This window comes from Manis pentadactyla, chromosome 10 (assembly GCF_030020395.1).
Source record: "Manis pentadactyla isolate mManPen7 chromosome 10, mManPen7.hap1, whole genome shotgun sequence".
NCBI lineage: Eukaryota > Metazoa > Chordata > Mammalia > Pholidota > Manidae > Manis > Manis pentadactyla.
This window is the reverse complement of record NC_080028.1, coordinates 105419209-105551695: the sequence shown is the minus strand read 5'-3', so window position 1 is coordinate 105551695 and position 132487 is coordinate 105419209. Positions and strand designations below refer to the sequence as shown.

At 44.0% G+C, this 132487-nt stretch overlaps 3 protein-coding genes across 10 annotated transcripts; 1 reads left to right on the top strand and 2 right to left on the bottom strand.

Moving 5' to 3' along the window:
* Positions 1 to 18166: 18166 nt before the first annotated feature.
* On the bottom strand, positions 18167 to 74376 carry SENP1 (SUMO specific peptidase 1). Of its 5 annotated transcripts, XM_057487501.1 has the most exons (18): positions 67477 to 69271; positions 64221 to 64268; positions 62685 to 62815; positions 61640 to 61724; positions 56410 to 56566; positions 52549 to 52720; positions 50139 to 50242; positions 49770 to 50056; positions 48582 to 48636; positions 44672 to 44710; positions 43734 to 43818; positions 43342 to 43497; positions 42375 to 42506; positions 26614 to 26817; positions 25704 to 25783; positions 24654 to 24738; positions 24033 to 24128; positions 18168 to 23128 (listed from the first exon to the last, which is right to left on the bottom strand). In XM_057487501.1, the coding sequence occupies exons 2-18, from the start codon at positions 64222 to 64224 to the stop codon at positions 23066 to 23068; spliced, it is 1935 nt and encodes a 644-aa protein (XP_057343484.1). In that variant the 5' UTR covers positions 64225 to 64268; positions 67477 to 69271; the 3' UTR covers positions 18168 to 23065. The 5 variants fall into 5 exon arrangements, with proteins under 5 accessions (XP_036760634.2, XP_036760636.2, XP_057343485.1 ...); XM_036904739.2 differs by lacking the exons at positions 64221 to 64268; positions 67477 to 69271 and adding an exon at positions 74042 to 74376 and having other exon boundaries at positions 18167 to 23128; XM_036904741.2 differs by lacking the exons at positions 64221 to 64268; positions 67477 to 69271 and adding an exon at positions 56767 to 56897 and having other exon boundaries at positions 18167 to 23128; positions 52549 to 52697; positions 62685 to 62720.
* Positions 74377 to 75314: 938 nt separating this feature from the next.
* Positions 75315 to 112168, top strand: PFKM (phosphofructokinase, muscle). Of its 2 annotated transcripts, XM_036904730.2 has the most exons (24): positions 75315 to 75405; positions 76018 to 76140; positions 92398 to 92490; positions 98562 to 98635; positions 99369 to 99446; positions 100814 to 101003; positions 101275 to 101440; positions 102188 to 102232; positions 102676 to 102784; positions 102899 to 102994; positions 103230 to 103322; positions 103933 to 104058; positions 105213 to 105277; positions 105724 to 105787; positions 106519 to 106668; positions 107089 to 107159; positions 107553 to 107640; positions 107717 to 107869; positions 108345 to 108509; positions 109504 to 109565; positions 109791 to 109902; positions 111148 to 111247; positions 111324 to 111429; positions 111654 to 112168. In XM_036904730.2, exons 1-24 carry the CDS (start codon positions 75324 to 75326, stop codon positions 111796 to 111798), a joined length of 2556 nt encoding a protein of 851 aa, XP_036760625.2. In that variant the 5' UTR covers positions 75315 to 75323; the 3' UTR covers positions 111799 to 112168. The 2 variants fall into 2 exon arrangements, with proteins under 2 accessions (XP_036760625.2, XP_036760628.2); XM_036904733.2 differs by lacking the exons at positions 75315 to 75405; positions 76018 to 76140 and adding an exon at positions 92262 to 92280.
* Positions 112169 to 113208: 1040 nt separating this feature from the next.
* Positions 113209 to 122173, bottom strand: ASB8 (ankyrin repeat and SOCS box containing 8). 3 transcript variants are annotated; one of them, XM_036904743.2, is made up of 4 exons: positions 120982 to 122173; positions 118364 to 118527; positions 116892 to 116996; positions 113209 to 115097 (listed from the first exon to the last, which is right to left on the bottom strand). In XM_036904743.2, the coding sequence occupies exons 2-4, from the start codon at positions 118490 to 118492 to the stop codon at positions 114465 to 114467; spliced, it is 867 nt and encodes a 288-aa protein (XP_036760638.1). In that variant the 5' UTR covers positions 118493 to 118527; positions 120982 to 122173; the 3' UTR covers positions 113209 to 114464. The 3 variants fall into 3 exon arrangements, with proteins under 3 accessions (XP_036760638.1, XP_036760639.1, XP_036760640.1); XM_036904744.2 differs by having other exon boundaries at positions 118364 to 118523; XM_036904745.2 differs by lacking the exon at positions 120982 to 122173 and adding an exon at positions 120065 to 120956 and having other exon boundaries at positions 118364 to 118523.
* Between the last annotated feature and the right edge of the window lie 10314 nt (positions 122174 to 132487).

The following is a 132487-nucleotide window of genomic DNA, read 5'->3' as shown; positions in this document are numbered from 1 at the left end:
AGGAGCCTTGATGTCCAGCAGAGTGCAATACTAAAAAAGTTAGAAATACGGATATCTGTGCGTGAAATGACATGATGTCTGGATTTCCTTCAAAACGTTCCAGTAGTGGGGCAGGAAGTGGGTTGGGGCAGGTGCAGATATAGATGAAACAAGATTGGCCATGAATTGATCATTGTGAAAACTATTGATAGCTACTTGGGAGTTTCTTATATTATTCTTTCAGGAGAGAAAGAAAGGATAGAAGAAAGGGGGGAGGGAAGAAAGGAGGGAGGGAAGGAGGAGGGAGGGAAAGAAGCCCTTGTGCCCACTCCATGAGAGACCCCAGCACGAGGGCACGGCTGCCATCTCGCACTTCTAGCCTCTGCTTCCCTGATGAGTCTTTGAAAGCCTGGAAAAACGCGTGGGTGCAGAAGCAGGTCCCGTCACCCTCACCTCCACCCTCTATCCTCAGTGTCTCTCAGAGAGGGGCCCAGAACCCCTGAGGCTCTCCTAGTCCATGGGCAGCCTCCCTGATCAGCCGCCCACGGCACCCTGCAGGCTTCATGGGGGCAGGAGCCGGCGTCAAGACTCTGGGCTTCCGCCTGCCTCAGGAGGATGGGGTCCCGGCGCCCAAGTGAGGCCGTGCAGAAGGGGCTGCAGCCGCCCCGCTGGCATGTGCTTAAAGTAAGAAATTCACAGATCGCGAGCTCCCAGAGCAGACCTCAGCCCAGATGGCTGCACCCCTGTCCTCCCTCCTCCGCTGGTTGGCTGGGTCGCCAAGCGGGAGGCCTTGAAAACCATCTTGTTTGAATTGTGAAAGCACCAATGTTTGCAGTGTTTGCCCAGCAGAGAAGGAGCATATTTTCTGCCTTCCAAATGCAAACTCAGAAGATGCTTCATGGATTTTTCTTCAGACTTTCCACAGGAAACATAAATAAGGAAGAAAAATGACTTCAGGTGCCGAGACCTGGACAGGAATTTCAGCCCTGAAGGAATTGCTGTGACAAGCTCACCTCAGTAATGCAGTGGGGCGCCCAGGCTGCCTGCCCTCCCCAGAGGCCCAGGGAGGAGCCGGGCCAGCTCTCAGGCCTGCTCTGGCCCGGCCCACCCCCTGTCCAGCAGCTGGCTGCTAAGTGGGCTCATCTGCTGTGGAGATTCTGTAGCTAACGTTCTTTTATCTTTCTCGATTGAGTTAGAGCCAAACCTGGCTGCCCCAGCTGCAGAGACCCAGCAATCCTGTGAGCCAGGTGCTCAGTCAGCGTGCAGTGTGGACACAGTGCCCCACGACACCCAAGGCTCATCTGCCTGCTGCTCTGCCCTCACCCCCATTGTGGAGGGAGAATCATCCCCCTGGGCTGTGGCCTCTGCCCTTGGGGGGCTGACCACGTGCATGGGAGAGGTCAGAAGGCAGGGCTTGAGAGCACGCTGTTAAAATGGGGATCACAAGACTGGTAGAAACCTGGTGGTACCCTGAACCAACAGCACCGCTTAGTCACACAGAGATGATGTTAGCTTATCTTGCAGGACTCATGGGCCGTTTCTGGCTTATACCTCCAGAAATCATAGGCAGAACTTGAATTGTTTCCCAAGGTTGAAGGAAGGTAACTGCTGATGTATTCCTTATCATTTAAGAACTTTCTAATATTACTAATCCCTGGGAAGAATGGACAGTCACTGCCTCCTCTCTATCTAAGCTGCTTTACAACAGTACTCCCGAGAGCCTCCCTCCACATTTTGGTTTGACTGCTCCTGGTTTGTGAACTGTATTTGGTGTGTGCACGATAAACTTCTACTAATTCTACTTCAGTGATTCATTGGTCTTATTTCTGAACTTCTGACAGCACATGTGGGTCAGTTGGTCCAGGACTATGGACTTTTCCTTCACAGAGGATGTACCTCTTGTTCATGGATTATAACTTCCAGCTATTGCTTCTGCATTGGGATTTTTTGAAAATTATGTATTTCCAGATCAACTGGGCCCTCCAAAAGGCTCCAGACCCAAGGAAAGTAGGGTTGCAGTCCATCTGGCTAGTCCTGTAGTAGGTGGGGCACTTCAAGGCTACCATTTCAGTCTTTGACAGCAGGAAAACTTTCTTCTTTATGTTTCCCTCTCCTATAACATTCTATCTTTAGAAAAACCCAGCAAGGCCATTGAGCATGCACAATTAAAAAAATATTACCAATTCATGTGGCCCTGTGATAATTCGACCAAATGAAGCAAGGACACCATTGGAAGGTTCCTGTTGGAAGTTCATGCTTCCATATAGAACCTGGCTTTGATGTGCCAAATGTACCCAGCCCCTTGGTGTCCAGCCCACCAGCAGCTCCCACTGGGCCTGGTGCACTGAGGCCCCCCTGGGCCCCTGCTGGGCCTCCTCCTGCCTCTAGCTCTCCGTGCTTTCTGACTTGCTTTTTCCACATGCGAAAAAAGAAACCATTTCCTTTTCAGCTGAGATTTATCCTATTTATCTGAAACTAGAGCCAATAATCCACATAGCTTTCAATGGCTAAAAAGGTTTCTTAGCATTAGATTAACCAGTCCCATCTCAGAAAGGTCAACTGACCTGCCAGCCAGCCTGCTGTACCACTTCTGACAGGGTGGCCTCGGGGGCAGATTGTGTCCCTGGTGATGCTTCTGAAGGACAGGCACCTACTGAGGCTGGTTCTGAGAAGAGACGTGGAAGATGAAAGGGAAGACGGTGTGCTGAGGAGGGGGATGCGTAGCGCAGAAGCTACAGGTGTAGGGGGCTCACAGTGCAGGCTTGAGGGGCACACAGAGGGCCACTAGACTCTGCCACCTCGCAGCTGTGAGCCTGGTGTGCTTATGTTTCCTGACGTGTGAAAGTGCCACAATACCAGCCCTGCCTTACAACGTGACCACGAGGCTTCAATAAAACAAAATGTAGAAAGACCTTGGTACAGTGCTGGACTCACATCAGCGCCCAGCAAATGGGAGCTGTTCCAACTACATCGGGACAGGAAGAGGGGGCCCCATGGGAGGGGTGCGGTGGCCAGACACTGCAGACAGCAGCTCCCCACCCCTGCTCCACCTCTGGGCGCCGGGGACAACATATCTCCCAGTCTAAACAGACGGTGCAGATGTTTATTAAAAAACCATCTATAAAAGTTACTGAAAACCTTCCATTTGCAGATGGTCTCTGCACACTGCCCAGCTCTCTACAAGGCCTCATTCACTTCCCAGGCAGCTCCGTCGGCTGCCCCCAGCCCCTTGGTGTCCAGCCCACCAGCAGCTCCCATTGGGCCTGGTGCATTGAGGCCCCCCTGGGCCCCTGCTGGGCCTCCTCCTGCCTCTAGCTCTCCGTGCTTTCTGACTTGCTTTTTCCACATGCGAAACCTTTGAATGGGGTTATTTCAGCAGGGGAGGGAGCAAGGAAGTATTTCCTAAGTGCAGAGGCCCCTGGGGTGATTCTAGGTGGAATGGAGATTAACATTCTTCATCTTAATATTTACATCTTTACTTTTAAAACATATTTATTTTACTGTGCATTGGAGGAAAAGGTAGAATATCACTCCCATGACACAGAGTCTTCAGTTCATGAAGGCTTGAGTAAAGCAAAAAGAGAATAGGAGGACCTACTTAAGCAAACTATTAAATCAGTAACAATCCCGTGGTCCTCAGATCCGACAAGTTGGAACATGGGGAACACAACGCACCTGATCTCAGCCCTCACCTACAGTTCCCTGGACAGGGCCTGAAGCACGCGGCTTTGATCGAGACAGGCCGATGCTGCCCCGGGCCGGCCGAGGGGCTCCAGGTCCAGAGAGCCGTGGTGACATGTCACGTCCTCTGGATCACGGTTCTGCCCCTCATCTGTTCGCCCCAACCGACCTGCTGTCCTCAAGCTACTCCCATACCTCAGACTGCTCAGAAGCCCTCTATGGCTCCACTACCCACAGGACAGAGGCCAGACCCTCAGCTGGTGCTCAAGGCCCTTCTCAATCATTTCTCAGTCCCAGCCCCAGGCCCAGCACTTGTGCCTGGATGGCTGCATCCTCCCTTTGAACCCCCTCTGCCCACTGCTCTGCTGCTGTGAGCTGCCCACCCACCTCCTCCTCAGCCTCCTCACAGCCCCCAGACCCCACCCTGCAGGGTGGACACTGGTACAGTGAGAGCTCAAGATACGGCTCTGGGTTCGAATTCTAGTTCAATGGCTCAGCAGCCGTGTGTCCCCAAGCCAGCTACTTACCCTCTCTGCTCCCTGCTTTAATGAGGGGATAATGGGAGCAACATCTGCTCCTCCCAGGTTTGCTGGGAGGACTGGGGGAGATGGCGTGCCCAGCACAGCGAGCAGCCTGCAGTGGCCGTGCCATCCGAGCTCGGAGTTTAGTTCTCACTAAGAGCAGCCTTTGGGCGCTTGTTTTCCAGGGGCAGGTGTTTCATAGACATTTGCTGACTGGTTGTGGATGTCCTGTGACATTTTCCACACCGTTCTCTTGATCAGAGGCTCTGTGGAGCCGGGAGCAGCATTCCCTCTAAAGCCTAGAGCGTGGTTCCTGGGCCATCCCCGCCTCTCCCTTCTGGGCCCAGCCACCTTGGGTCCCCAGAGCTGTTTGGGAGCTGCCACTTCTGCATGGGCTGCCCAGGACTGGGAGGCTGGGGCCACACACGAAGCCTCCCCAGCGCAGACGGCACATCCGAAGCCCAACTGCACACACCAGCCGGGGTCTCGTGTGCCAGCTGTCCTGGGGTGCCTGCAAGCCCCAGGCCCTGTTCAGGGTCCTAGTCCCTCAGCCCTTGCTCAGGCTGGTTAGAGAGACAGCCCCAGGACCTGAGGATGAGGATGGATTCTGCCTGGACCACCTGGTCGCCGCCCTGGGGAAGGCCTGAATCCGGCAGCAGGCATTCCCTCCCCCGCCCAGTCGTCCACCTTCTCTGAAAGAAATGCTGTGTTTCTTTGGCCCCCCTGCCACCACGTCCACTTCCGCCCGCAAAGCCCGGTCCCCAGGCTCCAGTCCAGCAATCCCTCTGAAAGCCGACTCCAGCCACACATGGCTTTGTGAGAAAACCTCATTAATAGAGACAGAAAGGCACGAGGCAGCTCAGAGCAGCATTCCAGGCGACGGCCAAGGGAGCCGCAGGAGGGAAAGGCCATCAAACCACACCGAGGTCAGCTCCCTAGCTGAAGGAAGATGACACACTGGGAGCTGGGGGAGGGGCAGGCGGGGGGCAGGGGAACTGCAGGGGTGCCCAGTTCCAGGCTGGGGCGGGAAGGCCCTGCCCTCCAGCGCCGCTGGCTTCTCCCGGCTGATGCTAACTCCCAGAGGTGGAGTCCGAGTGGCCTGCGCCACGTGAGCTCCCGAGGGCAGAGGCCTCAGGGGCCGCTGAGCCTTGGCCGGACTCGGGGTCCGCTCGTACAGGCGCTCAGCAAACGCGGCTGGACGGGTGAATGTGCAGCCTGTCCCCGGGGCAGCAAGAGCCGGGACTTCCCGAGTGCTCGCTGTGTGTCAGTAGCAGCGCTGAACACGGCTGTCTGTAAGCTCTTGGGATGTGACGACTTAAGTCATATCAGCTCCATCTGAGATAAGGGGGCACAGATACCAGGCTGTGGACGTGGGGGCTCCACTGACTCTTCAAAAATGCACTGAAACGCTACCTGCTGATACTTGGAACTTCTAAAGCAAGTGCACATTCCTTCATTCCAAAATCAGTCATAAAAAGGCTGAATGAGTATGGGGCCGAGGCCACATGTTGCTGCCCACTTGTCCTGAAGGCTGGGTAGTGTGGGTGGCTGGCACCCGGGATTCCCTTGCCCGGGGGCTGAAGGAGCCCCGATCAGGGGACAGACTGCTGAGGGAGGCCAAGGAGGTGACCAGTCTGGGCGGACTCCCAAGCTGCTCCGGGGGGCTCTGTTTGTCTCTGCTGGGCAGGGCCACACAGGGACCATGTATCCTTGTCATGCACAACAGGGAATGTGCAAGATTTATGATGCCTTTTTCAACGGAGGCTTCCTCATAAAGGAGCTTTGAGGAGTGAACCGAGTTATGAAAGGCCTTCCTTTCTGGGGATCTGTTAGCAGAGCATAGCTGTCCCCCTGACCTTAAAGACTAGGAAGCCTTTGTGCCCCACCCCCAGGTCTGGAACAGTGGGGACTAAGGACCAGAAAAACGGGACATGGATTTGTGCCTTGTGCCCCCATCCCTGCTCAGGCTTCTGGTTCTCTACACCCTCTTAGCTGAACCCACCCCAAGCTGTCTCTGAGTTCCTGATCCCAGATGCCCTTGACTTCCAAGACCTGAGCTTCCCTTGGAGGAGGAGAGCTTTGCTTGACTTCACTGAGCTGTAGTTTTTTCCTCTGCAATATGAGCATAACAATACCCACCTCAAGTTCTTAGAGTTTACAGCCCAAACCGCCACCAGGCTGCCCCTCCTAGGAAAAGCCTCACTGGGTCTTCCTTATCCTTGTCTCTCTAGCACTAACACTGAGCACATAGCTGTGGACACAATTTGTCTAATGGAATTCTGTGGATTCAGTGATGAGGAACAAGTGAAATGTGTCAGAGCTCCCAGCACAGTCCCTGGCCCTTGGCAGGCACTTAGAACATTTGGGTTAAACCTGAATTTGAATCTGACCCTCCTGCAGAGGCAGAGCCTGGGCCCCAATTGTGAGATGGGGCCCTGGGATACAGTCCTCTGCTCCCAGACCCCGGGGGGCCAGCACAGGGGACCTTGGCTGGCCCTCCCCCCAGCGTCCGTCCCCCCGCCAGGGCCTGGCCCCTCCCGGACCAGCAGCTCCTTGCAGCACCTCTGGGGTAGTGGGCGTCCCTTTGTCAGCACAGCCAGGCCGGCCCTCTCCAGGGAAGAGGCTAAGGGGTGTGAAGGACTGGTGTGTGTGACTTTGTTTATTTTCTCTGAAGGATCCTGCCTGAGCCCTGCTGTAAAAATAACTTGCCTGGAAACCTCATCTCTGAGGGGGAGAAAGAGGCTTTTGTATTCAGAGAAGTGGCTCCACTGGCCTCCCTGTACCTCCACCTCAGCCCCACACACGAAGGAGGCACTGGTTAAGGTGATGAGGGGCCAGGGCCCAAGCGGGAGGGTACAGGGTGGCTGCCCATGGGGCTGTGGGGAGGGGCCGAGGAGGGGGCGGGAGCCACTGGGCAGCATCTGCCTGCCTGCTTGACCCAGAACGGCCCAGGCGAGGAACTGTTGGGGAGAGAGGGAGAGATACAGGAGAAATGAACAGAGATGAAAACCAATCCAGGTACACTGGCTATCAAGAGGGACACAAAGAGGCCAGGAGACAGAGAAAAATCAAGTCCAACAGAGAGGAGAGCCATGTGAAGAAGACTTAAGTCCAAGGAGAAAGAAAACAGAGACACTCACCCAGTGAGATATGGAGCACAAGGGGTCAGGACGCTGCAGCTGAGTTTGCAGACATAGCTAAGGATCTGGTCCGCTTCCTAGGACCCCCACCGTGTCCCCCACTGAGGAGGAGGCTGTCAGGGCCAGAGCTGGGTGCAGGCTTGCTCCCTCGCTGGCTCTGGCACAAAGACACAGGCCTGCTGGGTTTCTAAGGCATCCTTCCCAGGAGCGGGGTCCAAAGGCAGGAGGCGAACTTGCAGCAGTGGGCCACTAACACTGGGCTCAGGAGGTCTGGGTCAAGTCCCAGCTCTCCCAATTTTTAGCTGGTGGTCTTGTACACACCACTTAAAATCTTCCAGCCTGGTTCCCTTACCTGCAAACTATAAATAAAAAGCCTCCCCCTCCCCCCGCCCCCCACACCCCCTGGGGACATTGGGTAGATCCGTAGAAGGGGATACAAGTGGACTCTCTAAGGTGTACAGTGCCAGCAAGACAACAAGAAGGGGCAATCCATCTGGATGCACTTGTCCAGGCACCGGAGTGGGCTGCCGTAGACCTGGAGGTCATCTGAGTCTTGACGGGCACCATGCAACACCCCCTGAAAGCTGCAGGAGAGGCTCTCTCTGCTGTAACAAGGAGCCCACAGCACCAGCCATTTGAAAAAGAGTAGATTCCAATATTAACCATGAAAGTGAAGTCCTTTGCTGTAAGAAATCTCCTGTAGTTTTCATCACTAAGACTTGGGATTGATCCATATAGGATCAGAGGTTGGTAGGACACATGCTGTTGAAGATACCTCTGAAAGTTTTTTCCAGGAGGGAAGGTTTGTTCTAGAAGGTTTACCTCTCCTGGGCTAATTTCTGGACCAGCAGAGGATGACCTATTTTCTCCCCTGGCACATGGAGCTGATGTTGAATGACACAGACCGAAGGGGAGAACAGAGCTGTGGTCCAAAGTGCCTCAAAGCAACTTCTGGAGGCAGATACTAAAATGTGGAGAGGTTAATCAGGTAGCTCTGCTCTAGGGTCAGAGAGCTAGGCTGTGCAGCTATTCACTGAAACTAGGAGAGGGCTAGGGATCTCCAGAAAGCTTGATCAAAAGGAGGTGTTGGCACTGCAGGGCCTAAAGCATCCCCAGTGTGAGGCTCCACGGAGGCCTGAAAGATAAGGAGAGGGGGCTTAGCACTGCAGCAACATGGCTGCTGTGGAATTGAAAGGCTTGGCAATGTTCCCAAGATGATACCTCAAACCAGCCTTTAGCAACGTTTGAAAGGGATTGCGACACTAATTAACAACCATAGTTACTAGCAATGATTAGCACTTAGTGTGTCTCGGCACTGCCCTGGACCCTTGGCATGTACTGCTGCATTTAGCCCTTGCCGGTGCCTGAGGAAGGCCTGGTGGCTGCTGCCCCCAGTATCCGTCACCCCACCCCCACCCCACTGTGTAGCAGACCTGCAGCTTGGGCAGGCCGACCCCAGTGCCAGGTCCTGGTGGGTCTGGGCCAGTCCTGGTAATCCCATTACCCATCACCCATCCCAGAGGAACTCCTTCAGGTTGGTCCAAAGGAAGTGGAGGCCAGAGCTTGATTTCATGATGAGAGGAGAACAGACCTCACTTTCCTCTTCATGTTAGACTGTGACACGTGCAGGTGAGAGGCCTGGAGTCGCTGGTAGCCTTTTAGGATCACCGGCAAGGATGAACCAGCATTGCAGGGAGGCAAAGCCATAGAGAATAAGCTGAAGCTCTGATCAAACTATTCCTGAAACCCTCATGACCTTAGGATTTTCAGGTATGTGGGTTGATATGTTTAAGATGTTTAAGTTACATTTTTTTTTTTGTAAATTGCAACCGAAAATATCCAAATTGATGTAGAATATGAGGCCAAGGAAGTTAAGTAACTTGCCCAGTCAAGTAAGATACATAATAATTGAAAGGGCTGGGATTCAAAAGAAGGCAGTGTGAACCCAGACCTTCGCTCTTATAAGCATCAACACAACCCACAGCGGCTGCCTGCTGACAGCACACCAGCTCTTTGCTGAGCAACTTTTCGTGCCACCTCCCTGCATCCTCAGAGCCGCCTGTGGGGGCAGGAACTGCTCTTCCCCCAGCCTTTGCAGATGAGGGCCCTGGGGCTTGACAGACCAAGTACCATGCTCACTATCACGCAGCTCTTAAGGAGTAGAGTACGATGTGGACCCAGGTCTCTGTGATTGGGATGCTGGGCCTTCCCCTTAATCCCGGGGGCAGAGGTTGCTGAGAATGACCCAGGACAGCTGCTCTGCTGCCTGTGAGGGTGGCTCATGCCCCATTTGTTCCCCAAGGTTGGCTCTCCCCGTGGAGGCTGCACTCAAGGGAAGCAGGAGGCTGATTTTAGCCCAGTATCAGGAAGAACATTCTTTATTGTTTTGGCAATGGAATGGACTGCCTGGGAGAGACCCAGGGTCTCCATGGCTGAGAGGCCAGCAGGCCAGGGCTTCAGGCGACAGCTGGTGCATGCATGACGCGGATGCCGGCCTGGAAGGATATGCTCCTTAAAGCCTTCCCCTCCTGGTGTCTGAGTTTCCCCAGACATACAGCAGTTGGGGTAGGACCAGGTGAGGGCTGAGGGCTCTTCCAGCACTAACGTTCTCAGTTCTGGAATATTCCCAGAGGCAGGACTCCAGGCCCCAGGGTCTGGCCGAGAGAACAGAGACACGGCTGTTTGGCCAGGTTGGTAGAACAGTCGGGCTTAGTAAGCTGTGGGTCCCTGAAACAGAAACAGCCAAAATGGCACAAGCAGAGAAGATAAATTCATCTGTGGGGTGGGTGAGAATAGCTGAAGAAAATTCAGAGCTTGAGGGACGTCCAAGGAGAGCCAGTTTTCAAGTAGTGGGCTGCGACGGCTGCCCAAGTGACAGACACAGCCCACTGGGCCACATCCTGCCCCAGCTGCAAGGGAGATGGTGAGCTTGGAGACAAAGGTCTCCATCGCACCACAGGGACAAAGGACCAGACCTGGTCAGGGCTCCCTAAAGTGGGCTCACTTCCCCCAGAGGCCTAATGGGTTGTGTTTGTAATTAGGAAAATAGATTTTCCTTGATTAAACGTAAACCATTGTTGTTCACATAACCAAAGGGTGCTTATTCAGCAATATAGAGACCACCTTTACCAAGATCTGAGACCAGGCCTAGGGCCTCCCTCCCTGGATATCTGTGGGTTAGACTAGAGGCCGAGAGGTGGATAAGATGCCATCACAAAGCTTCTGGTGGCCTCCCTGGACATGGCCTCCACCCTTGGCTCTAATGATGCCTAATGTTGATCATTGACTATTTTCAGTGTGTTTTGACCTCTGTGATGCCATTTGACCTTCATTACAATCTACTAAAGTAAATGGTTGGAAAATAGTTTGCCCAGGTAGAGGGGAGAAAGTGGTGGTTCAGGGAAGGTAAGCCTAAGGTCCCTCAGGCAGTAAATGATGGCTCTGAGGCTTGAACCTAAGCCCCTTGGCCCCAGACCCTATGCCTTTTCCAGGGCACACTACCCCCACTTTGGGAGCCATGGAGGGCTAACTTTTCCAGGCTGCTTTTCCTCTTGCTTCGGGATAACGCAGATGCCTTGGGGCTGGCTTAGAACCTTTGCAAATGTCAACTTTGGGAAGACTGATAGTAACACAGCAGCAGTTCTAATGGTAAAGGACATGTAAAGAAGTCCAAAAATGTTTTGACTTTTACCATGCTGACTACTTTCATGCTTAGAAGAAATAAAAATTGGAGATTAAATTATTAATTCTCAGTTTAGTGTCTCTGCCCTACTGGTGTCCTTAAGTCGTTTCCAGTCCACCACTGGACCATTCCTCCCAGAGAACTTCCACCAGCACAGACCCCTGGGCCCCTAGGCCACACTGCTCTGCACAGAGAGGAGAGCTCTGGAGCTGTGTGTGAAAATGCACCAGGCTGCCAGGGTAGGAAGATGCCTGTGCTGGACAGGAGGTGCCTACCTAGTGGAGTCCAGGGGCCCCTGAAGGAAGTGCTCCAGGCGTGGGCCCCAGGTGAGCAAGAGAAACAAAGCCTGTTTGGGAACAACCTCACACTGTCCCTTGCAAAGGGGGCAAAGAAATGAGGCCACAGAAAGAGAGGCTCACTCAGGGCTCTAAGTCATATTCTTCCTGGGCTTGGGAACTTCAATAATGACTCCAGAATTACCCTCAGGAAGGTGGTGGGGCCCAAATCCAGAAGGGCCAGGGCAAAAAAGAGTACGAAGAATGGAGTCTTCGCAGTGTCCAGCAAGGGTACTAGGAAAGGAGGAGGAGATTCCCTGGCGCCTCCTCCCCAGTGGAGCTCACCCCCGCCTCCAGACAGCCTTAGGGGCTAGGGTTCCCTCCTGCATGCTCTGGTTACTTCTAGACTCCAGTCTGGGGATGAGGGGCTGGAATTAAGTTCAGGGGTATCCATCAAGAATCCAACTGGCATATTTTTTGCATCTTCCCTGCTCTCTTTGATCCTGCAGAGGCAAAGGGGGGATGGGAAGCATTAGGGGAAAAAGAGGATAGGGAAGCAGCATCAAAAGTGATTGGGGGAGTTCTGGGCCCTTTAACAGCAAATTGATAAGCATCTGCATACTCTTTTAAGTAATGTAAAAATACACAGCTAATAAATCTTTGATTCTCTGCCTCCAAAGAAGTGACATGTGTCTGGGGAATAGCCACTCACTCTCTGGCACAGCCCTTCCTCCCTTCCCCAGCCCCCTAGGGGTCTTGCCCCTGGTCCCTGAGTCACCCACATTTTTAGGGACCTTGTGGCATAAATGGGGTCTGGCTGTTCTCCGGCTGAGGGTGGAAGGAACAGGAGACCCCTGTGTGCTGGCAGAGTAGCCAGGACCCTGGGATGGAGGGTTCCTTGTAGAAGTCAGGGCAGTGAACAAAGAGGCCTTGAGCCAGGTCTTGGCAAAAGTCCTAAAGAGCCAGTGCCTTCGGCCCAGCTTCCTTGCCGTCCTCACACCCCCAAGGACCGGCTCAGGCAGGCAGCCGGCTCCCAGAGGTGACTCCTTCTGCAGCAGTGTGGCACTCACCGAAACGCCACCAGGGACATGGCCAGCCTCTCGATGCCCTCTCATCCCTTCTCTTTGAAGAGTAAGGACTTTGGAGACAGACAGACCTGCTTTCAGTGTTAGTTTCTACCACTTATTAGTCAAGTAATCCTGAGAAACTGATAAGCTCCCTAAGCCTCGGTCTCCTCATCTGTAAAATGGGAATGATGATATTTACTTCATTGGTGGGTCACACGATGCCTGGCATCTGGTGAGCACTCAGCAGGCACAGCACGATAGTCACTACTCCTTGTGCCTCCCCATCCTCCTTGCTTTCCAGCCCCTCGACCCCTGCGGGGCTTGGCTGTCCAGTCTGTCCTTCTCCCACCAAAGGGGTCCGTCAGCTGAGAGCCTCGGCCAAGCCTGAGCTGGGCTCTTCACGGAGGTGATGGGGAGTGTGGCTCCGCAAGCTGGGTCAGGTAAAGGGGAGAGTCCAACGGGAAGGCCTCGGCCCTCGGTGTAAGTGAGGCTGACACTTACCTTAGATGCCTGAGTGGATTTTCAGTGGACACACTTGAATCTCAAATTCAGACTCAGAGTATGAGAAGCTGGCTAAACTTCTGAAACCACTTTCTAGCAAAATGCAGAATCCTACCTGTCTTTCATATCATCTCAGTAGGTTTATCTATGGACCTCAGGTTTACCTCTACTCATCTCACCGTTCACAGAGACTGAAGCCCAGAGGGATTGACTTGCCTTAGGACCCACAGCTTGCAGGTGGCATAGCTGAGACTGGGACCCCGACCTGAACAGCCCCTGCCCCCCCTCCCCTGGGAGGAACTGCCTCCATCCTGCTCTTCAGCTGAGATGGTGCTCACTTCCTCTCCCGGGCACGGGCACGGGAGGCGCTGCGTGCTCATGGGGTGCTGAGGTGGTTGTTCAAGGGTTAACTCAAGAGGTCCAGGGTTGAGCAAAAGGGACTGAGAATGGTCAAAGCCAGAGCACAGGCTAAAAGCCCAGAGCGCCCCGCACATGGTGGTGAGGGGCAGTGGGGCTGGAGTGGGGCTGTGTGCGCTCAGGGGCAAGGGTACCTGTGCAGAGGCGCACGTCTCTCACGTGTGCATTGGCGCCGCAGGGCGGCGACCGCAGGCCAGCCTGGGCGAGGGGCCGCGGTGTCCTGCTATGAATGGACCTCTGTTTCTAAGGCTGTGTGAGCCTGTGTGTGTGCAGGTCCCTTCAGCCACGTGGGGAAAGGGGAGGAGAGGCGCAGAGAAGCCCAAACCACTTGGAGTCCTGATTTTAGAATGAAGTAGAAGACACATAAGAAGTTACAAAGACCCAAAAATGCATATATTAATGGAGTACACACACCCACACACACCCTGTGGTGCCTGTCATAACCTTTTCTAAACCCTATTGTCAACCTCCTGCTACCCATCTGGACTTGGGGGAAGGACCTTTGGTTAATGTCCCCAGATTCTAGAATGATGACCCTATTTACCTTCGTGGCTGTGTGTGTTTTACACCGTGTGTCCGTCTTCTCGTCTGTGAGTCTGGGTGTGGCCTCTCCTGCCCCAGCCTCACCCGCAGCTCCTGAGCGCTCACACATGCAACCCGGCCAGCAGGCCTCACTCAGCCACTGTGCTTGTGATGGACAGGCCTGGCTCAAGTCCCATCCTGAGCCCTGTGTTCCCACTCCCCCTCCTAGTCCTCTCTGGGCTCCTGTTGCCCTTGGCTGTGGCTTGTTTAATGGAGCAACTCCTGTCTGGGAGCAACCCAGAGCTCAGGACACAGGGACACACTTGTCCAAACTTGCTATTTTTTCACCGAGAGAGCCAAAGCACAGTGATGGGCTCGGTGGCCTGGCGGGGTGCCTTCCTCACCCTCCACCCGCCAGCCTGAGCCCCATGCCCCTGGCCCCAGTCCTCACGACTGGCGCTGTCTGGCTCAGGACTTCAAGTTCCTGGGAGGCCTCTTCAGTTGGACTCTGGCCCCTGTGTGAGGGGAGGAGGGAGATCTGGGTTCTGAGGCAGTAGCTGAGGCTGAGAGATACACTGGGGACCCAAAATAGGCCCACAGAGACCAAGGACCATACCACATTCATTCCTCTGTCCCTAGTGCCTGGCACAGAGTATGTCCCAAAAGAGTGAGTGAGGGAGTAGTTGGGTAGATGGATAAGCAGATAGATAGGTGGATGGGTGGATGGATAAATAAATGAATGAAGACTCTTAGATGCAAGCAGACATTCTGATAAAAACCTCATCTGATTCTTTGGTCCAAAGAGAGCAAAAAAGGAAGGAGAGACCAAGGTCTAGAAGGTGCAGCATCTTAATCCAGAATCTAAAGGAAACCTCAGCCCATACCCTTTATAGCATGTCTGGGGTTGAATGAAATTGGTCCTTTCTCCATCCTCATGTCTATAGACAAGGTGCTCTGCTGCTAGTAGAAAAGCAGCTAGCAAAGTAGTGAATGAGTCTGGGAGGAGGTGGGTGGGAAAAGATGAGGCTCAGGCTGTTGGTGGCGGGGCCGGGAGACAAAATGCTTTAGGCTGGGACTAGAGCAAAGTGCTATATGCTTGGATCAGGAGATGGAGGACATTTCCAGCACCTACCACAGGGATCTGGGATATAGTAGGCACTGAATAATATTTGCTGAATGAATGAATGAATGAATGAATGAATGAACAAATAAAACATTCCTTCATCCTCTTCTCTCTGGCTAACATGCCCAAATCCTCGTCCAAGGGATATACAGGATTCTTAAGGGCTCTGGACCACCGGGACCTCTATTTGGAGGTAGAATGAAGCAGGGTTGGGGACGATGTGTGTGTCTTTGCACTCCCACCCGAGCTCTGGTCACCACCCTCACTACCCACAGTCCCCCTCCCGTGCCCTTATCCCCGTGTCTGTCACCATTTGCTGTGGCAGTGATTCAGAAGCTAGCAGCACCAGCACAGAGCAACATAAAGCTACCGTGTGTGCACCTGCGCCATGCCTGTGATGGCGTAAAGCTCTGGCAAAAGGCCTCCTCACCCCCCAGGCACAAGACGGTGTATGGGGCTGGGGATCTGGGGGGTGGGGGCTGATCCCCCGGTTTGGAGAGGGCCTGGTGGGTGAAACAGGCAGCCCCACACCACTACCGCTAGAGCTGTGGGGCTCAGAGACCATGCTCAGGAGTCCTGCCCCCCAGGCCAAGCCCCACAGACCCCTGAGCTGAGATCTTTATGGAAGGAAATGCTCAGTCCTCAGGGTCCTGCTGCTGGGACATGCGCCCTAAGTCTGATCACTATTCCCTGCAGCGTTCACTCTGGACGAGTCCAAGGAGAAGCCTTCCCTTCAAGTGTATCTGTGGTCAAAGCTGCCCTCTGACTTAAAAGCGAGATAGCTGGGGTTTTGAGGCCCAAAGAGGCTTGCCTCTGGTCTGAGCTGAGCCTGTTTCCCAAGCAGACACAGAACTGTTGGCTCAGGGCAGGCAAAGAAAGGCCTTGAGAGGCAAGGGGAAACAATTATTAGTAATTACCATCAAGAGAGGCCCCCAGGGAGGCGCAAGGGTGGGAGAGGAAGCTGAAACTGGCAGACTGCTTTTGGGGGAGAAATTGGAGAGAGGGTGTGTTGTTTTTCTCCACTGAGAGAGCAAGACCCATCCTGCCATGGTTGCCAGCCTGAACTAAGTTCCTCCTGTATGGGGGCTGTGTGTGAAGGTGGGGAGTGGGGGGCAGTGCAGAGGGCACAGGGGCATGCATTCCTGAGATTCCCAGACCAGCTGGGGTGCTGGGGGGAAACTCCACACTGAGGGGACAGAGCGTGAAGCACAGCAGGGAAAGGTGACACAGAACACCGCAGGACACCAGCGACGCCTGCACAGGCCCCTACACACACGCCCTCGACTCCCGAGACCCTGTGGGATGGGGTAATCTGCTTGGTGTTTCCCTCCTCACCGCCCTGATCCTCAGCCTTCCCTGTCCAGGTTAGAACCAGAGGCCTCAAAGGAAAAACTCTGCTGATGCCTAGAGTTGGGGGCACAAGTGTGGGAGGTGAAAATACAGACAGTGGGGGAAAGGGTTGTCTTAGGAGGGTGAAGGGGATTCACCAGCTCCCTTTCTCAAGAAGCCAAGAGGAAGTGAACGAGAGGAATTCCCCCTGACCCTGCAAACCAAGGTGGAGAGACAGATGAGGACCTCAGTTCTGCTCATGAGAGCAAAGAGGGAGGACCGGACTTTGCAGACCCCATGGAAGAGACTCCTCTCTGGCTTCGTGCGAGGAGAGCTGCCACAATGTCCAGGTCAAGCACGTGCCCTGCTGAGAAACAGCGCTGCCTGCATGGAGGCAGCAGATCACAGGGCTTTGAAGGGCTTCAGAGACACATGCTCTTGGCATGGAGCCCGCTTCTATTATTGACTGTGTGAGACTGGGCAACTTGTTCAATCTCTACACTCCCCATATTCTCACCTGAGAAATGGGGATAATGATAGTACTTACATTAGGTACTTGTGAGAATGAAACGAGTTAATGCACATGAGGTACTGGCACTGGCTGGGACCAGGCCCCAACATGCTCACTTTTATCATTAACCAGACATGAGGTGAACCCCTGAGTCAGGTGGAGGCCATCCAAACGGAAGGGCAGCCTGGTCAGAGAGGCAGAATAATGGTCATCCATACACTCCTTCAACAGGTCTCTCCTTCGCCTGTTCCAAGCAACAGGGACACAGAGTGAACAGGATAGACATTTTAGAGAGAGACAGACCAGACAAATGACTGAATAGTCAGATATTGAATGCTGAACAGCGGAGATAAGGGAGCTAGGGCAGGTGAGAGCTGGGGTGTGGTCTGACCCTGCAGCAGAGCCCGAAGTGAGGGCGCAGTCAGGACACCTGGGGAAAAGCCCTCAGACCAGGCAGCAGGAGCCAGCAAGCAGGGTGTGTGAGACGTGAGACAGACACAAGCGTGGCTGGTCAAACACCAAGGGGCCTGGGGGCCGACTGCAGGGGAGCTGCCGGAGATGGGCAGCAGCCACACAGGGCCTCAGGCGCGGATCACTGGCGGGTGATGGGCTGGTGGGAACCAGGGCACAGGAGCAAGGCAGAACACCGTCCTAGGGCTCAGAGAGGGTGCCTGGGCCACAGGTTCCTAAGGAACCCCAGCCCTTCGAACTTTCTGCTGTACCAGAGACCACAGGACACGTCCAGTGTGGGTGGGGCCAGAGGCCGAACCTGGTTCCCCTGGGCCTGACCCTCACCTGAGGGGGTCTGCCTGTGTGCTGACAGGAGGGCGGACGCAGGCCATCATCAGTTCAGGAGTCACGCCTGAAGGTGCTCCTTTTCACCCCAAAATGTTTTCAAATGGCTGCCTACAAACATGTTAGAATTCAGTAATGTCCTGGAGACTATAAGGGGCTCTCCTAACTCAACACAGATAAAACTGTTTCACCAACATAGATTTTTTTTAGAAGTTGGTAATTTCTTATGTCTTAGTCTTTGGCCTGTGAGCCTCGAAGGGAGAACAGCGGCTTGCTAGGAGGCAGGGGTGTGGGAGAGGGCCGAGGAGACAAGGGATGCTGCTAGGGTGAACTGAGTCCTGACTGGTGTGTTTGGCCCAGGAGGGCTCTCTGGCCAGCTCCACAGACATGTCTGGTTTTAAAAAGTGCCAGGAAGCCACAGATTTGCATGTTATTTGTGCTCCAGGCTTCAATTCCAGTATGTGGAATGAAATGAGTGAATGAACAGTATTCACTCCTGGTTAAGGGGTGGACTCAGGAATCCAGACCACACCAAGGATCCAATCACTGGTCCAGCTTGGATCAGGAGACACAGACACAGAGACAGAACCATCAAAGAGACAGAGAGACAGTCTTAGAAAGACAAATACCATCAAGTCCTTTTTAGCAGGTAGTTTCCTGTCAAAGCAAGTAAGCAAAATCCACAGTCTATTTCAGATAAACCAACTTTTAAAAACTAGGGAGGGAGTCACATATAGATAGGCAGATAAAGGTGACATCATCCCTAACTCATCTCCATCTCTGCCCCTCCATCATCCACAGAGTGTCAGACTAGACCAGGTACCTATGAGTGGGCCTTCTTGATAAGGCCCTTTGCTTGGTGTCTGCCTGGCCTCCCAAATTAGTTAGATTGTAAGGTCCTCGCGGACATGTGGTCACACCATCTCCTCACTCACTCCACCTTCCAAGGCCCCCAAACCCAATGCTTAAGCACATGCTTATTAAACATGTGGCATGAGGCCCCCCAGGAGATATCAAATGAGGAAATGCCCTCCAGAGACTTAGCTCTGGCTAACAAACAGCCATAGGCAGTGCGTAAAACAGTCCGCTTAAAGGACAAGGCAGACAGCAAGGGACCTACAGTCTCAGTCTGAGGGACGTATAGTATCCCTAGAAACAGAAAAAGATGGGGAAAAACCACATGTAATAGAAAGATGTGTAGAAAAAAATGCTTTGATTTGCCCCTTGTGATGGAGACTGAAACCTGTGAAGAGCATGCTCAGCTGCCGAGGAAGGGGTTTCTGTTGAGAGCGGACGGCGCACTGAGCTCGAGACCAGGGAGGAATTGTTTGGGGCCGCACAGAGGAGCTGGTCGCTGCGGGCTGCCGGCATCAGTGGCCCTTTCCCCACCCCCTGCACGTCTGTCTTTCTAAATACATGTTCAATCGAGTTGCTCCAGGCTAGAGAAGCAATTTGCACTCCTAGTTTAATAGCACCAAAACCATTCACTGCCCTCAGTGGCAATATGTCTTAGTCTCTTCCTGATGTAAAAGGCAGATTACAATACAAATACCACATGGTGACTTGGTGATTATAAGGATGCAGACATCCAGGTAAGATTCTAAGAAAATGTAATCATGGAAGGCTTCAAGGAGATGGAACTTGGGTATGTGCTTGTAGGCACTTGTGAAAGGAATAAACTAGTACACCAAGCGAGGCGTACCCAGCAGACTAAGGACTTGGGGCTCTGTGTGAGCCTCTCTCCCAGCACTATGTCCTGCGAAGGGTGGAAGGGCAGTCTCCAGAGGTCAAGTAGTTGATGGCTACTCCTCCGCTCAGGATGGGGAAAGTCAGCAGATAGGATCCGTCCCATAAGGGTAAAGCCTCTCCTCTGTGCCTTAACTCTAAAACCAAGCCAGTGTTACACTGGCTTTAGACTTTGAATCCCTACCTTGATCAATTTTTATTCCAAGCAACATGATGGCCCTCAGGAACAGTTCAGAATCTTAGACTTTGACAAGACCCTGGACAGGTGGTCAAACTACTCACAACCGGAACTCTCCCTTCCCTAGCCCTCACTGGCCGGGGGGGCAGCCTGCACTATCGTTTCTCCAGCGTTGCTCTTCTGGTTCAAAGTCTCATTTCTCTTTTCCTTCCCATGGGGGATGCATGAGTAAGTCCCCCTTATCTGACTGAGCGGCCAGCATGACCCCATGTATGCTTGTCCCTCCCCACCTCCAAAGCTGGGAATGGCAGTCATGGGCTCCTAACAGGCAGATGTTAGCATTCAGCACAGGTGAAATAAGGCCCTGGGCTATGAAGGTAGAGGCCGGCCTGAGTCTTACTTGTCCCTTCCAAAGTTTTAGGGTGGATTTGAAGCTGTGGGTCGATTGTTCCTGGCAGAGAAACATGGCACCTTTCCCAGGAGCTCAGCATGCAGCATATTCTAAGTCAACGATGGGCCCTGACGGCCTCAGGCCTCCTTTTTGGGCCCTCTTCAGTATGTGGACCCCCAGGGTAAGAGAGTCACACTCCACTTCACTCTGGCCCATCCAGGGGGAGCAAGGGAGAAGACAGAAATCAAGGGACAGCCGTCTCCCTTACTTGGGCAAGACATATTTGTGAGTCAGAGGGATGGCACAGGACCAAAGGCTAAAACATTAGAACTTGGGGCTTTTAAGTGAACCCTCTTCCTTACCCCCTACCCAGTAAAGACTTTTATGAGCCCCATAAAACCAGGTGGGGATGGACACCCTATGGGATGGGGCTGTTGGCGGGGCTTGTCCTGGTCCCTGCGTCTACCCCCAGACATGAACACCTGGGCTAGCATCGGCAGGACCAGTGGACAGAAAGTACCAGCACAGCGTCTGAAGAGGAGGGAAGCCGACACCAGAGAGCACGAAGCACCTCATACACAGAGGAGTCAGTGTACACAGGCACAGGTCCGACAAGGGAAAAGCACTCACATTCCACCCCGAACAGGAGCCACAGTGGCTCTCAGGGGATGAATGGGGTTGACGGGCCTCTGTGCCTCAGACCATATACTCTCAAATGGGCATGAACAGTCCATCTGGCTTTTTCTGTACAAGGGTCCAGGAGTGCTTTCCGGGGCTGTCTGTTGAAGGCTCTCTATCTGGCATCTAGAGTATATCATCCCTCAAGTGTTCCTTTTTTAGGACAGGTAGGTGATTATGATGATTAAGAGCACTGAGCACAGGAACAGGGGAAGACAGGAGACGAGGAAAGTAACAAGCTTGAGTCTACAGCAGGTGAAAAAGGACATGCCAGCATGCCCTTGGCCATGGGAGGCAGTCTTTTTTTCTTTTTCCTCCTGGTCATCCAAGTCCAACTTTAAATGAAGGAGAAAAGAGGTTTCCAGATGATAGTCCTGCTCTCGTTAACTAGCTTGTTGGAAAGAGTGGTCCACTATGTAAATCTGTTGGGTTCCCACTGAGCCAACCTGGGCCACAACTTAGGTCTTGGCTTGCCTGGCCCACCCATGAAGAGTGGTCTCAGGATCACTAGCTTCCCTTTTCCAAACTGCATTGGTCAGAAAGTGGGGCCAGGTTCAGACAGGCTCAACATCCCTTATAAGGTTTTCCAAGTGCTTTTGTCGTGTGCTTCATTCCCTGCTATACGTGGCGATAAACACTTGCTGCTCTGTCTGTAGAGAAAGTCTGTGAGGAAGGGAAGACAGATGGTATCTAAAAATGGATAAACAATAAACAGAGAACTATCTTGTTCTGAATCCCCCAGACAACAGTGAGAGCACCTGAAACAGCCAGGCCTTTCGATTCCTAGACCAAATCTATACCACACTGCCGCCTTTCAAGCTGTCACTTAAATATAGTAAGCGCCTAGAATCAGCGTCAGGAGCCCTACAACGAGCCTGCATGCCTCAGTTTTCTAAAGGAGAGCATGAAAGGTCCCAGCAACTCATATATAGAAAGCTATTTATTTTCTATGGAAAACACACACATACACACACACACACACATGAAAAAAAAAAAAAAGAAAGAAAGAAGAAAAAGAAAACAAACAATAGTCTTCCCCCAAAAGGCAGGCAGGCAGTCATGAAAACGACAGGACATTTAGTTGCTGAAGTGGAAATAGTAACATTCAGTTGACAATGGAATAGTTAAAAAAAATAGTTTTCTTTTCAAATTGTAACCTGTGGTAAAACATAGAAAAATGTACTAAACAAGCTTGGTATAAAACAGAGTAAATTTTTCAAATAAGCCTGGGGAGAAAGCACAATGTTGGAAAGGATGGGGCACAAGGGGAGAGGAAAAAAGATTTCATACAAAACTACCTGTTACTATACAGAAAAAGGTATAAAATGTCCCTATTTTGGTGCTTCAGTACAAAATAACACTGGCACTGGACCATGTCACTACCTGGCCTGGGGGGCACCGAGGGTAGGAGGCTACAAAGAATGACAGGAACAGTGGCTTTTAATCTAAGGAGTTGACCGTACAGATTCCACCCGTTTTCTAGTTGAAAATCTCACCTCCCTCTGTAACCATTACCCCTAAGCCAAAGTTCATCCAGGCCTCAAAATATTGTTAGAAGTCCACAAACACCCTACACAGGGGCTGGGAGCTGGGTGTGCTGGAGCTAAATGTGGAAAATGGAAATAAATGTACAGGCCAAAATGGTGAACATATTCAGCCTTTAAAAAAAAGCACATCCCTGTGAAATACATATATTAAATTCTCTGTGGTTAGAAACACATCTGAACTAGCCACAGACCAAGCTAGACCCACATTCATCAATGCTGGAATTCTATGCTGAAGACTGCGGGCCTTCTTCTTGGGCAGGAGGTGGCAGCAATGAAAGTGGTGCCTGTCGCTCTGTTCCACCTCCCCCTAGGTGGGCCTCCCCCACAGCACGTTCTGTAAGCACATGCAAACCCCCTGCTTTTAAGGAAAGGACTGCTCGGGGCATTGGGGTCTACCCAGGGCTCGGGTGTTGTGCTTCAGGGTGGGAGGAAGCTACACATGATAGAACAGCCTTGCATGGAAGCAGACGGATTTCACAGAGGGGCATATAAATAGGAAAAGGCCTGGAGTAGGGACTTACACAGGTGCCTCAAAGTCCAGTATACAGGCACCCTCCTGACGACACATCTTGAAAGTCCTGTGTGTATATGTGTGCGTGCATGTGCTGGTGGTTTTCATCCCCACCCTTTGCCCACGCCCCTTCCTCTCAGTAAGTAAGGCCTAGCAACAAGAGCTCACAGGAGACCAAGACTCTCAGCCCCCAACAAGAACTGAGTGAGGCAGGAGTCCTTTGAAAACAAGAGGGCAGAGCTGAAGACATGAAAAGCAGTCTCTCTTCAGCTTAGGGATGCCCCTCACCCCTTTCACAGCACCAAAGTTTCTTTGCAAAAATAGTATCTGAGATACAAAAGGAAAGGCAGGTGTGCTTGTGAACGCGTGTCACCGGGCCTGGTCCCGAACCGAGGGCTGCACAAGACAGAGGGCGAGATCGGCTGTTCTGAGCTGGTCCCCATGGTCAGTGGCTGCCAACTGAGACAGTCCTCACAGAAGCCTCCGGTGGAGGATCTCCCAGACCATCCGCTTCCGGAAATATGGCATGTGTTGCTGCGGGGACATGAAGACATCCTTAACTTCCGTTTCTTTTATCCAGGCCCAACTCTTCCCTTATGGAGGTTTCAGCTAGTCTCAGTTGCATTTCTGCTCTTTGAACTGTTCATTCCTGATTAGGTGTGACTTTTTTCTTTCTACTGCTATCTCTATTACTATTTTCCACTGGTACAGCCTAAGGCTTACTGGGCGTTGCCAGGAGTCCCCAGGCTAGACCCAAATGACTCCAAAGTTTTCAGAATGGTGTCTACCAAGTCCTCTGTGTTGAACTTTTAAGAAGGTATGAAATCTGAGGCCTGAAAATAAAACACTCACTTTTCAGAGGAAGAGTTGTGGGAACTACAAGAGTCAGCTCCACCCAAGGGCTACAGCAGAAAATCTGGTAAAGCCGTTCATTTAAACAGAAGTAAAGAGTTAAGTGGAGGATGCAGAATAAACATAAGCTATAGTCTCAATCTACTTTGGTCTCTGGACAAAAGTGACAGACCACATGGACAGAAATATATCACAAATTAAGAGAAGACTGACCAGCTGCACCAAGTGAAGGGTAGGAAGGAGGGTAGCAGACAAACTACGCTAGGTAGTCAGGGTGTGACCTGCCCCACAGCCTCGCTGCTGGCCAAATAAAGGGCACTGAAGAAACCTGGCTCTGGCCCCGGTCTCTGTCTCCTACAGGGTCTGAGGCAGGTGGGGGAGATGAGCAGAGAAGGCGGCTCTGCTGCTCACCAGGACTCTGTGACTGCAACAGGTGATGTATGGTGACTGAGGATGTGGCCTATCATGGTCCTTTCTCTTGTGATGTGGCCCAGCTAGTAACCACCAGTATTAGGAGCCACGTGGAGAAGCATCTATCAGCAGCCTGAACAGGGGGTGGCCGTGGCCCCACAAAGGCCTGGCTCACCTGTGTGAAGCTGATGGGTCTGTCTTTGGTAATGCAGTCAGCATATTTGCAGGCAAACATGCCACAGTCACTTCCATTCATCTGCTGTGGGATTTCCTGAAGGACGAAAAACAGCAAAAGGGTGACATCTTTCCAAGCTTCCTTCCTCCTTATTCGATTTATACATAAGAACCAAAGGATATAAATTTAACAGGTTTCCCTGAGTTTTGAAGAGATGACCCTCCCCCACCCCCACTCAGAACAACTCAGACAAGAAAATAGAGCATCCCAGTCAGGCCTGTGTCCTTCATATTTATTATATAGCAGACTACCTTAAGCTTCCATGACACATAAAGATGTAAAACCTGGTCCCTCCACAAGGGCCAATCAGCAAACATTTCCCACAGGAGTGAAAAGCTTAGCAAATAGCTGGACATTTAGAAAACCTACTTCTCCATAAGAAATACACTCCCAGTTTTCCCAGAGAGTTTACTCTACCTTCTCGGAGAAACCAAACAGCCAAGCTGAAGTCCGGCTAGACACTATGACAGAAGGTCCCTGGGAATCAGGCAGTAAAACCCTTCCCTTTCCTTCCCAAATATCTGAACCTCATGATGTCCATCTCCCTAAGAGGAAAGGTACCTGGCTTCTCTTGCTGAAGAGCTGCCAGCCATTGGTGTCAAACTCTTTCCTTCTCTTGTCAATGCTTTCTTGCTTCAAATATTGCCTAAAGGAATTAGGAGAATGAGATGAGCTGTGGGGAACACTGATGGCACCTACCACCCTAACAGTGGGGCTGACAATCTTCGGGAAGAATTTTCAGCTGCACCTCTGGAGAAACAGTATACAGTGCTGGAGGCGGGGGGATCTCTGGAGTGCCAGGCTGCCTTTGGGGCTCCCACAGTTCATGCCTACCCTGTCACCCTAAGAGAAGCAGGACCTCTGCCTCTGATACCCAGCCTCCTTCTACCTACTGTTCCTCCCAAGGACCAGTTTTGACTCTTTCCCTTGGTTTATATATTCTTTTAGAACTCAGTCTAATGGAAGAATGTTTCTCTAGCAATATGAAGATATTTGATTCTAGCAATATGAAGATTTTTAGTCTTGATTCTCTCTTCTCTGAAAATTCAATCTAAATCAACAATCTGTTGAGTGCACACCTCGTACAGAGCACTCTTCTTAACTGCTCACCATCCTGGAACCTACCTCCTCCTGGCCACCAGAGCAGTATAGTGAGGAACAGGCATTTTGGAAAGGGAAACAGGTGCAGATAAAGAGCCTTGCATTCTGGCTCCCCACTGAGTCGCTAACTAGTAGGACCCAAGCAAACCACAGCCACTCGGTGGGGCGTGGCTTCTTTATCTGAAGAATCAGAAGGTTGGATTAGATGATTTCTACGTGGTTCATCTATCTATCTAATCAATCTCTCTCTCTCTCTATCTATCTATCTATCTATCCATTTATCTATCTATCTATCTATGCTATATTTTAGTGCCCTGGGACAGTAATTGTCCCCATTGGAGCATATTTTTGGTATTATAAAACTTGCTTAAATATATAATATCCCTTCTTACTATGAAGACTTCCTTTATTAATCACTTCATTGACAGTACCAAAGAACTGAATTCAATAGCTGGAAAAATACAACACATACCCAACACCAAACTCTTCTGTTCTCAACTCCTTACTTACAAAAGGATCCTGCAGGCCTCATTGTTTATCCCACCCATAGAGTCATAATAGGTAATATTCTTCTTTCTGAAGTCCACAACCTGGGAATAGAAAATCTGTGTGTTTATAAAGTAAAGAAAACGGGTTTCTCAGCTTTTCCCTTCCCTGGAACTTGGAACTTTTTGCCAGATTTCCAATGAGATCATGAAAAGTTTGACTGATGCTTAATCCACAGAAGAAAGAGGAACAGGAGACTATTTACATAGAACTATTATGGGGGCCGAGTAACGGGTGGTCCCATTTACTGCCCTGAAACCTTTTCCTAGCATTCGGGCTCTCCATCTGCAACATGGGCAACACTGAAGACACAATGTGCTCTACACAGAATGTTAGCTGAGCGAGATGATTTCCACACAGTTCCAAAAAGATGGTAACAGATCCTGGGTCTTGTTTCTTTACCTGGAGAATTTCCTTTTGGCTTTATACTTTTCAAATGTAATTTAAAATAGATTGTGAAATAATTCTTATACTTTTGTTAATACAGTAAGCTACTATATCCATGTTCTTAGCATCATTAAAAAAATACTAAACTACCAAGTATGCAAAGCTAAGTCACAATTAGGCAGAAAAGAATCATTGCAGAATCTGAATTGGCAGCATCATTAAAAGGTCACTTTCTCCCCATGCCTGGCCTTGACACTGCTTGGACCTTATAACTTCTTTTTAAATATTTCCAGCAAAGGAATTTCAGTTTGGAAATTCCAAAGTACAGTTATCTCCCACTCTTGACAGCAAGTTCGTTAATCTATCCAGTTTTCAGCGAACTAAGTATTACTCTATCATCCGGTGTGAATGTAGGACCACTGCTCACTACTTTCTGTAAAATACATCATGTATTTTAAATTGTATCAAAAACAGGAGAAGTACTCACAGCAAGACACCAGTGCACTCCTAGGTGAATGGGCACCAAAAGAATGTCAACAGAAAATACATCCACTTTCTTTGTCCAACGTTTCACTGCCTGATAACCAGCCGTTTTTAACTTAGTGAAAAAAAAGGTATTAAACGCATGCACACTTGGCAATTCTTTCTCTTTACTTCGCTCCATCAACATATTCATATAGAAATTGATGATCTGTGGGAAGAAATCATATGTATTAAAATAGACACTCAGGCCTTTCAAAATTGGTGTGCCATATAAAGGAAAAGCAGGTGTTCCATCGCAAAGCATGTTGTTATTTCCTAATCAATTAAGATTTCAGTATGTATGGTGACTGAGGATGTGGCCTATCACGGTCCTTTTTCTCGTGATGTGGCCCGGCTAGTAACCACCAGTATTAGGAGCCACACGGAAAAGCATCTATCGACAGCCTGAACAGGGGGTGGCCGTGGCCCCACGAAGGCCTGGCTCACCTGTGTGAAGCTGATGGGTCTGTCTCAGCTCCATGTCTCATGCCAAATTCTGACTAGAAGGGAGGAGGGATGGAGTGGTTATAAATAGTGAAAATAGAAAAAGTGATGTACACGCATACATTACATGCATATGTACATATGTACACATATAATGTGCACACATAAACATATATGTACACAAATACACACACATACACACATGCACACACACAACGGGGCTTGAGGTACATATGTATGTACATATGTACACACATTATGTGCACACATAAACATATGTGTACACAAATATACACACACATACACGCATGCACACACACACATAACGGGGCTTGAGGTACATATGGGCAGATGCTGGCCAGACTTGTAGAAGACTGAGGATTAAGTAAAAAACTGAAGAAAGAGGAGGAAATGATGCTAGAAGGTGAGCCTTAGAGAAGGGAAAGGAAGGAGAGCAAACAGTTTAACAGGCACATCAACAGCTACTCTCATGAGAGCTGTGTGAGCATTTAAGTAAATCCTGAGCTCAGTTAAGAGTCCAGCGTTAGTAAAGCTAAGATCTGTAGTCCAATCTTACATATGGGTCACCTGGCTTTGCACAAAGACAGAAAATGCTGACCATGGCAAAGACTGCCTTTCAACCTCACCCTGCGGAGGCAAACTGTTTCAGTCTCAAGGAGAGCTGAGCGACAGGCTAGGCCCCCAACGGCTTCAGAGACCTGATGGCAGGCAGCGGGGTGGCCTCTGGAGAGGCACACAAGGACGCGGCACAGAGGCCACACTGCATGGGACCTGAAAGCAGAGTCACAAACATGGAGAGGCAAGGGCTCCCCAGGAGCCGCTGTGGTTAGCTGCCTCAGCTCTGCTGATTCCACTGGCGCCTTCAGTATCAAGCATGAGTGAGAGGAATGTCAAAGCGCTTGATGTGGGACCTATGGGACTCTCCCTGTTCACGAGACAATGTGCTCTCTAACAGCGACGATGTCATCTATGTTCCGTTTGGTCTGGGACTCCTTGGTACTGAAGCTTTAAAGTTATGGCACACTTACTTATGTGGCCAGTGGAGGCCAGGCCAGTGTTTGTCAACTACAAGGAATGAATGGGCTAACTGATCCAAAGTTTGGAAATATGACTAAGAAAACAGGCACATTTTTCAGAATGCTTTTTGGGGAATGGGAAAATGCCCCCGTCCTTTGACAAATATTTACCCACTAGGATGCCAGAGCAATGAGCTACTGCCCAAGAGCAGGCAACTACATGGGCAGGCAGCAGGGAAGACCGCCAGGAACGCTGGAGCGCGTCTGGACTAGAGAAAGGGCCTTTGGATGGGAAACCACACTCGCAGAGGCAGAGCTCTGAGGGAGGTGGGGAAAGGGCAGGACTGAAGAAAGGCACTGTTCTGCGGCCCAGCAGGCCCAGAGGACTTGGGCTGTGGCTAGTTTTCTGCCTAGTGTGATGCCCAATAGATAGAGCACAGTTATTTCAATGATTGATTGACACAATTAGGATTATAGATTTCTCAAACCTAGGTTTTTAATCTAGCTGCCCAAGGATAATGGTGCTAAAAGATGCCTGTGAAGGCAGCCAGGAACGCAGGAGGACCTGCCATGGAAGCACAGATTCCTAGGCTACAAACCACATTCTCTGTGACAGAAAATCAGCAAGAAGTGATCAAGTCCTCTGGGATTCTTCTGTTCATCCCATAGTATGAGCCATGTTATGAAGCTAAAGCAGTCAATTCAAGGGGTAAAGTGAACAGGCTGATGACCTCTTTGCCAGTCCTGTAAGCCAAACCTTCCTCAGGGCAGACAAGTTATATAGGCAGTAAGGACTCAACGAGAGGTGGAAGGAGCCAGGCAAAGAGACAAGGACAGCCAAGCACACAAAGTCCTGCAGACACATCTCCTCCAGATACCATATGTGAGATCTGGGATCGTTACCCTGAAGTAAAAAAGCATGATGTCGATGGGGGGCAGGCTACACAGGGCTATCCTGTTCTTCAGGAAGAAAGAGTTCCAGAAACAATGAAGTCTGCTGCTCTAACATAGCCTGAGCATTTGGTTTATTATTTTATTTTACTTTTTATTTTGAGTAGACTATATAGAGTGGACTATAAAGCTAAAGTCCAACCCAGCTGTAGGAAGAGACCTGGTGACCAAGATATCACATTGTTTCCTTAGAGAATCCCTCCTCCACTGATTTGGCCAAGGTTTCTCTGCTGAGAGGGAAACAGGCTCCTCCAAAGTCAGCTTGTTAATTAGCTCTAAGGAAGGATCTGGGCTCTTTTTCATTTCCCCTGTATGCCAGCAGCAGGGAGATTGGTGGCCTCAGTGTTCCCGCCCATTAACTAAGGATGTGTAATCTAACATCTGAGGCAGAATTTAGATCCAAGTCTCTGCAGTTTTTCAGCTATTACTCTGTCCACATGACGAAAACTGCCATAGTTCAGCCAAGACAAAATACCAAAAAAGCAAGCTAGGAGTTAGAGAAGAAAAATAATCCTGCATGTCACCTCACAGAGAGCTGAAGATGAAGGAAAAGAAATGAGAGAAGGGATCACAGTGTTTAGATGAAAGAGAAGCAGTGATGGTCACAGCATTTTCTTGTTTTCTATGAAGACAAGGGTCCCCTCTTCCTATGGTGAGAGCCTTTCTGCACACAGCGCTCTCAGCTGCAGAAGCCCTGGAGCTCCCTTTGAGTTCCCTAGGCACTAAGTGCAGTAAATCAACTCTGTGCCTATAGCCTGTCTTGCTGGTCCCCCAGCACCTCAACACTGCCAGCGCTGTCTGCCTGTCACTTGACGGGGGCCTGTGCTCGCCTCTGTCCACTGCCTCCACAGCCTCAGCCGTGAGCGCCTGCTTGTCTATGCAGTCCTGTTTGGGGATGGGATGGTTGTTTACAGTATCTTGTTCCTTTGTGATTTTACTTCAAGAGCTGCCAGGCTAAAGTTGAAAAAATGTTCTCTTTAAAATAAAACCCCTACAATGCTTTCAAACTAAGGACTCAGTCCTTTTCCTGTACTTACCACAACGACATAAATGACCACTGCTATTTGTATCTCCTTCTTGCCCAGTAAACCAGCCAAACCATTGTTTTCTTATGCATTAAGAAGTAAAATATTTTACTAACAGTAAAGTCTTGATTTTTAAACCTTCCCAATTTTACATTCTGAGCCCTTCTAGTTGGCATAGAAAAATTATGTTCTAAAAGTCCTGGGCATTATAGTGCTTCTGAGCAGAGACCAAGACAACTTTGAGGGAAAAACCGTCATTTTTAGATTTTCACCTTGAACTCCCTATTCTGATTTTTATAAAAGTGTACCCTTGTCAATGGCAAAGTCCAAAAGACTAAGCAAGCAGCAGCACTTACACATTATGAGTCAGAAGATCAGTCACCACAAACCTGACCTAACAGTATGACAGAAACCAGGAGGGAAGACCTCAGGTAAGCTCTGTGTATTGATTGCACCCCTCACTGTGAACATGGACCCAGAATTTTTATCAAATGCAAGTTCAAGTAATAAGTTATCAGAATTACTGCTCAAGCTTTAAAAAAAGGCAGGCAGGACACACCTATTTTTAGAGTGATGACAAAGTTACCTTACTATTTTCCCTGTGACCTTACATAAATTCCTAGTTTATCAAAAGGGCTAGTTCTGTTAAAAAACACTTTAAGGAAGTAAACTATAATGGTGTAGAATCTGCCAATGAGCCATGTTAAAAACACTAAAACCTCTATTCTGATTTTATTCCGTATTTTATATCACAGCTTATGGTAGGACCATGGAATGTGCCTAACTAATTTACCTAATTTTGCCTAGTTTTTTCCCTTCTTATGCAAGGAAAACCTGTTCCCTGTGCTAGGTTTGTATAGTTGGGCTTATGCTTTGCAAGCTGTTTCCTCTCTTTACTGAGCATCACTTAAATTCAACTGCTCTTTGGAAATAATCAGACAGTTGTGGCCACTACCAATTCCCCATTTCAGTCCGAGATCTGTTATGAAAGTCAGAATGCCAGAGAAAGAGTTCTGTACTGTGATTCCAGATCCTACTTTTGGATCTTGTTATATCCCTTAAACATCTTTCTTTCTTCTCCAGCATCAAATTCTGTCTATACTCAGGGCGACTGTGATGCTGAATGGCTGAAAGACACCACAGACACCACTTTCCTTTCGGAGATAAGGCTTCTGACATGAGTCACCAGGCTGCTTGGTGGGCTGTGTCATCACTGCAGCTACAGTCTGCTGTGTGGATTCTCCCTCCATTCCTCCCACACTCCTTCCCTCTCCATATTTGTTGTGAGTTTTCTCCTCAGTTTTTCCCTAGCCAGTAAAGTCAGAAACACAGTATTCTAACAGTCTAATGCTTTTGCATTTTGAAAAAAACTGGCAGGAATTAACATGGGTTTACAAAACAGAACCAGTGAAAAAACATGACTGCTTGCTATTTTTTCAATTCATTCATGTATATTAGAGCAAAACGATGTGCCCCAGTCCATGTGGAGACACAGGATAAAGCGGCATTTCCTAGATCTATTTTCCTTCCAGGATCCTATCCACCTTTCACTTTTAACCTATGTTTTCACATTAAAACAGGTTTCTTATAGACAGATTTTTTTACCCAACCTGACAATCTCCACCTTTGACCTGGATGTTTAATCTGTACTGGCCAGTATGGTAGCCCTCGCCAAAGGTGGCTACTGGCAGCTGAACTACGGCTAATCCAAACTGTGCAGCAAGCATAAACGTGCTGTAAATATAAAATGCACGCCACATTTTAAAGAGGAGTACAGAGTACACAGTACAGAACTCTTTCTCTGGCATCCTGACTTTCATAACAGATCTCGGACTGAAATGGGGAATTGGTAGTGGCCACAGCTGTCTGATTGTTTCCAAAGAGCAGCTGAATTTAAGTGATGCTCAGTAAAGAGAGGAAACAGCTCGCAAAGCATAAGCCCAACTATACAAACCTAGCAGAGGGAACAGGTTTTCCTTGCATAAGAAGGGAAAAAACGAATAATATTTTAGTGTTTATTACATGCCAAAATGACACATTTTGGATTAAAATATATTATTAAAATTACTTTTACCCAATCTACATTTTAAATTTAGAATCATGTTTGTGGCTCACATTATATTTCTACTGGACCTGCAGGGTTAGATCATTTACATTCAATGTGATCATTGATATGGCTGGGTTCAAATCTAACCACCATGCTCTTTTGTTCAATTTGTCCCATCTGTTTTTTGGATCTTTTTTCTTCTTTTCCTGCCTTCCTTTGGATTGACTATTTTTAAATTCCATTTTACCTCCATTATTGGCTTATTAACTATATATCGCTTTGGGTTCTTTTTAGTGGTTGCTTGAGAATTTACCTGCCTTTAACTTATCATAGTCTATCCTCGTATAACATTTATCATTTCATGTACTGTGTAATAACCTTATGTGCTTCCATTCCCCTTTTGTTATGATTGTCATATATTTTACTTGTACATGTTATAAAACCCAGACTATGTTGCTTTATTTCTGATTTAACTAGCCAATCATTTTTCACAGATATTAAAAAATGAGAGCTCTTCATTCCTTTGTGTAAACTGAAATTCCTATCTCATATTATTTTTCTTCTGCCTAAAAAATATCCTTTAATAGTTCTCATAGTAAAGGCCTGATGGTGATGAATTATCTCAGCCTTTGTTTTTCTGAAAAAGCATAGCCTTATTTTTTCTGAGAGAGTATTTGCTGGATGCGGAATGTGGGTTGACAATTCTTCCCCGCTTCAGTACTTTAAAGATTGTCTTCTGGCCTCTACGGTTTCTGACAGATCTTTGTTCCTCTGTATATGTGTCCCTTTTCCTCTGGTTGCCTTTACTATTTTTCTCCTTATCACTGGTTTTCAGGAATTTGATTATTATACATTTTAGTGTGCATTTCTTCTACTTGGGGCATGCTGAATTTCTTAGATCCGTCTACATAAATTTCTAAATTTGGAAAGTATTCCACCTTTATCTCTTCAAACACTCCATCTGACACCACTCACAATGCCCCTTTCCTTTTGGGGCTCCGACCATATGCTGCCTGCTTGATACTGTCCCACAGCTCGCTGATGCTCATCTTTCTTCAGCCTTTTCCTGTATTTTATTTGGATGGTTCCCATAGCTATATCTTCATCACTAATTTTTTTCTTCTGTAGTGTCTAACCTACTGTTAGGCCTATCTCATGTATTTTTTTTTTCAGGTAAGCCATTTTTATTTATTTATTTATTTATTTATTTATTTATTTAGTTGCATTTACCTTGACTTTTTTTTATATCATTAATGTACAATTACTTGAACAACATTATGGTTACTAGACTCCCCCTATTATCAAGTCCCCCCCACATATCCCATTACAGTAACTGTCCATCAGCATAGTACAATGCTATAGAGTCACTACTTGTCTTCTCTGTATATACTGCCTTTCCCGTGTCCTCCCGCTACATTATGTGTGCTAATCATAAGGCCCCTTTTTCCCCTTATCCCTTCTTTCCCACCCATCCTCCCCAGTCCCTTTCCCTTTGGTAACTGTTAGTCCATTCTTGGGTTCTGTGAGTCTGCTGCTGTTTTGTTCCTTCAGTTTTCCTTTGTTCTTATACTCCACAGATGAGTGAAATCATTTGGTACTTGTCTTTCTCCACCTGGTTTATTTCACTGAGCATAATACCCTCTAGCTCCATCCATGTTGTTGCAAATGGTAGGATTTGTTTTCTTCTATGGCTGAATAATATTCCACTGTGTATATGTACCACATCTTCTTTATCCATTCATCTACTGATGGACACTTAGGTTGCTTCCATTTCTTGGCTATTGTAAATAGTGCTGCGATAAACATAGGGGTGCATATGTCTTTTTCAAACTGGGCTCCTGCATTCTTAGGGTAAATTCCTAGGAGTGGAATTCCTGGGTCAAATGGTATTTCTATTTTGAGTTTTTTGAGGAACATCCATACTGCTTTCCACAATGGTTGAACTGATTGACATTCCCACCAGCAGTGTAGAAGGGTTCCCCTTTCTCTACAACCTTGCCAACATTTGTTGTTGTTTGTCTTTTGGATGGTGGTGATCCTTACTGGTGTGAGGTGATATCTCATTGTGGTTTTAATTTGCATTTCTCTGATGACTAGCAATGTGGAGCATCTTTTCATCTGTCTGTTGGCCATCTGGATTTCTTCTCTGGAGAACTGTCTGTTCAGCTCCTCTGACCATTTTTTAATTGGATTATTTGCTTTTTGTTTGTTGAGGTGTGTGAGCTCTTTATATATTTTGGATGTCAATCCTTTATCGGATCTGTCATTTATGAATATATTCTCCCATACTGTAGTATGCCTTTTTGTTCTGTTGATGGTGTCCTTTGCTGTACAGAAGCTTTTCAGCTTGATATAGTCCCACTTATTCATTTTTGCTTTTGTTTCTCTTGCTCAGGGAGATATGTTCATGAAGAAGTCCCTCGTGTTTATGTCCAAGAGATTTTTGCCTATATTTTTTTCTAAGAGTTTTATGGCTTCATGACTTACATTCAGGTCTTTGATCCATTTCAAATTTACTTTTGTGTATGGGGTTAGACAATGATCCAGTTTCATTCTCTTACATGTAGCTGTCCAGTTTTGCCAACACCAGCTGTTGAAGAGGCTGTCATTTCCCCATTGTATGTCCATGGCTCCTTTATCATACATTAATTGACCATATATGTTTGGTTTAATATCTGGAGTCTCTATTCTGTTCCACTGGTCTGTGGCTCGGTTCTTGTGCCAGTACCAAATTGCCTTTATTATTGTGGCTTTGTAGTAGAGCTTGAAGTTGGTAAGCAAGATCCCCCCCACTTCATTTTTCCTTCTCAGGATTGCTTTGGCTATTTGGGGTCTTTAGTGGTTCTGTATGAATTTTAGAACTACTTGTTCCAGTTCATTGAAGAATGCTGTTGGTATTTTGATAGGGACTGCATAGAATCTGTAGATTGCTTTAGGCAGGATGGCCATTTTGACAATATGAATTCTTCCTAGCCAAGAGCATGTGATGAGTTTCCATTTGTTAGTGTCTTCTTTAATTTCTCTTAAGAGTGTCTTATAGTTTTCAGGGTATAGGTCTTTCACTTCCTTGGTTAGGTTTATTCCTAGGTATTTTATTCTTTTTGATGCAATTGTGAAAGGAATTGCTTTCCTGATTTCTCTTTCTGCTAGTTCATTGTTAGTGTATAGGAAAGCAAGAGATTTCTGTGTATTAATTTTGTATCCTGCAAGTTTGCTGAATTCAGATATTAGTCCTAGTAGTTTTGGAGTGGAGTCTTTAGGGTTTTTTATGTACAATATCATGTCATCTGCAAATAGTGACAGTTTGACTTCTTTACCAATCTGGATTCCTTGTATTTCTTTGTTTTATCTGATTGCCGTGGCTAGGACCTCCAGTACTATGTTGAATAACAGTGGGGAGAGTGTGCATCCCTGCCTTGTTCCCGATCTTAAAGGAAAAGCTTTAAGCTTTTTGCTGTTAAGTATGATGTTGGCTGTGGGTTTGTCGTATATGGCTTTTATTATGTTGAGGTACTTGCCGTCTATACCCATTTTGTTGAGAGTTTTTTTCATGAATGGATGTTGAATTTTGTCAAATGCGTTTTCAGCATCTATGGAGATGATCATGTGGTTTTTGTCCTTCTTTTTGTTGATGTGGTGGATGATGTTGATGGATTTTCAAATGTTGTACCATCCTTGCATTCCTGAGATGAATCCCACTTGGTTGTGGTGTATGATCCTCTTGATGTATTTTTGAATTCGGTTTGCTAATATTTTGTTGAGTGTTTTTGCATCTATGTTCATCAGGGATATTGGTCTGTAATTTTCTTTTTTGGTGAGGTCTTTGCCTGGTTTTGGTATTAGAGTGATGCTGGCTTCATGAAATGAGTTTGGAAGTATTCTCTCCTCTTCTATTTTTTGGAAAACTTTAAGTAGAATGGGTATTAGGTCTTATCTGTATGTCTGATAAAATTTCATGGTAAATCCATCTGGCTTTGGGGGTTTTGCTCTTGGGTAGTTTTTTGATTACCGTTTCAATTTCATTGCTGGTAATTGGTCTGTTTAGATTTTGTTTCTTCCTTGGTCAGTCTTGGAAGGTTGTATTTTTCTAGGAAGTTGTCCATTTCTTCTAGGTTTTCCAGCTTGTTAGCATATAGATTCTCATAGTATTCAATAATGATTCTTTGTATTTCTGTGGGGTCCATTGTGATTTTTCCTTTCTTGTTTCTGATTCTGTTGATGTGTGTAGATTCTCTTTTTCTCTTAATAAGTCGGGCTAGGGGCTTATCTATTTTGTTTATTTTCTCAAAGAACCAGCTCTTGGTTTCACTGATTTTTTCTATTGTTTTATTCTTCTCAATTTTATTTATTTCTTCTCTGATCTTTACTATGTCCCTCCTTCTGCTGACTTTGGGCCTCATTTGTTCTTCTTTTTCCAATTTCAATAATTGTGACGTTAGACTATTCATTTGGGATTGTTCTTCCTTATTTAAATATGCCTGGAATGCTATATACTTTCCTCTTAGAACTGCCTTCGCTTCATCCCACAGAAGTTGGAGCTTTGTGCTGTTGTTGTCATTTGTCTCCATATATTGCTTGATCTCTATTTTAATTTGGGCATTGATCCACTGATTATTTAGGAGCGCATTGTTAAGCCTCCATATGTTTGTGAAGCTTTTTATTTTCTTTGTACAATTTATTTCCAGTTTTATACCTTTGTGGTCTGAGAAGTTGGTTGGTAGAATTTCAATCTTTTTGAATTTACTGAGGCTCTTTGTGGCCTAGTATGTGGTCTATTCTGGAAAATGTTCCATGTGCACTTGAGAAGAATGTGTATCCTGCTGCTTTTGGGTGTAGAGTTCTGTAGATGTCTATTAGGTCCATCTGTTCTAGTGTGCTGTTCAGTGCCTCTGTGTCCTTACTTATTTTCTATCTGGTGGATCTGTCCTTTGGAGTGAGTGGTGTGTTGAAGTCTCCTAAAATGAATGCATTGCATTCTATTTCCTCCTTTAATTCTGTTAGTATTTGTTTCACATATGTTGGTGCTCCTGTGTTGGGTGCATATATATTTATAATGGTTATATCCTCTTGTTGGACTGACCCCTTTATCATTATGTAATGTCCTTCTTTATCTCTTGTTACTTTCTTTGTTTTGAAGTCTATTTTGTGTGATACTAGTACTGCAACATCTGCTTTTTTCTCCCTATTGTTTGCATGAAATATCTTTTTCCATCCCTTGACATTTAGTCTGTGTATGTCTTTGGGTTTGAGGTGAGTCTCTTGTAAGCAGCATATAGATGGGTCTTGCTTTTTTATCCATTCTATTACTCTGTGTCTTTTGATTGGTGCATTCAATCCATTTACATTTAGGGTGATTATTGAAAGATATGTACTTATTGCCATTGCAGGCTTTAGATTCGTGGTTACCAAAGGTTCAAGGGTAGCTTCTTTACTATCTAACTGTCTAACTTAACTTGCTTATTAAGCTATTATAAATACAGTCTGATGATTCTTTATTTCTCTGCCTTCTTATTCCTCCTCCTCCATTCTTTATATGTTAGGTGTCTTATTCTGCACTCTTTTGTGTTTCTTTTGACTGCTTTTGTGAGTTGATTTTATTTTTTGCCTTTAGTTAGTATTTGGTTGGTCTGCTTTCTTTGGTGTGATTTTATTTTCTCTGGTGACATCTATTTAAGCCTTAGGAGTACTTCCATCTAGAGCAGCTCCTTTAAAATATCTTGTAGAGGTGGTTTGTGGGAGTCAAATTCCCTCAACTTTTCCTTGTCTGGGAATTGTTTAATCCCTCCTTCATATTTAAATGATAATCGTGCTGGATACAGTATTCTTGGTTCTAGGCCTTTCCGTTTCATTGCATTTAATATATCATGCCATTCTCTTCTGGCCTGTAAGGCTTCTGTTGAGAAGTCTGATGAGAGCCTGATGGGTTTTCCTTTGTAGAGGTGGGTCCTTTTTTCTCCCTCTGGCTGCCTTTAATACTCTGTCCTTGTCCTTGATCTTTACCATTTTAATTATTATGTGTCTTGGTGTTGTCCTCCTTGGGTCCTTTGTGTTGGGAGTTCTGTGGGCTTCCATGGTCTGAGAGACTATTTCCTCCCCCAGTTTGGGGAAGTTTTCAGCAATTATTTCTTCAAAGACACTTTCTATCCCTTTTTCTCTCTCTTCCTCTTCTGGTACCCCTATAATGTGAATATTGTTCCGTTTGGATTGGTCACACAGTTTTCTTAATATTCTTTCATTCCTGGAGATCCTTTTCTCTCTCTCTGCCTCAGTTTCTCTGTGTTCTTGTTCTCTAATTGCCATTCCTTTAACAGCCTCTTGCACCTCATCCAGTCTACTCTTAAGTCCTTCCAGAGATTGTTTTATTTATGTATTTTCCCTCCTAACTTGATCCTTAAGCTCTTGCATTTCTCTGCAGGTCCATCAGCATGGTTATGACCTTTATTTTGAATTCTTTTTCGGGAAGATTGGTTAAATCTATCTCCCCAGGCTCCCTGTAAGCGGTTGCCTGGGTAATTCTGGACTGGATCAAATTCTTCTGCCTTTTCATGGCGATAGAGGTAGTCATAGGCAGTTGGCACGTGTGTCAGCTGGGAGAACAATGACCCTTCCTGTGCCTTGCCCTTCTCCGCTGCCTGTGCCAGTTACCTGCACATGGGGAGCAGCTTCCAGTTTTATTTCCTGAGCCGCTGCAGGCGGGGCAGCTCAGAGCCCTATGGGGAGGGGCAGGCGCGCCGGGTGTGCTCTCCTGCGAGAACAGCGATCCTTCGCACCTTGTCCCGGCTTCCTCTGTGTCAGGCAGCTGCGCATTGGTGGGGTCTCTGAGTCTGGCTGGGGCAGCTGCAGAGGAGGCTCTGGGCAGTTGCTGTGGGTGTGACTGCTCCCAGGCTGCTCCCCTGCTATGGCAGGGCCATGCTAGAGGGGGAATGGACGGGAGGCTGTTTATCGCCATGAGGGGCTTCAGAGCTGCGCTACTGCCCAGGGGGTTAGGGCGCCCAAAGTTCCCTGTGATTTCTGGCTGCTCAGCCGAGTGTGCTGGGACGCTTCCGTCTAGCTGTGGGGTCCCTGTCCCTTTAAGACTTTCAAAAAGCACTCGCTTTTCTTTTGTCCCAGGGGCACCGGCTGTGGGGACCCGCTCACAGATCTTACTGTTTTGTTTCCCTAATATTCAGCACACCATGCAATGTGTGTCTGCGCTCCCAGTGCAGATGACTAGGGCTGGGTGTTCAGCAGTCCTGGGCTCCCACTCCTTCCCCGCTCCGACTCCTCTCCTCCCGCAGGGGAGCAGGGGTGAGGGGCGCGCTCGGGTCCCACTGGGCAGCAGCTTGTATCTTACCCCCTTCATGAGGTGCTGAGTTCTTGCAGATGTAGATGTAGCCTGGCTGTTGTAGAGTATCTTCTGGTCTCTCTTCTAGGAATAGTTGCATTTGTTGTATTTTCAAAAATATATATGGTTTTGGGAGGAGATTTCTGCTGCCCTACTCATGCCGCCATCTTGGCACCTCCCTCTCAATCTACTTTTGCAACTAATTCTCCTCCTCTCTTTAACCCTGATCTCCTTCCCTTAATTAGGTATTTCTATTAATAACTAATCACCAGACCCAGCATAGAAATCCACATCTATAATGTTTCTTCACTTATCAGCCTTCCAGCACCCTTTTTTATTCTTTACAAGGCAGCCAGTTCTCACATTCCATTTTTGAGAAGTTTCATTTTCTTATAGCAAAAATTTCAATCCTTTCAATCATTAGGCCTTTAAAGCTATCCAGAACTCAGCTATTCATCTATATATAAATCTATTCATGAAAGTGTGTCTGAAGCCTATTATATGAACAGGCACTATGTCCTACTCTTCATTTAGGAAAGAGACTAGAGAAAAGGTAGCCTAATGGCTTTCTGTACACATCCCAAATATGGGACTTCTGGATTTAATTTTCCTTATAAACTAAATCTGATCCTTTTCACTTCCAGGATCTGATATTCTTTGTCTATAAAATGGTAAGAATAATGTGTCAGTCACCTTATTTTGGAGAAAGTTTTAATGCAGCCTATAAAACTGACAGGAGATGCACAAAGATAGTTATTAATGAAAATATATCTCTTTGAGGGAACAACAAGATTGAAGAGAGGAAAATTATTGCAAAAGAAGACTGAGAGTTCACAATTGAGAAAGAGAAGTAAGTATTTTTAAATGAGTATGAATACTTAAGAACATCTACCAATTTTCCATCAGAGTGTTTGCTTCTCAAGGGCAATAACTTTAAAAGCCTGAAACATATGGTTTTTGAAAATGGTGCTTTTTAAAACAGTTCTCATCACCATCACGGACATATGAACTGGCACCTGACTTCAAGGTTAACCTGATGTTGAACTCAGAAGACAGGCACTCCCTGCAAAGTTACAGGAGGTGTAGTGGAGGTCAAGGAGACAAGGAATCTCTCCTTCCCCTCAGCTCTTCTCAATAATGTAATTTCCATTAACTTTGCTTGCTTAAAAATCCAGCCTCTGGTGGGCTAGGGAAGATATGTCCTGATGAATGCTGCCTCCATGAGGGATCTCTCTCACTGAGGTAACTGCCGTAGTAAACAGCAAGCATTCAGCTCACATCCTACTCATTGCTGCCCCCTAGAAGGCTTTGCATAATTTACCACAAATGGGCTACAATCCCTGTAGAATAATGGACCCCTTTGCATTTAGCAGGGGGAGGCCATTTATGGCAAGAAACTACAGATTAATCTCCAATCCAATCAAAGACATATGATTGGTGGACACTTTTGACGGGACTTGATTTTCATTTTGCTCTTTGATTTGGTGAGTTTTCTGTTTTTCTGTTGCTTGATCCAATGTATAATATATCAGTACACTGAGCTAAAAGAAGCAAAGGGTGGTTTACACCAATGCCAGACAGTATCAAAACACACCTTCTTTAATATTCATGGTCAAAGATATTCAGAGTGTGGTGAACTTCTGAAACTTGTATCTTATCAACTGACCAGTGGCAAAGAGAATCTGGCTGGTCCAGCTGGCCCCAGAGAAAAACATGCTGGGCATGACATACGGCTCTCAAATTCTACCCAACTAGTCCTAAGACAGGATCCAATATTTAATATTCTTAGGCAGTATGACATGAGAGATAAAACCCAATGCCTGAGTCTGAATCCTGGCTCTGCTAACTTGCTAGCAAGTTTCTTGTTTCTTGATCTTTCTATGTCTGGTTTCTTTTTCTATAAAAGAGACATGATAAAAACTATAGTGACTACGTCCAAGGGTTGTGGTGACTATTGCATGAGTAGAACACAAAAACACTTACAATTCTGTGTGCCTTATGTGAAGTAAATGCTCAGAAGATGTCAGCCAAAATTGTTATTTGGAAGACCTTAAGCATATGAGAGCAAGTTATAGGCATCTAGAGCATCTACTGCTCACTATATGGAGAATCTAAAATTTTTCTGTGAAGCTTGAGTACACCCCAAATATCCGATAGGGATGTCCCTAATGGGGCTAAGAAAGGAGGCAGGTATTTAGGAAATAAGTCCCACCCAGGTCTCTTTTTTTTTTGCTGTGGAAATATCCTCCTGAAATAAAGCAGACTCCTACATGTTTAGGAATAGGAGAGATCAGTTTAAAGATTACAGTGTCATTAACCTACTTAAAATAATCAGAACTCTCAGGAGCTGAGGGCTATAACTTTTTTAAACCCAGTACACAAAATACATAATAATATAACTTTTCCAGTGTCAGTTTAAAAAATATCATGTATAAATGCCAGCTATTTTAGAAAGTTTAGTACTCATAACCCAGGTGACCTAGAACATGCAGAGCTAGGAAGGGAAGTGGAAATCCCAAGCACCCCCTCATGCTATAATGACGGCAGCTAATTAATATTCACTTAGATATGAACTGCAGGGTAGGTGCCTTAAAGAAAATGAGAACACCACTAAGTGAATGTGCTCTCCCTCAGGATCCAAATCTTCCATACATTAAAAGGTAAATAGCAGTTCTTAGACTTTAAGGTGCATAAAAATGACCTGAGACGTTTGTTTAAAATCCCACTGGGCACCACGCTGCTTCATACTTATTCAAGAGAATGGAGGGGCCTGTGAGAGCTGGTCCTGAAGCAAGTCATCTGAGGACCACACTTTGATAAACAGTGAGGTAGTGACTTGATTTAGTTTCCACTGAATGCTCACTAACTATATGAACATTAAAGTGGGTGTAAGGTTACCTCATCATTGAGCCAGTTCAGGTGGTTTAGAGTCTGAATATCTTTGCGAGTAATGGTCAAGCGGAATGCTTCACTCAGAATTTCATCCTGGTTCCCACTGCGAAATACATTCTTTATTTCTTTCTCCATTTCCTGGGGAACCAAGCATACAAGAGTTCAGACATACCTGATTTCTCACCAAGCCTCATACAGTCCCCACACTATATTTATCACTAATCAACTGTTTATTTTGAACAATTTTGTTTCTATTCCTTTCCCTGATTCCATCTTGTTGTCCTTCTCTTTTTCAGCACATTTCAGACCCTTGCTTCATATTACTCTTAAAGTCTGAAATAACCTTCTTCTATCAAATTTTCTAAGTCCATGGGAAGACCTAATTATATTTTATATCTTTGGTCTAAACGATTTCCTGAGAAGTAGAATCTGTCCCAAAAGGTAGTAAGGGAATAAAGGTAGTATCGTTTAGATACATTATCCTAGAAATTTTTTGTTTTATTTTTTTACTGTAAAATATGGGCTCTAACACAGCTATAATAAATGGATAGTATTCACCAGCTATATGACAGTTTTGAAACAGAAGAATGGACTAAGGAACAGATTATTTAAAAATGTACATAGATTTTTATATATTTTCCAAATTTTTATTGAGTTTTTATTACTTAAAAAAATAGCCTCAGTTTACTACTGCTGTTCATGTGCATTAAGTAGAAATGCACATGAAATGAAACACAAATTTATTAAATTCTTGTTCACTGAAGTCACTAAAAGCCACCCATTAGTCTTTCCTCAATTTTCAATAATCCTTTAAAGATAAAGTCAAGATTGGTGTGTAGAACAAATGAAAGTAGGCGTATGCAACACAATTTAAATACCAGGTGTTCTATTACTTTTACATTTGAGATTCATCCAAAGCAGTCTTTCTAAGCACAATACTTGCTAGTTCAAGAACTTGTAGTATGTCATTTACCTCTGTGATTTCCGGAAATTCATCTTCACTGTTAGTCAATTCACGACCTTTTTTTTCTGCTTGCTGGGCGACAGTGATAGGGACCTCCTTTTCAAGAGGTACGCGAAGATGCAGTTCCACTGAGTCATGGACGGTATGTTCCTGTTCCTGTAATCTCTGAAGGACAGAACTTCAAAGTAAGCAAGATAAGAAATCTACTCTCTGTCTTTGTACACTGAGCATTGGCTGGAGAGACTAAGAGCACATACTGCCTATCCTACAGCGCTATGCCACCACACAATCTTGCAATTACAACAGTTTTGATCCCAAATCCAGATAACCTTCAAAATTACTTTCAACTTGTATGTGCTCTTTATTTATAATCTTATCCTTTCTTTCTTTCTCTTTTTTACCTGGTTTTGAAGCTGTAATGCCAATGCTTTCTGCTCTTCAATCTGGCGCAATCTTTCCCGGGCTCGAGAATCATAAACACTAGTTCTAGGAAATGAAAAGGAATGTGACACAAATACAGGCCAGTCTCTTCACATCAGGCACAATGTTGATACACAATGAGCATTAAATATAAAACCCTCATATACAAAGTCTAAAATCCTTACATGAACCCATTACTAGAGTTATATTTTAAGACAGAGTGAAATCATATGGTGTTATTGAAATTACCCTAGTACTTTTACTGAAATGATGAATATTTTTACTTTGTTGCTAAACATGAACAAGTGACTTTTGTGGATATTTATAAATGTGCATTTCTGTTTGTTAACATGCTTCTAAGATTATGAAGAAAGCAAATCTTCATTTTAAAAATCTAGAAATGAGACTGAATCCCAAATGAGAAAATAATGCAAGATATCATTGAGGTTTTAACTCAAATATTGTGTAATCACCCAAAGGAAGAAATATGGGTCTATTTTTATATGGGTCAACAAGACCAGGGGGATAACTCAAAGTGAGTTCTTGAAACTGGAGGCCAGAAGTTTTCAGAAGTTGTGCAAACTCCAGAAAGGAGAATTACTTAATAAACTAGTTTTATTAAGATGAAAGTAAGAGTGTTTATTTTCCTTTCTACACAATAGTTAACTTTGAAATATTTTTCCAATTCAACTTAGCTACAATAATGGTTATAGATTCAATAAACCTGAGCATAGAGATGTCCCAACCCCAAAAGAAATTTAAAAATCCAACAACTTAAAAGTTGTTTTGTAAATAGATATAAATTCGGAATTTTTACTGACTAAAAATAGGTAGGGTGATTGGCTAATTGTTTGATCTCTTCTAGCTGAAAAAGGAAGTGTTGGAGAAGAAAAAAATGATACCAGAAATAATAACTTACAATTCTTTGATCCAAAGCTCTGCCTGGAAAAAAGCAGGACTATGGGTAGAAAAAGAAAAATGTGACAAATGAACAGGAGACTTATAAGAAAATGCAAATATTTCACCTACAAAACCAATGACATAAATAATTAATAATAATGCTTTATAAGAATATAATAAATACAAGGTCCTAAATTGCATAACTCTAACTGTGAACCAAAGGAATATAAAGATGAGTCATTTGTGTACATTTTTGTTAAAAAGATAACCCAAAGGTCAGCAGAGAAATTAGCTTCAGCACTTGTATGAGACAAACATGATGTGAAAGAGGATATCACTGGTGAAAATAATATTTTAAGCTAGAAGAGTCCTCTTTCCACATGGTTCAGACTGACATTTATTATTGATTTAATCAAATCTTACTGGTTCTTAGACTTGTCAGTCTACTTGAATCAAAATATTATTTGATTAAATCATTATCAGTACTGAAAACCCATCCACAGAATAGTATCAAATGGCTAATGAGTTGATGAACCAAGATGGAGAATCAGCAATATGACTTTGTTCCAAAGATGAGACCTACTCTATTCCTGCAGCTCACTGTGGCCCATGGGGATGATGCTTCACAGTCACAGGCATAGTGTCCGTCCCAGAGCCCCTGGCTCTTCTCAAACTCTCATCTCCTTGCCAAGCCCTCACTGAAGCACTTCTCACAGAAGCAAACAGAAGAAGATGGAGCACCTTCCAATGAAAATGTCTAGATTCATAGAACAAGTAACTAAAGAGTCAGCCTGGGGGGTCAGAGCCCTGGATCTCCTGGTGCTGTCCCCAGTGAGCTCTGTGACTTGGAGCAAAGCTACTTCACTTCCACTTAGTCTCCAGACATAAGACGTGGAGAGCAGAGTCCTTTCAGTTTTAAGCCTCTACAATCTGTCCTAGTGAAGGTACCAACATGGGCTCCAAGGATATCCCTGGCTCCTCAGCCTAACTTTTGGGAATTGTTATCCCAGTTATCTTCAGGCTGGGGTTTAGCAATGAAAATGCTATTCTATTGCCTCTCTCATATCACTGAGGTTAGTAGTGGGGAGAACATAAAGGGAGAAGGCCTATCCCCTTGGCACAGTGAACAACTAATGTAATAACCGAGAGAGAAAGCCCAGAGATCGGTGGTAGCACTGTGAGGGCCCACTTAGGCTGTGATACTAAAAACAAATGAACGTAAGAACACATTTATTGCACAATACAAAGAGGTGGCAAGAAGCACCCAGAATCTTACAGTAGTGGAGCATGCTTTCCAACTTTGTCTGTATCCCTGACTGGGGCATAAACTTGATGAGGACAGAAATTTTTGTTTTTTGTACTTACTACTGTGTCTTCTGCACTAAGAACCGTGAGTGCTTGACACATAGCAGGCACTCAGCATTTAGTGAATAAATGAATAATGTAAGGAGCAAGCACTTCTCTTCAAGAGATCAAGGGATCTGCTGGCTTAGGAAAGTAAAATGTGAGGGAAAAGCAAAATCTCTTTGCTCTTCAAAGAGACTATGCGTTGTTTCTCACATAAGTGAAACACATAGTAATAGTAATTATAACTATTCATGACTGCCTAGCCTATTCATAGTGCCCTATGGGTAAAACTCTGCTCTATGTGTTTTACATATTAGTTAAGCCTCACGATAATCCTCATATTAATTAAACCCCAGTATCATATGTAATAAGAAATCATTACTCATAAATGTATAGAAAAGGAAATTGAGGTTCAGAAGGATAATCTGTCTTTGAAGAGCCAGGATTACAAGCTATGTCTCTAATCAAATTCCAGTCTGTGCTGCTATTGTAAAGTACCTTTCATAAGCCAAAGCATTAAACCAAATGGAGATGAGTACTTGGGCTATTCAAGAGAGTATTTCAGGCTTTCTAGGAAATTCATTTATTTAACAAAGACTTATTTACCAAGTACCCACCATGTCCCAAGCATCAGGTGATAAGTGCAAAGGTATTAGTAATGAACACAGTGCAGGGACAGACATCCTAGAGGAGAAGACTAATGCTAACTGGAGAAGTCAGAGAAATGTTCTGAGAGAAAAATAACATCTGAGTCAGATTTTGAAAAGCAAAATAAGAGTTTAACAAGTGGACAAGGAGAGAAAGGGGATTCCTGGCAGAAGAATCAAAATGTATGGTGGCACAGACGCATGACAACAGCATGGCATATTCTGGGAAATTAGGACAGCTTTTCATTGGTAGAACTTAGCTGAGAGGCAGTGGAAGGAGATTAAGAACAAAGAGGCAATCAACCAAGCCTTGGGAGAGTAGGCCCCAACTTCGAAAAGCAGCATTAGTCAATCAGCCTTTACCTGACAGACCATTTCTCCTTCCATCTCATTCTTCAGTCATCATGAGGAGAAATTCTCATAAAGGAAAGGCAGACTTAGTAATAAAGAACCATTAAATAACTGAAAGTGCTCTTTACATGAGATATACTTTTTCCCAGGAAAGAATCTGAAATACAATTTTATATACTACATTTGAATCACTTTTGTAAGTGTTTTCTCTGTAATTTAATCTTCACAACTCCACAGTAAGGTATTTATACTGGCTGATTGAATAATGCTGCTTTTTGAAGTTGGGGCCTACTCTCCCAAGGCTTGGTTGATTGCCTCTTTGTTCTTAATTGAGGTTCAGAAATTGAGGTTCAGAAGAGTAACCCATCTGAAGTTATTTGAAGCCTAGAAAAGTCAAGAACCTAGGTCTGACTCAAAAAGATAAAAAAAAGTATAAAGAATAAAGAATCCAAACTGTAAGTCTCCTAGAGAAACTATAACAAAGAGATATTTTTAAAAAGTTTCTGAAGTTTAGAACATGTAGAAGAGTGGAAGATACAGGAACTGAGATGAAAAAGAACATTTTATTATCCCTAATCTTCTCAATGGAAAACCGATACCATTATCACTCTAGCAGTTGAACTGTAACACCATGTATGGCAAAGACATAGCAATGTAAGTAGTGCAGAGAAAGAAGTACTTGATGTGTCCCAGAGAGGTCAAGTTTCATACAGAAGATCACATCTGAATTGAGACTTAAAAGGTAAGAGACTACTGCTAGATAGACAGGTTGAGGTAGGGACTATGCACCAGGCAGAAGGAACACTGACTGTGAAGGTGAATGCACACCGTGATTGAACCACACAGACCTGTGACCGGGTCCCATATGGCTCTTCCTCTCACCTCCAATCATGTCTCTCTTCAAATGTCACCTTCTCAGAGGCTTGCTATGACCACCACCCTAGATAAACGGAGCCCCTCCCAACCCCTGCTTATGTATTTGTCCTGCTTATTTTTCTTCACAGCACTTGTCACCACCAGGCATACACGTTTTTGTTTGTCATTGTGTGTCTCCCATCCCTCTCCTTACACCCTTTACAACCAGAATGGAAGCTCCTTGAGAGCAGGACTTCATTTTGTTCCCTGCTGATGTCCCCAGCATCCGGCGGGCTCTTGGCACACAGCAGGCTACAGGTAACACTTGTGAAAGGACAGAATGTGTGACAGGAAGCGGGGCTCTTGGAGGAAGGTCTCTTAAACTATCAAGGAACTTGGGCTTGATTCTATGTCTCATAAACCGTCCTTGGGAGAGATTAATGAACGATCCGATCACATTTTAGAAAGATCACCCTGGCTGCTGAATGGAAGATGGATGAAAGAACAATGGAAAGAAGGACTAGAGACCACGGTGGAAGACGGAATGAGGGACAAACGGAGGTCGGAGGAAGGAGGACTGATGACAGGGTCACTGAAGGGATTCTACAACACAGGGGACAGGTCTGACTTGAGGCGGTTCATTTTCACACTGTGTAGCTCTGAGTGAAGGAATTGTGATCAAGGAGAGGTAACACAGTAAGTTAAGACTGTCCTTTTTCCAAAGGTTACCTGGGAGTTGGAGTTTGGGAATCTTTCACTTTGAGTAAAATCACAGAGTCTGATCCTAAACAAAGAAACACAAAAGCATATCATTACTAAAAAAATTCCACAGTTAGACATTCTAGCTGTCTGCAGTTTAAGTTCTGCAGTTTAAGTTTGTTATATCCCATTGCCATAAAAATAACATAGCATAAGAATAAAGGTAAGATGGAAGAGAGAGAGAGACAGGTCCGTCTTCACAGAGCTAGAAACAGGGCTTCGTAAAGAGCCTGCCCCACAAATAAAGCAGTCACTCTAGAATACAGGTATATATGCCCTTCCGCCTCTACTCCTGGGCTGTACTCGCCTCCTATGCTTCCTCTTCTGTTTCTGGGGAGTAAGAACACGTCAAGATTTTTCAGAAGTCTTTAGTTCCTAAACTACCATGAGACTGAAGAGGTGAAAGAAGGCACAGGAGGAGGGGTGAGGGAGGAGGCAATGCAAAGCAGACAGAGAGACAAACAGCCACAGCAGAGCCTAAGAAGTATAGATTCTACCATTCTATCATTTATTGTCTGTGTTGATAAAGGCAAGAATCCTGTCCTTCAAAGCACTATGATGAGAACTTCATTTAGAATATTTATTAAATACTATAAAAGAAAGTGATTGAACAGTTCAATGTAGTGTATTTACTCCAGTTTAGCTGTATCTAAGCATCTGCCATACGGTGTATATTTCTGAGGTTAAAGACTTTTTTAAATGACATTCTCAGTAAATCACCTCACAAAATTTAATTCAAGTTTTTATGAATATGTGTAGCTACATAATGATGCCATCAAAAATTTTAATCCACAAGTAAGAATTTAAGAAAGTGAGGAATAGGAAAAGAAAATTATCAAACCACCTCTGTTTCTCTGTACTAGAAACAGAGAAATTACTGAAGTAATTGGGCTGAATGTATCTGACTCTAGACTCTGCTCAGGAAATTAATCTTTTAAATAAAATATTATATGTAATCACTTGGATCTCCATGTAAGAAAAAAGTAAATTACTTTAGGTTCAATTTATTCATGGCATAGCTGACTAAATTATATGTATTTAAGGTGTCTTAAGTTGATCAAGGCGCATGTGTATTACAACCCTGTCTTTAATTCACAGAACCATAAATAGCTGACTAGCCATCAGACTGAAGACAGAGCTACACCACACCATTTTTACCTTCAGAGTGCGTATTTGAAACTGGTAAGTTATCCGGCTGATGTGGAAGCGTTTGATGATGCTGAGCTTGGTGGAGGGGATCAGAATCTCTGGGTCCAAATGCCACAACATCTGGAGCATAAGACGACGAGGAGCACACACTGTGGGACAGCTGGTCCTGGGTAGTCAAGATGCTGGCAGATCCAGATGACGAAGTATCAGAGCCAACAATCGGAGCTGCACAAGAGGTGCCATTTTTAAACAGTGGGTCTTTCAAAGGATTCTTATTGGAACTAAGACATCGAGACCTAGCAAGAGGAGGTTACAGTTTCAATATCAAATGATAAAATGTAGAATTAAATTCATTTGAAATATGTTCCTGTGACTTACAGATGTAAAGGAAAATGAGTAGTGGGTTTGGCTACAGAAAACTGCTTCCCTGTGACCATCTGTAGCAGTTGTCTATAAATCTCTCTTTCTTCTTCTTGGACCGTCTATAAAAGAAACAAAATCTTAAACACATCCAGTGAGCCAAGTGTTTCTCAAAGCAGCATCTAGACTCCCAGAAGCTCTGCCAAAGCTCAGGCAGACTCCTCAAGATAATTAAAAATTATGATTCATTAGGGATATTTTAGAAAATTATAAAGTACATATAAAAGGAGTTGAGTGAAGTAAATATCAGATATTATATTTTGGAAAATTATGAGGAATATATGTAAATAATAATGCAAAGAAGCCAGATTCTAGATATGAAACCAGAAGGCAAATTGGCAATCACTTTTGAGTCAACTAAGAGAGTCCCAGAATAAAACATCTGAGGACCTCTTAATTAGGATCCCAACAAACCCTGTGATTCCTGATACCAATTAGAAAGCCTCAAGAAAGTAACTAGAATAGTCAAGATCAGAGTAGGATAGCTTGCTAACAGTCATCTACTCTAGCCAATTTTTAAGAGTATAAGTATTTTCCAGAGATGGCTTTCATCTCTAACATTTATTTACTTTTTTTCTTACATTCCAATACTGAATTTAGAGAAAAGCACATATTCCATAACATGCACTCACTCATTCCTACTCCAGTCCTTCGAGATACTGCACTGAATAAAACCAAGTTCCTTTCCTTGTGAAACTTCCACAGTAGTTAAAAGGGACTGGCAACTAGTCAGGTAGTTATGAAGAAAATTAAAGATAAGGGAATAGCAGGAACAGGGAAGACCTCTGTAAGAAGGTGATATTTCAACAAAAACCTAAATCAAGGGAGGAAATATGTCAAAGACATTTATGAAAGAGCATTTCAAGTAGAGAACAGTAAATGCAAAGGTTCTGAGACAGGACTGTGCTTGATTTGATGTGCTCAGGGAAGAGTACGGCCGCTCTGGGAATGGATTACAGGAGGACAGGTAACCGTGGTAATGCATCTGCACTACACAGACCCCCAGAAGCAACGGACAGCACTCACTACATAACATGCCCCAATCCTTTTGAAAAATTTTAACATACAGTTTAATACAACCACCAATCTTCACAAAATAATCTTAACACTTTGTGCCATGGCTAACAGCATCTGGCACTGTGACATTTCAATATCCATTAGCATTTTATTCAATTACAAATGTTTGTTAAAAGCAGAATGAATTAAGCAATTATCTATGCAAAATAAATAGACACTAAGTTTTCTCTTCTTTACCATGGTTTACTACAGCATGAATTTCAGTTACACTGTCAGTATGAAGTTACTGATCTAACAAGATGCATCTTACACTGTGAGGCATGACAACTCCTTATGAGAAAGAGCTATCCTTAAATTTGAATAGTTGAGCCATAAGAAAAGGTAAAACTAGTTGAGCATTTGTTGGAAAGAGAAACCCCCCCAAAAAAACAAATTTGCAATGTTCTATATGAAGAAAATAAACCCCACTCTTTTATCTTTTACATATTACTGTTGTATTCAGATGATGGTGGTCCTTTTTTTCTAGTGTTTGTGACACAACTGTCTACAGTACTCGGCAGGCACTTTGGTGAGAGCACAAAAATTACAATGGTTAGAAAAAGACAATTACCTCGTATAAATTAATATTAATTACATGTGGAAAGCACACTGGAAACTCTAATGCTATGTAAATGCAATGTCATTATTCAATTGAGTCTCCACAGCAACCCCAGTCCAAAAGTGACTGGATCATAATAGGTATTTAATTGAACAAGTATAGGCACGTTTCCTACTGTATCAATTATATGCTATATTATATTTACAGATTTGATTTTTTTTTCCTTTTTAGGTTTGCTAAATGAATATAACAGTGTCAACAGAGTATCTTTGTTTTGGGGACAGTCTATAATCTCAAAGATCTTATTTGTAATGAGAAAGGATGTAAATTATTTAGCTGGCTTCTTGATTTTTCTTTTACACTGAAGAAAAATCATCCTAATAGAAGGGCATGTACTTTATCGAATTCAGCAAGGTTAACAGTTTTGCTGCCTGAAACAAGGGTTTAGGAAGAATCCAAAAAAGAGAAAAGAGAGATAATTTGATATATGAGAAACCACTCAGATGATACCGAAGATTAAGTCTGCTGTCCAAGAGGAATAGAAGATGGTTAAGAAAAATAACAAAGTCCTGGTAAAATATCTCTTTAATTTCTTTAGAATAGACGATAGCACTCAAAAAGAGTAATTAAAGGAAAAACACAGAAAAGGTAAGTAAATGGAATAGTTAATAAACACTGAAATTGGAAGGAATAAGTGGCTAAATATGAGAAAGGTTCCAACGCTGAATAACTTCTGTTAAAGGTTTTCCTTACCTCTTCTGCTGTACTAACATGTCGCCGCTGAGTTTTCTTGGGGCTCAAAAGATTTCGACGGCATGAACCACTCCAAGATGGACTTGGAACAGGCTTAACAGGGAAAGATTTTTCATATGCAGACACATGGCAGTGATGGTTTGACTTCCCTGTAAAAGTGTTTGATAATCCACTAAAAAAAAAGAGTGTGTGTATGAAAAGATAAGAACAGTAAGAAATCTATCCTAGTGATTATTTTCACTTTCAAGAAATAACAAAAACAAAAAATTAACAGGTAGAGAAATAGATACACCATTTGAGGGAAACCCAAGAAACTATACACGGGTTGCTGCAGCAGTTTCTGCCACCTAAGAAGTCTTACATTATCAAATTATATAACTATCAAACACCTAAAATCGTATTTCTCAGCTTTACAACCTGCAATGTTCCTTTGGGTAGGAACCACAGACCTGAGTGATATGACAGAAAGCATGTCAAATGAGACTCCTTCAGAAAACCTGGGTTCCTATTTACTCCCTACAGCCCCCTAAATTTGGGGCTAAATCCTTGGAGGGAATTATTTTAAGGTTAAATATGCAAAGATGGATAAAGCTGAAGCCTCTCAACTAAGCTTTTAAACTGAATTTGAAAATTTCCTAAAAAACCAACAGAGGGCTCCCATCCTTCATTAAAAACAAGCAGAAACCTTTTTAAGTAAGCTGCATCACGCTCTGAGAAGACTTCTCCTGGCCTCATTATTTTTCTCTGAAGGAGAGATTTGTTTTTGTTTCTTTATACTATTTGTGCCCCAAATACTGGGATCTGGCAGGTTTGTGAACTCAAAACCTAGTCTTATCTCTGGGGTTAGGTTAATAATTTAAAGTGTTTCCATGTGACCATTTTCATTTGTCATTATCTGCAGGTTTGAGGTATCTGCTCTCAGCATAATGAATTTTCTTTCTTTTTTTGCTGAGGATGCAGAATAGAGATACAGAGCTGACTAAACTGAACTTTAATGATCAACCTTTTAAATCAGTACATGTGGTCTGGATCCAAATGATATCAGACTAGGTCTAAAGAAAATCACAAAGCACATAATTCCCTCTTTAACTCTCAAACACTAATGGTCTTACGTGTGTAAGAGTGGGGGAAGAGGAAGAACTAAGAACCTCAGGAACAAGCTTATTTTCTTAAGACGGATGGATACAGCTAGACAAAGATGACAGGGGCAGTATAATTTGGTAAAGATACCCTGAATTCCCCAAAATATCTTTTGTATTTATGCTTCCTAGATTGTGTGTGTGTGTGTGTGTATGCATATGTGTTCTTTAAGACTCTTTCTCCTAAAGAAACAGTATGAGGGCATATTGTAATGCCAGAAAACAAGGGCATTACCAACAATGAACAAGATTGGCTAGACACAGAAGTAAGCTGGAAGGAGCTTCCACTGGCCAAAGTTGTAAGAATGTGAGCACTCAAAGAATAATGATTTTGCAGTGGATTGAAACACATTGCATCTATAATAATGACACCAAAGAAAGAACAGAAAAATTATTTTGAACCACATGAAGTGGCTATTAAGAAGAAACAAAACTAATTTTGAAAAATGAAAAATGAAAAAAAAGATCTAATCATATATCCTGCCTTCCTAGTAGGAAATATATCAGAATAACCAAACAGCCATGACTAATGAAGGAATAAGACACTCCTTTATAGCAGAGTGCCAATAGTAAGTGAAGAAGAAATTATTAAACTAAAAAACATTATTTAATTAACTCTATGAAAATCATTATCAGGTAAAAGGGTGCCAAAAAATACAAATTTCCAGTTATAAAATAAATAAGTCATAGGGATGTAATATGATTATAGTTAACGGTGACTACAGTTAATACTGGTCGTATATTTGAAAGTTGCTAAAAGAATAGACCTTAAAAGTTCTCATTACAATAAAAAAACTTCTTTGCAACTCTATGGTGATGGACGGTAACTACAATTGTAGTTATCATTTCCCAATATATACAAATAGTGAATCATTATGTTGTATACCTGAAACTAATATGTTTTATGCTAATTATGCCTTAATTTAAAAAACATCAGGAAAGGATTATCAATTGATAATATTCATTAGGCTGATGTGAAAATCATCATTTATATAATGCCAGAGTAACATCATTTACATTACATTCTAGTCATGAGGGGAAAAATACCTAACTGTACAATTAAGGACCAGATTGTTAATCCCTAATCCAATCATCAATCTGGTATCACTAATGATAGGAGAATTAGATGTTGGAGGTTATGTATGGGATGAACACAGCATCAGCATTTACTCACATCAAAAACACAGTTTACAAGAAAACACAGAGAGAAGACAAAAGAATGAGACTATGTGGAAGAAACCTGTCAAATCCAACAGATGGAACATTATGCAGAAAAAAGTCATGGCATTAAAAAAAGGAGCCGTTCTAGATTGTAAGAGACGAGAGTAATAACTACCAGATGCAAGCCTATACTGGCTATTGGTTTGAACAAACTCGCTGCAAAGGATAGTTTTGGAAAAACTAGGAAAATTTAATTATAACTTAGTGTACAAGATAAAATTTACTTAAAGGAAAAGAGGAAATGACTGAAAAAGCAGACTAAAAAGAGTATGCACAGTGTGAACTCATTTTTGGAAAAGAAAATGTGTGTAAATGTAGAGAAAAATAACCTGGAAGGGGATATATACATATACAGAGACTTATATTACAGAGGTTATCTCTGACTGCCTAGACTGTGCTGTTTTTTTCCTGCTTATCTGTATTTTCTAATTTTTTACAAAGCACATGTATAGTTTCTGTAATAATGTTATTTAAAAGAATAACAATATGGCATTATTGAACAAAAACAGCAACTTGTCAAATGATGCACATGGAATCTCTTTATGAAGATGGAGTAACAGTATACATTCCACAGTATACCTAGCATATCTATTATGCTACACATGAGTAAGAGAGTGCAAGAGAGAACACCTCGGGAAAGATCTGGAAGGAAACACACTGAGGGAGGGGAGTAAGACTGTGGATAGTGGTCAAGGGTTCTTTAGCTTCACTGGCAATGTTTTAATTTTTACAATGTGAATATGTTAATGATTCTTGCATAGTTTTAAAAAACAAGAAGTGCAGAAACAATCCCCAGAAGTACACGTTTGCAGAGTCCATGTACTGATCACCATAAAATAAGACCATCTGATGGGTTCAAACACATCAGAAAGCTTAGCCTTGACTAAGGAGGAAATTAAATGATCCAACATTCACTAAACCCATCACCAGAGTAAAATTTAAGAAGTCATAAATATATTTAAATAAATACTTTACTAATATAATAAGTACCTGAGGGAAAAGTTTCTAAGCCAAACTTCATTTGCCTTTAATAATCAGTACAAGCTCGGTGAGGAAATAGGGCTAAGAGGGGTAAGGCTCTGCATGCCCTGTGCTCTAGCCAAGCAGCTTAGGTTGGGCTGATAAGGCCACGAGGGGCAGGGCCGCTCTGGTGGTCGGGCTTCTGTTCATGGCACATCCTGTTTCTTCACTACTGAAGTTGCAGAGATGGACTGATTTTCACTTTAGGATTCACAATAGTCATACTAATCCCAAAGGGCTCCAACATATTCATACCCAAGACTTCCCTCAAAACTCCAATGATAAGATTAGGCTTTCAGCAAATTCACTAAAATTCACCACCAAGTAGAAGTTGAAAGTTTAAAATGGATCTGTTCATCTCTATGGGTTAAAGTTCAAAAATGGTGTTACTCTTTTAAAATGTCAGTGTAACAACTGTTTCATAGCCAGCTTCTCTTATATCAGAGGAAGGGCTTGTGAACTAAGCAGCCAGAATACCTACCTTGAGGTCTTTCGGATTTCGAGGTAAAGACTTCGACTGTTTCTTGATTTTTGTAAAGTTGAACCTGATGCTGGAGTGGAATTTCTCCACTGGCCATTTGCACTCTGGCCAAATGTTCTTAAGTCTCCCAAGCCAAAACTGTCTGAGGAAGGTTTGTCTAAAAGAATAAAAGTTTGACTAAATCAAACAATACCTACAGTGTTTCTCCATATGACTTCAACCATGTCCAACATTGTATTCTGAAGTAACGTGGCATATCACCATGTCTCTCATGGAAGAAAGATCCCAGTCTCAACTGCTAGTACAGTCTGCAGTAAGGGAACTTCTACAAACTATAATCGACTCAGCCATACTAACCTGAAAATTGATGAAGGAGCTGAATCCTGCCACAGCCATGTGCCTTATCTGCATCAATGTGACTCCGTGGTGTCCACCAAAAGTCAACATTTTACCCCAACTATATCTTGCAAGCACTCCCAGGCCTGGGCCTGAAAGAAGGTAGGCCAGACCAGTAAGAAAGCAGGTGGAGGGCCAAGGAGAATTGTAATTCAAATGAACAACAGTTATTGCTTAATAAGCAGCTGGGGTCACCTTCCTGTTTTTAATTATTATTTTCACGACTCAAGGGCTCTAAGAGCAGAAATAACCTAATTGTTGCTTATTCAGGCTGGCTTATGGCAGGAATGACCCATTATATACATCTGGTTCTGGTATAACTTCAGTCACTTAATGGCCATAATCACCAGGCATATCAGTTTTTGCTACTGCAATCAGACTGAGGAGTATTTATTGATGATTTGACTTTTCTGACTCGTGGCTTACAAGCTGGGGTAGTAAAACCTCTTGAGGTTTCAGCTGGGAGTAGAACAACTTCTAAACCCTTCTCTCCCTGTCAGCATGACTAGACAATTTAAAACAGTGCCTTCAAAGTAATTTCAGATGTTAGGCTCTGGAACTTTGAGGAGCACCAGTGGAAAAAAGAGAATGATAATTCTCTACTTCCTGAGTTTTTGTCTATTGCCAACATCATTTTGAAAATCTTCTTTCAAAGCATTTTGCTATAGAATTTTGAACAATATTATGTTTATTTAAAATATTTAATGTAGCTTTTGATACTCTACCCAAAACATAAGGCAGCTGACAAAAATGTTAAGTTTTGTATTGTGTAGTTTTTTTCTTTTTATCTTGATCAGGATTATCAAAATTTAGGGTAAATAAGATAGAAAAAAGGCAGTCAAGAAGTGGTACTAGTACCAGTTTATATTCACCAGTGGATAAACCTAACACATTTACTTTCAAAATGAGTAACTTTTCCCCTTTGTAATCAGTATCTATACTTAGCACCTATTAAGGACAGAGACTTGAGGCTGATGTAAAGTCTCATTAAAAGACCAGAAACTATTATCTTTAAATGCAAAGTAGTAACAGTAGAAATCTGTCTCTCATACCTTTTTGCTAAAATTTGATTAGGCAATGATCTAACTAGTGATGTCTACTTGAGGAGGAAGTCTACCAAAAAATGCAAATTACCCTGTCAGGTGTGAAACATTAGACTGAGAATAAGCCAAAGTAGACCCCTGAATGGCATCTGACAGAAGCCTCAGGTTTAAAATGCAAGGGAAAAGCACGGAATCCGGCAGTCTGTTTAGCCAGAAAAAGGTGGTTCCATCCCCCCACTCAATGAAATCACTGAATAGTCCTCATGGGTTGATATGGATCAAGCAAAGCTAGAGAGGGACCAACATGGAGCTGCAAACATTCTTTTATTAGTGACATTTAACCCGGTATTGTCATCATTAAGAGAGCAGACTGCAAATGCCATTAATAAGATTACCTATTATGTGTATGTATACACACACAAAACTATAAGGAAATATACCAAAAATTTAGTTTTGGTTGTTTTCCAGTGATTCAATGATGGGCATTTTTCTACTTTCCTCTATAAATTTTCTACAAGGACAAGCAATACTTTCAAGGATATAATGAAATAAACTTCCATATTTTTAAAAAGTGTCTCAGGCAATCTTATGACAGTACCTACCGGTTGCTTATGTTAACTTTCAGGTTTACTTAGTTACTATAAATGGCAGAATGCTTTAGATCATCTTACCTATTAATGGCAATCTAACATATTTGCCAAAGATAAGATACTGATAATGATTCTAAGCATGAGCAAAATCATGTCTTTTCATCTTAATCTACTTTTCTTTGTTGAGGGTTGAAATGTTTGATTTTCTTATCAACTGTGCTCTTAATAAAAATAGAGATCTTAAAGATTGACCAGCACTGTAAAGTCAAAGTATTACATTTTCTCTGCTTTCTAAGCATTAAAAAAATTTGTTCTTAGTAGTATAATCTCAAATGGATTAAGAAGTAGATTTTCTAAAAGCTTGATATAGAGAGGCAGGCCCAGAAAAGCAGTAAAGGGAAGTGAAGGTCAAGACCCTTGATTCTAAAGTTTGGTGCTTTCCTGTGTTTTCATCTTTGTGGAGGCAGGACAGCAAATGAGAGAGGTGGCAGACAGCAACACGGTCAGAATGAGAAGGCTACTTCAGAGAAGCTGGGGACCCATGTTTAAACCAATCAAGCAATAAAGGTCAAGGGGACTGACCACAGATATCAATGTGAGGATTATCAGAAAAGAATAGACCAAAAGGAGGCAACAAAAACAACTCTGCAGGACTCACCATGAATTGGAACTGGCATGGCAAAGGGACACAGTCACAAAAGCACACAGTGAAAAGGAGATTTGGATTACAGGCTTTAGTACACAAAAAAAGTATACAGACCATTGGCATTCACAGATTTAAGATTCTGATGGTTAGGGAACAGCCTTGAAGGTCTGTGATATGCCCTAAATTTGTCTGGTCAGATTAGATGAAATGAGGTAGTGGCACAAATCTGAATCCTCTGCTTCAGAGATATAGAATGTATTTAGAGAATGAATGTAATAGCTCAGCATCTCCATTTTGATATGGCTTTATCATTCACTGTTATTATTTTCTATTCATTATCATGTAAACAGTAAATGTTATAAAGTAATTTCTTTTCTTTCTCTAAAAAACAGACTTTAAGTGAGAGAGAAAACTTTAGTGTAAGATTCTGATATGGGGACCAATCTGTGGTATGAGGACAAACAGGAAAAGTATAAGTCTCAAGAATCACGTAACCAAGTAGAAAACCAGGAAATATGATCAATATCACCAGAGTCAAGAATATGAGGATTTGAGATGCTCTCAAATATATCCTTTGTGAATATCAAGGGCCTACTTTAAAGGAAATTTAAAGGAAAAAAACTATGTAGACAAATGCTTTTAAGTCATTTATTTATAACAGCTGAAAATGGCAAAGCCTAAACCACAGGGAAAATGATGAAGCGAAAGAAGGCACAGGCCCATCATCCTGAATCACAGCCCCATGAGTCCAGGTGTATTTCTGAATTCATTAATTTTTGGAATTTTAGGAAGATAACCCGGCATATACTTTGTAATTCTTCCAAGTATATCTATCTTATAATCAAATATAATGACATGTCTGCAGCTAAATGTGTAAGTATTCATATTTACAGATACAAACAAGAAACAAAATATAAATAGCTTCATGTCTGTTCATGTAGGTTTGCCAAGGAATGACTTCAGGTCAAGTTTTGATGCCAAATAAATTATGAAAAGATTTCTGGTTTTCAGAGCTTTTCGGGTTTTGGAATTGCACAGAAAGGACTGTGAATATGCATATCAGTTCAATGGATTATTAGAAATCAAGAGAAAAAGGTAAATATGAAGAATAACACATAAACAGATGGAAAAGTAGAAATAAAAATATAGGCTAAAATAAGCTTATATGTGTCAAATCATACAATGTGTATGATGTATACACACAGATAAAAATTAGAAAAGGCCACAGAGTTAGGGAGGAGTTGAGTTATGGTCAGGAGATTTTGAGTACAATTTTCTAAATACAATTGTTTATTACTAAACAATTATTTTAAACTAAAAGCAAATAATCTGTCCAATGGTAAATCAGCATATGCAATGACAAGCAAACACAGCTTGATTCAAATGGAAATATTAATAATTTATTTCATTATCTACTCAACTGTCCTTCCCCTAGGATTAATAATTAGCTATCAAACCAGGTTTCAGGCTTTCTGCTCATCAGAAAGGCCTTTCCAATAATAATGATGGCAGTTACTTTCTGAGCAAATTAACTGATTTTTCTGTACAAATTATGTACATACTATGTGGAGACCATTTCCCACCCTAGGAGAGAAAATTCATTGCCCAGGGAAAAGTACCACCCACCTAAATGACATTTAAATATAATATAAATCTAAAAGAGCATCATACTAACGTCTTTTTAGGGGAAGAGATCTCATCTTGCTGAGAAAGGATCCTGAGGAAGCCAAATAACAACAATAATTATTATTTGCATCTCATATTTATTATCTAATTTATCCTCATAAAAATACCACTGGGGCAGGTTCAATAGTATTACTAATATTCCCATAGTTGTGATAAGGTAAGGGACTGAAACACAAGGAGTGAAGGCATGGAAAGACCACTGTAATCTTCCTGGGGGATCTGCCAGGAGGCTCACCAATAAAAACTCTTGATTCCCCAAGACAGAGCCAGGTCACTGCAAGCCCTAATCTTAGGAAGGGGGCAGATGTAATCAGGTAGGCCAGGGGTTAGGAAAAGCCTCAAGAATGCTGACTTCTGTCATGGATCACAAGTTGTATAGGTAAGCCCTTGAATATGCAAGCATGGCTGTGGCAGGTGCTAGATAGGAACACGTACTTAACATTTCCTGCCCTGATGGAGGGACAAGCTTGGTAGAAATAAGTTTTCAGGATTCATGGTTTCAAGGAGATGAGAAATAGGCTAGCTTTGTATATTAAATCAGTAGAAAATAAATATCCATCACATATATATCTTTTAAAAAAAGTGAAAAACAAAGCTGATTGCTTTTTGCAGTGGCATAATGAGCAAGTAGGAGAATGGATTCCAAACAAAATTTTCCATTAAAAAATACTTGGTTGAGACTATATCAGTGAAAAATCGTAATGACACCCCCCCAACATACATACACACTGTTTATTAAAACAATGTTTTAGTGGAGAAAATATTTTTTGCTCTTGACGTTTTTGCTTTCAAAGATGGTAAACACAAATGATTTGCAAGGAAGAAATCTGAAAGGTATAAATGCCTTGACTCCAAGTAATATGGCATACCTGAATAATAATTTGGGTTATAAGATGCACTTCTCGTAGAACATGTAAAAGATCGATCCAAATTTTCTTGCCTTGAAGGTAAAATCTAAAACAGCAGAATATTTTTCTTAAATAATATTTTTGACAATAAAATGAAATATAAATTTCTATTAGGAAAAATTCTATTAAGATTATGACATATTTCAGAACTCAGTTACATATATATATCACAAATAAATTAAACTACATACTAATAAGAAAACACATAAACAATCTGATAAAAATGAGGCTTCAAGGGGAGAAATGGGCAAAATACCTGTTAGATAACTTAAAGCATGGCTCATTAGAAGGTAAATACACATTCAGTGTACCTGAAAGCCAACGTCATATCTCAAGATCAATCTGGTTTTGATTCTTTCGATAACTTTACAGAGATGTTCTTAATCAGGGATGGTGCTATACCCCAGTACAAATGTGGAAATGTAATTATATATATTCAGTTATCAAAATAATTACTGGGGCAGATGCTACAGGTATTTAGTCCCCAGGGGCCAAAGATGCTCTGCTATGCTCAGGACAGATTCAGACATCAAAGAACTGTCTCATCCAGATTAGTAATGGCTTTCCTACTGAGAAAGACTGCTTTATTAATAATTCTCCTCAAACCTTAATGGACATACAAATGAGCTGGAGAGTAAATGTAGATTCTGATTCAGTAGGCGGGGTGAGGCCTGATGTTCTGCACTTCTAACAAGTTCCCAGATGCTGCTGTTGCTGATGGTTCTTTGAGAAACTAAGCTTTTGCCACAGGGAAATCTCAGAGCTGCTGTATATTTATACATTTTCCCCCATTTATGATAGCAATTTAAAAACACTGTTTTAAAAGAACACTGATCTGTGTTTCAATAATTGTATTATTCAGAGGAATAATAGTTTTCTATCTTATAAAGTATATATATATATATATATGCTTAAACTTTTTGAATGTGGCATTTAAAATACATCAGATGAAAACTTAAGCCTAATTAATTAATTAATTAATTAAGAGGAAAAAATTATTCCTAACCTGATGGTCAGAAAATGAAAGCTGGTCCTCTGGAAAACCTGTTTGTGACAGGAGATGGGTTTTGAAAATGGAATTGTGGTTCACGAATGTTAATTCTCCAGCATCCATCCTCATCCTATCAGCAATATCATCTGGGGAAAAAGTCCAGATTAGTTTAAGTCACATAATTCTTCAGTAACTATTTTCCCATGAACCAATCTTTTCACCTAATAAAACTGATTCCCAAAGAACAACTCTATAGTCAAATAAAACCTCCCCTAACCATTGGCAAGAAATCTGAAAATGTCTTTGTCCAAAAAAAGGCCCATGTGCAGAAACTGGCTCATTTGGAATTGACTGACATCTACCAAATAGCTCAAAACTTGTATAAAAAGAGCTTAATTCAGAGTTTTAAAATAACAAATTTTTCCAAAGAAATTTTTTAATATGTTAACCGTAAAAGATTTTTTTTAATATAAATAGGGAAAAATTTTAACACTCAGAAACAAACACTGTCAGTATACCTCTGTTTAAGCTCTGAAAGGTGATTAATCCACCTGAAAATTTTTTTCTGTAATTATAAGGCTCTGAACAGATTGTCAACTCAACTCTTGTATACTGTAGCAGAACCTTACTTTATAACTACTTTTGAGATTTTGTTACTGTAAGAGCTAGGATAGAAACAAATGAGGTAAGGGAACTCAGTGATTTACACTGTGTGTAACTTTACAGAGTTTACATGTGTGAGCAACGAGAAAAAAAGGAAACAAATGTCCAGGAGAGAGAGGAGGAAGACTAAGGAAAAGAAAGAGCAGCAAGTAGAGAGAAGACGAATGTGGATTTAAGAGTACATGGAATGTTTTAAGATATAACTCTTTAGATTTTTCTACCCATTCCTAAATTGGCTACTAGTTCTGACTTTATATTGATCCCTTTTATAGATGCAAAGAACTACAAATAGTGGAAAATGTTCGAGTCACAATTACTTATCAATGTCACTAGCTAAATGAAATTTAAAACTTACCTTAATCAAGGTAGTCATTGTACAGAAGGTGGTGTAACATAGCACTAAAGAAAAAGACTCTGGAAGCGGGCTGCCTGAGTTTAAATCCTGGCCCTGCCAGTTACAGCTGTATAATCCTAGGCAAGTTTCTTGACCTCTGTGTCTCAGGTTCCTTGCTGATATAATGGGGACAATAATAGTATCTACCCTGTACTAAGTGCCCTTGCAAGGCCGTTCTAAAAGATTAAATGAATTAATATATTTTAAGTACTTAGAACAGGGCCTGGCACAAAGTAAATGTCTGCTTGTGTGCATCTGGCTTTTTCAATACAGTGAATGAGAAGATCCTTCCAAAAGAAGCTATAAACAGTGTCCCAACCAAAAGAAAATTTTTTGTTTGGTATACACAATCACATAATTAGTGTCAGATATCCCTTAAAATTATTATTAAGCACAAAGATACAAATACTGTAAATGTTAGAAAACCCACTCGTTCACTCCAGCTTAACTAGTCTGAGTAACTAACTGAACAACTACCTCATAGTCAGTCTTACCCATGTCAGGTCTTTTCACATCACTGACTTTAGCAAAGATACAAAGTCCTATAAGAGAAGACAGAAAATAGAAATGTTACATACTGACACATCTCCTTCATATAATTATAGAACAGGAAGTCACTTAGAAGTGACATGTGTTCTTAGTGGAGAAAAAGTTAAGGAGGTAAGGAGAGCTGACTTGATGGGAAGAAAATGGGAGCTAGAACTAGCCTGAGGCAGTTCCAAACATTTCTGTAACCTGTGCTATACTAAACAGCAATTAACAGACTACCACAGAATCACAGAATATTACAGCAAGAAGTAAGCTGGAAAAGTCAACCCTTTGGAGATAAATTTGCATACGGTCATAAAGTTGGTGACTGCACTGAAATGACAAACTAGAAATTCTTCCAAATTCATTGCTCTATTACCTCAGCTAAACCATTTTATAAACAAGTGACTGATCCTGTAAGACCCACCTTATAAACAAGTGGTGGTCCTATTAAGTCTTCTCTTCCACACATTTTACTCAGTGGCCAAATATAAAGCTTCTTATATTCTGAGAACAATTGAGGAATATTTCCTTCCCATTTACACTAAGTACTTTCTCCCCCTTCACTAATGAAATTGCTACAAACCAAAGCCCCTTTCCTACATGAAACTGCTTTCTCTTCTGATGTATCTAATTTTCCCAGGAAAAGGAAGTTAAAGACCTAACTGCTTGCAACTAGATTAATAAATACTCGCTTTTGACTTCTTGGATGATTTCCAAGAGCAGGGAACTAGCAATGGTAATAGTCACACATATATACTCACAATCTTGTCACCACATTTTTTTTAAAGATTGAGCATTTCATCTACCTAACAATATCAGGGCTTCAATCTACTAAGGAGACTGGATGACAATAGGTATTCTTTACAGTCTCAGTAACGAAGTACACACACACAAGGAAGGCAGGCTTGAACTTTTCTTGACATAGCTACAGACTAAGCAGAATAATCATCTGATCACCCAGCCTTGCTAGGGAGGATTCCCAAAGAATTCAAGCCTTATATTTAGGCTTCAAACATTTCTAGATGCTCAGCTTAACAAAAGGCTTCCATCCAGAAAGTCTCCAGGTATTCTTTCCCTTCTTTTTTAATTAAGGAGAATTCCCTGGGTCCCAGATTAAGAGGAAAAAATCCCATCAATAAGATAGTGGTGGCTTTTTCATATTTCACTCTTTCAGGCCATTTCATAATTGTCATCACTAGCCTTTTTTGTTGTAGTAGAATGCAAATTTAAAAGCCTGGAGCCTGAAAGAAAAATCCCATGTTAATTTCATTTGCACTCCTGAAACAGATGTGAATAGAGAAGCAAGCAAGAAATCAAAGAATTTTAGAGATTACATCCAGAGTGGTTCAGTGACTGGCCTGAAATCATACAGATGGGGCAAAGGGAAGACAAAAATACAGTATACTACTTCCAAGCAAGTGTACTTTCAACATATGTCAGGGAACTGCACATCCTTTAACATATCCTCATTCAAGGACTGATACACTTTAGCAAGATAAATGTAACCCCTAGCTAAGTCTGGGAAATCCACACTGTTTTATAGTTTTAATAATTAAAGCCCCACATTTACATTTTAATATAAACACACCTAGCTCCTTCAGTGTGCTCTCTTTCTGCCACTTTGCAATTACATTAGAAGAGATATTTTACAGCCCAAGATTCAACAGGAAATAAATGCTGGGTCTGGAACCTTGATGCCAAAAATTCTTATGCTTGCAAGAGTTTGGTTTTTAAAATAACTATCCTAACAACTCATTTCTGAGTTCACATTGGTCCTTTCATTACTGAAAAAACATAACCTGAGCACAAGATAATAGGAAATCTGAAAAAAAAAAAAAAAAAAGATGGCAAAGTCCTGACTGTAACAGAACGTAATAAGTATGGTAAAACATGCATAAGCTTACATACAGGCAAAGAGGTGATTATAAAAGAAACTGTTTAGAGCTATGATGAAGTTACTAAAAGGTACATATTGAGGAGAGGTATTCTACAATTAGCTTTATCCAGGACCAAGATGTGGTTAGAACAATCTATAAGAGAAGGGTATGAAAATGATCATGTAAGTCACTCTACTCTGAACTCTGGAAAGTTACATATATGACAGTTTATACTATATCATCATGTATTTGTTTTTGTTTTTCATATTTCTACATGTAACCTCTCCCAAATAGACTCTAGCACCTTAAACACCTCAACACCCTAACACCTTAAAATTCTAAATATTCAACTTCTTTCACGTACAAACATTTACTGTGCACCAATTACATTCAGGGTACTGGGGATACAAATATGAATAAGAAGGGTCCCTGCAGCTGAGAAACTGTCTACTGTGAGAAGCCAGTCTATAAATGGACACAGCAAAATAATGAAACTAATGCATTTGGTAGGAGGTGTGGGAGTCAGGTAAGGAAAAGCAAAGACTTTCAAAGCAGTAGTCAAAAGTTACATCATCTTAGTTTGAAGTAGCAGAACCTGTTGCTAATCCATTTGTTCCTTCTATATTTAATTCATCAGATGGTTGATATGACAACCATCTTTGCAATCAGGATAATTAACTGGGATCAGGTAAATTTGAATTAGGGAAAAATGAATGAAACTTCTCAAGATATAAACTGTGAAATAAAATGCAGTCTTTATGGTCTCCCATGGTGGTCGCACAGGCATAGAGAGCTATGCAAGCTGTAGAGGCCCTGAGGTAGCCAGGACAACTCATGCTGGGCTGTGAAGATGCCATACAGCCATTCTCACCTGTGTCAGCGAGACTGTCACAGCCCCTGATACAAACCTGAGAAGGGAAACAGCTCTGAATGTTCAAAGAGAACAAAACTGAATGGGAGTCTGGTTCTCATGTCTTTGCTAGAATCCTTTAGGAGAGTAACAATCCTAACCCTTGTTGCCTCTCACGCATACAGGGCACCCGCATGTGCATGGTCTGTTCTTTTAAGACACTACCTAAAGGCATCCTTGACACACTGCTTGATGTACTGCTTAGTGTCACCTCTTTCCTGCACACATCCCCTGCTGTAAAAGGCATATATGCTGTCTCCAGATGAAGAGCTACAGAACCACTCAGAACTTTTGACTGACTAACCACCCTGGTTATAATCCTAAATTTGAGTCTATAAAAACTTTACCTTTCTTAATACCATAGCTGTGCTGATTTCAGTCAACAATTCTTGGCAACTGTGAAGGGACCCAGAACAGGCAGCCTGCGCTCACCTGGAACAATGTGAGGACTTGGCACCTTGGTGCCAGCAGGGGCCCCCAGAGCTCCAGCTGTGGCAGGGTGAGTCTTTTCCTGGGTCTCAGGGCTCCCATTTTTGGTTGACAGTCCCCATGTTTACTCAGTAGTTGTTGGCACCCTCTTTGACAAGTGATGTTTCCTCCATAATAAAAGATGGAGAAGAGAATTTCAAATAATAATGAGCGCCTCAGATGTTAAGACACTGGGAAGAATTAAAGGAGCTCTCTCTCTGAAATGGCCAAGATGGGGCACTTTCAGTGTGCCCAAACTATATTCTTGCATCAGCAATTAGAGAAAGCCAGCTATGAGATTAAACAACCTGATTGGGATGCATATCTTGATTGGCATTTAGAAGTATCCAAAAGGGGGAAATAATCTTTAAATTTTAAGAAGGCAATTGCGCCAACTTTCAGCACTAAAAACTACGGTTCCAGAAGCTGTGACTAGCAAAAATGGCAAAATCTTACTAAGCTTGTTTTGTGTCCTGAGAACTTGGCTTAATAACCATCAGGTTGGAGACCCTATGGCTGAATAGAAATGTGGGTTAAACTACCATCTGTAGCTAGGGTCCTACCAAACTGTTGCCACACCTCAGGGGAATTATAACCTAAAATAACTATGGCCACTAAGGGGAATATTCCAATTAGGTAAAACCGTTTAAGCAGAGTACCTAAAAGCAAGTCTTCAAAATTTCAGAGTAGCTCTATTAAAAGTTTCACCCTAACAGGCTAATGAGAAATTAAAGATATGATGTACCTAAAACAAAAATGGTTAGACTGACTGCTCCCCTCCATCCTCCTTTGAGTACTCATTCCTAGTGATCCACTCTAAAAACTACAGGGCCCAACAACCCTCCACCAAGTTAACCGCCGTACGGACACTCCCAAGTACCCCTCCCAGAGTTGATGGAACTGGGGATGCATGCATTTATCACATCAAGACCAACCCAGTAGCTTCTCCCTAGCCCGGGAGGGATGTGGAAGGGGTGGGGGTAGGCAAATGATGAAGGCTTTGGTGACTCTAGATAAGCTGGGAGAACTGTGTTACTTGAACAGCGAAGGGAGGCTAATAGATACTGACGCCTATAGAAAGGACTCTGAAAAATTGGCAGAAGCCTTGCAAAGGGTAAAAATTTTGACTAGAAGCAGCTCTTCTGAATCTCTGTAATGTGCAGTCAAGAAGGGGAAATAAAATTTCACGTTTCCTCTTCCTTTCCAAAACCAGACCTATTGGTTATTGACTGTTTTTCTCCCAGTAATAGCTGCCTGTGCTTGTTCTGCTTGCCCTGTTCTACCAGCAGGCACTAGGCATGGCTTTCTGCCTGCCTGGGACACACAAGTTGTTGTTGGTCCTCTCATTCAGCTATCGTTGGAATGGCTCTGGAAACTGGGCAAGTAATAGCTTTTGTACCCTCTTCTGGGGACCCCTCCTACACCCAAGGGGTGTTATTCAATACTGCCAAAAATATTTACTGTTTGTCTGGCTGAAAACTGACAAAACATTAAAAAAAAAATTTTTTTTAAATAGCTCTGTCATAACTTGGCCAGATTGGAAGCTGATATTTAGAACCTGATAGGAATTTTTGTTTTTAAAGGTCTTCTTTCCTAAAATTAGAACTATATACCCTGGGGGAAATAAACAAATTGAGAACAATGTAGTTGAATAAATGGATCAATCTATGTCATTATTTACAACTCAGATCTTTGAGGGTTTGAGAACTGTCCTAATTTTATAGATCTTTGCAAAACGGGAAATACAAGTCTAGACACAGGTCAAAGCCCACCTACCTTTACTAGTCCCCAAACCTTACTGGGAACTCTTATCAAGATCATCCTTAATTCCTAAAACTTAAGGAAAAAGAAAAAGAAGGAGAAGAAGATGCATTTTAAAAATACAAATAGCTATATAAGTGCCCTTGCCCAAAATCTAGCCCATAGCTTCTATAACATTACTTGTCAAAACAAATACAAAGGCTAACTTAAATTTGTTGGTTTAATAAAATAGATGTATCTTTAGAATTCCCAGCATTAAATATACCTTTATTCTACCTAGGTTTACTAAGAGTAAGTTCATGTTATCTGTTACAAAATTTATCAAGAAAAATGACTAATGCCTTATGAAGTTTCTTATAGGTAATCTAAACATGATTATTAACAATAAGAAAGTTAAGTAGATATGTTTTTTTAGGTGAACTTTTAGTGGTAATTATGTGTTACGGTATAAGTGGATAAAAATAGCTTGAGATTTTTAATTACCTGAAACCTTAAAGTTATCATTTCAAAGTAAGATGAAACAATGAAACATTAATCACTGAATATAGGTTTACCTGTTTTTGGTCTCCTTATTACAGAGAAACTAAAGATAAATTTAGGTCTGTTAATAAACATGTTTTATGCTCTACTGATAGACTACACTCTGAAGAAACACTTTTCCAGAAATTATGAAATGTATTCATAAATTTGTTAGTCTAAAGAGTGCTGATACAACAGTTTACAACTGCCTACTAATAGTGGTTACTGAAAATTAAGGTTTCTAAAAGTTAAGGATTCTAATTAATATATGTAGTTAAAGCTACTAGAAATAATAATGCAAACATCTCTGTACGCAAGAAAAATTAGATGTGTGCTTTTTGGTAAAAGAAGGTATGAGGAATGGAAAGACATTTTTATTGAGGAAAAAGAAAGCAATTTTGTCCTAAAGAGAAGCTGGCTATTTAAAGAGGGAAAACATAGGACGTAAAAAGAAAGCTGTAAAACGTTTGTACAAAAGGAATCTTAAACAACAAAAAAGAAACTTTAATATATGATCAAGCTGGGTAAGAATGAGTGAATTTGTTATAAGGATTTTAAAAATAAGCTTTAATATCGATAACGTACTTACGTAAAATTGGAGCTTAATTCTCTTTCATCTGCTAAAAGGACAAAATTTTCTTAAACTAGTGGTCTCATCTAAGTAAGAAAAAATAAACAAAGTTTCTTTGCCTTTAATGAAATCTGCCTGGAAGACAAAGACTCTAAGTCCTAGAATTTGAATGAAGGGCATTGAAACAGGCCTGTTTTACCTCCCAGCTCTCCACCCTGTGCTCCACATTATCTTTATCAAGTCTTTGAACACTATGAAAAATTACAAAGTCTTCCCTATTAAAGGAGCCAAGTATTGCTAGCAACTATGTAACCTTTCTACTTGCCTATGAAATCTTTGTCATTTTGGTTAAATAAATAACTCAATATTGTTTCACAATGACCTGTGATCCTATTTGACCAAATGTTTTAAAACCTTCTTGATAAATTCCTGGAGATCTGATATATCTTCGAGATCAAATAATGTTATCATTTGTAATTATTTTACCTTCAGTCATAAAAAATTAAGACTCACACTAAATGGACTGAACCCGAGTTTCAGGGAAATGCCCTAGCTGACTTTCATGCTAAGGCAGCAATAACAAAGTAAAGGTTATGATATATATGAGGTCCACTCTGCTTCTGCAAAAACTGGCCTCTCATAGCCAGACTTATGACATGTCCTTGTAACATGGCAACAGTATGCTCCTGAATTGCAGAAATTAAGGGGGGCTAATAATGGTTGTAAAATCAACAGACAGACAGGACTGTGGGAAACCCAATATGGCTGCCTGTTCTTCCCAGCTCCCTGGCAAATCCTGTTTTACCTCCCAGCTCTCCACCCTTTGAACACCTGCAGGTGGACTTCATTCAACTGCCACAGGTTATCAATATATTCTTATGATTGTACGTATGTTTTCTGGGTGTGTTGGAGACTTCCCCTGCCACATGGTTAATGCCTTCACAGTAGCAAAGATTGTTAGAAAATGCATTTCCCATTTGGGGTATACCTTTTGTAATCTGTAATCCCCAGGGCACCCACTCTACAGGGCAATCATATGAGCCTAATGTAACCCTTCCAAACATCTTCGCCTCAAACTTAAAATCTCTGTACTGAACTCCCCTGACCTAAGGTGCTGCCTCTGGCCCTGCTGACTATTCACAGTACCCCTCTTTGGAAACATAAACTCACTGCATAGGAGATAATAACTGATAGAACAATGTGTATTGGAATACAGCCTTTCCTATCCCTTGTTGTCTCAAGCTTCAGCCTATCACAAACAGGTTAAAGAAGCTTCCCAGATTCCAAATCAGAGGACTCTAATGATCACAGTCGAGAGTCTTATGATGGGGTAGTCTGAGAACATCATCAGAGGAAAACAATTCTTGAGCCCCATTGAAGAGGACCTTACCAAGTGCTCCTGACCATGACATTGCTGCAAAACTAGAAGCACTGAGCCTTGGACATACAACTGAAGATAGCTCCAGCTGACAGCTGGTCTTGCACAACAACGGAAGACCTCTGGATCAGCGTAACAGGGAAGAGATGCTGACATTGATGTATATACTGCTTCTACCCAAGACAAGAAATCAAGACTTCATACTTAAACTAGATATAAAATCCTTTCTTCTCTTTCTTGCCTTTACTCTGATATTGGCCTGAAAGATATTGCCCTCATCTCTATCTCCCAGGCCACTGATAAGGGGCATAACCTCTGGAATTCAAATAACCTATTATTTCAGGCTAGCAAAATATGCTAATATTTGTTCAGACTATACTAGATGGTTTTCTTGCCTTTTTAATTCTTCTACACATATTGATATCATTAAAATGATACCCACTACTGTAACCTGAATTTACTTTTCCTTGTAGAATTGGGCACTATTCTGGATGCCAGAGGAGACAAAGGCAGGAAAAAGTTGGAATCATGTAAGCTAGAAGGTCAGAAATGATTCAGAAGGAATGTTTTTTGATAAATAAGGAAGTGAGACCAGAAGAAAACTGCCGACTCAACAAACATCGTCCCTGACATCAACATATGGTTGTGATGTGCAACTGAAGGCTGATATTATAATAGGGAATATGTGAAATAAAATGCAGTCTTTATGGTCCCCCATGGTGGTCGCACAGGCATAGAGAGCTATGCAAGCTGTAGAGGCCCTGAGGTAGCCAGGACAACTCATGCTGGGCTGTGAAGATGCCATACAGCCATTCTCACCTGTGTCAGCGAGACTGTCACAGCCCCTGATACAAACCTGAGAAGGGAAACAGCTCTGAATGTTCAAAGAGAACAAAACTGAATGGGAGTCTGGTTCTCATGTCTTTGCTAGAATCCTTTAGGAGAGTAACAATCCTAACCCTTGTTGCCTCTCACGCATACAGGGCACCCACATGTGCATGGTCTGTTCTTTTAAGACACTACCTAAAGGCATCCTTGACACACTGCTTGATGTACTGCTTAGTGTCACCTCTTTCCTGCACACATCCCTGCTGTAAAAGGCATATATGCTGTCTCCAGATGAAGAGCTACAGAACCACTCAGAACTTTCTGACTGCTAACCTTCCCTGGTTATAATCCTAAAACTCTTTCTTAATACCATAGCTGTGTCGATTTCATTCAACAAAACTATTGAGGCTTCCAAGATGGGATTCGAGGGCAAAAAGGGAATTTCTAAACTGAAAGAAGTTAAGGGATCGTGCTTAAAGAGATACTTAAGGCTTCACTGTAACTAATTTCCAATTCAGTGTAATGTCTCTCAGCATGAATTAACGCAAATTATAAAAGTAATGACTTCGGAAATGATGAGATCTATGCATCCAGAACATTTACTTAGATCAAGAACCCTAAGTCAGATAGTTGGTAGAAGGCTTTATATAAATTATGTAAGAATCATCACCACCCCAGTGAGTGCACCAAACCTTAAGTGAAATGACTTTAGCAAGGCTGAGTTGAAAGTGATAGAGGAGTAAGTTATTGCCAACAAGATAGTGGTAATACTGCTTAGGCACCGATAAACAGAAACCACCAAGCTCAAGAGAAACTGGGCATATATTCAGAGACATCACGTTAGCGTGCACCGAGAAAGAGACGGTGAGTCAGGTAAGCAAACTGTGGCCGGTAAGGGGATTTTCATGACCTGGGCAGAAGGGTCCAGCCGTTTCTGGTGGTGGCACTAGCGATGTATCACATGTCAGGGAAATACCACCGAGTGAGAGAGTTGGAGAAATGTTTACGTGAGACGCAGAAGCAGCCGAGAAATACCAGTCATTCTCAAAGGAAGCGGGAGGTGAAGCAGGTGCAACAGGAAGCCGAGCTTCCCGGAGAAAACAGCTTTCCCCGGAGAGAAGACCCCGCGCTGGTGGGAAAGCCCCGAAATCCCAAACGGCTTTCCCCACAAGGAGCGCCGGACGCCGAGGCGGGCCTGCGAGGGGCCAGGGAGATGCCTCTCCCCGCCCGGGAGGAGGGGGACTGAGTGACGGCCTCGCGAGGCCCGACTCCCGGCGCCCGGCCGGACGGCGGCCGGCGGACCGCAGGGGGAGGGGAGGTGGTCCCAGGGGGCGGGGCAGAGGGAGAGCGCCGTCCCCACGGCCGTTCCCGCGCCCGCCCAGCCCGGCCCAGGCCCGGCCCGGCCCGGCGCTGCCTCCTGGCCCAGGCTCCCTCCATCCTCACCCCTCCCCCAGCTTCCCGCCGCCACTCACCGAACCGGAACCGGCTGCTAAGCGAAGGGGTTTCCGGCCGGGCGCGGAACGCAAAACTCGGGAACCGCCGCGAACCGGAACCGCCTCCACAACACCGGAAGAGCCGCCGGGCGGCCGCGGAGGCCGGGAGCAGGGGGGTTGCGGGGGGTGGGGGCAGGGCGGAAGGTCAAAGAGCAGAGTTGAGGACCTACGGAACGCCTGCGCAGTGTGGTGAGGCCCGAGAAGCCAAGGAAGCGTCCAAGGCTGTAGTCAAAATTTTCCTTTTCCCCTTTCATTTTGGGCCATTTTTCGTTTTCGGAATACTGTTAGTGCGCCTTCCGTCCTTCGCTTTTCTCTGTTCCCTCGAGCCCCTTACCCGCCGCCTTCTGGTTCCGCTTGGCCATTTCTGCTTGGTCTCTGGTTTCCATGGCAGCCGTTAGCGGTGGCCGAAGATCTGCGGAAACTGGAGAGCTAAATCCCGCTCAAGTTATATCGTGAATTTTTTAGAATCATAGAACGTTAGTGCTTGTAGAGGTTATTGGAGATATTTTAGTCTAACATTTACCAAAATTATAAAGTGCATGGCACACCTGGGGCTAGGAAACAAGTTTCTGAACTTGCTGCCCTGTGCTCTGTGAGCCACATCGTGCTTGACTGGACATTTGGGGAAAGAAGAAAAAGTTTAGGATTGGCTTAGATTGGACTCTGGAAACAGAACCTTATAGAACTCGGGAAGAGTGAAACGCGGGCAGAGGTGTGGGCAAAGCTATGGGGTGGGGAAAGGGGCTCCACCAGAGATCTACCTTTCTGAGTAAAAATATGAACGGACCCAGTAGTGTGCTTTCTGAAGAACTAAATGGCCCTGGTGGTTTTACTGGGCTGGAATTGTTTATTCTGTAATCTGTGCCATACTTTTTGAGAATAAATGTTTGTCATTAAAACTTTGTACCAAGCCTCTCAACTTGGTGGGCCTCTGACACAGGCCCTGTCTAGAAGGCTTGAAGAAACGCTCCTGCGTAGGCACTCTACCGCGAGGACAGCCACATTCTGGGCTCAGACTTTGACAAGCAAATCCTCTGTAGGCTCCTGGGAAAGGAGATGCTTTCTGAGTTCAGGGGATCTTGCCCTGTCAAATGCATAAAAGTAGATCATTTCTATCACTTCATATGCTGATATTTTATACTGTCAGGTACTAAGGCCTAGTATTGAGCATGTCTGGTCTGTGTCAGTTTTGTCCATGTTAATCATTCCACTGATCTGTTTCATTTGGATTAAACTCTGTCTCTATTTTTAGGAGACAGCCATGCATAAAGAAGAATTACATCTGGAATTTTCCATGTGTATGATTCAGTCTCGCCAATTAGTCGGGACTCCTCAGACAACAGGTACCATTGTCTCCTGATCCTAGTCCAGTGACAGAATGGGTTGTCTTGCAGGGAGTCTGCGTAAAGGAAATGAGACTTATTAGTGTAAATGCAGGCTTTAGGGGTTTTGTTTATTGCATCCCCACTATGATAAAATATTTGTCATTCAGTAATGTCTTTTTTTGTACAAGTACCAGGTGAGATTTTGGCCTAATATGTGGCAATAGGCCCAGGCGGACAAGGAGAATTTGGGAGTTTTAGGAGAATAAGATATATAGCACATTGTATAGTTGATTATTTCAACCTTTCTGGGCTCATCTGTGGAAGTCCCTGTTGCCATTGTAATCAATATTCTTAAAACCTGTAAGATAGTGTTCCAAAGAAAAATATCTTTCTCTTCCACCTGGGTCTCAAAGTATCTAATTACATTTTTGCTTTCCCCCACTTTATGTCAAAGGAGTAGAATCTTCTGAGGTAAGATAGTTGAGAAGAATCCCACTTCTCTGATTTTTCACTGGATTTATGGAAAAAGGCCCTGGGCAGCAGAAAGTCATAGAGAAAATGAAAGAGAATAAGGAACACTCCCATTCGTGAAACCCACCTTGATGCTAATCTAGAGATATTGCTTCTTAGTTGGGGAAGCTTCAGCATCCAGCATGCTCATACAAAAGCCACCACCTGACACAGAAACCTTGAAGAGTCTAGATACTGTGAATGATCCAGACACCGTGGGAGGCATACCTGTTTTCCAAAATGGTGAGGCATTTTGTTAAATGGGGGAGGAATGCAGAAAGGTGTATTGGAAAAGTTGATGTGCAGCATTATAGATGAGGATAGACCTACCAAATGTGAAATGCGAGTTAAGACTTAGGGGAAAAAGTGTGTGTGTGTGTGTGTGTGTGAGAGAGAGAGAGAGAGAAAGATAGACTTTGAGAGAGAGTAGGAGATAATCTGGGAAAACTGTAGGAAAAGGGACAGTTCTATGAAAAATAACTTGATTTTAGTTACAATAGTAAGTCATTGGCCCTCATAACTGTAAGTTACCAATTGATTTATCCTATTATCAGCAACCTTGATATGTAAAAATATGAAACTTAAATGGATTAAGTTAAGGAGTAATTATATTACAAAGTGATTCCAAATATTGTAAAAACTATTGCCTTAGGAATCCATTTAATAACAAATGCATCTTTTGTATTTAAAGTAGTGTTCAATTCATAAGTAATTTATGTGAAACTCAGAAACACATCTCTGTTTTTTCTTGAATTAAATACATCTATCTTGGAGTCAGTTCACTATAAACATTTATTGAGTTCCCACTATGTGCCCAATAAATACTAAGAATGATAGAGACATTAAAATAAATAAATGTTTGTATATATGACATAATTTGTCATTGTCCCAATAGTTCATGGTTTGGAAATGCCTTAGAGATTATCTAGTCCAACTCCTTATATTTTCAGAAGGAATTCAGGTCTAAAAAGGTTTTCCATAAGAAGTTAACAAATTTGTTAGAGTAATTGTTCCCAGCACCTATGAAATATATAGCATTATTTATTCAATAATTTCTAAGCAGTTACTTTTTGAAGTCACTGTGCTAGACTAAGTAGATGAGAAAATGACCTAGATACCTCCCCTGTCAATCAGGAGCTGATAATCAAGAAGGGGAATGGTATGAGACAGAGTGTAAGTTAAGAGCTTGATAATTTTGGTTCCAAATGTTGAATTTCAAAAGAGGATGCCATAGAGGTTCAGGAGAAGGAGGTGCTGGCTGGCTGCTTAGGCCTAGCTTCACTGAGCTCCAACATGTTGGCCGGGATCCAGTTCTAAGGTTCAAAATGGCATAAACTCTAACTTAATTCAGTATCATTATTGTACCCAGAGTTAAACAGACTCACCAGAAAATGGTTTATATACAATTTATTAAACCATTGGCACAATATATGTATCTATATATTATGGCAACTGTGTGTGGCCCATGTCCCTTTAATCACACTTTGCCCAAGCATAAAAAGCTCCTAGGTATAAGAAAAAAGCCCAGTGGATGGGCTTGTCCTACAGTTTCTTGAATTCATATAGATTATTTCCTACTTGCCTTCATTTTCCTTGCTTTTCCCACTCTCATTTTTCTCTGTACCTAATACTCACATCAGACCCCCTTTGCTATGGTGACCCACTTGGACCTGCTTCTGTGGTTTGAACTCGGCATTATTTCATGGATAAAATTCTGATGTTCAACTTCTTCCTTTAAGCATTGAGGCCTCAGGTAAGAGCTACTACATTTAACCCTTCCAGCTTGCCCACTAGAGATGAAGAATCAAGTATGTTCCTAATTAGCCACATTGGGACCTCCATTCCTCGTTTATCTACCTTTCTCCCTGCCTTTCCTCATTTCCTTCCTCCCTCCACTTCTTCCTTCCACCTTACCTTCTTCTTTTTGTTCCTGCCTAGAAAATTTGTTGAGCACATACTATGTCAGGTACTGTACTTGGCACTGGGAATAAAGTGAAACAAAACAGGTACATAGCCCACCCTCATGAAGTTTGCATGTGAAAGTAAGACAGTAATCACATACACATGGCTAGATAATTAGACTGGTACTAGTACAATGAAGGAAAATAATACCATGTAATCAGAGTGTTAAATGGGAGATCTAATCTAGCCTGAGAAGTCAGAAAAATCCTTTCTCAGGGAGATTTGAGAGATGAGTATGCATTAGCTAGACAAAGTGGGAAGAAAAGCTTTCTGCAAAGGGGCAGTAGCCTCTGAAATGAGGAAGAATTTGGCTCATTGGAAGAGTAGAAAAGCCAGCACAACTTGAGTGAGGAGAAGGGAAGCTCAAGAGTGAGCTACAGAAATAGTATAAGCGCATGACTTCTAGGTTTTAGCACTCCTGAGCTATGGGAGACCCCTGATGAGTGACAGGATCATGTTTGTGTTTTCAAAAGATCATTTTGGGCTGAGGATGGCGTGGAGGGGGTGAGAGTGGCTCCCTGTTGTGGTGGGATGGATAATGCCACTGCCTCGCTCCATCCCTCGCATCTGGGCAATGCAGCCCTGTTGGGCACAGCGAGGGATGCATGCTATCAAATAGCATGGTTGGCAGAGATGAGCCCAGAGCCACTGATGCCAGAACACTCCAACGCCCCGGCCTAATGTCCTCCAGCTGCTGCCAGCCCGAAAAATACATAGACTCCCCGCAGGATGTTCCGCCCCTTGCTCTAGTGAGATATATATGGAGTTGTGTTCTGGTCCTCAAGAAAAACCAGAACATTTTGTTTCTAGTCTCAGACCTGGCAGGAAGCTGCTGCCGTTGCTATTTTTTGCAACTCCCTGCCTTTTAGTATAGACAGCTCTGCTTGTCATGAGGATACAGGCTGTGGATGTGTGTGTGTGTTTCTGGCATAGAGAGGATCAATTCCCAACATAAGGAAACCATTTGGTCCTGCATTGGGACATAGCAAGGGCTGTCACCTAGGCTCCCAACCTTTGTAAGAAAAGGTTACACGGGTGGTTATGCAGACCAGAATGCAAGGTTACCCCACACTGTGAGTGCAACTGATATGTGAAGGTGATGCTCCCCACAGCCCAAGTTCCCTTCAAACAGTATCCTTGTTTTCTGTAACAGAGACTAGAGTCTCCATCAGCAGATGCTGTGTTACAGTGATCCAAGAGCCTGCACTCTAGGTGAAGGGAAATCAGTGGGAATTCTGTCTCTGTTGGGACTACATCCATCGCAGCCTAGTCACCATTCATCACTGACTTCCAGGATCAGCTCCAGAGAACACGAGTTTTACTAGAGCTGAAACTCACTGAGCTCGTAACATCACCTGAGTCGGGAAGGTCACCGAGTGGGAAAACAGCCTTAGGGATGCTCATCTTTCCGTCAGACATACAAGGGTACCAGTGGACTTGTGGAACACTTTTCTCATTTTCCACTGATTAGTAGAGATGATCTCATATATCCTCTTGGGCCACCCTACTCTGGGTGGCCCCTATTAAACCACATCTCAGTTAACCCAGGGAAATGTATTTTAGAACCTAAAGATATATTTTTTGGACCATGTACTTACTAAACAGCTAAGCCTTCCACATTACCCTTGATTAAGTGTTAGCAGATCTGAAGTGGAAGAGCCCTGGGATTGTCTTATACAATGATTATTTGTCTTCTCTGCTCTGTTATCCCTAAGAGCTTACTTCTTTAGGGAAAGGAAAAGTTTATGTGATCAAGCTTGAGGCCTTGTACCTCAGTTGAAGTGTCCTCTGCCCTAATTGAACCTTGGAAGTGGTGCCTTCACGCTGCAGTAAGGGTTGTCTTATTACCTGTAACCTCTTCCCTCAGCTAGTATTCTCAACAAGTTGGTCTTAATTGGCAGAACTGACTCCATAGGAGCCGTCTGGGCCTTTGAGGCATGCAGATTTCTTCCTCAAGTGATGGTGTTCTTAGACCCCACAACTCAGAACAATGGTTCTCAAACTTTACCATGCATCTGAATCCCTTGGAGGACTTGTTAACCCACATTGCTGTTTCCCACCCCCAAATTTTCTGATGCAGTAGGTCCCAGGCAGGACCCAAGCACTTGCATTTCTGACAAGTATCCTGGTGATGTTGAACTGGCTGGACTGGAACCAAGAACCATTGTCTTAAGCCAGTGCCCTGTGTCAGAAACTTTAATGTTAGTGGCCAATGGAGGCTGCTGTGTCTTCAGGGTCACCCTGTTCCAGCTAGAACTAAAGGTAATTTTCCAGGGGGGGCAGTGGTTTCATGCCTATGCCCAGGGGTCTGTCTGTATGGCACTTACATTCAAAAACAGTATATTGATGAGATAATGACTAAGTGAAGTCCAAGGATTGTGCAGAAGTGAGAGAGCCAGATAATCACTTGTTTTAACCCAGAGAGAGGCCCACACCTAAGTGGTGTTTGCATATGTTTCACAGCATCAGCCCAGCAGGTAACTGTAGCCCGTTTACAGTTCCAATCTTAGTTCAAATCTTGGTGAAATCTCTGGTTTGATACTCCTAACTTGTTCCTGTCTCAGAACCTTTGCATTTGCTGTGTTTCCTGCCTGAAGTCTGTTTGTCCAAATGGTAGCAAGGTTTTTTCTCTCATTTGTTCAGACCTCTTTTCTTAGAATGTCATCTCAGCAGGGTTCCTTACCATGGCCGCTCTACTTCTTTGCCCTGCTTTGTTTCTCCTGACTGATCACTCCTTGACTAATTTGTTCATTATCTGCTTCCCTCACTAAAAGTAAGCTCCATGAGGGCAGACAGGTTTTTTTCCCTCTAATCCTGGATCCCCTTGAGTCTAGAACAGTGCCTAACATGTAATAGGTGCTCACTATTTGTTGACTAAATACCTGAAACCTATGGTATGCTATTTCCTGTTCTCCTAGTGAGGGTCACACCAGGATGCCTGCCGTTCCTACTTCCCACCCCTAACTGCCATGGTACACACTGTCACTAACATCGTGGGCATCATCTTCACCTTCTTACCACGGTGGTCCAAACGGAGATCTGCACCTCTTCCATAGTCATGACGCATGCTAGTGAGGTGCATGTATTTGTGGATATGACATAAAACATCTTCTTTATTGCCCCCATCTATGCCAGTTTTCAGTAATCATTGTCAAAGAGATCTTCTGTCTTCATAAACTACTCAGCTTCCTGGCAGTAATGGCTGGTTTGGAGGGTACTGTCCAAAGCTCCCTACATCTTCATTTATCTGTCTACTACTTAATAGGGACAACGGTAAGAGCATATGATCAGGTGCTTTAAAATACATCAGTGCTCTTCTTATCTAGCTGCTTCATAATATTCTCTTTAAACATCATCTTATGTTTCTCTCCCCCAGAATGCCTTCTTTAATATGATTTTTGCTCCTACTATTTTCCTGGACTTCAACACTTCAATAGCTGACTGATACCTGGAAAGCTCTGAGAAGTCTAAGAGGACCTTCTAAGTGCTTTCCTGGACTCTGAGGATCAATGTAAAGAATATGTCTTTCATTGCCTGGTAAGGGATATGACATATAAGGTGAGATATCATATGGCTCTCCTTTGTGGACATTAATTTTATTGGACATGCTGAAAACAGGAAGACCATCACCAGGTAGTATAAGATAGAAGAAATAGTAGACTTTAACCACATAGCCCTCTGGGTCCAACTGACCTTCTTATGGGTCCAGTCCTTCCTTTCACTTCCTGCCAAGTTCCCTAAACCCTGAATTCAAGCTACCAATCTCAGCAACTGAAGAAAGCTGATAATATTTTGGACAAAATCTGGATTTCCAGAAGTACCCTATCTAATTCCTCTACTTGAGTCACTAGAATGGACATCAGCCCCCTTGAGAAGCCTGTCAGATGGCCCCAGATTCTTTTCCAGTGCAAGCCCAGGACATTTCAGCTTTCTGCTCTTGAGGAAGGGTCTGGCCCCATTAAACCATTCTAGCAATGAAAACAATCTTGGAATGAGTGCAAATTCAGCCACTGGCTTAGTTTGGTTGCTTCAATAATTTGCTTGCACCGTTTCTTTGATTATCTAACTTGCTGCTTTGCTTTTGTGATTCCTGGTCATTAACTCTGCTGAGCTGTGCACTTCAGTTCTGATACTTTTCTTAGGCACCCTAGCTTGTATGGTACTGTTTAGACACCTTCTTCAACTCTCCCTTCTGTACTCACCATACTGTTTACCTGTGGACTTCATGCACCAACACCCTGCCCTGAGGGGTACTTCTCAGCTCCCCCATTAGAGAGATAAGGATTGGACATAGGCCATATTGTCTGCTGCCCTGATCTCAAACATTCTCTCCTATCATCAGTCCACCATCAAATGATACATCCAAATGTTGATTCATAAAATAAGTAAGTCATAACTAGCTAAAGTACCCCTTCCAATTTGTTAAGGTTCCTGGGAAACCGTACTTAAAATTTTAAAGAGAAAACTAGGGAAAAGTAAAATGTATGGTTTTGGAGCCCAGAATTAAAATGAAAGAAAATCCATTTTTAAAGATCTATCACTGTTTCATCATGCTATTTATCTCTCTAATGCTGGAATATTTGTATCCACCTGTATCTTTCTCTCAAACAATACTAAATAAACACTGCCAAATTCTTACTATGCAGGTCCTATTTTTGGTTTACTCCATTTACCCTCAACTCACATATTCATAACATAAGAATTTGATACAGTATAATCATTCATTGGGTTATTGATTTCTTCAATTATTATATCCCAGGTCCAGTGAAATGTAAATTTCCTATAAACCTTTGATAGACCCTCTAGATTTTGAGAGCTTATGATATCTCAGTACCTGCACAGTGGCTGGCACATAATGAGTCCTCAAATATTTGTTGAATGTGTGAATAAATTAATAATGAATAGGGGTTTCTTACAATTTTTATCAGGAAGACATTTACAACCATTTCTTAATATGTTGTATTTCTTTATTAACTACTCTTCATTTTGTGTTGGTTTTTAGTAGTTTAACGCTCAGAAAATAACATCTTTAGTTTAGGGATTGCACTAAGATGACCATAGGCGAGGACTAAGTACTTCTGAGAAAATTCTTCTTTTCAGAGACTCTCACCCCCAAATGAAGGTTCCTAGGTATCTTTTGAGATAATATTTTCTTGATTTGTGCTCATATAGTTTTCCAGGAGCTCCTGAATATGATCCCTGGACAGAAAAAAAGATAGAAATAACCAAGTGTCTTGGGATAAGGCTATGAGTAGCAGTGACATTTCCATGCCTTCAATAACTAAGGTAGACTCATTCATGTAATAATTCACTTAGAGTACTTTCAGTGAAGATACAGGAGTTGATAGTGGGCAGAAGGGGGAAAGGATGGACTGCTTCTCACAGTTCAGGCTTCAGCCTCACGGTTGGAATTAGAAACCTCAGGATGTGTGGGGAGATTTTCCAGCTTTTCCTATTCCAAATTTTAAAAATATCTTCATTGAGATATAGTTCACATATAAAGTTCACCCATTTAAAGTGAATTTGGATTTTGGACTTCTGGCTTCCTGTTCCCCATAAAAGAAGTCATCATTCCATCCTAACAACAAGTAAAAGTAAAAAAGCTGAAAAACCAACTCCTCTTGGATCCATAAGAGAGGAGAGGACACAGGGCTAGCTGCTGACCCTAGACCTGGAGAGACAGACAGGCAAACACAGTTCGTCATGCCTACCGATGCAGACCTATGAGCAGAGCCGGTGGGAATCAGTGATGGGGTAAGAACACATGAACTGTAATTGACAGAGTGCTGGAGCTCAGGGCAGACAACTCTGGGAGTTTAAAACCACTGGGAGAACCAGCCAGAAGGGGGGCTCCCACAATATTGTGAGATTTACTTCCAGGAGCTCAACTAGATTCCCACAGTAAAAATTGGAGAAAAATCCCCTTGGGCTTCTGGCAGAGGAGAAAAATTTTGAAATACACTAGACACTCCTTTCTTAACAAGGCCTTCCTTCAGGAGAACCTAGTTAACCAGTGCCTAACTGATCTGAGGAAGGGAAATACCCAACCCTAGCCTACTCTAGCCATCCTGTCCCACCTAAGTGGGGAGAAACACCTGAGAAACACTGAGTCCAGAGGCATAGGCTCAGTAAAAGACTGAAATCTAACCATACGACTATAAAATGCTTTTCTTCCCCCATAACTCACCACCACTTACTAAAGGCCCATACACAGCACTTCATTTCACCCAGTACATCATGTCTGGCTACCAAGAAAAACTTACAAGGCATATAAAAAAGCAAAAAACAATGTGAGGAGAGAGCAAAGACCAGAACCAAACATGGTAGGGATTTTGGAATTAGCAGACTGGGGACTTTAAGCACCTACAACTAATGGGCTAAGTGCTCTGATAGATTAAAATAAGCATGCAAGACAGATGAGCAATGTATACAGAGAATAGAAATCTTAAGGAAAAAAATCCTAGAAATAAAGAACAGTGTAACAAATGAAGAATATGTTTGATGGGCTTAGTAAACTGGACATGGCTGAGGAAGGACTCTGAGGTAGAGGATATGTCAATACAATCCTCAAAAACCAAAAAGCAAAAAGAACAAAGACTGAAAAAGAAAACCCAGAATACTCAATGACTGTGGGATAACTATAACAGATGTAACATAAACATAATGGGAATACAGAAGGAGAAGAAACAGAAAGAAACAGAAAAAATATTTGAAACAATAGTGACTGAGAATTTCCCCAGATTAAGGTCAAACAGCAAACCACAGATCCAGGAAGCTCAGAGAACACCAAAGGTTAGTGCAAAGCAGGAACAGCAACAATGACAGCCCTACATCTAGGCATATCATTTTTCAAATTATAGAAAATCAAAGATAAAAGTCCTGAAAGAAGCTAGAGGAAAACGCCTTACCTATAAAGGGACAAAGTTAGGAATTATATCTGAATTTTCAGAATCCATGGCAAGAAAAGAGTGGAGTGAAATATTTAAATGTTGAAGGAAAAAACCACCAACCTAGAATTCTTACCCTGAGAAATTATCCTTCTAAAGTGAAGGAGAAATACTTTTTCCAGACAAACACAAGTTGGGGAAATTTGTTGCCAGCAGACCTGCCTTGCAAGAACTATTACAAGAAGTTCTTTAAAGAGAAGGAAAATAATATGGGTTAGAACTTGAATCTACAAAAAGAAAGTAAGAGCATCAAAGAAGGAAAAAGTGAAAAGTGAAGAGAAAGTAATATTTTTTTCTTACACTTAATTGATCTAAAAGACAACAGTTCATTCAAAGTAATAGCAACAGTATATTTCATTATGTATGTGTATGTATATACCACATATATATATACGTAAGTATATTTACATATAAGTGAAATGAATGACAGCTATGATACAAGGATGAGAGGAGGGAATTAGGATTATTTTGTTATTACAGGAGTCCACACCACCTGTGAAGTGGTATAGTGCTATTTGAAAGTGTACTTAGGTTAGTTGTAAGTGTAAATTGCAAACTTTAGGGCCAACCACTAAAACAAGTAAAAAAGTAATACTGATATGATAAAAAAGGAGAAAAAATGAAATCATATAATATGCTCAAGTAAAACCCCAAAAGTCAGAAAAATAGTGGAAAAAAAAATAGGGACAAAGAATTAGGGCATCATACAGAAAACAATAATGAATATGGTAGATATTAATCAAACTGTCAGTAATCACTTTGAGTGTCATTGGTCTAAATGTACTAATTAAAAGACAGGTTGTCAGAGTAGGTGAAAAAGCATGACCCAACTATATATTGTCTACAAGAAACCCACTTTAAATATTAAGATACATATAGATTAAAAGTAAATGGAGAAAGATACACTATGCTAACACTACTCAAAAGAAAGCAGTAGTAGCTATATTAATTTCAGACAGAGCAGACTTCAAAGTAAGAAAAGTTATCAGGGATAAAGAAGAGCACTACATAATTATAAAGGGGTAAATTCTCCAGGAAGATATAACAGTTTTTAATGTGTATATGCCTAGCAACGTAGCATCTAACTGCACGAGACAAAAACTTACATAACTGAAAGGAGAAATAGATGAATTCACTTATCAGAACTGGAGACTTCAACACCCTCCTCTCAGAGACAGATCCAGGAGGCAGACAGTAAGTAAGGACATAGTCGAACTCTAAAACACTGTCAATCAACTGAATATAATTGACATCAGCAGTTCATCTAACAACAGCAGAATACACATTTTTCTCAGCTCACTTGGAACATTCACCAAGGTATACCACATTCTAGGGCATAAAACACACCTTAACTAATTTAAAAAAAACAGAAATGGATATTATATGATATCTGTTCTCAGACCACAGTGGAATTAAACTAGAAATCAGTAACAGAAAGACAACTGGAAAATCCCCAAACATGTGGAAATTAAACAACACACTTCTAAATAACACTTGGATCAAAGAAGAAATCTCAAGAGAAATTTTAAAATATTTTGAACTAAATGAAAATGAAAACAACTTTTAAAAATTTGTGGGATGTAGTAGAAGCTGTGCTTTGAAGGGAATTTATAGCATTAAATGTGTATATAAGAAAAGAAGATCTAAAATCAATAATCTAAGTTTCTACCTGAACAAATTATAGGAGAGCAAATTAAATCCAAAATAAGCATTAAAAAACAATAATAATTACAGCATAAGTCAATAAAATTGAAAATAGGAAATCAAAAGATAAACTCAATGAAACCAAAAGCTGGTTCTTTGAAAAGATCAGTAAGACCTGTAAGCCTCTAGCCAGGCTAAGAAAAAAAAGAGAGAAAGAAAGGATGCAAGTTATTAATATCATAAATGAAAGTGGAACATCACTACATATGCTATGGAAACTGAAAGGAGATTAAAGGGATACTATGAGCAATTATATGCCCATGAATTTGATAACTTAGATGAAATGGACCAGTTCCTTGAAAGATTCTGTCTGCCAAATCATATTAGGAGAAGCAGATGGTTTGAACAGGCCTATATTAAATAAATTGAAATAAAAATTAATAACCTTCCAAAAAAGAAAGCACCAGACCCAGAGAGGTACACTGGTGAATTCCACTAAACAAGGGAGAAACTTTACCAATTCTCTACAATCTTTCAGAAGACAGAAAATCACAGGGAGTACTTTCTAACTCATTCTGTGAGGCCAGCACTACCAAAATACCAAAACCACAAGATATTACAAGAAAAGAAAACTACAGATCAATATCACTTATGAACATAGATGCAAAAACTCTCAACAAAATATTAGCAAATTGAATCCAAAAAAGTATAGAAAGAATTATACACCATGAACAAGTTGGATTTATCCCAGGTATACAAGGCTGGTTCAACATGTGAACATCAATTAGTATAATCCATGGCATTAGTAGACCAAAATTAAAAAAAACAAGATCCTATCAATAGATGCAGAAAAAATATTTGACAAACTCCAACACCCATTCATGCTAAAAATTCTCAGTAAACTAGGAATATAGGGGAACTCTCAACTTGATAAAGACTATCTGCAAAAAACCTACAGTTAACATCACACTTAAGGATCAGAAACTTGAAGCGTTCCCACAAAGATCAGGTACAAGGCAAGGATGTTCCCTCTCACCACTCCTTTTCAGTTTCCATATATCTGTCCTCTCTCCTCTGCTCTATTTCCCCTATTAACATCTTGCATGGTGTGCTACATTTGTTACAATTGATGAATCAACACTGATACATTATTACTGACTAAAGTCCATAGTTTACATTAGGGTTCACTCTATTGAACAGTTTTATGAGTTTTGACAAATACATAACCCCATGTGTTCACTATTATAGCAACATATGCCTTAAAAATTCCCTGTGCTCTATCTATTTATTCTCTCTACTCCAAACCCTTGGAAACCAGTGATTTTTTTTTACTGTCTTTGTAGTTTCCCCTTTCCCAGAATGTCATCTATTTGGAATCATATATAGTCTTTTCAAACTGGCTTCTTTCACTAAGCAATAGTATATTTAAGGTTTTCCCTGTTTTTTCCTTGGCTTGTTAGGTCATTTCTTTTTATTGCTGAATAATACTCCATTGTATGGATGTACCACAGTTTGTTTATCCCTGTTGTTTAAATACTTAAAAGTGTTTTTTGCTGGATCATATGGTAAGACTATATTTACCTGCCAAACTGTCTTTTAAAGTGACTGTACCATTTTGCATTCCCAGCAACAAAGAATGAGAGTTTTTGTTGCTCCACATTCATGTCAACATTTAGTATTGTCAGGTTTTTTTTAGCTGTTCTAATAGATTGTGGTGGTATCCTACTATTTTAATTTGCAGTTCCCTAATGACATATGATGTTGAGCAACATTTCATATACTTATTTACCATCTGTATATCTTCTTTGGTGAAGTATTGGTTCAGATCCTTTGCCCATTTTTAAAATTGGGTTATTTTCTTTTTATTAATGAGTTGCAAGGATTATTTATATATTCTAGATACTGGTCCCTTATCAGATATATGACTTGCAAGTATTTTTTGCCCTTCTATGAGTTGGCTTTTCACTTTTTTGATAGTAACATGGCAGCACAAAAGTTAATTTTGTGTATTCCAGTGGTCTTATCACCTAGTCACTTGCACTTATTGTTGCAGCCAGAATGTGCGGGGGCAGAAACAAAAGTAAGCAAAAGGAAGGAAAGTACAAACGGCCAGGAGAAGAGAGATGACTGGAGAGGCACTGAATCAAAGGCCCTGGGAAGGAGTAAAGAGGATCTGAGTAAAGGATGCAGCTCTTGCCCTGGGGTACCTAACCCATGTTCCCAGGGTGGCTCCTATTTGCTTTGTAGCCAGATACGTTTACTCGTTCTCAGATGCCTCTTAGTGCAAACTTGATGGGGGCTATATCGCTGCAGGGGTCTTGCCTCTTGGTATTCCCATTCCTGATAGCTTTTCTGTATTTTCTCTGAGAAAGGTACACACACGATAAAGCAGTGTTTGAGGTCCCTCTGTAGCAAATACCCGTGGTAAGTGTTCTTTAAGGGCAGGGAATCTGTTTCACTGAGCTTTTTATCTTTCAGCACCTAACACAAAATCTGGCACACAAACATATAATAAATGTTCAAAGAGTGATAGAGTGGGACACAATGGATAGGGCCAGAAGGGAAGGTTTATTATTAGTTGCCGCGTGTGTTTGACGGCAAGGAGTCTCAGGCAATCTGGGCGGGGAAAAAGTTGCCTCAGCTGACAAGGGAAGCAACTAAATAAACCCTAGTTGCCACTGAGCACAGGGGCTGCGGGCCGCGAGGTGCGCGTACGGGGCCACAGTCGCGTTGTGCGCCCCGACCGCCGAGCGGGCGCAGGCGGAGCCTCGGGGAGCCCTCCGCCCTCCCGGCCCGGCTGCCTCCACCTGGCTCCGCCCCAGACGCGAGGCTCCCATTCCCCCTCGCCCAAGGACGTCTGCGAGGAAGCCGAGGCTAGCAGAACGGAGCCTGAAAGGCAAGAGGGCCCTTGGGTGCAGGCCCGGGGCAGGGGGTGCGGCGGGGGGGCCTAGAACCAAGTGGGAAAGATGGTGCCGGGAGCAGGCGGGAGGTGAACCGAGAGGAGACGGGAAAAGCGGTGTTGTGGCATTAGAAGCCGGAGCCGCGGGGGGATGGGCAGGCGGGCGTGAGGAGCCCCAGCCCCGGGCCCAGCTGCCTGGGCTTGCACGCTCTGCCCGGTTCCTGGGAACCAGGGGTGCGTGAGTGTTGCTCGGACCTTCTTGCCCTTAGCTGCCCGACTCCCAGCCTGGCACTCACCCGGTTCAAATCAGTGCACCTGTGATGCTGCCTGTCCGTATTTCTCCCTCCCGAGTGCTTATCCACACACGTGATTTTCTGTAGATTTTTACCATGTCTGTTTATTTCTACGTGTGCGTCACTGGATCTATAGAGAATGCTTATATATGAATCTGCGTGCAGCCATGTCCTGTATCTCAAAGATGTAGGATCAGAATCTGCGCTGGGTTTTGCAGGTCAGCACTCCTAACCTTCCCCTTGTTATGGTGAATTCTCTCGCTCACTGACCTCCAAGGGTGGAAGATCCCCTATATGGGTTTCTATCAGTACTGAGCTTCCAGAGTGAGCGAGGAGAAAAACTCAGGGGAAGAGAGATCAGCATACTCATATGTTTTATCCTTTCCTTTCCAAATTTTTCCCCTCCTATTTGCACCAGCCATGTAAGTCTTACTTTTTTTTAGAACAGAAGAAATTTGGACATGAAAACCCTAGCTAAATTGGGGAGCATTTCTCTCCGTGTGTGTTTATATTCTTCTCGCTATTTGTCACTACATGTGTTCTTAAGACCCAACTGTAAGTGTTAGAAGTAGACAGAATATGGAGCTATATCTGTGTCCAAGCATATTTAAAAATTTTCATATATTTATGTGCATATTGTATTGTCCATCAATGCACTCATCCTTTCAACAAGTACATACTAAACTCCTCTTATGTACATAGTCTTCACTAGGCTTTGGTAGTCTGGTGGGGAGAGAGTTTTTAAAAATGAACATGATAGCTCCCTGAAGGAATTTTCATTCTAGATAGGAAAAATGACTTTAGCAACCATCCAATTCAGGAGTCTGCAAACTTTTTCTGTTAAGGGCTGGAGAGTAAATATTGCAGGCTTCACAGGCTATCTGGTCTCTGTCACAATGATCCACTCTGCTGTCATTGCACAAAAGCAGCTGTAGATAGTAAGTGAAAGAATGAGAGTGGCATGGAGACTGAAATTTGAATTTCGTTTAATTTTCACGTGTCATGTAATTGTTTTTTCAACCATTCAAAAATGTAAAAACCTTTCTGAATTTGCTGCCATGAAAAAACATGAGAAGGGCTGGATATAGCCCGTGAGTTTTAATTTGCTGACTCCCAACCTAGTACAACCTTTTCAATATATAAGAAGTAATGAAACTACCACATAAAGTAGTAATTAAATGCTAAATGAGTGATTCAGTTCCCAACAATCTGTGATTAGAGGAGGTCCAAAAGAAGCTCTCCTTGACCTGTGCTATCAGTGAGGGCTTGGTGGATTTAATAGCAGTGTGACTAGTACTGTTTTAAATAATAGAGTGGGATATTGATCGGTGGAAAAAGCCTGGACAAGGGATGTAGTGTGGCCAGGCGCAGAAGTGGGGAGGAGCAAAGTAGGGTTCAGGGCATGATGGAGCAGAGAATCTGGGGAAGCAAGGGCTGAAATGTTAAGGCAAGATCATAAAGCTGCTGAGTGCTATCCCAAGAGGTTTGGGTGTCATCTGTCAGCCCTGATTACATGTAGTATGTCTTTGAATCTGTGTCTCTTAATAAAACACTTTGTGTGTATGCAGGTCCTCATGAGTGTATCAGTCATGCATTTTATTGGCATGTGTGTAGTTTCGTGTTTATCACCTACTCCGATTTCCTCATATTTACAGCAGACACATGAGCTGTGCCTAAAGGTCATCGGCTCCTGATCATGTGAATGAATCTGCTCTCCTCTGAGGCCTCAGAGACCTTCCATGGAGGTTTATTTTATGTCTTTGACAGAGTGAAGAAGGCAAACACCAGCAGCGGGAGACCAGCTGTTGCAGTAGGTGATGCAGGGGAAAGAGGCAGTGAGGATAGAATAGAAAAGCAGGGTGAGGGAAGATAAGAAGGATTCTGAGAATTAGAAGGAGATAAATTAAAAAATAACAGATTTTAGTCTGGATAAGTGGAAGAGTGATGATCCCATTGGCATTCCCGTGGATTCCATATGGATACAAAAGTATGTCTCATGTGTTCTTTTGAGAGAGATAAGCCCTAAAGACAAAAACAGGAAGGTGTTTACATGTCATGTATACATATCTGTGCATCTGTGGCAACGATTTTTAGTATGTAGTGTGAGGGGCAGGCCTGAAGTTAAAGGATCGAGATGCTCAGGAGGCAGAGAGCCTGAGAGGGATGGGAAAAGCCATAGAAAGTCCCTAAGGATTTCTGAGCCTCAACCATTAATTTCCCCAAGCCCTAATGTACCTTTATAACCTCAAATTCCAGTTCCAACTTAGCCCAGTTCTATAACAACCAAGCCTAATCTTAACCATAACCTAATCTACCCTTGCTTTTCTGCTTCCACTTTGCCGATTCTCAGTGCCCCAAACCTCATCTGATTCCTGTCCTCTGCAGTGGCCCTTCCATGAATCAAAAGGGAGAAATCCAAGAGGCTGAATTACCTTTCCTCCTTTCCCGTTTGTTTGGGCATCTGCTCTTCTCCTTGACCTTAGCTTTTTCTCCAGATAGGCTCCATTTGGGGTGGGAGGGATTAACCAGGACTTCTTGCAGTCTTGGGCTTGATTACTGTGACATTTCAGCTTGTCATTCTGTGGGGGTGTGGCTGTCTTTGGAGGAAGTCCGAACTCCCAGGCTGTAAAGCACAGAGGTAGCCTTGTGGGAGAGCCTGACTGAGGTGGCCCCAGCCAGTCTACCAGAGCCATTTCCTGAGCTCGGAGCACCTTGATCCAGCTGTATCTTCACTGATCATTCTCTTGAATTCTAGAGTCGATCATGGCCCATGAAGAGCACCACGCAGCCAAAACCCTGGGGATCGGCAAAGCCATTGCCGTGCTGACCTCTGGTGGCGATGCCCAAGGTAAGGGTGAGGGCACCCTCAGGAAGGGAGGGGAACGTGGCCGGCCGGGCCTCTTGAGTTTCTTGACTCCCTTTGCTGTAGACAGAACTATCCTCCGTAATTAATATCTTTCTGCTGTAGATTCACACTGGAATCCTAGGCTCTCTTAAAAATTTGTCAGTTCTGTGTCCCCAAGTGCTTTTGAATTATATTTGCTCTACTTCTTTCCGAGTTTCTCTGAGGTTTGGGACCATTTTGGTCCTTGGGTTCCTAAAAGGCTAGTATTTTTCTCCAGCAACATTAGAAAGAAAGAGACTAAAGAGATAAAAGTAGAGAAGGTGGGAGGTGGATCCACTTTAAGTACATTGGAAGTGCTAGGGAAAGGGGAGACACGGAACTGGTATTTGGGGGGCCCTAGCTAGATCTTCAGGTGTCCACTCCAATGTCTGTGGAGCCCCTGCACTGACGAGGGTCAGGCAGCTCGCCCTTACGGTGCATCCTCCTCCCGGGCGCAATTCTGCTTATTTCTCTGTTTCCTTCAGCCTTTCCTCCCTTCCACTCTATTAGCCCTTGAACAAAGAGGAACAGCCGTGGTTAATGAGTACAGACCCGTCGGGGGAGAGGGGCTTGGGGAGCAGAAAGCAAAGCCAGAGGGAGCCCGTCTCTGGGCCGAGTCCCAGAGACCTGGGAGTCAGAGCGATAAGGGCTGTGGAAGACCAAGGAGGGGTAGGGGACTGGAAGCTGTTTGTCTCACTTTTTCTCTCCCTTGATAATCTTGTGTATTCTAATTTATAATATGTTGAGGAGGACAGGCAGGATCTCTTTGAAAGGAATTTGTGATGAGGAAAAGAAAGAAAGTGATCTCAGCCTCCCCCACCTTCTCCGAGGCTGCCCTAGACGGGGTGTTCAGCACCCACACTGTACAGAGCCCTGGTTTGTCTGTTACGATGAAGTCATTTCCTCTGGGAACTTATAGTTATGTGAGGAGGGATAGCATATGTTACTAGAATTCTTACTTAAGGCACATGAATAACAATATCAAGTGTGCCTCACTGAGTAGATTCCACTTACATAATGAAGTGATAGGCTTTGGTGGGATTAACCAGGGAGAATGTCTTGGAGAAGTAGATTTTAAGAAAGTGAACTCTTCACTCAAATAAAATGCTTAAAACAGTGCCAGGTATACAGTAAATACTCAAATGTATTATTAAGCAAAAAGCGAATAGTTGAGCATCTGCTGTATGCCAAGCAGGATGGTAGAGACACAGGGAGAAAGGCATATACACCGTCTCTGCTCTTGGATCCTTCTTATCAGTATGTTAGTGAAGCTAGACTTTGATTATATTTTTAAGCTACTATTTACTTAATTATTACTGTGATACATATTAAGAACAGAAGAATGCTAGAATGAGGAAACTGGGGAAGGAGGGCACAGAGGCCTGAGCTTAGGAACAGTGGTCAGATTAGGAATGCAGAGCCCCACTTGAGTGTGGAGACTTATGACCTGGGTCCCTTCTCTATTCTCCCCTGGAAACAGTCCCATGCCAATACTGAGTTCTTCAGCACAGCTCTGAATGTTGATCCTAAAACCTTGGTAGGACGGCCTGTGGAATTGGATTGCCAAATTAGGAAGCTAGAACCTGCTAAAAAATCCAAGTGAGGCACACACAGTTAAGAAATTATGAAAAAGAAATGCTCTTTGGAGAGGGAAAGAGGTTAAAAAAACGAGAATAGATACGTAGGATTTAATTTGAGTCTACGAGCAACAGGGCCCTTCCGGCTTCTGATCCAGAGCAGAGACCCTCTTAGAGATGCTCGTCACCATGGAGGCAGGGGCTTTTGATAAGCTGACTTCTGGAGGACCCAGCTGGACCCAGGCCTGTGGGATTATGTAGCAGGTACAGTGTACTTAGGGAAATATCCCACTGCAAGTCCACATAACATCACAGGTGTCTGTCAGCAGGGACAGGTGATAGAGGGTGAAGCTCTAGGGAGGGAGGCAGGGAAGCAAAACAGAAAACTCAAAGTAGAACTGAGAGGTTCCAACTGAAGGACCAGCTCAGTTACAGAAGCAGCCTGCCCATAGATAAGTTTCATGATCCCCAGTTCTCCCAGGGACAGAACACAGCAATGTTTTTTCTCTGTGGACTACCTGGAAAGTGAGGTTGGGCTCTTTAAAATCTATGCAGGCCACAGCTCTGTCCTTCCCTGAGCAAAGCTAATGACCTTGTAGAGAGTGGCCAGGAGTCAGACATCCTGAGCTCAGAAGTTAGGCTGATTAGATACCAAATTCCAGTTCTCTTTCCAGCCCAGTAATGACCCCAGTCCCCTCCAACCATACCACATTTGGTTTTATGAAATTGGCATATCCTGCTGGGAAGAACCTGAGTCACCTGCTCTCGCCCCCTGCCTTCAGACAGGCAGTCCATTCTGAATGCATGTTTGTCTTGTTTTCAAAGGTTTGGAGGAACAGGGATCCTATTACTTCTCTGGATTGTTGTTCTAGGATTTATAATTTTTTTAATACATAGCCATCAGAAAGTAGAATTCACATCTAACATTTATTCTTCATGTTGGAATTACGTAATTTTTTTCTTATTCAAAGTGTAGTTAAAGTAGAAATAAACTTTTTAGCATCTGCTTTCAAAAAGTTAGTGACCGAGTCATTTATTAGATTATTCTATTCATCTCGGGGACACATCACCCATAGTTTTTCTCCCCAAGCCTCTTCCCTACAGGCTGTAACTGGAGACACCAAACTACATGCTTCTGATGTTCCCCAGAGCTCCTCCCGGCTATACCCAGAATACCCATGGATGGTGCCTGTAATCTTATGCTTCATCTTGTTTCTAATGAGTCAGGCAGCTGCTCATAGAGGGTTATTTAGGGCAACATGCAACAGCCAAGGAGAGCCTCACCAGGAGGGGCCTGGAGACAGGATAGGCCAGTGATGTTACAAGCAGAGTCCAAAGAATTACTGGGACTGCCTAGTATAAGCCATCTAGCCCTCTCATTCTGTGATTTCTAGGGAAGTAGGGGTTTGAGGTACAAGTACAGGGTGTAAATGGGGTCCTAAATTTGATGTCTAGGAAAACACTCAGGTACCCAGTTTAGAGGCTGGACAATGACTCTGGAGGTAGGTAGTGGGGAGATAGGAAGGCAGAGGGAAGACAGAAGAGAAAAAGTCTTTTCTTGTGGAGTTTTCTCCTGCCCAGTGGATTTGGGCATTTCCTGCTTACTCTCTCTTGGTTGCTTTACACTTAAACCTTTTAAGCCACCTTTCTTAAGTCTTTTCTCCTCTATCCTTACTCAGCTCTGAAGCAGAAAACAGCATTCCAGCCTATACATGATTTTTCCTTATGTAAGATTACACATTCATACTCCTTAACTCCAAGTATCCAATAGAGAATTCCACAGACCTTGTGAAAGTCTAGAAAGTAAACAAACAATAGTTTTATATTTGTTCTGATTCAATCATATCTGATTCTTCCCTAAAGAGTTGATGGCTTTGCATTGACTCTGACCTTGTTCTTTTCATACACAGGCTTCCCCTAAGCTTCTGAGAAGTATGAGGATGTTTGAGGGTATGAACTTAGACTTCTAGACTTAATGGGGCTTCGCCTTAGTGATGTCATAGGGAAGCTTTGACATCAGTGCTCACCAATGAGCTCATTAGTCAAGCCCTACCTTCCAGCCTTGATCTTAGATCAGAAGCATTTGACACTTCTCACTTCTTGAAATGGTCCACTTTGGCTTCCAAGACATCTCTAAGTCCTAGCTCCCTTTTTGTCTTTCTTGTTGCCCCTTATTAGTTTCCTTCATGGAGTCCCTCTTCCCCTGCCCATTTCTCCAGTGTTGGCTCCATTCCTTGCCCTTTTCCCTTCTGATTCTACATGTTTTCTTAAGATAATGTCTTCAAGGTCCACATGGAAATCCCACAAGGACTTCAAACTCAACGTATCCAAATGTGAATGTATATCTCCACCCCTGCCTTCCGAAATCAAAACCCGCCTCTGCTTAGTCAGTAGCGCCCCAGCTTCAGCCTTTGCCTCAGGCATGGGCATTTCTTCCTTCCTCTCCAGCACCTTGAGATCTAATCACCTTGCCAAGTAGACTAAGTCCTAGTGCTTCTGTTTCCTAATGTCTCCCTCCAGCATTTCTGTTTTGTCCCCGGGGCCACTCTCCCAGCCTAGACCCTCCTCATTTTTGTCTAGCCTGCCATCTATTCCTAGCGTCACCTCTTTCAGTCTGGCCTCCTCATTGCTGCCTCAGTGATCCTTCTGATATGCAGACATCATCATGTCCCTCCACTCTCAAAAATCTTCAAAGATTCTCCATTATCTGCAACTTTTTTTTTTTCAAGTCACCCCACTGAGAATCAGATGAAAGCTGTGGCCTCCCAAAAGCAACGCCGATGTCCAGAAAGCTGCTTACGCAGTCCCATGGGGTTCACAAGTCCCTGAAACCATCCCCGACAGAGCCCCACTGACCCTGGCCTACAGATGGAAGCCAAGCTTTCCCCATGTGGCACATGGGTGCCTGCCCACTTGTGTAGCTTCATGTCTCATGACTTCCTATGGTACATTTTATATTTTATAACACTAAATGACCCTCACCTTTTACGCTGCCTGCCTGCCTAGACTACTCTCCCCCAAATTGTCCATGTGACAAGAATGCTGTCTCTCCTGTATAATTTATGACCTTCCCTGACCACCTCCTGGCAGGGATGCTCTTTCTTACTTTGGACAAATCTCCTTCATCAGAATTGTATTGTAACCATATCGTAATTCTTCACAAGTCTGGAGGCCCATCATCAAGTCCTTCTTTTCTGTATTCCTGACCATATCACTCACAGCTGTGCCCAGAACATGGTAGGCATCCAGGAAACATCTGCTCTGCTTCAAGCTGAATGTAGCTGTGGAACACCAGCCTTTGTCAGGCTGAAAGCCAAACCCACCCCCAGACAGACTCCTGGGCTTTCTGATTCTCTTCCGTTCAGATGGTGTGGATCATGCGGGAGCTGGTGGTGGTTTTTAGTCTGATGCTAAACTGCTTGCAAATTACTGGCTTCTCAGTGCTCACCGGTGGCAGATATTTCTCTGGGCAGTGCTAAGGACATTATGAACAGATTTTTAGATTGCTGGGGTATCCAAGGAAGGGTAGCTAAAGTGGTTCACAAGAAGTTGATCCATCATGATTCTGAGATTCCTTGGGCATCACCATGAGCCAAGCCCCACACACACATCAGCAGGTAGGATTACCAGGATTAAAACCAGGAACGACCTCCATCGCTCGTCAGTGAAACGATGCTTAGCACAACCTCAGTAGCGTTGTTTCTGATATGGAGGTGTTCACCATTCCCGCCAGGTGCATGTGGGAACAGGTTGACCCCTCAGTAGTACTAGGTGAGGTAGTTCTTGTCATTGAATAGCTGCAAGGAGAGGATAGTGCTTACCTGGGCAAAGGGGGAAATGTTCTTTCCCCTGTTTTAGTTCTCATTGTTTCTCCCAGTAGGAACAGAATAATTTACAGCACAATTTTTAAGTTACTCATACACATCTTACATACAGGGCCACAGGAGGAGGTCAGACAGGAGAAAGCAGTGAGAGTGTAGAGTCTTCTCTGATTCGCCCGTACACTGGTCGCAGCCTCCTCTGGTAGGCTGGGAGCTGGAGACTCTCCCCTGTGTGGTGTACTGTGGAGCATCACCAACCCAGATGACCCTGAAAAGCTGTGACATGTGGAGGCTGGGGGAATCCACCACGCAGTAGTGGACATACTCGTGGGCAGAGGCCAAGTATTTAGCAGTGTCTAACCCCCCAGTAAACGTTCATGATGATTATTCCCCAGATTGCCCTGGCAAGAAAAGGTCTCAGGAAAGACAGGATTTGGGGGAGGGGAGCTGAGCAGGTGTCCAGAGCTCCATTAACACAGGACGCAGTAATACAGTGCTTTGGGGAGGCCAGAAGATGGTGAGGAGCAATATAGGTCCAGAGAAAAGCCTGAGAGAAGGACTGCCGCATAACCCAGAGCCTGGGGCTGCTTTCCTCAGTACTGGCCTCTCTCCCTTGCTTGTCCCCTTCTCCTTGCAGGCATGAATGCTGCCGTCAGGGCCGTGGTTCGAGTTGGCATCTTCACTGGTGCCCGTGTCTTCTTTGTCCATGAGGTTGGTTCCCTGCTTTGCTCTCCATCATTCGTTCCGTTTTCTCCTCCCCTCACCCCACTTTCTCTTTGCTTACCTCGCCTTGCTGTACCTGGCTTGTCCTGGCTCCCGATTGCCGCCAGTCACTCCTCCCCACTCTCATGTCCCGTAGTGATGGTGGGACCCAGGGTATGCAGACCAGGTCGTCGTGGTGCCTGTTCAGTTCAGAGGAAGAAGGAACTCTCTCTTCCCTTCCCCTCCCCTAAAAAGAGAGAGAAGCTGGAGAGAGATCACCTGCCGGGACTGAGCCTCAGGAGGGAAGAGCCTGTCTTTCTGAGGCACTCCCCTCGGCTCCCCTCTCTCCATCCCCTCTCCTTCTCTGTCCACACTTCTTTCTGTGTAGTTTTTCTGCCTTCTCTTAAATTTTATAGTCTTATATTTCCAAGTCACACTTTTTCCCCTCTCTCCCTACAATGTCCCCTGGGACAAGCAAAAAATCAGAGAAATTAAGATTAAATATTAGGAAGGACATCCTGATGATTCAAGAACAAGACCAATGAGAAGAGAGTATTGAAAATTTTGACATCTCCTTCCTTGAACTGACTCTGTTAAATATGATGACCTCATGAGCACCCGGGACCCAGCAATGGGGGGAGTGGCTAGATTCTCAGAGGACTTCTTCCCGGGACCCTAACTTAATTCTGGGAGTTCAGGGAGAAGCCAGGCAGAGGCTGAACGGGTATAATGCACCTCACAGGGTTATCAAGGCCTGGTCGACGGTGGAGATCACATCAGAGAAGCCACCTGGGAGAGTGTTTCGATGATGCTTCAGCTGGTATGTTCTGGAGGAGCCCTGCCCATATTCATCCTGTCCTTGTCTCACCCCGTCTGGTTTGGGCTCAGGGTTTCCCAAATTCCCCGCCACGTGGTTTGATATGAAGAGATTCTGTGACAAGAAAGGGGCTATGATTGCCCTTTACCCTTTGCATTTGAAAACATCACCCTGGTTTCCTGGGGTGTTATGTGGGTGGAGATGTGATCATAGGATAGTTTGCTCTTTATAGAAAGGTAATACTTGAGGAGCTGGCATGGAAGCAGGCCCTGCTCTGGGGTCACAGGGAAGGTCTGTGGCTGAAAATAGCCTCACCAGAGGGCCAGAGCCACAGCCACAAGTAGAGCTGAAGGCCGCCAGTCCTCATGTGATGGGGGGGCCACCTGAGGCCAGACCGTCAAGAGAGGGAGGGACCAAGAGGGCCTTTTAGAGTTTCAAAAGAAAAAAAAAAGAATCCTGATTATATCCACAACCCTTTGCTACTTTTTCTGAGTTATTATATACTCATTTTCTGCTTTACTGAAACATCTACAAATTACATTCATATCTCCACTTTTTTATCTCAGTCTCCTAAAAATCCCTGGGAAGTAATTGAATGTGCAGTGCACAGTGAGGGTTCTCTATAGGCAGTGGTGCCTGACATAAAGTGTTCTGGGAATGGGCTAGAATTCTCCATCAATACTCCCAAAGTTAGAGATGCCAGGAGCTTAAAAGATTTGTGAAAACCCTGAGTATGCTTAACTTTCTCAGGATATCATAAGCCTCTGGGAATTTAAGGCTGTCTACACTCAGCTGCTTTTCCTGTCAATACCTGGGTATGTGGCACCTTCCACTAGCACCACCGATCCCAGGAAGAAAAGGGGAGAGGATTGGCAGTGCTTGGCTACAATTAGAAATCATAGTGTGTCAGAGAGGGAAAATAATGCTACCCAGCACATTGGGATGAACTAATAATGTTTGGACACAATCCAGGAATGTCAGGCCACCAGGGAGAATTTCCAAAGACTGAAGTCCCTGCTACTTCTTATAAGAGGTGAAAGGTGGAGATTATCCCAAAGGCCAGCAGGCATGTATGTATTCCTTTGTTTTCCTTAAAGGTAATCATTTTGGTGACAGGGCCTTCAGAGGACTGGGTTGATCTTAGCAGTCTTCTAAGAGGTATAGCAGAGTGTAGGAATGACCCTAAGACATCTCAGCCAGCGTCACTTACCTTTCCTTTAGATGGGACAGATGATTCTTAAGGATGGCAGGGAATTTCCTGGAGAACCACATGTCATGACACCGTCACTGTGTTGGAATAGGGTCTTAGCACGTCAAGCCCAAATTTGGCTGTGTCATCTGGGCCAGTGACTTCTACCTCTTCCCCATAGGGAGGCACAGTGATTGGAAGTGCCCGATGCAAGGACTTTCGGGAGCGAGAGGGGCGACTCCAAGCTGCCCACAACCTGGTGAAGCGTGGGATCACCCACCTGTGTGTCATTGGGGGCGATGGCAGCCTCACGGGGGCTGACACCTTCCGCTCTGAGTGGGGCGACTTGCTGAGTGACCTCCAGAAAGCGGGTGAGACATTGTTCTTGTCAATACTGTTTGTCCATGAACACACACACACGCACACATGCGTGCGCGCGCACACACACACACACACACCACCACCACCACCCCTTCCTCCCCTGGACAAGATTGTTGCTCAGACAAAATAGGCAGTCTTGCCTCCCTTTTTCTGCTATTGCTCACATTCCCATGGGCTGCAGTCGCCTCTGTCCCCAGTCGCCTGCTCTGTAGGCGTGCCAGATACCTCACCAGGGGCTCCTGGTTTGCTTTCCATTGCCAGGTAAGATCACAGCTGAGGAAGCCTCAAAATCCAGCTACCTGAACATCGTGGGCCTGGTTGGCTCAATCGACAATGACTTCTGTGGCACTGATATGACCATTGGCACTGACTCTGCTCTGCACCGGATCATAGAGATTGTAGATGCCATCACCACTACGGCTCAGAGGTATGGGCACCTGTGGGGTGGCAGCCCAGAAGCAGGGCGGCTGAGCCAGCCTGCAGGACGAGGGCCTAGAGAAGAGGAAGTGTCTGAGCTGTGGAGATGATCATGACCAGCTTTCTGGGGCTAGGCAGCTGTTTTTAACTAAGAATCATTCCTACAGCATTGAAGTTGCACTGCTTTCTACATGCTGTAAGACTTACCTCTTGCCACTGTCTAGCCCACTGTTCAAACATGTAGCTCTGAGGACTTGAATACCTGTGCGGTCTCCAAATGATCATGTATCCAGACTGAGACAAATCCAGGGAGCCCAAAACCTGAGCCACCCTTTCAAGCTGTGTCATGGAGATTGTAGAGGCATTGCCACCCCTGCCCAGGGGTCAGGGGACTCCAAGGAAGCAGGGTGGGAGAATAGGAGGATGGAAGGGTAATAATTTACCCCTGGGTCACCCTAGAGGATTCCAGGTGAGTTGAGCCCTCTCTCCTGCACTTCCTTCCTTGCTATCCATCCCTCCCAAGACCCCATCCCTCCCTGGAATAGAGCCTTAGGACCGACACCTTGTACCCCTGTGTTTGAGCTACCTTGTGGCTGAAGTGTTCCCCGAGGCCCTCCTGGTCCCTCGGGAAATCTGCCCGCAGGCCTGGAAGTATAAGCGCAGCTCCTGAGAGGGTCCTTGGCCTAGCTATGGGGGGCAGCTTGATGCTACTGTAGGGATGCTTGGACTGTGTGAGTCCCGTGTTTGTCTCTTACAGCCACCAGAGGACGTTTGTGTTAGAAGTGATGGGCCGGCACTGTGGGTGAGATTCCGTCTTGACTCGTGTATTCCACGGACCCAGCAGTAGCTCTCTCCTCTTCTCTGGGGGCCCAGAGATTTCTGCCCGTGGGAGCAAGCCATGGTGTAGATTAGATGCTTCTCTAGGTGTGGTCCCCTTTCCCTGTCTGCAGTCCCCGTCCCTTACATACCCAATGTGCGCGTGTGTGTACGAGCACAGGCGCCCACGCGGTGTGGCAGAACAGACAGTGCTCTGACAGGACCCACTGGGTGGGGGAGCACACATGGAGGTGCTCTTCAGGGACAGAATCTCAGTGAGATGCTGTCTTAGGGACGCTCACCCTCACCCCAAGAATGACACAGGGTCCTCAGACCTTTCACCAGCTGCGGGGACGAGGTGAACTGCTGGGTACAGGAGGCGATCTGGGGAGTGCGGCTCCTAGCCTGGTCTTCCGGCTCTCATCTCAGGTACCTGGCCCTCGTCACCTCTCTCTCCTGTGGGGCCGACTGGGTTTTTATTCCTGAATGTCCACCAGATGATGGCTGGGAGGACCATCTTTGCCGCCGGCTCAGTGAGGTACTGACACTTTATTTTTCCCTTAAGAAAAGTCCGTCACCTAATTCACTGATGATTCATGTCCCATCCCTCTGTTTCAGTCGCCTAACCATCTTTGTCTTTGTTCTCGATCAGACAAGGACCCGTGGTTCTCGTCTCAACATCATCATTGTGGCCGAGGGCGCAATCGACAAGAATGGGAGACCGATCACCTCAGAAGACATCAAGAATGTTAGTATGAGAGCAAGCAGACAGGCCTTGGCACCCCCGCAGCCCCGCTCCCTAGTGATTTTGGGGTCCCTCTGAGCCCCTCCTGCACACCTCTTCCCAGGTTTCCTGCCCTCTGCTTTCCTCCCCTCAGGAACATTGTCAGAAGAGGCTAATTCATCCATGGTTCATCTAAGTCTCTGCTTGTCTTCTCTCCCTGACTCTGTATCTCTCTCTTTGTCCCTCTTGGTCTTTTCAGTTGGTAGTGGCACGTCTGGGATATGACACCCGTGTCACTGTCTTAGGGCACGTGCAGCGGGGTGGGACACCATCAGCCTTTGACCGGATCCTGGTAAGTACAGGCCTCTGTGGCCCTCATGTCTTAGAAGCGCCAGCTTCTTATCCTTCCCCAGCAGAAGTGCCCTTCACCAGGATGGGGCTGAAGCCATTGGTCCCGCTTCCCCATCACCAGCCTCTCACTGCAGTGGCGCTGGGCCCAGTCGCATGTCCTCAGGAGTTCTCTTCTGCTGCAAAAATCATGGGAGCCTGTATGCTCCCCAACTGAGGACATCTAATACCTTAGAGCTCTCCGATAGTAAAGCTTTGAGCATTACTGAAATTATTAAGATCTAACCTCAGACATTCAGTTTGAACCCTCTTATACTGCTTTGGAAGAGAGAGGCAATATCCTTCCTTGTTTTTCCAATAAGAAGGGAATATTAAGCCTCAGTATTCCCTTGATTACTATAGTGGACATATTTCTCTGGAACCAAGTAGAATCCTTGGGTTTCCAATGGCAAGAGGATGAAGAGTCATCAAGCTTTAGGTGAGATCTGGGTAGCAAGGTAGAACCTAGTGAGTCCGTGAGTGTGGAGCCGAGCCCTGTGCTTTGGAAAGGGCCCTGGCTCTGCAGGCTGAGGCCAGGTGGCGAGGCCTGAACCTGCGCCCTGGGCCCCTTGCAGGGCAGCAGGATGGGTGTGGAAGCAGTGATGGCACTTCTGGAAGGGACCCCAGACACACCAGCCTGTGTGGTGAGCCTCTCTGGTAACCAGGCTGTGCGCCTGCCCCTCATGGAGTGCGTCCAGGTGGTAAGTACCCAACCTGAGTGCCTTGCTGCCAGCCCCCAGCCCCGTCTCTGAGCGGGAGCTCATGGGGGAGGGGCGGCTTCTAAGGCCAAGAGGACGGGAGCCAGTGGAAAGGCAGGGCAGTGTAAGAGACGTGGGGAAGAGTGCAGCAGGCTGTGCAGAGGAGCCATGGCCTCTCTAAGCCTCCGTTTCCCTGGCTGTAAAATGTTCCTAAAGATGATGGGAGACTCTGCATCCTACCTGGTGATGAGACCCAGTATCTCAGGCTGTTCAACCTCAGGCCCTTCCTCATACGCTTATTGGAAGAAAGTGTGATCTCTCTCCAAACTTTACTAAAATCAAGAGAATATTGTTAAGGTCTGTCTGGACAGCTTATGTCTATGATTTCTATCTTCAACATGTTCCTCTGACCAACATGAGGTTACTAATACTCTCCCTGAAGGTTATGATAGGGATTGAAGGGAAAATGTGTAAAGGGGTTGATGCAGGACCTGGAAATGTTCAGTGCTTGGGAAATGGTGTGTCTTACTACAGAGGAGTCACTCCTTTGATACCACAGAGCAAACATTGTGGCTGGGAGCTGAGGTGTCCTGCCTGATTCTTGGGGCTGCTGTGAATGTTTAGGGCTGGCCCTTCATCTCCTGGCCCACTTCACTCTGAGACGTGGGAGTCCTGCCAACCTACCACCCAGACAAGCCCCAGCCTTGCTTGGAACTCCGTCTCTGAAAGCCTGAAAGCTAAAGCACTGGCTCGCAGAGCAGGAATGAGTAGTTAGGAAGCACATGGAAGGGATTAGCCTTTCTTCCTAACTGGGTTTTCTGTAGGATCTTCTTGATTTACTTAGTTTAGAGACTTTGAACCTGGGGCTCTGGGTGTGGAGGGAGAAAGATGCTATTTATCTGTGAGCGCCCCACACTCTGCCCATATTCTAATACATAAGGCCCTGAATCATCCCCTTTTGTTGCTCATTACTCAGAAGAGTGAGGAAAACCAAAGATCCTGTGAAAGTCTTGGGGGGGGGGGCAGAGAAAAGGTGGGGTGCAGGGTGTGTAAGGTCTAGCAGCAGGCCCAGAGACAGGCAGTCTTCCTGTGGGACAGCAGTCCAGCCGTGCAGAACCCTGCCCTGGAGTCCTGACAGTGCCGTGCCCTTCCCACAGACCAAAGACGTGACTGTGGCCATGAATGAGAAGAAATTTGATGAAGCCATGAAGCTGAGAGGCAGGTGAGGAAGTGACTGGGAGCTTACAGAAAGCAGATGCTGGAATGTGGCCTGCAATCAGTAGCGTCATGCCCAAAATAGGAGCTTCTGCTTCTTCCTTTTCTTAGTTTCTTTGCAAGTTTCTCCCTAAGAGAATTGCTGTGAGAGGTGCTCTCCCTGGGATTGGCCTTTTATAATCTGCTTCTTCTATACACGGATTACAGCTTGGTTATAAGTTTCTGTAGGTGAGGGGCAGTGTCCCGTGTGGGTGCAGTGCCTGGGAGAAGAGTGCCCATGGAGAGTTTGGTGAACCCCCGCCCAGTCCCTGTAATGCCCTAGTGACACCCTTAGAGGTCTGTGCTGTACAGTTTCACCCGGGGAGCAACACTTCAGACCAGGTTGGATCCTTTTGGTTGAGGCCATGGGGTGGCCTGAAGACACCTCTCTGTCTCCCTTTGTGCTTTATACAGAAGCTTCATGAACAACTGGGAGGTATACAAGCTTCTGGCTCACGTCAGACCCCCAGTGTCTAAGGTACTGGTATTGCTGTCTCCCCTTGACCCAGTCCATCTCCCTTTAGGAAGTGCTGCCTCCAGTCCATATAACCTGTGGCCTTGCCAATTTCTTTCCACTGTGATCTTCAGTGCTGAGCCCCTGACCCTGTTGAGGTCATTTTCTCTCAGCCATCCCCGACACCAGCCCCAGGTTTTTGGGAGTGCTCTGAATGTCCCTAAGCTGAGACCTGTGTCCAGTCAGGGCTGACAAGATAGGGTGCAAGGATGGGGAAGGGAAGGGCATACTATTTTCTCAGGGAAAACCTGGGAATAACCACATCTGAGTGTATTTAAGCCTCCACCTCTTCCACTGGAAGAGTGGTTCTCACTGTTAGTGTGTATCAGAGATCCTGGGTTACAAAACATGCATATTTCCCTCAGATCTAAGATGGGGACCAGGAATGTGCAGATTTAACAGGCTACCTAGGTGGACTCTGAGGCAGGTGGTCCAAGGATCACACTTTGGGAACTGCCACTCTGGAAGGCCTCCTACTTGGCATGTAATGATGTTGGGGTCAGGGACACAGTATTCATCTATGGTAAAGAGCCTTGCCTCCATGGCGTGCGGGAACACGCTGGGCCACAGGTCCCAGGAGATGGGGCACGTTGGCAGAGGCAGATGTCATCCTGCGACCATAAGGGCCTCGGAGGTCACCTGCCTTACTGACCTGTCTCCCCCGTGCCCTGCTCCCTGTCTGCTTCCCTCTCCAGAGTGGCTTACACACAGTGGCCGTGATGAACGTGGGGGCACCTGCTGCTGGTATGAATGCTGCCGTCCGCTCCACTGTGAGGATTGGTCTCATCCAGGGCAACCGAGTGCTGGTTGTGCACGATGGCTTTGAGGGGCTGGCCAAGGGTCAGGTACGGGGCTGCAAGGCAGGAGGGCACATACTCTGGGGCCAAGGAGCAGCCACGCGGAGGGAAAGTGGAGCAGGGCAGCTGTCTGTTCTCTTTCCTTTGCCTGTCTCTCACTACCTTTCTCTCCACTCAGGGTCTCAGTTGAAGTAGATATTTAAGTTTAGGTCAGTGTGAACAGGCAGGAGACACTGAAGGGAACCCTTTCCTAGCAACGTGTCTTTTAAAATTCTCTGTCCAAAAGCGCAGTGTCAGGCTTTAGGAGGTGCTTAATATTTGTGAATGAGCAATAAGGGTGGAAGAAGTTGCATGAAGTGGGAAAAAGCCAGTGCCTGGTGTTCCTGTTCCAGTCGGGAGTGTCAGGTGGGGCGAGAGCTCACGAAGTGGCGTCAGTCCACAGTGCGGCCCTGTCACCCTTCCCTGCAGATCGAGGAAGCTGGCTGGAGCTATGTTGGGGGCTGGACTGGCCAAGGTGGTTCTAAGCTTGGGACTAAAAGGTAAGTGGCATTACAGGAGCATTTCTTCCTAGTCACCTCTGAGGTGTCCCTTGGGATGTGGGTATCAGTTCACTAGGCCAGGTCTGCTTGGACATCGCTGCTGTCTAGGCCCTCTGCCACCCAGCTCACAGTTGCTTCCATGAGGGCTGACATGCCCATCCAAACATCTGTCAGCAGCTCTGGCAACTTAGAGCCCCAGGGTGTATCTTTGTACAGGGTGAGGGGTGGGGTAGGGAAGGGACACAGGTCAAGAGAGTCTAAATATGGCTCCTTGTAATTCTAGCTTTTCTCTCCCTGAATTTTGCTCTCTCTCCCTTTTCTCTCCCTCAATTTTGCTGTCTCTTCCCCCAATTCCATTACCTCACCTTCCACTCCCCACCCCCAATCGACCAGGACTCTACCCAAAAAGAGCTTCGAACAGATCAGTGCCAACATCACGAAGTTCAACATTCAGGGCCTCGTCATCATCGGGGGCTTTGAGGTGCGTGCTCCTGCTGCTTCCTCTTCCCCTCCCACCTTTCCCTTCCCCTCACTCCGCCCTGCTGCTCTCTTCTCAGGCCTACACAGGGGGCCTGGAGCTGATGGAGGGCAGGAAGCAGTTTGATGAGCTCTGCATCCCATTTGTGGTCATCCCCGCCACGGTCTCCAACAACGTGCCTGGCTCTGACTTCAGCGTGGGGGCCGACACGGCACTCAACACCATCTGCACGGTGAGGCCACTGTGTCCCGTGCCGGTGGCCCAGTCTCTGCTCCCTGGGCTGAGCCTGCTCCTCAGCAATGAGCTACTCTTCCTGTACCAACCTGGTGACAATGTTTGAAAAATGCTCCTTCAAGCCCAGGTTTTCACACAGATTTTACTTAACCATACACATGATGATTCTCACATGCTGAGTGCCCCAGCCTAGAAGGGCACCAGTGTTCTGCATACTTATCTTCTCTTTCTGAGATCACACAGCCTAACTTCCCTCTGAGCCACAGAAACGGTTACATATAACTTCCTTCCCAGGAGAGGAGTCCATAGTGTGGGGGCAAAGGTGCCCACCATCCCTGAAGGCAGGGCCTTGAGGCGAAGGGGACCTGCAGGCTTGGGGAGGTGTAGTTCCAGAATTGGAGATGGCAAGGGCCAGAGAAGAGACCAGAGTCATATCCCTGTGTCTTTCTAACAGTGGCCCGTTGTCTCTGCAGACCTGTGACCGCATCAAGCAGTCAGCAGCCGGCACCAAGCGCCGGGTGTTTATTATCGAAACTATGGGCGGCTACTGCGGCTACCTGGCCACCATGGCGGGGCTGGCGGCTGGGGCTGATGCTGCCTACATTTTTGAGGAGCCCTTCACCATCCGAGACCTGCAGGTAGACAGCCATCCAGAGCCTGCCAGCTAGCTGTCCCCACGGCCCCCAAGTCGTGAGAGCTCAAGGCAAGGGCACAGCTGCCTGTGGAGCCTGCAAGGGCACTGGCATGGGCACCCAAGCAGCCGTTCTGTGGCCCACGCACACATGCCCATGGTTCCTGTTGGAGCATTCCTTTGGAGGGTGGCACATTACTAAGCCCTTAAATGTGCTTTTGCATTTTATCTTCACAACAGACATGTAAGGAAGATATTATCTCCATATTACAGATGAGAAAAGTTTAGAGAAGTTAAAAATGTTTTCTACATTCATAAGTGAGTAGGTGGTGTAACAGGTTGAGAAAGTCAGAGATCTTCCTACCGCATCACCCCCACCCCCAATTTCCCTAGCTGCCAAAATGGACTCTTCTCACTGCATTTCTGAGAGGGACCCCTTTCCCCTCCAGGGTGGGGCTCTGACTCCTTTTCCACAAGCACCATGTGATCCTTATTCTCTAAGATCCCAGCTCACCGGAGGCAGAGAGCCACCAAGTGGAAGGGCAGCAGCCATGGGGACTCCCAGGCCCAGGACCTGCCAGTGCCCCCGTAGAAGTGCGGGTGGGGGTATTTCCCCCCTGTGCACTCGAAGCCCAAGTGAAGGGCCTGGTTCCTCCCAGGGGAATTCCTCTGTACATGCAGGAAACCCATTTAGAGACCGATGCTGAGCAGAGCCAGCCTTCTGAGGGAAGGGGAACCAGAAAGCCCTGGGAAGGGACTGCAAACCGACAGTCCCCCAAGCTTAGCAGGTGACTCCTGCAGTGCACCTGTCCCATTGGGCGTCTCCATTCACATCTTGGTCTGCACTCAGCTCCTTGAAGGGATCGGGCACAGACAGGCCCAGGATTGTGAACTCTCTCCCCTCCTTTCCTGGAAAGGCCTGGCAGGAAGGAAGAGATCCATGCGCCCGCCCAACCTCATCCACTTCCAGCTGGGCTTAGGATTTACTTTTTTATTTTCAGGCCAACGTTGAACATCTGGTGCAAAAGATGAAAACAACTGTGAAAAGGGGCTTGGTGTTAAGGTAGCTCATCCAGTTTGTTCCTGAGTGAAGAGAAAAGGTCAGGTTTGGCCCCAGCCCCGAGACTGGATCCATGGTTGGGACAGCCTGAGGAATCTGCGGGTGTTCAGGGAGAGAACCTGAAGCACGGGGGAGATAAGCAGGGAAGCAGCAGCCTGCACAGGCAGAAGGGGGTGGCGGGAGCGGGGAGACGGTGCAGCTCACCGGCGCCTGGTCTCTACCCGGCAGGAATGAGAAGTGCAATGAGAACTATACCACTGACTTCATTTTCAACCTGTACTCTGAGGAGGGCAAGGGCGTCTTTGACAGCAGGAAGAACGTGCTTGGCCACATGCAGCAGGTAGGGAAGACACCTGTCGTGCCCCAGCCCCGAACATCCACCGAGTCTCCCCTTGGCCTCTGATCTGCTGGAGGCTGTCAGTGCCCTCTGAGGGCATGAGCCTGCCATCTGTTATAGGGATTTTCTGTTTACAGAGGCAAAACCTCTTTACCCTAGAAATGGCCTTAGAGATGATGTGGTCCATCATCTTCATTTGGGACAGGGTTTCCAACCTCTGCACCATTGCTGTTCAGGGCTGGATAGTTCTGTCACAGGGGCTGTTCTGTGCATTGTGGAGTGGCTTAGCAGCATCCCTGGACTCCACCCACTAGATGCCAGTAGCACCCCCTCCCAAGTGGTAGCAACTAAAATATGTCAATAGATACTGCCAAATGACCCCTGGGGGACAAAGTTGTCTCCAGTTGAGAACCACCGATTCATTCTGATAAAGGAAATGAGGCCCAGAGAGGAGAAAGAATTTTCTCGGGGCCACTCATCAAGCTTGGGCACCAGGCAGGAAGCCTAGCCCACCAAGCACTCTGTGCTGCCCTTCGTAGGGAACCCGTGGAGTGCAAACAAGAACTTGTGTTGGGCTCCATCTCCCCCAGCTACAGTTACAAGGGGAAAGGAGTTCTTTTCTACCCCCCAACAATGAGTCCCCACCTGAGGTGGGCATGGTACCTGGTGGTATTAGGCCTCTCCATCCCAAATGGCTCTAGCTGATCCCTCTTGAGCATCGACCATTGACCTTTCTCTACCCACACCTGAATTCCCAACACCTCAGTTTGAATGAGCTTCCTCACCCCTGCAGGAGTTGGGCCCCATTGGATGAAGCATGAAGACCTGTTTCATGGTTTTCCTTCCTTCCCACCTTCCCACCTACTTTGCTTAGTTCAGAGAAAAGGTACATATTTTTCTGAGGTGCCGCTAAGGTCATCCAAATGGTCGCAAGGAACACTTCGTGCGATCAGTGACAGTGACTGACTGAAGCTGCCAGGCTGCCAGAGGGGCAGGGAAGCGCGGCCAAGCAACAAGTAAGCCTAGAAGTAAATGAACAGGATCTAGTGGCTGTGGAGCGACTGTGAGACTATAATCATTTCCTGTAACTCATTAGCTACTCTTACACCTGACAAATGGCCACATATTTCTGGACTCCTGTTCCTGGCTGTAAACCCAGGGCCTTTTTTCTCCTTTTTCCCTATGTATTCAGATACCTCTCCCACTTCATTAGAGTCCTTCCTGTACTTTTTATGATTCTCTTTCCAGGGTGGGAGCCCAACTCCATTTGACAGGAATTTTGCCACTAAGATGGGCGCCAAGGCTATGAACTGGATGTCAGGGAAAATCAAAGAGAGTTACCGTAATGGTAGGTGGGCTAAGAGATCAGTCCCTGTAGAGGCTGGTCCCCCGGGATAGAGCTGACTGAACATCCCTTACTGCAGGGCGGATCTTTGCCAACACCCCAGACTCGGGCTGCGTTCTAGGGATGCGTAAGAGGGCCCTGGTCTTTCAACCAGTGACGGAGCTGAAGGACCAGACGGATTTTGAGTGAGTCCACCTGCTCCATGGAGTGGTTCCCTCCCTGGCAGTTTCAGCATCTGCTCTTTCCAGCTTGCTCACAGGTGTAGGAGTGACACCACTCATGTCACCTTCCCATCTGATGCCCATGCCCTAAAATCCAGCCTTTTTTGCTCAGCGTCTCACTGAGCCTTTGCTGGAAGTTGACTGGCGTGCCAACAGATTCGGTCATCATGTGCCTCATTCCTCTGCAGGCACCGCATCCCTAAGGAACAGTGGTGGCTGAAGCTGAGGCCCATCCTCAAAATCCTTGCCAAGTACGAGATTGACTTGGACACCTCCGAGCACGCTCACCTGGAGCACATCAGCCGGAAGAGGTCTGGAGACACTGCCATCTAAGCCTCTCTGGAATGAGGGGCATGGAGCGTCTGGTCGTGGTCTTTTCACCCAGACAGATCCAAGTCCGTGTACTCAAAGTGTTCTAGCTCACTTTTCACTAGGTTTCCTTTTCTTGGGTAACTGCAGCCACGGTCACCTTTGGCCAGGGGCTGGGGCAGGGGCTGCTTCTAGGGGGTTATCATGGTTTCTGCCCATTTCACCTGTTGCACAGGCTGTGCTGCTCCGGTGCCACTGCTAAACCTCAGTGACTCGGAACTTTCCTAAAAATAGGCTTTATTTATTCCTTTGTGACAATAGAGCCTTGGTCCTTCTGCTGCTTTTACTACAGTGACAAACACTAACTACACTAATAAATGCCAACTCGTCACTGCACGTGGTTTTCCTGTTACCGTCTTCATGTGTGGAATGTGGTACTGTCAGCCCTACATACCAGACTCTGCTGCAACAGACATCTGGGAAAATGCAGCCCATGTGATCACCCATGTATTTCTACCTTCTGGATTGCTTTTCTGCAGCACCTCTATGCTCTGGATACAGGGTCCTAGGACCCAGCACACTGGTTCTGACCCTCATCCCACACCAGTCCCTCCTGTGCCCTCTGCAGCCAGCAGAACACTCCAGTCTCCCTTACATATAAAGTTGTGTTCCACCTCTTGGTCATATACCCATTAACCAGGGTTGCTTTTTTCCAGCTGTTCAATGCTCTCTCCTCTTCCTTTAACATCCCAGGGTTCTTCCTTCCTTCTCAGCTTTTCCCTTGTACTCCTTCCTGGATGAAAACCAGATTCTGTTGTGGGGAAACAGGTACATTTTGAAAGCCTGGGAAACAGTCACTCAGTCATGGCCCTGGTTCGGTGAGTTAGTTGAAAAGCTGCTTTGGAAAGTTGTCAGTTCTTATGCAGTTGATTGGTTCCGTTCCATAACAGCAGCTGCCCCCTCATTAGCAAGTACCCATGTGATACAGGTGGTCTTTTGCCCAAACTGACAGGATGGCGCCCTATCAATGCCAGGTCTGATTAGCTTCCAATAACCAGATCCCGTCTTTCAGCACAGGCATATATATTCCTCCCAACACAAAGTTTCCTCGCTTGATGTAGCAGGAAAGAGGCTCAAGGCTTTACCAGGGATAGAGGAAGGGATTATTTTAGTATATCACTTTTGCTGGCTGTCCGAAGTATTACCTCTATGCCTGAAAAGAGTTCTATTAAATAGTGACTGGAAAGGCTTGGTAGAGTCCAGAATTAAAGCAGCCTTTAAGGGGAAGATTAACAGCAAATATCAAGCACCATGATCACGGAATCATCAAAACAGCCTATGGGGAGGGGTGATGACAGCCCCATTTCAGAGATGACACTAGGGCTCAGGGTGGTTAAACAATATAAAAAGTAGCAATAGTAGAAATTGCCAGACTTGCTTGGAGAAGTGTTTATTTCTTTTTGTTTTTAAGAGAGCAAGAAAACAACAGCAAAAGGGCAAAGCCGACATGCTTTTCCTAGTTAGCTGTGTCAGCAGAGCCCATTCATTTTGATCGCGGAGTTCCCAATCAGTTTTTTTAAAAAGGGCTTTCAAATTTGCATAGGGCATCTAAGATCAGTAACAACTTGATTTAGTTTAGGTAGGAACATGAGCAAAAAGGGTACTGTTGAGCCAGTGCTGTTCACCAGGTCATCTTTTATAGGTAGGTGGGTCATCTCAAAAGTAGCTCTTATACTGACCCCACTGCCCTGCTCCCCCCACTCCAACAGTGTCTAGTGTCCATCTGGGAAAAGCAAAGTTTCCCCAAACAACTGAAAGAAAAATAACTCCAAACTGAGCAGCATGAACTTCCTAGGGAAATAGAGACCCTCAGGAAAGGGCAGCCAGCCCTTCTCTTCTCCTCCTAGAGCAAACACCTCTGTCCAAGGTGCAGGGAATGCCGAGCTCATTAGAGCAAAATGGCTTCAGGAAGAGAGAGAACCGCCCTGAAAGAAGTTCTTAGGACATTTAGTTCCTACTGCTTGGAACCTGCTATTATGTGCGAAGCAGCAAGGCCACCTTTCTGACAACACAGCTGAGCTGCTGTAACCCTCTGGCACACCTGTGGAAAAGGGGCAGAGGCCGCTGTTCCCTTTGGTGGCAGGAATGGGCCATCCCTTCTGAGTGCCCCATGGCAGAGCCCTAGGGGTCTCATCCAGCCCAGCGCAAGGTCTGCACACCGTCCGAGCCTGTAGTATGTTCATCTTTGGGCCACAGTAGTAAGCTGGGATTTCCTTAAGCCTCTTTATAGATCAGTAAGATGCTTCTAGAGGGATTCTCCCAAAATGTTAATCATGTCTCCAAAGGAAAACCAAACAAACATCCTTTAATACTCTTCATCTTCCTAGAGAAATGTAGTTGCACTATGGACCTTTTCTCTAAAGGGCAGAGAGGGGCTCTTCTTTTGCAGGGTACAGTAATGAAACCCAATTAAGCAATAAACAGAAAACAAAAGTGAGTGATTTTTTTTGTTTGGTGGTTTGGTTTGGGGAGGGAGGGTGCTGTGGAGGTTACTGTGTGACATGTTGCCTCAAAACATAAACCACACAACAGGGACAACTGCTGCTCCTGTTCTCCGAGGCAGAGACGGCACTGCACACAGAAAGCTCACCCAGAGCCTCCTACCTGAAGGTGCAAGTGTCTCCTCCAGGCTATTCCACAAGTAACAGGTATCCCTTCAGAGAAGCTGGCAGTGGAAGGCCCTTCACGGCATCCGGCAGATACTGGAGTCCCAGGCTACGGCGCACAGCATAGCGAGAGAGTGTTTTTAGAGTTCCTGGGGCTGAGCATAGAACAGTCAGCTTTTCACATAGCTGCTGGTCTCTGGCCACTTCTCGTGGCATGGTGCCATTTTTCCTTAATTCAAAGTGTCCAACAGCTCTGTGGAGGAGCTCAAAGCAAGAGTCCTCTTTCTCAGTCCCAAGTCCCCTGACCAGCAGAGCCACCAGGCGGGAGATGGGTGTCTGACCTTTTAGGTTGATGACTCTGACCTCTGCCCCATAATCAAGAAGGATGCTGATGCTCTCCAGATTGCCTTTCATGGCAGCCCAGCTGAGCGGGGTGTCATTGTTGTAATCCAGGGCATTGACAGAAGCCCCACTCTCTAGGAGGGCCCGGACACACTCAGCATTGTTCTTAAAGGCTGCCCAGTGCAGTGGGGTGTCTCGGTTGCCGTCTAGGGCATTGGGGTTTGCACCATACTCCAATAGGACCTCTACACAAGCCTCATCTTTCTCAGCTGCATAGTGGAGAGCTGTTCGGTTGTAACCATCCAGGGCATTCACCTGTAAAGAAGGAGGAACTATAATTACAGTAGGTAAACTGACAAGAGGACAGGTAGGCAAAGAAGCTTGCATGTGCTTATCCACTACCTTGGCTATGAACATGAGGATCAATAAGCAATTCCCAAAGAGAGTCTTGGTGATCAAGACAGAAACATAACAGGAGCTTAGGAGCAAACAGGAAAAGAACTGGCCCCAAACAACCAATACACCATTACAGGCATTGGTTAGCTGACTTGCATTACTTAGGTTTTTGCTGCTATGTTCTTATTTACTTTTCACTAGACTCTCTACCACAGAGTCAGGGTCAAAGAAAGAGAGGTGAAGTCTAAGTCTTTGTACCTATTTTGGAAGACATTTACCGGAAACCAACTTCAGCCAGATTAAGGGTCTTATTTTAGTTATCCCGGCTCATGCCATCCTGGGGCTGGTGGCAACCAGACTGAAAACAACGAGGCCACAGCCCTGCTGCCCGCTCAGCTTTGCTGTATTCTTTAAGTGCATAGAGAAGCCCCTCGCAAAAACATGCAGTGGGGTCCCAGGAGAACCTGGATGGGAGCATGTGGAGGAAAGAGCACAAATCTTCTAATGCTGAAAAAGCTGCTAGCTTGCTAAAAATCAGCATCACTATAATTTTTGAAGGCTACAAAGATTCAAAACCCAAATTTCCCCCATAAAATGCAATAAAGGAAAACATTTTATCAAGTTAACTTTCTATTTGGCTAAAAACTCTCTGTCTTTTTTCCAGGATATTTTCACTTTCAGCATTGACAGCTACTGGCTTTCATTTCAGGGTCACACAGCAACAGGATGGGATAATGACACATGGAGAACAACAAGGCTGTGTGGTGATGAGGATCTTGGGGCTGCCCCCAGGCTGCCTGCCCAGGCAGTCTGGGGCCAGTACGTCCGCTTTACCACATGTCTGATTCAAGTTTGCACCTCAACATTTGCACCTTCACAGCTGCTCACAAATAGTCAAAACAAATAATTTATTTAACAAGCATTTACTTAGTGATTACTACATGCCCGTGTGCTGAACACTTCACAACCTTACAAAGAGTATATATATCATTACCACCCCCATTTTACAGATGGGGAAACTGAGGCAAAGAAAGGTTAAGTAATTTGTTCAAAATCACACAGCCGGAAGTGAGAGAGCTGGAATTCAAGTACATGAAATCTGGCTCCACAGTCTTATTTTTTTAATCACTTATTATACTATGCTGCTTCTTGCTAATGCCAACATAATTAATCTACGTTTTTATCTTAAGATACTCACTTTAGAAAGAAGGCAGGAACAAGATACACTAGGAAAATAAAACAGTGGGTAGATACAGCACAAGTAGCCCAATCCTGAGACAGGGATTGCCTGATAATATTTATCTCCCACTGACCATGTTATTAGGTGGTATTAGAAGTATGTGTCTGAGAGCAGGTCTCAAATAATTTAGATTTAATCAGAGTAAATGGGCCTCTGACCTTACAGCTCCTGAACAGTCAATAGGCAACAAGAGGACTAACTGGAACTATGCAGAACCCCAGAGGATGGCTGGGAGAGAGGAAATAAAATTCCCTTTTCCTGACGTTGGACAGCTTAAGGGTGAAAGACAAAGGAATGGAATCCTTACAATCATTTCATGTATTTACCATTATATTTTGTTTTTACTATTGGCTATGCCAATGTTACCATGAGCTAGAAAGTATGAAGAGATGGGAGAAGAGACAAGGAATTTTAAGAAAATGTGAAGCTGAAGTTTTAGGGAACCATTAACGTGACAGTGTTAAAAACATTACCTCAGCCCCTTTTTCCAGGAGTAACTCCACACAATCAGCATCTGACACCATGCAGGCACAGTGCAGGGGTTTCAGTGTGCCATGGGTACAGTTCACATCTGCTCCCTACAGGCGGAGGAAATGCCAATCAGTGTACAGACAAGACTCAGGACGGAAGGGAGTTCTAACTCTGGCTGTACTGTAAACATGCAATTGGACCCTGTTCTATTCCGATTAATTAAACAATAATTTGGGTATTATACTGCTCAATAGCCAAACCAAGAGAATACACTGAAGATGAATGAAAGGAACTGTCAATTCCTTAGATCAAGTTATTAGGTTTATCCACAAGGTGGCATGCCAGATGGTCATTTGGACATCACTAAGGACATAACCTTTTGGTAGAAGCAGTGGTAACCTTATTACCAGGCAGTAAAGCTGGAAAGGCAGTATACCTATGGCCATGATGCTCTGTAAAGACCAGGATGGTGAATCCGTCAGACTGAAGCCAAGGAACTGTCATGCTCTTTTTGCCTAACTACTAGTGAGGTCATTTTAGCATTACCTTTTTGTTTTTAAACCTCTCCAAAGCAGCCTTTTAGTATCAGCATTCCCTGCCATCTAGTCCCTGCCTGTATGTCCATTTCAAGTGTGATAAAGGAGGTGCAGATTCCGCAGTCAGTCTACTGCCTGGCTCCGCAGTAGAGCTAGACTTGGAACGTGACAGTTTCTACTGCTGGGTCTTTTGATACCACTGATGTATGACTTTTTCTGTGCACAGCTCTGAAGCAGCTAGAGCTCCAGGCTGTCAATAAAGATGCTAAAGTTGTTAAAAAGAATATATAGAAGTAACCATTTGGATGTATTTTCTAGCAATCAAAAAATTACCCTATAACTTTTCCTCAACAGGAATAACATACAGAAAAAGGTATCAAAGACCTAGGAACCTAGTCATAAGACAGAAATACTGAAAGCAGTGGTTAGATACCAGTTAAGGTGTTTCTTAAGTCAAAAGTCACCATGCATTTTAAGGGTTGATACTCTCTCCAGAACAAGAAGTGGTGGCTGTTGTGAAGACGGAAGACAAGTGGTAGCTCTCCATGTAATTACTATAAACCACAGGATTTGAAAACCACTTCTGCTTTGCTTGCCTCCTTCCCCTCTTAGTACATGGTGTAGAAGCCTTTGAGCTTGCTGAATCGCATAAGTGCCATATCCAGACAGAAATTTTATTAAGAACATCAGACAAGGGTTATCTAGAACATACTTCCTGGAATAAAGGTATCAGATGCACAAAGTGAAAGGGAGGAAGGAAGAGAAGCAAAACACAGGGAAAATACATTTTAGTGCTCAAGTTAATATATTTAAGAAGACTGTAACAACTCCTTGTGATCTTGTGCTGAGTCAAAGCTTCAAATCTGTTATCTATTAGGATTCCCAAGAACTTTCCTGCTTCTCTCCCAAAAGACTCTCATCAATAACAGCACACTCACCCCTCTGATGAGATCCTCTACGTTGTCATGCGGGAAGGAACGAATGGCAGCGATTGTTCGGATTAAGCGCTCTGACAGAGAGTATTTGCTCTGAATGCTCTGCATAATATACCACATACTGGAACTCATCAAGGCTCAGAGTACGTTCACATGCTCCAAACTGCCTGAAACAAAGAAGTTTTAGGCATTCACAATATCACTGAGCATACCTGTCCTTAGGATTAGGAGTCCTCTGAGGCCTTCCCAATAATAAAAGCAGATTTCAAAGACATTAATGATTACGTTTTCTTAATCATAAAGTAGTAGATTATAATAATTGCTTAGGGAGCTGGTTAAACCTGGATGCAAATGCTCTGACTCTCAGTTCTGTTCTCTGACCTAGTGTAGCATGGGATTTCCCCAAGAAGCCCCAAGGCCCCCATGGACCTCTGTGTGGTTTACAAACAAGATTAGGCAAGGAAGGGGAATTCTGAAAGGCTAAAGATGCCAAAAAACCTTTTTTCCTTCTCTGGATTTTGTGGTCATTGGTATCAGCACCACTTTGGTTATCTGTTGCATTTGGCCTCACAGCATGGTTGTGTTCAAACTGCTGCACCATCTATACTTGTAATCAGTAGGAAGGCAAGGTCCTTGTCTTCTTTTTTTTTGCCCATGGAAGGCCAGCCACAGAATTTTACAAAAAAAAATTGGTGACTGGCTTACTAAAGTGTATAGAAGTGATCACTACCTGCCCAAAAAGAGGGAAAAGGCTCTGGAGCAAATACACCTGTTAATAAAACATGGTGTCTGTGAAACACTTTAAAACGTCTTCAGCAAAGGAAAAAAAAAAAGGGAAATATTTGAAGTAATATTCTAAAATAAGGAATGCAAAACTATAATTACTCTGGCATCATCTATATAAAGTTAGAAAAAAATTCAAAGTTCAGTGACATATGCTTGCAGCTGTAGGAAAACCAGCAGATTTAAGAGTGAGAAATTAATTTAAAAATTTAATAATTGGCTGTTCATGACAACTGAGAGATAGACTGGAGTAAATGTATGCTGGAACCACAACATGATAAAGAGTTCTGGGACGGATGAAGCAAATAATGCAACATACTTAAATTCAACTATGATGAAAATTTTGGCTGTATAAGAGCCATCTACTAGTTGGGGAACCTACAAAATTATAGCAAACAACATGGAGCATTTCTATGAAAAAGCATATATTAAAAAATGTAAAGAAAATATAGCATGCAGCATCAGCTCTCTAGGTGAGGGAATCCCTGTTCTTATTAAACTATACTTTTTAAACTTGGAGGTAAATACAGTAGTGTTTTCAATAGTGCTTGGCATATGGCAGGTTCTCCATAAATACTTGAGCTAATGTAAAACTTATTAGTTTGGATCCTAAAAAAATTCAAGACTTGCTATAATTAAACACATTACACATATGATGATTACTAAGGGAAAAATCCTAAAATTATTTTGGTCTCTTCATACTATGTACTTTTTGCTTTGGTTTTGTGAAGGAGTATCCCCTTATACACTATGTAATATCCTATAAACTCTAATAGTTCTATCTTGCTAATCAGTAGCTATTTTTGTCTAAGGTATATAAAGTACTAATGAACAGAATGAAGTTTAAAATTCAATTCAAAGGTATCGATGATTAAAATTGGGTATTTTCTCCCTTACTTCATTATGAATGAATAAGCTTACACATTTGTTTACATGTGTCTCTGAAATTTGCTGGACAGTTTAGCTTGGCATATGTTTTAGTCTCTCCAATAGCCACTAAACTCAGAAACAAGGGTTTGTATCTCACACTTCTTTGCTGCAAGGAAAAAGGAAAAAGAAGACAGGTGCATTTGAGTCGGCGATTCCAAGAATGGGGGCAGAAGACAAGCGCATCTAAAGTGTAAGGCTTAGACTGTGGTGGTTCTATTAACCATTTCTGAGCCAGTCTGAAGGAACTAAAACCTGCAGTCATTTTCGGGGCGCTCTTGGACTCCAGGCTAATAACTCCTAACTCAGCATATGACTAGTTGTTCTCGACTGCCGCCTCTAAGCTGGTGAAGAGCGAAGCTTGGCGGCAGACTGACCACATTCACTGTCAGGAAGGGTCAAGGAATTCTAAACTCGGCCTCTCTCTGGACAGCAGCCCGTGCGGTTTGCCCCAAGTGGCCTCTTTCCTCTGCTGGAGCTGAAAGCCCTGTCTCCCTCCCTCGCTGTCGCTTCCGATCCAAAGAAAACACAAGAGGTTTCACTGCGAAGCAAGGAGCAGAGTGCGGAAGCGGCGACAGTCCCCAGCCCCGCCGCGCCTGCCGGTCGGACTCGCCGAGCTCCGTCCCGCCGAGGGGCCAACGGCAAGAGCATCGAGCGAGAACGTGTGCCGGCGCTCTCTGCTTGGGCTCCCTAAAGACCGCAGCAACCCCGAAGGCCTCCCGGGGCCGGCCCTGCACGGCGGTCGCTCAATGCGCGCTCGGAGAGCCCCAAGTCCGACCGACTCCCTCCCGGACCTCCCCGGGCCCGGAGCTACGTCTCAGCCTGAGGGAAGCGGAGGAAGCACTGCTGGGCGTGGAGGCCCGGGCGAGGGTGCCCGGGGCAGGTGTACCCGCCGCGAGGGCCGCACTCACCGGGCCGCGGGGCTGAGCGGGGCGGAGACAGCCGCTGTCAACGCGTGACCCGGAAACAGAAGCTGTCTCCCGCGGCCCGCGGCGTGCGGACTGTGAGGCGCGGCTAGACCAGCGCCTGCGCGCCGGTCAGCGTCCGTAGGGGGCTGCGCCTGCGCAGACCTGGGAAACCGTTCCCGTTCGACGGGCCGCTGAGGCGATTGCTCGCTCCTCACCCAGAGGCTCTGCGCACAGGCGCAGCGTGGCCCTCTCGGACGCAGCCTCGAAGAAAGCTCAGGGCGGGGCTGGCGCCCGTCCCGGGCCTCGCTGCCGGGTCCGTCCATGCTCTCTGCTGCGCGGCCGCGCGCCTCGTGCCCGCGTCGCTCCCAGACTCGCTGCACTAATCCGCTGCTCGGGAGGCTGCACTTGTAGTAACTGAAGTTCCTTGGCAGAGAAAAGAGCCTTAGAGCATTGGTCATAGTATTGGAACGCATCTGTGTTCCTCTGGCGCCTCCTGGGTGCTGTGCACCCTCCCTCCACGGAGCTGTGCCAAGGATGAAAACGACCGCCCCAAAGGTGTGACTCAGTTGTGGACGCCTGAGAAAGGTGTGAATGCTAACAGCCCTTCCTGCCCAGTCATGCCGACACCTCGGAGAGACGGGCTTCGCAAGCAAAGCGTGAACACAGCGAAGCGAGAGGTGCACAGCACATGGAAAGGGCAGAGTGGCGCACACAGGCCTACCGTTCGAGCAGAGATCCACCCAGTAGCCTATTTGACCAAGTGCCCAGTACCTGCTTCCCGAAGCTTGGCCTAAGCAGCAGTCTGACGGGTGTGAGAGGCCAGCGCCGCCCAGACAGTTAACACCCATCAGCGAAGGGAAAACTTGCTATGAAGCGAGCCTCCTCCGCGGTCCAAACTCAAAGGATTTGTTCTATGCAGGACTGTGTCTCTTACCTCCTGCCACTCTGCTATGGTGAGATTGTCCAATTTTTCAAAAGAACTGAATGCCAAGTTTTTTCTACAAAAGTGAATTCTCCCAAACTGCAAATGTAGTCCACATTAAAATAAACAAACAACAAAACCAGTCATTTTTAAAATCAGGCAACTTTCAGCCTGCAAGCCACCAGTCCCAGCCTCTGTATTAAAGGGCTGCTTTGCTCATAGGCGGCTCTGTGGAAGGGGGTTTCAGGGCAGACCTTGGATTGGGATGGAGTCTGGGGAGTTGATCTGAAGCTGTATCTACATATCAACTACACTGTGTTTCATTCAAGATTTACTTGGGAAAGCTTGAAGGAACCTGAATGAAATTATGTGGAGGCTAGGGTTCGCCCACCCGCAAAGCTACCCTGTAGCATTTGATGCAACTCAGCAAATGGAAACAGTTTGATTCTGTGCCCACTGCCATTGCTTCTAAACCAGAATCTGTTAGGGCGTCAAGAACATTTGAACCTCCAAACACAAAGGCAAGAGATACTTGTGTTGGTGCTGATCCAAAATGACGGGGGCCTGGGAGAGGGGATTTGTTCTGTGAACATAAATCCTTTCTGGCAGCCAGCAGAGAAGATCATAGGAAAAACCAAGCCACCTACATACACATCTTGTCCAGACTTAACTTAATTTAAGTCAGAACCTCTCAAACTCCCATGCATGTGTCTAGAACTGTGTGACTCACATTAATAGCCCAGTGGTATATTCTCCCCTAAGGATCTCCCCTTGGGTCTTACTTGGCTGGGGAATTAATCAGATAAGACTCAGAGATATAGTAAATTCCATTCAACGATGCTATTGGTCCAGGCTGCTAAGTCACCCACTCTCTAGATCCAGTAAGACCTGTTGAGGGGTTGGTAACTGCTTCTCTGGATTTCATCTTATTAAGTCTAGCTCTAGTGGGTCCACTGCTCTGTCTCAGAGAATCCTCAGAACAAAAGGAGGAGGTTCCCCCCCTGTACACAGCAGAAATGATAGGGGCCAAGGAGCAGCAGATGAAAGCACTGTCCCTGCAGGGCGGCAGCCCCCTTCTCTGAGGTTCCATGCCTTGGCCGCTCTTGCTCAGTGTCATGTGCCCGGCTCTGAGACTGATAGTTCCTTCATTCCACTTCTTTGGGCACCAGTTTTCTCATTTGTAAAATGAGGGAATTGGCTGAAATAATCTTTAAATATCCTTCTATTTCTATAAATTCTGAATCCACCTAATTCCTAAGCAAAAAATTCAACTTCCAAAATTTTTACTCCCTAGTCCAAATAAGAACACCTTTACGGCTATTAGAATACTACCATATTGTGGGACCTGTGAAGGATTAATTAGAAGATGGCAAAGCCTACACAGTTCCTGTTTCATTTTTGCTTCTGGTGCCTCCTTCCTAGAGCATGGTAAAGACAGTGCTGACTCCTAGCTTTAGTTTTTAAAAGTTATTTATATTATAAAAATGGTCAAGCTTACCAAAACACTAGAAAGAATAGTATGATTATATCCTATTATGATATCCTTATATTCATCACCTATATTTAACAAATCAACATTTCGCCAATTATTTTTAATCTAATTTTTTGTTTCTTTATCATTTTGTACAGCCTTAGGGTTTTGAAGTGAAGAACTCGGATACTATCCACAGTTCCTGCAGCTTTGAAGGAAATTTTTTTCTGAGAAGCCTTGATTTGATATCCCATAAGTATTTTTAAAACCTGAATTATCTCATGTTTATATGTCCATTTCTTCCTTTCTAGAGAAGGGATTGCCTTGCCAATGGGTTTCAGCCCTGGGCAAATTCGCTATGGAGTCAGGGTGACCAAAGAAAATGACAGCAAAGCGTTCTTGGGGGTGAAAGGGTTATACCCAACTTTATTCTCACAGTGGCAGGTCAGTCACTAGAATCCTGTTCACTCAGAGCAAGTCTGCATGCAGCACGCTGGTCTCTGCCTCTGGGCCCCTCTGTCCGCACAGTCGTCCCGCAAGGCTGTCCTCTGGGCCTCTGTCGTTGGGGCTGCCACCCTCCAGCCTCTGCTCTGCTCTCCTGCAGCCTGGCAGCCCTGCAGCCCTGCCACCATGTCGCGCCCAGTGCACCGTCGGAGTTCTTTTTATAGAGTCAACAGCCATGTATTGCCCACATATGTGCAGTGAGCTAGTCAGCCACGGCTAGGTGAGAATCCTGGCCACAGGAACTCTCATTTTATCCATAGGGATGAATATGTTTTCTGTGTTGTCTCTTCTCTCAAAATTTCCTGGTTGGCAAATGCTAAAGTATAAAAATTGTGGGACACTCCCAACATCTTTGTAAGAATGATTAGTCTCTCAGGCAGTGATAAAACAAGCCATCCATGAGATTATTTCATAGTGTCTCTGAGGATCTGCTGCACAAGCAGAGGAGTTTTCAGACTGGCTCATTTATACATTCATCAAACATTTACTGAAAACCTGCTTCGCTGCATGCTCTGTGCTCAGCAGTGCAAGGAAGACAGGCGTGGAGAGATACATTTCCCTATTGTTAAGGGTCAGAGACAGATTTTCAAGTAATTGCAATTTAAAGATAATTACATCAACAGTTTTCACATACAAGTCAATGTTGAAGAACAATTGTGCTTGGTGAGATCCAGAGAGCATAGAGAGGGAGGGTCTGTGAAGAGGTTCCTCGGGGGAAATATGCTTGAGTTGTTGAGTGCCCATTCCCTTCCCACCCAGAGGGAGAAGCTGTGCTAGGGCTTCAACCTCCTCCTCACGCCTAAAGAGGCACTTCTGTGGGACCAGAGAGTTGTTAAAACACAGAGAACTGCACTTACTTTTGCCCAAAGACTAAAGAAGGCAATAGTGCAAGGCAGAGATGGGGGGCACTGGGATCTGCCAGCATTCCCAGATTAGGCAGGGATGACAGATGTGTAATGTGTCCCTGGGACAGATCTTGGCCATTTAGTAGACAGTCAGCATGGGGTTGCTTTTGGCCTATCTGTCTGGAGGTGTGGAAGGACCTAGTGGCCCAAAGCTAGAGATGAATACAGGAATCCTAGAACCCACAGAGATTGTTGCCAGCAAACCCCTGCATCTGTTTTGCAAAGGGACTCAAGTGAGAGGTCTCTGATGAGACTTTACAAAGAACCTGTAAAAGTATCATACAGAAAGAAGAGTCAGTTGACGCCACCTGCCAGACCCAGGTAGTACAGCGTCATCTATCAAAACAGAACTGCTCTGGTCTCCTGGCTGTCCTGCCTCCTCCCACTTTTACACAGCAGGTCCAAAAGCAGTTACCTATGGGGAAGGAGATAAATTGAGGCAAAAATTGAAGGCAGGAAGCTACCAGCCATAGGAGGCCTTAAGTGGGGAGGAGGAGAAGAAGTCAGACTGGTACCTTAGAATGAACTCTGATTGATTTGATTACTGTCTTGAACTGGAAACATTTTGATTACTAAATCAAGACTCTTTTTTGACTTAAAATGATTCTTACTTAAAAGATTGCCAATTATCAAAGAATGAACCAAAAAGTCAGGGAGTCTGCCCAATTTTCCAGTCAGGGACAGGAGATTATCCCTTCCCAATAAATATTTTTAAAAGATGGCAAAGGCCAAAAGATAAAGTGATATTTTGATAACATCCCATGAATCTTGCATTAAACATCCCAGTTCCATCTCTATACAATTCAGTTTGTTGTTTCTGACCTTCATGTGTTGATTACAACTGATTCCCTGAGTTGTTTTTACTTTTTAAAAACATTTTGTGTCTCTCCTCAGAGTTTTAGGTCATCATTTCTTCTCTCCCCTGCAAGTTCCAGTTCTGCTCTCAAGAAGTACTCATTAGATGTTGTTGATTGACAGTACAACTAGTGTTCCTATTTTCAGACCTTGGCACAAACATGAACTAGAAATTGGATAATGATGTTTTGCTTGTTAAGATTGCTGCTGTCACTGTCCAGCATGTATTAGTGTCCAGTCTCCTTGGGCAGATGCCATTGAGCTGTCCCAGATTATAGGCTGGGTGTCTTGCTCTTTGAGCCTGTGGCTTCCTAATGGCCACAGGCTTTTGTACAGCTTCTTTTTGGAGTGAAAAACTTCCTTCACCTGCGGACTCCAAACCTTTTCTTGATTTCAAGGGTGATCCTCTAGGGCGTGAGTGCGCTGGAGGAGAGAGATTCTGCCTTCGACTTAAGTAATAGGAAACCTTTCACAACAGTTCCCTGGCTGCTGGCCAGGACTCGTCAGTTGCTCTTCTGTCTAAAAAGGTCTCATCCTGCTTCAGGGGCCGCTTGGCTAACGGGGCAGCAAAACTTTCCTGACATCCTTTCTAGAGAAAGGTGACTTAAAGAAGTGAGTCATTCATTCCAAATAAACTCTTCTACAACCACCAAAGAAAAAGAGAAGAACTAAAAGGAAGTTTCAAATCCCCTAGGAGGAAGGAGAGAGGGAATCTGTCAAAATTAACAAGTAGGGTGAAAAAAAAATAAGATCCAAGTCAGACTAATTGGGGAAAAATAGCTTTCCTTCACATATACCATAGTGTATTTCTCTTTACTTTGAATTTTTTGTTTTTAGTGTTATAGCTTATAGCATATTCCTTATTTTAGAAACAGTGTTGCAGCATGCAAACACCTCAGGGACCAAGTTTCCAGTTCTGATAGTAGCTCTAGTACTTGACCTGTCTAAGCAAGTTGCCTATTTACATCTCAGTTCACTCATATGTGAAAAAGATGAGAAGACCCACCCCAGTGGTTTTCACAAAACTTGGAGCACATTTGTGAAGAGCAGTTTTGTAGATGATATAAATGCTGGTTCTTATCTATGTCATCTTTGTAATATTTTGTTTGTTCAAGGAGGTCACCTAATGTGCTGCTCTTAGCACCTGGGAGGAGGAGACTTAGGCTTCCTGCACTCACCCCCTGCCCTGGGAGCACAGCCCCGGGCACACAGCAGGCACTGGATAAATGCACACTGAACTGAACTAAAATGAACTCACCTCCCAAAGACAAGAGTAGTGGAATGCCTCTGTGAACTGGTCCCTGATCCTGAGAAAGAAGTCAGAGACACGTTTAAAAGGAAAATTGAAAAGGAGCTTTGGAACTAGATCAAAGAAAGGAAAGAAAAGTTCAGAGAAATATAATGTAAACCTCTTGAAACTTCTCATATACTTAAACTCTCTGCTAGAGAAAGTTATTCAGCAGAGGAGAGAACAGTGCTGGTGTGCAGCAGGGGTCATCTCCCAAGATGTGTCCTTAGGCTTAAACAAGGGCTTCTTTCAGAAATTGCTCAGAGGTAGACATGCTCACAGTATGCAAGTTCTACTCTTGTTCTTTCTCTTTTTAACTTGCCTCACGATTCAGGGGAAATTGTGAATCACTGTTTCAAAAAAATTTTTATCATTGAATTTTATTAATACTACCACTTTATTAATTTTTGGTCTTACAAGTTACTAGTATTTTCCACTATCAGAATAATTTTTAAACATTTTGGGACTTTGTAGAGAAAGATTGCTTGAGGGATTTTGTAAAACATTACAGGAAAAATGCAAATAACGATGTTAGTGATAATACTTAAATTACATATACATGATACTATCTTTCCAGGAATGTGGGCAGTTATAGCTAAACTACCTAGCAATCCAAAACTAGAGGAGACAAACTCTAGCAGGAGAGACTTTATGATTGTTCCAGTGACAGAAATTAACAGAGGAAATGATCACCTGCTGGGTACCATTGGGTGTTCCAGACCTATCTGGAGAGTCATACTAGCAAGGGTATGACTGGATTCTCTGAATCAATTTCAGAGGCTTGAGAACCAAGTTATGGTTAATCTCAGAATTTTATGCTCCTCTACAGCCTTGCTATTTTTAATAGGAGTGTGTCTCCCCCTGGAGGGAAAATAGGGAATTTGTTCCTTTAGGTTTCTTACTCAGCAAGTTCAGTAATTAGTTCTTGGTGCGTTCATTCATGATTCATCCATTCATCCAATAAATATTTATTAAACCCTATCACTATGCTGTGTGTCATGAGAGAAACTAAAGACTCAGCTGAGAATAAAATCAAGACAGTTCCTGCCTCCAGGGAAATTACAGTTTAGTGTGAGAAGTAAACATCGAAGAATCACCATCATGTCTCAATAATCAAAATAGTTATAAGTTCTATAAAGGAAAAGTGTAGAGGGTTAATATGGCCCTTCAATAGAGGGCCTCAGTAAGACTGGGAGGTCAAGGGAGACTTCTCTGAGCACAGACCTGGACGATGAATGGATAGAACCAGATCAAAGCTGCGGATGAGGTGCAGGGAGTGGGCCTTCCAGCAAATGGACAAGAATATTCAAAGACTCCAAGGGGGGAAGAACTTAGAAGTTGGAAGAAGAATAAAAGGCCAGATGATAAGGAGGCAAAAGGCATGAGTTGAGGCTGGAAAGATAGGGATGCTCCAGATCAGGCAGGGTCTTAGAAGACATGTTAAGGTTTCTGAGCGTAATCCCCCCAAAACAGGAAACTGTTGATAGGTTTTATGTAAGTGACATAACCACATCATGTTTTTGAAAGATTGCTCTGACTTTCTGATGAAGAATTACAGAACTATTTTAGAAGGCAAGTGTTAAAGTAGGTAAAATAGCAGTTACATAATGTAGGCAAGAAACAGTCGGGGTTTGGACAAGAGTAGTGGCCTTCTGGAGGGAGAGAAGTAGGGGAATTTGAAGTATTTTAAGTCAGAATTGGTAGAATTTGGTGACTGATTACAATTTGAAGATGAGGGAGTGTGGTTTGCCAAGAAGACTCCTGGATTTTTGCTGTGTGCTCCTGGATTAATTGAGGAGACATTTATAAAGACAGGAACTGGAGAAGAAACTCTGTGTGTGTGTGTGTGTCTGTGTGGTGGGATCTGATCAAAGATCAGTTCATCAAATATTTTCTGACATTCCTATTATATGTCAGGCTCTATGTTTGGCCCCCGACACTGGAAATTAAAAAGTGGAAGTAAAACAGGATCCCTGTCCCCAAGAATCTTCTGGCTAATGGAGGATAATGAGACCATTAATGGATTATTACAATATAATATAGCTATACAAGAATGAATAATGTCCAGTAGGATCCCAGAAAAGAGGCACCTTAGCACAACCTGGGGGGTTCACAGAAGGCTTTTTAGAGGACATTATAACTGAACAAAGCTTTTTAGGATTAGAAGGAGTAAATAAGGTAAAGAAAGGTAGACTTTTTTTTTTCCACAGGAAAAAGAAGGAATAGCTTATTTAGACCAGTCATTCCATTGAAAACAATTAAAATACGGAATATAAAAAAAATTTTAAATCTCTCTAGAAGTACCCAAGATGATTTCAAATGGGATTCTTTAAATATCTATAATCCCAGTTCTATTTCAAAGTACAGAAAAAAGCAACTTCAAAAATCCTTAAATAAATAAAATGTTGAAATAAAAAATCTGATTCTGTATAAAAGGAAAAACTACAGACCAATCTCATTTATGCATATAATGCAAAAATCCTACATAAAATATTAGCAAATGGAATCAAATAGCATGATATGCCATGACCAAGTGGAAACTGTTTCAGGAATGCAAAGATGATTCAATGTTGGGTAATACATTAATGTATTTAAATAACGTTATTATATGTAAGGAGAAAGGCCTTGCAATCATCTCCACAGATGCTGGGAGAACATTTGAGAAAATTCAAGATTTATCCCTAATCAAAACAAATTTCAGAAGAGGACTAGAAGAGTATTTTCTTAACTTCATAAAGCATCTTGCTTACCACATCTTACTATTTTCATGGGAAAACACTGAAGACATTCCTGCTAATGTCTGGAACAACATCAAAGATGTCCATTATTCTTCCAATGTCTAACGTGGTGGTGTAGGTTTGCCACAGCACTACTACAGAGGAAGCAAGTAGATGTGTGAGAACTGCAGATAGTGTGATGTGATGGTGTGCCTAGAAAATGAAAGCAAACCAGTGCAGGCCACTGCAAGCAGGAAGAGGATTCAGCAAGGGAGCACGATTTAAAAGCAAGTTAGAGAAGCCAGTAGGCTTCAAGATCCAAGGAGGAACCAGTTAGAAGATAAGATGGTAAGATAAGAAGAGAACATTAGCATCTCATCTGTAATAGCAACCATAATTACAAAACTCCTACGAATATAGTTAATAAGAAATATGTAGAAACCTATGAGGAAAACTTTACAAATCTCCCCCCAAACACAAAAATTTGCTCACGCAAATTAAAAACATACCTTAAGTGAATTTCTAAGCTTAATATAATTCCAATAAAAATTCCAACAAGTTTTTGGTTGTTTTTTAGTTAGACAAATTGACTCTTAAGTTCATATTGAAGAGATAAACAAGAACATTCAGGAAAACCCTGAAAAGAACTGAGAAGGGACCAGTCTTACCAAATATTTTAAATATTATAAATCCTTCATAATTAAAGTCATGTAGAATTGATACATGAACAGATAGACACACTAATGGAACATAATAAGAATTCTAGGCAGCAATCTAATATGTGAAGAAATTTAGTATATGATAAAGATATGGCAAAACTATGGAAAAAGTGGACTTTAAATAAATGCTGTTGAGACAACTAAGTACCATTTGGAAAAAAGGTAAAATTGGATCCATAGTTTATACTGCATACCAACATAAACTCTACATGGATCGGTTAACTAAACATAACAAACTGGAAACTCTATGGTTATTGTATCTATTATTATATTATAGAAGAAAATATGGATGTACTTCTGAATTATCACCCATGGGTGTAGTGGGGAAAACATTTCTATGACTCAAAATCTAGAACCAATAAAATATATAAATTCTGTTACATAATTCCTTTTTTTTAAGCTGCATGGTACAAATACTGGAAGTAAGGCCAAAAACAAATGATTCACTGGACAAAATACTTGCTATTTATACCATGGAACAAAGTGAATCTTCTTACTAAAGAGCTCCTAGAAATAAAAAGACATAAATCCAGTGTAAAAAAAGCACAAGACATGAATGGACAGTTTAGAAAATTCATGCAGGTGGCCCTTAAAGTAGCAAAACCTACTACACTCATTCAGAAAAGAAAAGCAAGTAACATAATATTTAGATCGCATTTTTTACTCTGTTAGCAAAAATCCAAAAGTTTGAGAGTGTACTTTGTTGCCAGAGCTCTGGGGAAAGAGACACTAATATCAGTGTGTAGAATGATACATCCCTGAAGGAGGGGAATTTGGCACTCTTTAGCAAAATTACAAATAGGTGCAGTCACTCTTTATATTCTGGGAATCTATGCTAAAAGTACATCTACACAAATGTGAAATGATATATGCTCATTATTCATTGTGGCATTATTTTTAATGGCAGAAGACTAGAAATAACTTGGATACTACTAAGATGGAGGAGTTGAGAAGTTAAGTGAATTATGGTACACAGTGGGGCACTACGGATATAAACAGAATAGGGAATATTTCTGTTCATTGCTATAGAATGATCATCACAGTGTGTGAAGCAAGGTACAGAATAGTGTGTATGGTAGCCACTTTTTGTACAAAATGAAACATTGAAGGAAAATCGAGAAGCAAATAAAAATAGTTACTTTTAAGGGGGTAGGGAGGGGAAACCCAGATCAGGGGATAAGAATGGAACAGATTCCTTTAGTATACTTTTCTATGTAGTTTGGACTTTAGAATCATGTAATTATTTTACATATTCAAAAAGTAAATTAAACCAAAAAAAAAGGAAAGAGAGCAATGTTTAAAATTGAAAACAAATGAAATAAACCTAAATGTGTATGATATCAGTAACATAACCAAAAAGTAGATTTATTTCAAATGACTTTTAGGTATAGGACTTTGTCTTGTCTTAGTGGGACATATTCTAAGAACAAAACAAACTGCAAAGAACTCTTAAACTTCATTCTGTAAAATGGACAACTTTCTAGAAAAATACAACCTTCCAAAGCTGACCAAGGAAGAAACAGAAAATCTGAACAGACCAATTACCCACAACGAAATTGAACTGGTAATCAAAAAACTAACTAAGAACAAAACACCTGGACCAGATGACTTCACTGCTGAATTTTATCAAACATTTAGTGAAGACCTAATACCCATCCTCCTTAAAGTTTTCCAAAGAGTAGAAGAAGAGGGAATACTTCCAAACTCATTCTATGAGGCCAGCATCACTCTAATACCCAAACCAGGCAAAGACACCACAAAAAAAGAAAATTACAGACCAATATCCCTGATGAACATAGATGCAAAAATATTCAACAAAATATTAGCAAACTGAATTCAAAAATACATCAAAAAGATCATCCATCATGATCAAGTAGGATTTATGCCAGGGGTGCAAGGATGGTACAACATTCGAAAATCCATCAACATCATCCACCACATCAACAAAAGGAAGGACAAAAACCACATGATCATCTCCATAGATGCTGAAAAAACATTTGACAAAATTCAACATCCATTCATGATAAAAACGTTCAACAAAATGGGTGTAGAGGGCAAGTACCTCAACATAATAAAGGCCATATATGACAGACTCACAGCCAACATCACACTTAACAGCAAGAAGCTG

Excerpts from the sequence above, each read along its gene's own strand:
- ASB8 (XM_036904743.2), bottom strand. The coding sequence starts at position 118,492 with ATGAGTTCCAGTATGTGGTATATTATGCAGAGCATTCAGAGCAAATAC. Across the intron at positions 116,997-118,363 it reads TAGAGGATCTCATCAGAGGG|GGAGCAGATGTGAACTGTAC; the intron begins GTGAGTGTGCTG and ends CTCCGCCTGTAG. Across the intron at positions 115,098-116,891 it reads TCCTGGAAAAAGGGGCTGAG|GTGAATGCCCTGGATGGTTA; the intron begins GTAATGTTTTTA and ends CCTTCTTTACAG.
- SENP1 (XM_057487501.1), bottom strand. Across the intron at positions 26,818-42,374 it reads TGAACTGGCTCAATGATGAG|ATCATCAATTTCTATATGAA; the intron begins GTAACCTTACAC and ends TTCTTCCCACAG. Across the intron at positions 24,739-25,703 it reads GAGGCCTGCAGGATCCTTTT|GCAATATTTGAAGCAAGAAA; the intron begins GTAAGTAAGGAG and ends TAATTCCTTTAG.
- PFKM (XM_036904730.2), top strand. The coding sequence starts at position 75,324 with ATGCATAAAGAAGAATTACATCTGGAATTTTCCATGTGTATGATTCAG. Across the intron at positions 102,785-102,898 it reads TTTGCCGCCGGCTCAGTGAG|ACAAGGACCCGTGGTTCTCG; the intron begins GTACTGACACTT and ends GTTCTCGATCAG. Across the intron at positions 106,669-107,088 it reads AGGGGCTGGCCAAGGGTCAG|ATCGAGGAAGCTGGCTGGAG; the intron begins GTACGGGGCTGC and ends CCTTCCCTGCAG.